This window comes from Cucumis sativus, chromosome 5, assembly GCF_000004075.3.
Source record: "Cucumis sativus cultivar 9930 chromosome 5, Cucumber_9930_V3, whole genome shotgun sequence".
Taxonomy (NCBI): Eukaryota; Viridiplantae; Streptophyta; class Magnoliopsida; order Cucurbitales; family Cucurbitaceae; genus Cucumis; species Cucumis sativus.
In genome coordinates, this window is record NC_026659.2 from 23,843,652 (window position 1) to 23,986,611 (window position 142,960).

General features: G+C 31.8%; 13 protein-coding genes and 1 long non-coding RNA gene across 30 annotated transcripts; 6 read left to right on the top strand and 8 right to left on the bottom strand.

Moving 5' to 3' along the window:
• Positions 1–12,410: 12,410 nt before the first annotated feature.
• On the bottom strand, positions 12,411–15,378 carry LOC116404154. Of its 4 annotated transcripts, XR_004217093.1 has the most exons (3): positions 15,091–15,378; positions 14,417–14,499; positions 12,411–14,321 (listed from the first exon to the last, which is right to left on the bottom strand). It is a non-coding gene; the product is annotated as an uncharacterized LOC116404154 (long non-coding RNA). The 4 variants fall into 4 exon arrangements; XR_004217094.1 differs by lacking the exon at positions 14,417–14,499 and having other exon boundaries at positions 12,411–14,184; XR_004217092.1 differs by having other exon boundaries at positions 12,411–14,496.
• A 3,921-nt stretch (positions 15,379–19,299) lies between these two features.
• On the bottom strand, positions 19,300–22,883 carry LOC101203274 (zinc finger CCCH domain-containing protein 15). 2 transcript variants are annotated; one of them, XM_011657173.2, is made up of 3 exons: positions 22,662–22,883; positions 21,443–22,161; positions 19,300–20,176 (listed from the first exon to the last, which is right to left on the bottom strand). In XM_011657173.2, the coding sequence occupies exons 2-3, from the start codon at positions 22,154–22,156 to the stop codon at positions 19,838–19,840; spliced, it is 1,053 nt and encodes a 350-aa protein (XP_011655475.1). In that variant the 5' UTR covers positions 22,157–22,161; positions 22,662–22,883; the 3' UTR covers positions 19,300–19,837. The 2 variants fall into 2 exon arrangements, with proteins under 2 accessions (XP_011655475.1, XP_004151447.1); XM_004151399.3 differs by having other exon boundaries at positions 19,300–20,179; positions 22,662–22,878.
• A 9,856-nt stretch (positions 22,884–32,739) lies between these two features.
• On the top strand, positions 32,740–37,713 carry LOC101203501. Of its 6 annotated transcripts, none has more exons than XM_011657176.2 (7): positions 32,740–33,292; positions 33,659–33,807; positions 34,622–34,672; positions 34,847–35,416; positions 35,560–35,633; positions 36,387–37,271; positions 37,388–37,713. In XM_011657176.2, the coding sequence occupies exons 1-6, from the start codon at positions 33,186–33,188 to the stop codon at positions 37,266–37,268; spliced, it is 1,833 nt and encodes a 610-aa protein (XP_011655478.1). In that variant the 5' UTR covers positions 32,740–33,185; the 3' UTR covers positions 37,269–37,271; positions 37,388–37,713. The 6 variants fall into 6 exon arrangements, with proteins under 6 accessions (XP_011655478.1, XP_011655477.1, XP_011655476.1 ...); XM_011657175.2 differs by having other exon boundaries at positions 32,741–33,292; positions 34,622–34,771; positions 34,847–35,407; XM_011657174.2 differs by having other exon boundaries at positions 32,743–33,292; positions 34,622–34,771.
• A 1,715-nt stretch (positions 37,714–39,428) lies between these two features.
• LOC105435696 lies at positions 39,429–39,851 on the bottom strand. The gene has a single exon (XM_011657945.1). It carries the CDS (start codon positions 39,849–39,851, stop codon positions 39,429–39,431), a length of 423 nt encoding a protein of 140 aa, XP_011656247.1.
• A 3,625-nt stretch (positions 39,852–43,476) lies between these two features.
• On the top strand, positions 43,477–51,989 carry LOC101217845. Of its 2 annotated transcripts, XR_004216911.1 has the most exons (11): positions 43,477–43,898; positions 44,026–44,103; positions 45,400–46,107; positions 46,295–46,397; positions 47,400–47,500; positions 47,675–47,849; positions 50,445–50,615; positions 50,697–50,797; positions 50,926–51,270; positions 51,479–51,522; positions 51,604–51,989. XR_004216911.1 is itself a non-coding variant. In XM_004147070.3 (9 exons), the coding sequence occupies exons 1-9, from the start codon at positions 43,629–43,631 to the stop codon at positions 50,983–50,985; spliced, it is 1,767 nt and encodes a 588-aa protein (XP_004147118.1). In that variant the 5' UTR covers positions 43,477–43,628; the 3' UTR covers positions 50,986–51,468. The 2 variants fall into 2 exon arrangements, 1 of the variants encoding a protein (XP_004147118.1); XM_004147070.3 differs by lacking the exons at positions 51,479–51,522; positions 51,604–51,989 and having other exon boundaries at positions 50,926–51,468.
• A 1,699-nt stretch (positions 51,990–53,688) lies between these two features.
• On the bottom strand, positions 53,689–56,711 carry LOC101203259 (receptor protein kinase-like protein ZAR1). Its single transcript, XM_004147094.3, has 2 exons — positions 54,940–56,711; positions 53,689–54,814 (listed from the first exon to the last, which is right to left on the bottom strand). Exons 1-2 carry the CDS (start codon positions 56,405–56,407, stop codon positions 54,129–54,131), a joined length of 2,154 nt encoding a protein of 717 aa, XP_004147142.2. The 5' UTR covers positions 56,408–56,711; the 3' UTR covers positions 53,689–54,128.
• A 4,540-nt stretch (positions 56,712–61,251) lies between these two features.
• LOC101217608 lies at positions 61,252–72,240 on the top strand. 2 transcript variants are annotated; one of them, XM_004147069.3, is made up of 12 exons: positions 61,253–61,421; positions 61,522–61,620; positions 67,290–67,374; positions 68,162–68,231; positions 69,064–69,124; positions 69,218–69,271; positions 69,884–70,040; positions 70,132–70,228; positions 70,478–70,587; positions 71,150–71,256; positions 71,616–71,726; positions 71,843–72,240. In XM_004147069.3, the coding sequence occupies exons 1-12, from the start codon at positions 61,332–61,334 to the stop codon at positions 71,957–71,959; spliced, it is 1,158 nt and encodes a 385-aa protein (XP_004147117.1). In that variant the 5' UTR covers positions 61,253–61,331; the 3' UTR covers positions 71,960–72,240. The 2 variants fall into 2 exon arrangements, with proteins under 2 accessions (XP_031741991.1, XP_004147117.1); XM_031886131.1 differs by lacking the exon at positions 61,522–61,620 and having other exon boundaries at positions 61,252–61,421.
• Positions 72,241–76,367: 4,127 nt separating this feature from the next.
• On the top strand, positions 76,368–78,342 carry LOC101217379. The gene is made up of 3 exons (XM_004147068.3): positions 76,368–76,692; positions 76,787–76,992; positions 77,752–78,342. Exons 1-3 carry the CDS (start codon positions 76,600–76,602, stop codon positions 78,059–78,061), a joined length of 609 nt encoding a protein of 202 aa, XP_004147116.1. The 5' UTR covers positions 76,368–76,599; the 3' UTR covers positions 78,062–78,342.
• Positions 78,343–79,666: 1,324 nt separating this feature from the next.
• LOC101217142 lies at positions 79,667–84,399 on the bottom strand. The gene is made up of 6 exons (XM_004147067.3): positions 83,616–84,399; positions 82,929–83,140; positions 82,106–82,394; positions 81,908–81,993; positions 81,736–81,827; positions 79,667–80,658 (listed from the first exon to the last, which is right to left on the bottom strand). Exons 1-6 carry the CDS (start codon positions 83,931–83,933, stop codon positions 80,426–80,428), a joined length of 1,230 nt encoding a protein of 409 aa, XP_004147115.1. The 5' UTR covers positions 83,934–84,399; the 3' UTR covers positions 79,667–80,425.
• Positions 84,400–91,066: 6,667 nt separating this feature from the next.
• Positions 91,067–99,952, bottom strand: LOC101203023 (mitochondrial import inner membrane translocase subunit TIM44-2). 3 transcript variants are annotated; one of them, XM_031886052.1, is made up of 15 exons: positions 99,728–99,952; positions 98,748–98,843; positions 98,513–98,619; positions 96,365–96,448; positions 96,152–96,227; positions 95,911–95,955; positions 95,409–95,828; positions 95,232–95,300; positions 94,734–94,798; positions 94,416–94,484; positions 94,256–94,328; positions 93,968–94,072; positions 92,529–92,552; positions 92,330–92,392; positions 91,067–91,487 (listed from the first exon to the last, which is right to left on the bottom strand). In XM_031886052.1, exons 2-15 carry the CDS (start codon positions 98,820–98,822, stop codon positions 91,356–91,358), a joined length of 1,407 nt encoding a protein of 468 aa, XP_031741912.1. In that variant the 5' UTR covers positions 98,823–98,843; positions 99,728–99,952; the 3' UTR covers positions 91,067–91,355. The 3 variants fall into 3 exon arrangements, with proteins under 3 accessions (XP_031741912.1, XP_031741910.1, XP_031741911.1); XM_031886050.1 differs by having other exon boundaries at positions 92,481–92,552; positions 99,728–99,949; XM_031886051.1 differs by lacking the exon at positions 99,728–99,952 and adding an exon at positions 99,675–99,694 and having other exon boundaries at positions 92,481–92,552.
• A 7,845-nt stretch (positions 99,953–107,797) lies between these two features.
• LOC105435544 lies at positions 107,798–108,807 on the top strand. Its single transcript, XM_011657181.2, has one exon. The coding sequence runs from the start codon at positions 108,014–108,016 to the stop codon at positions 108,473–108,475; it is 462 nt and encodes a 153-aa protein (XP_011655483.1). The 5' UTR covers positions 107,798–108,013; the 3' UTR covers positions 108,476–108,807.
• Positions 108,808–110,828: 2,021 nt separating this feature from the next.
• On the bottom strand, positions 110,829–114,961 carry LOC101216902 (nicotinamide adenine dinucleotide transporter 1, chloroplastic). Its single transcript, XM_004147066.3, has 9 exons — positions 114,510–114,961; positions 114,247–114,333; positions 113,674–113,780; positions 112,671–112,719; positions 112,359–112,471; positions 112,126–112,220; positions 111,839–111,927; positions 111,631–111,725; positions 110,829–111,547 (listed from the first exon to the last, which is right to left on the bottom strand). Exons 1-9 carry the CDS (start codon positions 114,583–114,585, stop codon positions 111,143–111,145), a joined length of 1,116 nt encoding a protein of 371 aa, XP_004147114.1. The 5' UTR covers positions 114,586–114,961; the 3' UTR covers positions 110,829–111,142.
• A 4,411-nt stretch (positions 114,962–119,372) lies between these two features.
• On the bottom strand, positions 119,373–120,885 carry LOC101202787 (glycosyltransferase BC10). Its single transcript, XM_004147092.3, has 2 exons — positions 120,227–120,885; positions 119,373–120,141 (listed from the first exon to the last, which is right to left on the bottom strand). The coding sequence occupies exons 1-2, from the start codon at positions 120,710–120,712 to the stop codon at positions 119,488–119,490; spliced, it is 1,140 nt and encodes a 379-aa protein (XP_004147140.1). The 5' UTR covers positions 120,713–120,885; the 3' UTR covers positions 119,373–119,487.
• A 4,546-nt stretch (positions 120,886–125,431) lies between these two features.
• On the top strand, positions 125,432–138,467 carry LOC101216672 (chaperone protein dnaJ 15). 4 transcript variants are annotated; one of them, XM_031885708.1, is made up of 12 exons: positions 125,432–125,672; positions 125,828–126,033; positions 126,708–126,831; positions 127,022–127,104; positions 127,183–127,294; positions 127,377–127,481; positions 127,628–127,678; positions 128,672–128,761; positions 128,889–128,997; positions 129,085–129,233; positions 129,310–129,363; positions 137,822–138,467. In XM_031885708.1, exons 2-12 carry the CDS (start codon positions 125,903–125,905, stop codon positions 138,053–138,055), a joined length of 1,242 nt encoding a protein of 413 aa, XP_031741568.1. In that variant the 5' UTR covers positions 125,432–125,672; positions 125,828–125,902; the 3' UTR covers positions 138,056–138,467. The 4 variants fall into 4 exon arrangements, with proteins under 4 accessions (XP_031741568.1, XP_011655485.1, XP_004147113.1 ...); XM_011657183.2 differs by lacking the exon at positions 125,432–125,672 and having other exon boundaries at positions 125,763–126,033; positions 137,822–138,072; positions 138,166–138,467; XM_031885709.1 differs by lacking the exon at positions 125,432–125,672 and adding an exon at positions 126,489–126,565 and having other exon boundaries at positions 125,895–126,033.
• The last annotated feature ends 4,493 nt before the right edge of the window (positions 138,468–142,960 follow it).

Sequence of the window (142,960 nt, forward strand, 5' to 3'; positions counted from 1 at the left end):
TCAGTCTCCTTAAAGACTTTTCGTCGTGTTTTCATGGTCTTGTGTAGCCAAAAAATATTTTCTCATAGAAAATATTTAAAAAGGATATCATAACGTGGTTGACATTGTTGTACACAATTAATGCTTGACATTGTTGCACAATTTTGTATAGTCCAAAATTCTAATAGTTACTTACAAGAAAACTATATCATATACGACTTACAAACAATTTTTTCAGCTGAAATTTTTTGGCTAAATAGAATATATGTTGAATTATTATACACATTTTGTCACTACAAAAATTTTCATTTTTACTGACTAAAAGACACGTTAGTTTATTTATACATTGAAGTGACGTGTGTATGGTTTATTTTTTTTATTATAATTATAAATAGAAAATGTTTGATGAAGTGATTGGGATGATTAATTTACATAATATATGTAACCAAAAGTGTAGTAGAAAATAAAATTGGTGGCCTCCTCACTATTAATTAGGATTTGAAGGCAATAAAAGAAGAGGGTAAAGACAAAACAAAGACCATTATTACTCAATACCGAGTTTTCAACCATTTTTTTTCTTCTCACCAACACATTCTTTTGGTGAATTTTAGGAACTATTTGGTATTTTGTATGTAATTAACATTCTGTTTTATATTTTAATATATAGAATTAGTTAATATTCATTTGGCATGTTTATTTTTAAAATTTATTGTTGGAGTTTTAATTCTAAAAATGAAAATTCTCTCTATATATTCTATGTTAAAGAAAGATGCAAATTTCGATGAATATATGTATACTTTTTTTTACCAAAATTTGGATGAATGTAGTATATTTTATAAGCTTATTTTGTTTTTGTTTTTTATGAGTGACTTTAAATCAAAAGACACCATAAATGTTTAGTTAGAACATGGAAAGCAACAAATTTAAAAAGATAGCATGATTTTGGTGGGAGGTGACAATTTATGATCAAAATGGGCCTGGGAAAAGGGACTTGCTCGAACCCTAGCCTAAGCCAGTGTGCTCCACCTCACCTTATCTAAAAGAGCATGTCCCCAAAAGTAAGGTGCTCATTGTAGGTTCGAAATTATATAGCTAAAGTAAACAAAGGAATGCCCAAGACCAAAGGATCATTGTAAGTTCTCACTATAGCTAAAGTAGGGTGTTTGACCTCGACCTCAACCTAGGTTGAGGTCGTTGAGGCTTGAAGAATACTAAATAGAGTACGCCTTTCATATGCTTCAACCCAATAAGTCAAACGATAAGCTTAATGTAACTTAGGTGAAACACTAAAGGGGTAAGTTATTGGTTAACTAGACCTATAAATATATACATCATGATAACTCCAAGAGAAGTAAGCCCCACTCACGACTCAAAAGATTCCCTACTTGCTACATAGATTTCTTTGCTAACTTAGACAATGTTGTGAAGATATTTCTTATTTTGCATGTACTGCACGGTCTTCACAAAATTACATATTCACGGTTATTATCATGTAACGACTAAGAGCATATTTACCTTGTTTAAAATTTGACATTAACATTTATTATAAACTATATAACATTTCAAATTAATAAGAGAATATGTTAATGATCTAGTAAATAACTTGTTTATAATAACAAAAACTGCTAAAACTATTTACAAATATTGTAAAATATCACAACTTATTAGCGATAGACAACTCTCTAAAATCTGTCACACCATAGATAAAAGTCTATGAGAGTCCATGATTTTATCAAGAGGGAACTTGAAGACCCACATGCAACTTAATCCAAACCTTAGAGATGATCAATATATACCATAGTGGATAACATTATGAATAGAGTCAATTTAATGTTTATATGTATATGATGTATCAAGTGTATGACATGTGTCTACACATTTTCATCAAAAATTAAAATGTGCATGTTAAGAACTTATTTTTTCCCTCTTGTAATTAGCTTATGCGTTTTAGACTATTAAACACAAAATAAAAAATACATAGATTGATAAATTTTTAATAAATTTTGAAATTTGTGTCTATTTGATGAAAAACAAATATCATAAATTCAATCCTTCAATTTTCGATCTTACAAAATTAACGTTATTTCTAAACACAAAGCTAAAATTTTAGAAATTTCACTAGTCATCAAGGTGTTTAGAAACTTGTAGTCGTTAAACATTCGGATGTGAGATGAGTTGTATTCGCCTAAGTCCCTAAATCAATTTAACGACTGCAAACCAGTCGGTTTGGATTCTCGAGACTAAATTTAAAATAATAATAATAAGAATAAATTTATCTCCCAATTTGTTAAAAAAGAGTATAAATGTAGGAAGCAATTGATAATAATGTGCACAAAACCCACACACATCTCTTTCTTCTCTTTCTCTTTCTCTCTCTCTCTCACATATGAACCCAAATTCCCTTTTCCCTCAAACCCAATTCATTTCTATATCCTTTCTCTCTCAAAGATTTCTCAAACAATTTTTCAATAATGGGTTTACACACACAGCTCAATGACTTCTCCTACCATTCTCTCCCTCTCTTCTTCCTCTCTCTCCTTGCCAATTTCCTCTCTCTCCTCCGCTCCGCCTTCCTCTCCCCCACCGACCACCGTCCTGATCTCTCCCCTCTTCCCCACCATCTCCATCTCAATCGCCTTCTCTCCCACCCCTACTCCCACTCCGACGACCCCGACTCCCCCTCCGATTGCGTCGTCTGTCTCTCCCCTCTCGGCGCCGGTCACCTCGTCCGCCGTCTCCCCTGCCGCCACCTCTTCCATAAAGACTGCCTCGACGGCTGGCTTCACCATCTCAACTTCAACTGCCCTCTCTGCCGCTCTCCTCTCCTTCAAAACCAGCGCGTCCCTCTCACGCGCCACCGCTTCCGCCTCCCTGACCATGTTATCGCCTGGTTCTCTCTTCGATGATCCCACGGCTCCGCTCCTGCCACGTCTTCCAATCCCTTCCTTTCCTTTCCTTTTCTTATTTTACATTTTTCAGAATATCATTTTTTCTTTCTTTTTTTACAATTTTTTAGGGGTCGCCTCTTATTTTTATCTTATGGCAGTTTTGACCATAGGCTTTACTTTTTCTTTTTAGATTTTTGTTATATATATTTGTAGCCTTTCTCCCCTTTCTTTTTGAAGAATCCTCTCGGATTTTCTTTTTTCTTTTTTACATTTACTGCTGTAAAATTTGCACATTCTATGGTGTTTAATAATAGACAATTATTCGTATCTTTTTTTTCTTTTCTTTTTTTTTTTAAATTTATTTATCTAATACTATTTTAATTTGGTTGATTATATTATGTAATTTTTGTTAAAATAATTAAATGAGTGGATATTTAGAATCTAAGTGAAGCAGAAGTGTGAACAGAAGCTGGAAGCTTATTCAACAACCAACGAATTAATAAGGCTTTTACTTAATAAGCTTTCACATTCCCTCAATAATTATAATCATACAACAATATTTGGGTGCACCTCTACTTTCTTTATTTTCGTATTAATATTATATATATAAGAATTTTTTATCATTACATTAAATTAAATTTTTAGATGCACTTAAATATTTTTTATTTCATTCAAATGGATAAGAAAAGTAAAATTTTTATTGCCACGTGTATACAAAATTGTTATAAAAAATGAGTCCTTCTATTTTTATATTGAAAATAAAATCAGCTTGATTCAATATAAAATTGCCGGGAATTAAATTTAGATGGGATCCTTTTTTTTATATATACATATATATAAAATGTGTTGTTTTTAAAAAATAGAAATTTGATAAAATATTCACCCTAGGTAAAAAAATCAAGTATAATGTATTTTATCTTGTAGCAACAGTTTTTCCATAGGAAGACAAATTGTTAGGTATTGATGTTTCTTTTATCAATCAATTCAAAAATAATTGAATGAGCGGAGGTTCATTTTGATGACGGAATTAGTTACCATTTCTAAATAGTTGAAATTAAAATGTGAAGAGAATGTTTTTAAATTAAAAATAATATACATAATTATTTGGACGATTATTTGACCACAACGTAATTTTAGTTGTCAATCTGAACATAATATATTAAGAGAACACACTAGCTATCATTTTAGAGGTCAATTATTTGATCATCACCTTTATAATTATTGAGGCTTTGAACATAAGAAAACCATAACTAAAAATGTAATTGATTAGGACGTCTAGATTCGAACTTCCCTTCATATATTATTGAATTCTTACAACATGTTTAAATTAAAAAAAAAAAAATCCCCGCTCGTTATAGTAGGTTTCAAATATACTTCTTAGATTTTAAAGACATGTTTAGGATGATGGAATATAATTATGAATACAATAAGAAGAATTTCAACGTGTTGGAATGAGATAATAAAGAGTGAAAATGGTGGAAAAGAAATTTTGGTTGAAAATTGTAAAAAAAGAATGTAAGAGAGATTACAAACTCGGTCGAAAAGCCTCAATCTAAACGTGGACTAGGGATTACAACTCGTTACATTCTAGTTTTCCAAATGATCTATAAAAAAAAATTATTTTCATTCTTGAACTTGGATTTGCTCTAAAAAGCACGTTGAAAGATCTTGATTTAATATCTAATATGTAAAGATAGAAGATACGTGTGACATCACTTACAACATCATTTATTTTAATTAACGTACAACATCATCTATGATGTGAATGATTTTAATGAAATAAATGATAAAAGTTCTAGTAGTAAAGACTAATGCGTAATCTTTTAATTTGCAAGAGTATCAATTTATATCTTTCATTATGATCTATTTATCGTTGAGAGGTAGAGAATTTCATATTGAAAAAAAATACGACTCACACTTCTTATAAGATAGATGAATTACTCGTCTCATTGTCAATTGGTTTTTAGACGAAATTTTATATTATGTCAAATATAGTAACAAAACTCATAAATTAAAGCGCTCAAAGGAGAGGAACTATTATGGATGACACTCTATACATATTGGAAAATTAAGGAGGATGATTCTCATAAATAACTAGAACGAAGAGACTAAACTCGTTAATATATAAAAAAAAATTGAAATTTAATTGATTCAAATTATAAAATTCATACAATGGTTGTTAAAGAAAAAAATGGATAAATGTGTAGAATGATATTCAACCGAAAATAAACGGATATAAGTTGATATAAATCAGCTCACTCCTTAGTCCTTGCCTCTCTAGAATTAGCATTCTGAATAGTCATGAACAATATGGTTGTGTTTAGAATATTGAAAAAAAAAAAGATCACATAAAAAAAGAAAAAGAAAAAGGATATTTGATATTTGTATAATTTTCACAAATGGAAAATAAAATTAGAAATGTAAAATATAATCTCACCAATCAATTTGCAAACCAACCACCTCCAAAATGATGATAACCATAGATTGAATAATAACAAATGGGTTATAAATTTCAATTGGTTTACTTTCATGACTTTTTTTTTTCTTTTAAAAAGTAATTATTCAAATTAATTAAAGCTATTTTTTTCCCACTTGGAGGATTTTCATATTATGTTCAAAAGTTAGTCAAAATCAATGAAATTGGTTTGTATCAAAGTTTTATTTAATATTTAGTATTCTTTGAAATTCATCCTTCCAACCAATCCCTATCCATGAGGAAAATGAAAGAACAAAGCATTAGGAAGCAAAATGTTATAAGGAAACCCAAAATGCCAATTTGGAACAATTTTTGTTTCATTTTTCTTTTTATTGCTTTTGTTAGTGTCTTTTTCTATAGATTGAAGGTTTAAAATCTAATTATTTTTATTTTTTTAAAAAAATCTAATAATATTATCCCTTTAAATTTTAATTTAGTTGAGTTATGTTTATTTTGACAAGAAATCTAAAGCTTATAATCATTGTCGAAATATTTTACAATCAGAAAACACATAAAGTAAACTATAAGCATAAGAAATAAAATTATGATTTAATTTTTTGCAGTTGTGACCCCAATGATGAAAAATGTCAATTTCTTTTTTAATTTTCAAAAGGAAAACCCTAAATAATAATAATAATGAGGAGGAGGAGTGATGCCAATTTCAACTATCGGTTAATGGGCCGAATCGTTAAAGGCCCACTATGGTGTTTATTTGGATTTGGATCAAGTAAAGCCCAATGAGAAACATTGATTGCCTTTTGGAATAATAGCCGAGTACCCCACCGTTTTTTGGAAAAATAACTCAACACGTTTTCAAACAAATTACGTAAATTTCACCGTTAAGAAAATGATCATTTTCTAAAATAGCAAAATAAATTAAATATTTGCGAGCTATAACATATCAGTGACCATCAGTGATAAAATTTATTATAGGTTGTAAATATTTTGTAAAATTTACTACTTTTAAAAATTCCTTTTAAGAAAATACCTTCGAAAGAAAAAAAAATGTGACAAAAGTAAAATTTAAAATTTTAGAACATCAAGGTAGATTTTTGGTTTCACTAACATCAATTAAATAAAGGTTTTGTTGACCATCACATCATCGAAAGGGTATTTTAAAAAACAGTAAAATAAATTTAAATATTTAAAAATTTGAATTCTATCGTTACTTCAATTACAAGTGACTATGAAGGTCTATTATTTAAATATAATTTATAGTTCATGTTTCTAGAGGAAGTCTCAAGCTCTCATGAAAGTGGTTAAGTTGGTAGCCACATCATCTCTCATAAATTGATTATCAACTTTTTCCTTTTGGGAAAAATCTCAAGCTCCGAAGCTCATTTGTTGGCCACCTCATCTATTAGAAAGCAGCTCAAACAATGATCCAAATGAGTCCAAATGGAAGATAAAAATATGTTGATAAATAATTAAATTTTGATTTATTGAATATTGCTTATTAAATCTTGCTCTACAATGATGTTGTACTCCAAATAATCTCACACCATGACGTATCTGTCAATGATCATCATCTTTTTCGAAAAGACAAGCATATAATCTTAATAAGAAAATGAAGAGGATAAATTTAGTGGAAACATCAAATTCAAAAATGTTAAAAGAAAGTGATTAGTCAAGACTAAAAACGCAAGTGTTAGATGTTAAAGGATCAAAATTAAAACAAAAATCAAGCTAAAATTTAGGACCAAAAAAAAGTTTAAATTTTTGAATAAGTAAAAGAATAAAAATGAAAGAAAGTGAGAGATCAGAATCAGTCCATTGACTTAAGACATTAGCTTTATAGATATGTTTTTTCCTTTTTCTTTTCTTTTGGCATTGACAAATCCAGACAAAAGTGATTTGTTACCTTTTCTTTATTTTTGTTTTCTTCCCCAATTTCCATCCACTTTTTATTGCAAATATAAATTCATATAATTGTTATGTTTTCTTTGCTCTATCAATTCTAGAGATGGAATTTTTTGTGATGTTGAGGTGAAAATGAAAGTAATTTTGCATTTGGATTATTTGTTAGGGTTTTGTTCGATAGTATTTTGTTTTCAAGGCTTTTTATTAGAATTATTTTGTTGGCTTTAACGAAATATTCTCTTACACAAATGTTAGCATAAGTGTTAACGTAATTAAATTTTACTTCATCAAGCTTAATATTTTAGATTCATTCGTGATTTGTAACAGGAAAGTGAAAGAAAGAAATTTAGTATGTTTGCATTCAAAAAAAAAATTGATAAGCGGAGGTTGTTGTTTAATTTCCTTCAAAAATAGTGTGATATAATTAAACGTTGTACACTCGACTAAGCTTATTTATATTTATCTTGTATGTGTGACATTGTGGTTCTTGTCTTTGTTAAAAGGATCCATATTGTCAACTAGTCGTCTAACATTTTGGGGATAACTGTATGAATGACTTAAAATGAGATTTGACGATGTAATTTTTAAAATATAAGATGTTTGTCATTTTACTTATGTCATATATATTCTCTAGTGAAACTAGTAACAAATAATATCTTACATGCAGATCAGGTCTTTTGTTTTTGTTCTCTCGCTCTCTCTCACTTTCTATATTGTCTCCCTCGTTGATGGCACATTTATTACTCGTGCTAGCTAGTTCTCTTTATACACCTTTACAACACTCACTCAAACCATCTATTGTTTGAAACTCCACACATATGAGACGTGGATGCTCTCGTCCCACGTCACACATTTGATCATTCCAATCTTTTATGGTCAGCAACAAACTTATTGAACTAGAGAAAAAAAGAAAGTAAAAAGGGGGAAATTTTGAGAAGAAGAGTGTATTTGAATGAAGTTGGTATTTTGATAATGTGGGTTGAAGATTGGTATAATGAAAATGCAAAATGATGAAGTTAGAGAAAATGATAGGTTTGGTCCCTTAATGGTGTACTTAGTGGCTTAAGAGATGGATTTTGAGATGGTGTCTACCAAATTCTAATTATTAAATGTTACTAAATGTTGATAGTGGAAGAAAGAGATATACCTTCAAAGTCTCATTTTCTTACTTATAGGCTTTAAATTCCATTTCAAAATAATATTTTCCTCTTTTTTTTCTGCCAACTTTTGTTTCCTCTACCCACAATGGTAAGAGTGTTTGAGAGACATAACAAAGTATTGAATTTTGATACCAAAAACACACAAGAAAAAGAAAGACATTATCCCAAACAATGGTAGGAGTGTTTGAGAGATGAAACATAAAGATTCCAAAGAAGTAAGAAGAAAAATGATTGAGGTTTGGTTGTTAGGTTTGAAAATTGAGAAAGTTAATTTGGTTTTTGTATTATTAATTCTTTGAAAATGTCAATCAATGGCTCAATCAAATGCATTAATTGGGTGTTTGTGTGTTTTTGGTTAGTGGAATTAATCAATCAAATGGTCCACTTTTCTTTGACAATAATAAAAATTCTAAACACAATTACATATAATGTCAAATGACCCACCAATCAATTCCCACCACCATCCAATAATAACCTACTAATAATACCAAAAAGTTCACCTTTTCTTTTTTTCTTTTTTCTTTTTCTTTTTCTTACAAAAGAAATTTATATATTTGAAATTTTTTAAAAAAAAAAAAAAAACCATTGTCTCGAGCTGTAAGCCTCTCCTCTCTCTTTTGCCCATGAGATGATAATTCCAAGAGCATTGGAAATCGAGTTAGTGGAATTTTTATTCCCTTCTATACCATTTCATGTTTACTCCCATTCAGTTCTTCTTAACTAATCAAACAAACCTTTTAATATTATTTGGCTACAATCTTCATATTAATCTCTATACTTTTAAATAATTAATTCATATTTTAAGAATTTTATTTTTTTTCATTTCTAATTAAAGGAAATAACCCTTTTCAAAATAATGAGAATGACTAAAATAAATATTTTGAAATTATAAAGACTAATTTTTTTTTTTTTGCTACTAACAATTTAACAAAATTCAAATTCATTAAAAACATAAGTTTAATATTCTCAAAAGAAAAAAACATAAGTTCAATTTTTAGAGATTAAAATATTAAAAAAAAAAACCTCAAAAGTTTTGGAAAAAAAGAAAAAAAAAAGTCATAAAATTTCACTCAAAAAGCTTAAGACTTTGCCTTTATATATCTCTCCCACTGTACCCTCTCTCCATAGCCTAACCTTAATTCTCTCTTTACTTCCTTCCTTGTTTCTTCTTCTAACAATGCAAACTCCAAATTTCTTCAATGGCGCTGTGACCAACCGGAGCAACAACAACGAGAGAGCACCGGTGACCGACGGTGATGGGGCAAAGTCAGAGATGGGTCGTTATTACATTGTAGAAAAAGAGAGGAATTATATTACGATATTGTTGAGAAAATATGCATAGAAAATGAAAAACCAGAGCTTTGCAAAATCAAGAATCTCTCTCATTCAGCTTTTGTCATAACCCAGATTTAAAGGGATTTGGGAGAGCGTCTTATGAATTATGCATTGCAAAGGGGAATTGAGGGTAATGGTCCGAATTTTTTTTTGTTCTTTTTAATTTGAAAAAAAAAAATCTTAATTGTTTTTCTTTTTCTTTTTTATTTTTTTCTCTTTAAGTGTTGAAGACATGGGTTGTAAGAGATGCATACGAGCAAAGCCTTTGTTAGGGTTTTCGTTTCTTTCTTTCTTTTCTTTCTTTTTTTTCTGCTGCTGCTGCTGAGCATGCATCACTTACACCAAGCATGTATTTTTCATCATTTTAATGCAAATTGTTTTGTGTTGGTTGGAATATTGCGCTTATTTATGTAAATTTTGATTTACTGTTTCAAGTTCGGTTGAGTTGAAATGTAATTTTTTAGATCCTTCGTCCTTATTTGTCTTGTGGGATAATATAGAAGAATTAGCATAGTTAGTAGCTAGTTAATTAAAAAATTAGTTTAGAATGAGTTCTCAAATGCTTAAACATATTTGAAAGGGTAAGATATTGAAAAATTGAAAAATCATTACCTAACTTTACTTTTTGTCTAATTTAAATTAATATCTATTTTATAGTTTGGCATTGTGATTAATAAAAAAGAATTAATTGTTTGTTGGACTTGAGTTTGTTGAAAAAAAAAATCATGAAATTTCAGGAGGTTTGATACATACCCTTATAGCACAGGCTAGAAAGTTTGAACAATTTATTCATAAATGATTGTTTAAAATAGGAAAATAGAAAACAAATTAATCATCTTTTAGTTGAATTATCCAATCCAATCATAGCTTAATGGATAAAATACATATCATAACGTGAAATGGTTGATGGACAACACTATACTATCAATCATATTTCATGATAAAGGACTTTATCTTTTTTGCTCAATGGATTTAAGTAAAGTGAAATTAATGAAGGCGAAATAAAGGGACATGAAAATGTTATATATTATTTGAACAATAATGAAGACTTTAGCACAGTAGAAGTTTGAAAGCATGGAGATTCCATTCTATCTTTTATATTTTAGCTTTTGAAAAAGCTTTGTGGCATTGGATTATAAAAAAGAAGTGTAAACTACTGTTAGGGATGCTTCACTTTTTATGTTTCCTGTAAAGTTAGTCAAAATGTTCCCAACAAATATAACAAAATGATGAAAAGAATAACACATTGTGTATATGTATGTGTCAAGCAATATACACAAATAAATACATTTTCAAATCTTTTAAAATACTACCCAGGGCATATATATACACTATAGTTTAATGAGAACATTTCTAACTATGAACTTTGAATTATATTTGATTGTTTCTAAAACAAAACTAACCAACCATGGACAAAAAGGTTGATCGATAATTTTAGATATCAACAAGAATTATAAAATATTTGTGATGTATGTTAAAAAATACAAGAGGCTGCCTACAAAAAAATCTAAAAACACAAACTAAAATAAACATCTTGAAAATATAAGAAAGAAAACTAGCACATAAAGTAAAAAGGTCATACAAGTTTGAGCATAAAAAAAATATTGCATATAGTCTCAAATCATATAAATAGGGCCAAAATCAAACTCAGTTTTTTATCAGGAAGAATAGGCAGTGGTTGATGGCTTCATTAGATTGTAGCTGTTATATATGAAACACCCACCCCTTTCAAGCACCAGAACCCGCCATACTCAAATAGTACTGTTGCTGCTAACGAATATCATATTGTATTGCATGAGGTAACAATGATTGTATGGTAGTTAGAAGCTCTCTCTCACAATAGTATTCCCTAATTGAAGGAGTGCTCGCTAGGTCAAAGTCAAAAAAATTGATTCTATTATTATTAAGTAGGGTAAAGAGTATTTTGTGTTCCATAAACTTTAAATTTTTGTCAACTAAGTCCTAGAACTATTCTACATTCTTTTCGAACACGAAAATGAAAATTTTGCATCATATAAATCAATTGATTTTTAAAGTTTTAACTGTCGAATTAATAAATCAACTTCAAAGCCTATAAAAGTTGAGAAGTAGAGCCTAGAAAATTTTGCATCACTAAGAAAAGCATCGAGGCAACAAGTAGATCCTACTTTCAGATATTATCTGTTAGTTAGACTTATGCAGAAAGCATTATCATAGGCTCTTCATAATTTTTCCTTTTTTTTTTCTTTTGTTACTCTTCCTGAAAGAAGTTTCTATAACAGAGTAGTATAATGCTCCCTTGGTCACAGTAAATTAGTAATCATATAATTAAAAAGGCAGGCATAAACCTTACTTAGTGAAGCAGTAGAAGTACAAACATCTACTGCAGTTCTCCTTTCATCTTGTTGTGATTATTTTCACTATAGTTTTGCATACCTGTGTGTAAAGTTTTAAGATTCACAAGCCTACACAATTTCCTCCAACATACAAACGAAGAGACACAAGTGTGATGATAATCAATAATAACAAAGGAATATTTCCTAGCAAGGAAATCTAAATAGACAATGTTTTTTTTCTTCATATTTGTGAGTGTCCAGGTATTATGCGCACCTCAACTAATCTTACCAGACAGCCCGTTCGACATGAATAAGGATAATATTTTCTAGGTCGTTTTCTCTAAGCTCCATCTCACTATGAGATGAACCATGAGCAGATAAAGAGGGGAAAAGAAAATTCCCTGTGCAGATAAAGGTGTAGGAGTGGGTTAAACTCAAAATCCAAGAAAATAGATGTGTCATTGGACTTTGTTGACATGACACACAGATTCCAAAGGGGATGGAATCTTTTGCTTCAATCATCATAGTTGTAAAGGCTGAGGATATCACAAATACAAAATGCAGGCACTAGCACTAGTTTCCCCAATGCCAAAAGAACTTACTTTCATTGACAATGATATAACTCAAAAAGAAAACCCACTATTGAGGAAAATTACACACATTTGTCTGAATACCCACAAATTTCTTGTTTTCCAACTGAGAAAAAACTCTACCTTGTGTTTTCAAAGGATTTGAATTGTTTAGTTTTCAATGAATTTCACGGGTCCTGTGTGGACTACCAATTGTAGTGTGTTCTTAAGCCAACTCCTATGTGTGGCCCTGCAAGGTTGTTAAACCCTCAGCATTTCCTTTCACCCTATTCAACCACAACAGTATTCTGTTGGTGCAATCCACACGGCCCTCTATGCACCTTGAGGTTTCTCCCGTTCTTTCTCCCTGCAGTATCACTCTCTTCTCTATTCAATAGCTGTATCCCATTCTCTTCTCTGGAGATTCGTCCACTTCTTTGAGGCTCTTACCACCACTTCCTCTTACTGAAAACTTTAAGCACAGCTTTCTCTTCTTCTTCATTGCTTCTCTGAAATTTCTCTCCATATTTCTTTTGGCTTTCCTATTGTCTCTCTTCTACCAGGTCAATGAGGCCTAATCATCCTTTCTTTCAAATTATTAAGGTTGTATCCTTTTAAGTAATTGTGACTAATGTATTTTTCAAATACTACTATGCCAGGAAAAGGAAAATAAATAAATAGTCCTTATACATTAATTTTATGAAACATTAATAAAATAAAAAATAAAAATAAGTTTTACATCTTAATTCTAGCATTGACAAAAAAGAAAAACCAAGTCTTTGTTAGACACAGAGAGAGACAGTTCTGAAGTTAATGGAACTTCCCTGATTGTACATAACTCTAGGTAACACAATCCTACAGCCCAGACAAACTTCACGCCTAGCACAATTACTCAAACTTCATGGCCCTAGGTAAAACAACTTCACTCCCTTGACCAAACACCACCACAGAATCCTTATGCCATGTTCTTAAAATTCTTGAACAACAAATAAATTTTCTCAAAAACTTTTCATAAAACCCCCAACAAAGCAAAACATCAACCTAATCCATAAATTATTTCCATCCAAATGGGGATCCATTGTTACATTCAGGTTATTAATTAAATGTGTGACTTGCACTAAATATTTATTTTAAAAACAACTAAAACCCAATGAAAATCAACTTACCATAACCAAAGCAAAACCTAGAGATTAATCAATCGAACCATCAGAAACAGGACAGAAGATGTTTGGTAGAATGTGACAAAACCAACCCAAAACAAACTAATCCAAATATTTCTAAGTTTTAAATTATATAAAACGTGAAAAAAAAAATTAAACTAAAAATAGAAATCTTCATTACAATCGTTGATGTCCCCCATGGTAAGTCACGTGATAATGACTAGTTACAAACTTGACAACCCCTCCTAATAAATGGGGCAAAGTAATTAAGAGGAAACATCGATGGTAATACTGCATGCAAATAACATAAGACAGTGTAAACAATAAAGGCTTAAGTAACTAACATGTTCAACAGTATCTTCCAAATCTTCTTTGTAACAACATAGGTGAAACTGGGAGTCCACTATCAAAGGAATTTATACCCAATGAAAAAGATGACACCCTAAACAACAACAACAAAAAGGATTCCAATAATAAGGAACAAGAGATAAAAGCCATTTACAAAAATGTAGACGACGGTACTAAAGACCTTGCCAAAGCTTAGACCTCTCCATAGAAAGCTCTAGTCCCAAATGAAACCTAAAAGTTTCTTCTACCAGTTAACCAAATGCTCCACAAAAAGGTAAATTTATACACGCTTATTCCAAAGAGGGACCAAGAATTTAAACACGCACCTCTATATTACTGCAAGTAGATAATACATTAAGAGTAGGTTATGTACAATTTCATCATTCCATTATCTTGATTTCACAAACTTCTGTCAAAATAAGTAGCGACAACATATAGTGGTTATCTATCTTCAAAACTATGAAAAAAATAAATTAAAACTAAAGTTATTGATTCTATCTTCAAAACTAAAGTTTACAAATCAACTATTGAAAAAAATAAATTAAACCTGCCTAAATTTCAATTTGGAAGACATACAACAAGATGTCAAGGCTTTCAAATCGGGGAACAAGGTTTAGATAGATGAACTTCAGATATCTGATAACTTAAGTTCGTAAATATGGACTTCCCTTTTATTAACTTAGTCGAAAAAACTCATCTTTAATACAAAATCCAAGTCCCCCACTCTAGTTTCCATTACAGAACATCAACGATTTCAAGGGAAAGAAAACGTAAAGCCCATACCAATGAAAGTAGAAATCGAGCTATCCATGGAAATCTAGAACTATGGCGATATACTAGAGGCTATTTCATCTAAGTCATATGCAACCGTTCATCCAAAGAAATGATGCTTTCTTTTCTCAAGTATCCTAAACCCCACTAGACATGGTGAATATTACAAGCTATAGAAATGAGAAATCCTAGCTGCAATCATCGAAAATTAAACAGATAATGAACTTACCATACAAAATTATACACAATATAAGATACGTGATGATGGAGGCGAGGGAGAAGGAAAAGGTAGAAGAGATGAGAAAATCAGCGGGCATGGGTGGACTTGGAAATTAAAGAACAGCTCAAATTCACAAGAACAGAATGAATTTTGCACTAAGTTTCAATTTCTAGTTTCCAAGTCGCCGATGTCCGAAGACTTTCTCAACCTTGCGCCCTTTCCAACTCGCCTCAGAGAGATGAGAGCTTCGTCTGTAGTCTGTAGTTGAAACCCTAGAAATTCAGATTCATCGCTATGTTGAAATTCAAAGAAGCAGAGTTTACATACAAACAAGATCGAAAATTAGTGCAAATTTGGAAATGGGCTTTTTCATTACCTTCTAAGGTATTGGGCCTATTGGCCCAAATTCAATCCAAGCCCCATTTCTCAAGTTTAAATTTGATTGGATGATGTGATTTGGAAGTATCCAATTGCAACGATAATTGAAATTGTACGAATTTTACGACTAATATATCACAAATATAGCAAAATATATCATTGATAGACTCTTGACATAACTCATCACACAAATATCTTGAGTTGAATCTAAAAGTCTGTAAAGAGCATATTTTTCTTTTTCTTTCTATTGTGTTCTATTTTATGATACCTTGGATTGTGTGAGGTGTTGAGTTTATATAAAATGTTTCGAGTTCATACGTTTGTGTTTTCAGGTGCAGACCTGTTGTCTAAGTTCATATATCTATGTTTGAGGTGCAGAGTTAGTTCATATGCAAAAGTATTCGGTGCTGGAACTTTTCATTACATATTTTTATGATTACTACTATTGTTTTTTAAAAAAATTATTCAATTATTTTATCCATTTTTATTTGCACAACATATGAACAACAATTAACCAACTACATTTCTTGTAAGAATATAGTTAAATATAATGGAAAATGAAAGAGAAATAAACAATTAACCAAAATTGGTCAACGAAGTTGGTCACACGAAGGTGGTTATTGTAGTTGATCGCTATCATCGATGGTGATTGTCGAAGCCCAAAATTTGTTGTCCAAAGATTTTGGTCAGAGTTGTTGTTAAAGATGAATGTGGAAGCCCGTAGTTGGTCATCAAAGTAGGTCGTGTGAGTTACTTTGGAGTTGGTCAACGGAGGTGGTTGTAGAAGTCCAAAATTGGTCCTGTAAAGGTGGTCATCAGAGTTGCCATTAGAGTGATTGTCAGAGTCCATAATTGGTCCTCAAAATTGTCTTCAAAGGTTATTGTCAAAGTGTAGAGTTGATTGTTGAAGTTGGACATGTAAGAGTGGTCATTAAAGTTGGTTCCGAGAGTATCACAATGGTAGTTGCCGACGATGGCCAATGAATGGTGCATTTAAACATTGGAATTAAAAAGGGAGAGTTAAGGGAAGTTGGTAAAATATAACAACTCAATTCCACCCCAATTTTCGAAGTTGGATCAAGTATATTATACCCTACTAAATTCAATTCTTGTTGATGAGCCAAACACCCCTTTTGAATTTTAGTGTTATATTATCGGGTTTTAAAAAAATTATATTTGCAACTTATAAATGTATAATACTTTGTATGCTTTTTCATAACTTATAGACTTTGTTATAGATTAAAAAACTTCACTATTTTTTAAAGTTAAAGGTCCTTAATCTTAAAGGAAGGCGGAATAAGAATCATAGTTGCCCTCTTATTAGTACGACTTTTAAGTTAAACAAGTTAAAAGGAGTTAAAAAGATTTCAATATTCTCCTCGTTATGAAATGTGTTAACATATGTATGTTCTCAATGAATTTAGCTCTTTTTATTCCTTAATTTAGGCTAATTAGTTTCCTTACTTATTCTTGCATTTGTGTATAACACCCTTTGTATTCTACTTAAAATGTACTCGATTTATCAATAATAGATTACAAGTTTACACAAACTAAATTAATATATTCAATTTAATTGTATAGTTATTCTCTATTTAAAAAATTGTACTTGTACATGCTTGAACCAATATTTTAGAATAATATAGATTCATAATCGATATAGATAGCAAAGAGAATGAAGATAAAATATACATTATGATATATATATCATATATAGGAAAATTGTATAAGATAGCATTTTGAGAATGTGATATAACAATTATAGCACGTTGTTTTAGAATTTTGCAAATATTGTAAAATTTTCACTTCTCCATCTTAAATTTGTTATTATTCATAAACTACCATTCAATAACTTATTTCTCTTCTTCTTTATAATGTCTACTTTTTATTTATTTATTTTCTCACTTTTTAAGGTCTAAGTATTTGTTTATTTTTATACTAAAAAAATTACTTATTATTTCTATCTTAATCTTAATTTTAAAATATCAATAGTACAATAATTGCAATATGAAATATAATAGTTGTTGATCGGAGTAATTAACTTCATTTGTGATTTTTTTTTACTTCCTTCGATGTGTATTTTGAGTTTAATTTGATTCCAAATCATTTTGTTTTATTTTTTTACATTAATTTTTTTGTTTTACTTTGTCTCAGTTTTGTGATATAACTTATATTATATGTATTAGTTGGTTAATATACTTACTACGTGATTTTCGTTTTTTCAAATTTTATGCAGGTCATTAGAGTATTACTAAGTATATGAATGATGTAACTCAGTGTATCATTATCAAGTATATTAACAATATATTGTTAAAGCATATCAGTAAAGTGAATCATTATCAAGTATATGAATCAAATTTACAAGTGTATATCAATATTATATCAAGTGTATAAGTAGGACTTCAAGCATATCAAGTGCATTTACTCAATCAATTGTACTAAATGTATCTACAGTGTATCAAACATATATTAGTAATGTTTCAGATGTGTATCAAAAGGTATCGAATGTATCAAAAAGTATTACGTGCATCAAGTGTATCAATCAAATATATCGGATGTATCAAGAAGTATCAGGTGTATCAAGGGGTGTATTTGGTGTTCAGACATGTATAAGGTGTATCAGATATATATTAGTAACGAGGGCATTAATGACATTTTACTTCTTGATGTGTGGACTGAACTTTGTTTTTGCCATTTTTGCAAATAATAAAATGTGTGTGCCATGAACTTAATTATTATAACTTATTTTGTCACTTTTACAATAATATATATATTTGATTTTGATAACATTCAAATTCATACCACTGGTAGACTTCTTATTATTATATGATAGATAAACTTCAATGCTTTTTCAAAGAAATTAGTTACAAAGTTTTTTTTTTTTCAAATTAGTTACAAGAGTTTGTTGAAGGTATTGAGAATGACAAATGACATCTCAACTACAAAATAATTGTAATTACTTTTCTAAAAATGCCCCTGACGTGATATTTAATACACTAATTCAAATCTCCAAATCCTTTAATTTAATGGAGTTTATAATATGTGTAAAATATTTAATACACTAATTCAAATCTCCAAATCCTTTAATTTAATGGAGTTTATAATATGTGTAAAATATTTAATGAAGATACTGTATGTATACTACTGAACAAAAGACTTTAAGGAATTCAAATGATTTTTATTTGATGATCAACCTTTACTATCTTCAGTTAAATGATGAGTCTAAACTAACCAGAAAAACATTCTAATTATTTGATTCAAAACCTTTTGCTTAAAAGAGAATTAAAATGTTTAGTAGGTTATTTACCTACTTTACTTTGAAGATCACTTAATAAGCTACCCAAGGGTAGAGGGCTTATAAAATCTAAAATAAACTGATTCACCTATAATCATCTACCAACTAATTTAATTCATATGCATATGATTCTAAAGATCTAAAAGTGAAAAATAAATAATACAAGTAGATATAACTTCTAAACACTTCAAACACTTATTAAACAATAATAATTTGAAACACTTATTAAACAATAATAATTTGGGTGCATTTTTACGATAAGAAATACATTTATATTTATGCATTTCACTCTTTCATTCCACACACAAATTAAAATATTAAATACGTAGCAATATTTTTGCAATTTAAAATGTACTAAATCTTTTTTATTAAAAGTGTTTTAACAAAAAAAATAAATTGTTTGCATCTAAAGTTACACTTATATGTTATGCTCTTCATCTCTCCATCACACAAAACCATCTCTCCATCACACAAAACCATATGATAGAGAGATAGAGACAAAAATCATATATCTATATATGTGATAGAGAGATAGATAGCATTTGAAATTGGTGCATAATGCATTTAATCATTATTCATTTTTACGGTAGTACTCTTCCAAAAGTGATAATTAATCCTAAAAAAGAGCATATATAAGAGAATGAACAACTTTAATTTGTCCATTGAAACAATCAAATGAAGTGTCCCCAAAAAAGGTATTCTCAGCCTTTACACATAGTTTGCTCTGCTTAAGGCACAGGCTATTAGAGTTTCAAAAAACATGGAGTTTGGAAGAACAAAATGGATCAATACAGCAAAATATAACAAAAGGGTATTGACTCTCTTTCTTCCTAAAATTTTCTTCTTATCTAGTTATCTCCATCATTGTGGCCTCATCAATATCTACCAGAACAAACTAATAATTGGTCTCTAATGATTTGTATATATGGTTCTTACTTTGTGTTTTATACTTATATATGGGATATTATTTACGGCTCTCATTTGAGGCTTACAACAAACAAACAAATCACTGTGTATGACTTACTTATATCATCGCACGTTTTATGTGTTGAATTAAGGATGATGATCAGTTTAGTAAAATGAAATTCACCTGTCCAGCTTAGGGGTGGTGGAGGTCCTGCAGGTTGGCTTGAGTGTCCCCATCAGCCTTTCCTGGTCAGTGAGAGCATGGCGGAAGTGGCAGCGGTGACCATAAGGGCAGACAACTCCGGCGAGGACCATCCGGCAGACTTCTGTCTTGTAGCGGGGGTGGCGGATCACAGGCCGAAGCTCCTCTATTCCATGGGCGAACTGGCAGTGGTCTCCATAGGGGCAGCTGCCTGTTTCCTGCCATTTGTTGCAAAGCTCGGTTTTGAACATGCCCTGGTTGTACACCTCAAGTTCTAGTGGCTTTTCCTCTTCTTTCACTCCTTGCACGTACACCTTCTGCTGTATATTTTCAAATCAACAGACCATTTCTTCTCTCAAATTGACCATCTTATAATAGTTTTGTTCAAAGGAAAATCATGAAACTATAATAATGACTAAAGCATTAGACTAGTGTGTACTTATTTAGAAAGTAATTTGTTATCAGTGTATCAATCGAAATCAATCCTGTTTAATAAAATATGAAGTTTGGGAAGGAACTGATTTGCACTGCTTTCTATGAACCAGAATTGTTGATAAACATAATCAAATTTAAAGAAGGCCCAACATAGCAAGAAAAAACTTGACTGAAAGAGTACCTAATACAAATTGAAATCAACGCATTCAACCTATGGGACTTAGTATAGGAGCTACAATAAGTGCTGAGAATAAAACTAGAAAAGGAAAAACTTGACTGCTACTCTTAAGAAAGATTGAAGAAGAAAAAGTTATCACACATTCAACGTATGAACTACAAGGAAGAAAAAAAATTGACTACACTTGGCCAATAAGAGAAAGACACGTTAGGTGCATCTTAGAGTTATGTATCCTATCAAATTGTGTCCAACCATTATTTTAATTCTTCGTTTATGTATTTGATGAGAATCCAAAGTATAGAGATGAATATATCTTAAAGAATATTGCCACTCTGCACTAAATCTAAAAAAAGGACAAAAAGGGAAAGGGGAAGTAAATAAGTAATTGCAATAATAAGAAAAATTGACTGCAGATGTTTAAGAAAAGATAGAAGAAAAAACAACAAATTCAGCATATGTGACTCAATATTAACTACAATAATAGGATTGGTGCAGAGTCAAATTTTCACTATGATAATGAATTGTCTCTACTTGTAACTACGTCTAACTAACTAACATTATGCGTTTATTTAACATCACAATGATAATGTTTCATATTCCACATTTAGTACCTATACAATATTTGGAAATAAATACTAGAAGCTTTGGTACTCAAAAGAATGCATATTATATACTATTAGAAACTTCCGTCCTATTATTAACCATTTGTCAAGAATCATTTTAATGTGGTTAATTAGTTATATGATTGTTTTTACGAAAAAAAGTAATTATAATTGAAGCAAAGATACTAAAGAAGTTATCATCCTAGCTACCATGTAACCAAAAAATTTCTTCTTCCTAAAGCAATTGGAGCTATAATCTCTCTAGAATCACGTGATTAAAATTAATTCAGATATTATATGGCTCAATGAATTAACGTGATTAGTTGAATGAAAAGGGCAATCATGTCAAATAAATTACGTGTCATTACCGTAACTTTGACAGGACTTGCAGTTCTGGGGCGAGATGAGGCGCGGATCTTTCCGCCCTGGCTGGTTCCGGTTTGTGCCATTTTCAAGTATCCATTGGACCTCACGGAGATGCTCTTCGGGAGCGAAAATCTCTCCACCTCAACTCCCTCTACCCTTCCACCCTCCATTACGCTCGTCGGACTCTCATCGGAAATATCCTCCCATGCCGAACTGCTTGCTCCCTTCTCTGCTAGACTGAGTCCGCGGAATCCTTCCGCAAAATTAAACGGAGGAGCTTGATCAGAGGAGCCGTACTGTTTCTGAACCGAAGCCTGGATCAGAAGGCTGAGGTGTTTGCTTAGCTCGTGATTAATACTTCTGAGGTGGATATTCTCTTGTCGAAGAGCATCGGCTTCTTCGGTTGCTTCTCGAAGCTGAGTGAGACAGAGGCTATGGCGATTAACCATTTCCTGGTGATCTTGTACGACACGCGTTTGATAGAAATGATTGTTTATCGATTTGGAAGCCGAGATTGATGAATCCGCGTGAGTCGACTCACCATAGAGGGTCACTGGAAGAGAGACCGGCACGGATTGCTTTGGAGCAAAGATTGGTGAATTATAGAGGGAAGCATAAACATCGTTTGTTTGAAGCTGCGACTTGAGCTGCGACGACGATGACATAGTAGTCGCAGCAGCAATAGTATTCGACGCAGAAGTGGTGCTTTTATGCATTTCAACTACAAATTACAGTACAGATTAATCAAACTACTCATAAACCACATCCGCACAATTTCTTCCATAACAGTAAACAAAACAACACCAAATTCAAACATTAACTCATTTCGATGATCCGAACTCAAACATTCAAAAAGAAAGATTCAGAGATCATTTTCTTTACGATCTCAAAATTCAATAAACATACGATCAACAGAAAGTTCTCGATTCCCGTACATCAGTTCCACAAAAACAAGAAAAACGAAACAGAGAGAAACCGAAACTAAAAAAAAAAAAAAATCCAAAGCAAGCATTCAAGAAACTGATTAATAAGATAAATGATCGATCAAGAATTTTCCACAATAAACAGTAACCTATAACTCAATCGAAACGAAAGCATCACGAATAGATGATCAAAGAAGTTGAATACTAAATAATGAAAGTTGTGATTAATTAATTAAACATAGAAAAAAGTATCATCCATTAATGCGATAATAAACAGAAAGATGAATGAAGAACTGACCTGAATCGGCAAAGAATACGCAGAGAGAGAAAGAAAGAAAGAAAAAGAGAGAGTTGAGGAATGGAGAAGATGAAATGGATTTATAGGAGGAAGATTTGGGGGAATCGGAAATGGAGGGAAAACAGAGCTAAAACCATAGAGAAAAAAATAAAACAAAATAATTAGAAAATTAGAAACAATAATAATAATAATTAATTAATAAATTGAAGCGGTTTTGGAGAAAACTGATATTCTAACAGAAACATTTGCTGTACTTAAAAACTCCAAGCTCTCCTTCGCTTTTTACATGTATTGCCCCTTCTACGTTGGGTACAAATCGAGCCAACTCGGTTCGGTTTGGTTTCATTTTATTTAATAAAAATAAAAACATTCTATTCAAACTTTTTTTGTTTGTGAGAATTTAAATTAATATTTCAATTTAATAATGTGATTTCAAAGCCAATTACACACGAGTTACATGATTTGAATAGGAACAAATCATGTGCTACATGTAACGATAACATGGTCTATAGGACGAATATACATGTGTACACCCTAGAAATTGTGGGCATCACATACGAGTTATGCATAAGTCAATGGGTAAATTCATCTCTACCCATACCCAAAAGTTGTGTTCTTTATTGTTAGTATTTTAGACCTATATTTGTCCTTTTATTTTGAAATTACAGTATTATTATTATTGAACTTAACTTTTCTTAGGTGTGTAGCTTCGTTTTATGATTTATAATAGGATGCTTTTTCTTATGTTTTATGTGTAATTATAGAGGGTATTTGATATACAATTTATCTTTCTCATCGTTGTTAAACTTCCAAATTTATTTTAAAATACAGTAAAAATAATTTATAGAAGAAAAAAAAATTAGAAAAAGTAAACTTTTGGGTTTGTATCCATTTAAACTTTAAATTAATAATTGTATCAAACTTTTACTTATATAAATGTATCCGTTTAAATTATCCATTATGTTTTGGATGGACACTTGAAAAATGAGGGTTCAAATTGATAAATATATGGAAATTCACGGTGTATTTAAGAAAATTTAAGGTTTAAATTGATATAACTTACAAAATTAATGGTTTAAAATGATATAATTATTAGTTTAAGAGTTTAAACTAATACAATCACAATGTTTCCAGGTATAAATTGATATTTGCCTAAAAAAAGTTATATTCGTTGATGGAATATAGTTTCCTTTTATCCATCAAAGCATAGTCGTACGTGAATTGAATTGATGAAAATTGACCCTTTTTAGTAGTGATTAGAAATTGAGCTAATGGGAATCAATTTCTTTTTATCCATCAAAGTATAAGTCCTACTACGTGAACTGAATTGATTTGTAGAAAATAAGGGATAAAATACACTTTGGTGTCTTGGCTGGAGGGGTCAAATTTAATAGCATATTTAGATTAAAGCTAAATGAACAGTAAGATTTTTCTTCTTCTTTTTCGTTACAAAGACAAATTGTGATTTAAGAGTAAAGCTCAGACTATTGTAGAAAATAGTGGTTTTTGCGCTTAAAAAGTTATGAACTGTGGTACACCATTTTCTTTAATACAGTCACAATCTACATAGTTAAAGATTGGGTTAAATAGTGTGATTGGACTAGAGAAAGTCATAATCCATTACTAATTTCCAAATTAACCTATTATTTGAAGTATAAATGATAGTTCCTTGAACTTTGGACTCTTTGACGAGTATTCCTATTTATAACAGAATTTTGTTTTGATGCAACACATTTGGTTGTACATTTTAAATTATTTTAGTTGAACAAATTTGAAAAAAAAAATTGTACTACTTTTTTCTTTAAGCTTTCAAGGTTTTTTTTTTTTTTCTTAAGTTTCTAACATGAGCATGGTTTTGGTGCAAATAAGAATGCAAATTCGTATAGTTCTACGTTCAAAGTTGAAGTTCATATATGAATTAAAATTTACAATTATGAACTAAGCATGATCCTGGTCACCCATTACAATATCTTTGTCTTGTCATCGTCATCTATGTTGAATATGTCTTCAATTCATGTATGCAACATTGAGTCTTGTTTGCTGAATAATATGTTTTACATTTACTAAGGTTTAATTACACATTGAACTCAAATGTTGTAAATCTTATTCCACCGAGTATTTGTGTACATCTTGAACACAATTACTCAAAATGATTGCAAATAATGTAATTAAATAATATGCATGCTATAAAATTAAAAATAAACCATATTAAAATTCTTATTGTGCAATAATAGTAAACGCCATCAGATGTCATAAATCGTCTTGTACCAGAAAAAATAGTCATATGATACAGTTGGCTTGTGTGTTACTTCTCCTTGTGCACAACGTGCTCATGACGTGTATGTCACATCATGACATGCTCCTCATGAATCTTACATCAATTTTGATCGTGTTTACCTCTTAAATTAATTTGGTGTAGTGCCGAGTCTGTAAAGCACAACGATGATACGATTTGTAACATACCAAAATATCCCAACACACGATTTGATAAATGTCACTCAATGATATGGAAGCAAATCATAGGGTCCAAGTAAGTCAAGACCTCTTCACCATTATGAAATCGATTAGATAACAATATCATAGTATCAGGTGTGTATGGTGTCCACTTAATCTTTTTAAAAAAACAAACATAAGTAGACAATATTCATATAATACTTAATTACTACCTGAGTGTGCATCAGTTGGTCAAATACTTGTCGATATGTTAACAACACATTTGCTAATTGTTCTGGTGTAGATAGAACAACACTCTGTCTAATGTGTGGAAAAATTAACAATAATTGATAAAACAAAATGGTTCTACCAAAAGAGATATGAGTTTTTATGTGAGGACTCGATCCACGACTCCATGCGTGTCAAACAACATGACAGTGTTGACTGCCACATATGATGGATAGCTCAACAAAGTCGTGTATCAAACCTCGACTTCAGTGTCTTATAGCGGGTCCATGACTTAACCTATTCGTGGACAAGGTATACATTTCACTATCCTGTTTTTTATAATACTTTTCTGCCTACCATATTTTTAAACACCTCAATCCTCCCACTTTATTAAATTACAAATTTAGTCTTACGTCATACTATTTTATTTTGTACATATTTATAATCCAATATTTATAATTTTTAAATTGTTAAATACATGTTAGAAATATAAATCAAAACTAAAATGTGTTACACTTCTAAAAACGATAATACACGAGTGCATTCAAACGTCATTCATTCTTGTGTCTCACTTTTCACTATTCATGTAAAAGAAATATTAAAATTTTGTAAGAACTAAAAAGATAAAGAATGATTAGACAATTTAATAAGATACACGTTCAATACAAACAAAAAGAGGGAGTAAACTGTGATTTAGCTGCGATGACATTAAAGGAATAATTATTGTACACAAAGCCAATTAACCAAAGGGTGGGGTCTACAAATGTTAAACTAAAAATATGGACCGTGCGATGACAGTTGATTTGACGGTGATTAGATTTTGGTTGCGGATGCAAAAATTGTGAATCAGTGGAAGCGATTACAATCAAGTGTAAGCCGTTATGCGTCATTGAAGGAAGAAACCCCCACGACCGGACCGGTAAAAAAGAAAACCAAAATAGTTCTATTTCCATTTTACTTTAGTGGCCCCTGTTTTCTCTATAACTACGATACTAGACCCCAACCTTTATGTTATTAAGACTTGGGTTCTCTTCTCCTTCTTTTTCACTAGAGATTGAGTTTAGATTTATTGAAAGTTGTATAGACGAAGATTAATATAAATAGACCAAAATGCTATTTTAGATTATTAACAAATTGTACGATGTCTAAAATATTTGAAAATTTTTTGTTTATTCATACGTATTCGTTGACACTAACATTATATCGAATTTTTCATTGATATTTCTATAAAATTAAAAACTTTAGACTACCATAGCTAGTAATCTTATCCTATGATATCTTGTACATAGTTTTTAATTCGTTAAATGTTGCACAAAAAAACAAACTAAATTCTCTCGTATGATTTGAATTCAGATAAAGAAAATGGTTAAAATACTATTTTATTTCTTTTATTTTTGTCTCTAAACTTTTCAAACTATATGTTTCGTTCTCCAAACTTTCTTTTAAAAAAACTTATTTTGGTTCCTACAGTTAGATATGTTAATTCTTTTAGCGAGTTAACGAAATGCAAAATGATAGCGTGACTTTCTATATTTTGATGATTAGGTTATAGATTCATCGTATTAATTAAATTGATAAATAATCAAACTAATTTGTTCTATAAATCTTTTAGGTTAACGTAAATATAATTAAACACACTTGATGTAAACAAATGGCGCATTAAAAAAAACAACCAAATATTAAAACTATTTTCAAAATATAACAAAATTAATTCCGCTCTCCCTAATCTATCTAAATATTTTACTGTATTTTATAAATAGTTTCATTTTTGTGTTACCAATTATAATTTCTCCTAAATAAGAGCCGTTTTCAAAAAATAAGAAGATAATTGAAACTTAAATCTCTCACTCTTCTCCGGACTCCCCCATCATCTTTGTTTGTTTATTTTTCAATTAGAAATCTTAAAATAAATCAGAGAACGACATTAATGTAGATTAAAAAAATAAAAGAGAATGAAACTAGAATAATAAAATAACAATATAGAAGATAATGAATTTTTTAGTTTTTCCATGAAACATCAATTTTGTTAGAGAGTTAACTAAATTTTAACTTATAGGCTAAAATAAGATTTAAACAAAAAAAAAAATTGGAAGATCCCACCAAAAAAAAATACCTGGAAAATTTATAAAGAATTGGAAACCTAAATATAATAAATCTTAGACTTTAAAATTACTTAATTAGTGCTCTCCTTGTAATTTTATATATTAAAATTGAGCTTATAAATCATATTTACATTTTTTTTAATACAATATAATAAACTAAAATATAACACAATTTTAAATTTGCAACCATACATTTTATCGTAAAAGAATATTAAAATGAAGTGGAAATTTAATATAAATAGGGAGAATTGAAATTTGTAGGCATAAGAATCAACCAAATGCCCTTAAGAAAGTGAAAACCTATAATTCCATATGACATAACTTTCATCATATGTTTTTTCAGGACAAATAGAATAATTTATTTCTATTATTATTTAGAAAATGGAATATTCATTATGTGAAATAAATTTAAAGAAAAAAAAAGGAAAAAGAAGAAGAAGAGGAGGAGGAATTTGGAGTGGGGCCGAAAGAAGACCGTGGAAGGTCAGGTTGCGGTTATGGAAGCACTTGTGATGATTATGAGATTATGTTTGCTTCAATTATAAGCTTTTAAAATATAAAAGCCTTTTTATTTTTATTGAAAGGCTTCAAAGAGAAGGATTAATTTTCTTGGTGTGGTCAGTTTTTTCTAAATATATAAATTGTATATATATACAGAAAAAAATATTTTTTACATCTACACTCATTTACTCCCTTAATTTTAAAATACTTGTATGATATTTAAAAATTAAAAAAATGTAGTTTCACAATTTCATGTTGAACTTTGAGAAGTACATTTTAAAAATTAACTAAACATATATATTTTTAAAATTAAGGAATCACAAGCATATTTTTATAAAAAAATTGAGAACTAAAAATGTACGTTTTCTATTTCCTTTTAATCAGAGAAGATTAAGAAATAAGGTAGGGTAGGAAGATAATTGGGGAGTTTGATTAGATTAGAGGAGTTTTTTTTTTTTTTGTTGGAGATTAAAATGGAGTTTGCTTGTGTATTACAACTTTAACAAACTTGGATTTTCTTCTCTCTTTTTTTTTGTTCTGCTATGTTTTCTTATTTTTGTTTAGATCCCACATCTAAATCACACATCAAATTTGTTTGGTGAAATCCATTTGGTTCATTCAATGATCTCTCATTTTAGGGTACCTTAATTTTAATTATTATTATTGAATAATTGGCAATTCAATTACTTGGATAGTCAATACATAGGGGCAGGTCAGCAGCCGATGACGAATGACAGAGGTGGCAATCATAAGATATAAGAAGTTGGAAGGGGCTGAGAAAATAGAAACACTTAGAAGATATATATATTTATTTATACATATGTATCTATATAAGAATTGAGATATAAAATTGATATGAATTTAACTAGAGGTTGATAGATAGGTTATGTATTTATTATATATTATGTTGTGGAACAATTTTCTCTCTCGATCCTAATTACATGAGTATTATTCTCTCAAACATTTTAACTATTCATACATTTTTTACGGCTCATCAACTAAGAATATGAAAGAAATTTAATTTAAAATTAACATACTAGGCTTGAAGTGTTATTAATTGGAATAATTGGGACGATTGAAAACCAATGACATAGACTTCTTGTACATCATGTGACTTTCCTAAACCGTTTTAATGTTGGAAAAACTTATAATTTTACTACTCTTTCAATGTAGGACAAACTCATGATTTACCCGAACCTTTTTGAGGTTGGATATGTGCACTTTGGCCAAAAAAAATAATCCAACATGTTAATGTCAAATTTTGGATAGAGAAAAACTAATACATCTAATTTTTACAAGCAACAATCAATGGTAAATTTATAATTTAAGGAGATGGGACATGCAAAACAAAGAAAAATGTTATGATGCGTAAGTCAACAAGCGAACTAAACAATAAAGAAGAAGTCAAAAGTTTTTAGATACCTTATATGAAACTATAATGATAAATTTATAGAGAAAATTGACTTAGATTATCTCAAAGGTTCTAAGTTACCTTAGGATGATTAAGTAACTCAACAGACCAAGAAACGATCATGGTTTCTTGTTTGACTAGGGTCGGCCTCGATCAAAATTGAGGTTGAGGCGCATCTTCCCTAGGCCATTTTTTGGGCACAAATTGATCTCCTGGGTTCGGGCTTTCGACGAGGTTGAGTTTTGGTCGAGATCGAGGCCCAACATGCTGGCTTGGACCATGTCTAACCCTTTCCTACCGAAAAAAAAAAAGTCACAATTTTGAATTGAAAGAGAGATGTGTTGTTATTCGAATAGCAAACATGAGTTCAAGACAATTATTATCTAAAATACTTTTCGACTAAACAATTACAAAAGAGAGTGAGAAGAATATGAAACGTTTTTTTTTATCTTCTTTTAAATGCATAGTTTACCCACAAATCATATATTTCTTTTCTTTACATACATTTCCTCGTTCCTTCCTTTTAATTTGTCCCCCTCAATCTCCCTTTTTAATTTTAGATTACCTTTCTATTTTCTCAAAACTTCTTCTATTTAAGTTAGAAAAAGAAACATAAGCATTAATCCAAAATAGGGCAGAAGTTAATCATTCAAACTTCATCATTTAATTAAAAACAACTTTATATATATTAATCAATCGATCAATTATCATATATGTAGATCATGGACCTATTTTTGTATAACAAAATTATTTTTAATTTTGAAAAAACAATGACTCAATTATTAACCTATTTTAAAGGAAATGTAAGCCAAATCATAAATATTATAGGAAAAAAGTATAAAGAAGAAAATATATTTCTAAAAGAATAAGATTAAAATAGTTTCTTAGGCAAAAGTTAGAAAGAAAATAGAATTTCTGATTGGTTTTCATTTTCAAAACCGTTTGGAAATGTTAATCCATGTAAGTGGTTGTTGGAATTATTATGTATGTAAGTAAAGAGGTTAAGATATCTGCATGAGACAGCTACCCTAAACTTGATCAATAAACAAATCATTTAAACTTATTTTGTTTATATACTTATCAATTTTCTTTATTAAAAAACAGTTCAATATATATATTACACACATGTGTGTGTATATATATTTTAATATAAAAGATTCAATCAGTGGTTGGGCAATGTATGTTAGTTGCATGGAAAATTATTATTATTAAAAAATATTCATCTTTTACCATTAACATTTTTTTTAAAATGGTAAAAAATAGCAGTAGGCAATATTTACTATTAACATTACTATAACATTATTACATATAAATTTTGGAAAATTTTCCACTCGAATTATTTTTCTAGAGAAAATATCAATTTAAATTCTAAAGTTTGAAGTTGTAAGTTAACGGTTATATTGAATTAGTTCCTAAACTTTCATAATTAGTGCATCAATTTAAATCTTTAATATCGTAACTGTATTAGTTTCAATCTCTAATTATAAGAAAACGAAAGAAGAATAGTAAAAATCGAAAGAAGTAAAGAGAAAAAAAAATAGTCTACGGTCTAAATTCATACGATCCAAATTTTTGGGTTCAACTAAAAGTTGTCAACTTTAATTTTCTTGTTTAAATTTTTTTTGCACAATTTTAAAAATTGAGAGGAAAAGATAAACAAAATTAGTTGTTAAAACACTCCTCCTCTCCTTGTATAAATAATAACTAGTAGAAGATTAAGAAAACGTTGTTTTGAAGGAATATTTTCAAACATAACAATTAATAAAAACTTATAGAAAACCGTCAAATTTCTATAAATGATTGTCGATTAATTAACGTGTATCATTCGTAAAAATATTTGCAAGATTATAAACATTTACAATAAATTTCTTAAATTATTACTTTAAGTCCCATCTATTATTTTTCTGTGGGAACAATGTTCAACCTTGTACTCCTCATTTAACTTCTCATCCAACCACAATTCTTTGAAACCTATTTTTACAAATAGAAAAACACATATAATTTAATTACATTCAAATTAATAATTTGATGTTGGGTGGATTCATATCACAAAGTATATAAAAGTATATGACGTGTATGTATAAAAAAATACATATAATCTATAAGTATATATCCACTACACATTTGGAGGTGTATATATAATAATCGAAAATTTTGATGAAAGTGCCATAAGAGTTATTGTGGGGAAAATTATGAGTTTGTATTTTAAAGATGTAAAAGGACTTGATCAAAAGAGTGGTAAAGATGTCAACAATAATCAAATCTAACTATGATTTTGCCTAAATATGAAAAAATGGCTAGAACGTGCTAAGCAATTGAACCAATATTAATTTCCGTCAATTGTTACTTAAACAAATAGGTATGCAATTATCTTGTCCCTAGACGTCCAACGTTAGACATGAAACATTGTATCAAAGTTTTTATCATTACAAATCGATTTTATGAAATTTTTTTGTTTGACCCTTTCGACATAGAGTTCAACCTTAATATATATGTTTAAATGATTAGTTTTGACATAAAATTAATTTTAAGTCTAGGAACATCAAACTCCTAATTAAGGTAGTCAATTATTCAAGTAAGCTTAAAAGTGGTAAAGCTAGTTCATATTTTTAAAACATTAACATCATTAAAACCAAAAACGATTTAAAGAGAAAATGTAAGATACAAACAAAAAAAAATTAAACAAGTGACAATCTTGTGAATAAAAGAAAAATTAAATGAAGTAAAACTAAGAGGTTTGTTCTACCTTTGTTATAGTCACTTTATGATGGGAAGGAATACAAAAAAAATATTGAATTAAAAAAACAACCGAATAACTAAAACTTATAAGAACTTAAAAATAATATCAAATCTTGCAACAAACTTAAAAGTTAGGACATTGTCGTGAGATTATATATATATATATATATATATATAAAACTAAAGCTTGCAACAACTAAAATCTTCTAAATATAATTCATTTATTTGATTTTTTCTTAACATCAAAACTTAGATATAAGAACGTGATAAATATATTGAAATTTATACTTATCAAAACTTGTTACGATTACTTGTTATACACGTGCTTATGTTAAATCTCCAATATGAGTTTTTTACTCGATTATCAAATAAGAAACTCTCAACCTGACCAAGTTAAGGAGACAGGAAAACTCGAGTTTGCAAACAAATTTGTGATCCCTGCCCATAAGGCCATAACTTACTTTTGTATTTGTTTGCATTCAAAAGAATGATAAGAAATGGGGATGTAGTAAATTGTAATTAAATAGTTTGATAGAATATACAAAGGGGTGGATGAGGGTCGACACGAAGAGAGTATCTGTCTAATAGGAAAGAAAAAAAAAAAAAAGAGAGAAAGAAGATTAATGTTGAAAGAAGTTCAAAATAGACATTCACTAGGTGGATAAAGGATAAGAGTGCTCCCCAAAGGGCCCAAAACTAGAGACAAGGACAGAGGAAATATGAGAGATGGAGAGAGGGGGAAGGAAGTCAAAGTTCAAAAGGAAGAATGCTGTGCATCAGTGCATGTATGTAACACCTCGGAGATTAGAGAGAGAAAGAAGGAGAAAGAAAACGAATGGTCGGAGGGCAGACCCAGTGGCAGTGGGGGGGTACCCTCTTCTTCCTTCCTCTCCACTGTCCTTTTACAGACATGGCGATCATCAAAAAAACTCGGAGCATGTTCAACTTTATCCATCCAAAAATGGGCAAAATCTGTATTTTCTATTCCTCCACCCACAAACCTAGTGCCCCTCTGTGTCATTTTGCCTCAGATTCGTGTACCCACAAAGCATTCGCCATTGTAACTCATCCCCACAACCCCCATTTTTGTCATTGCCCTCTACGTGTTTGATGAATGTCCCCTTTGAAGGTTTTGCTCCTGTTAGTGCAATGTGTTGCCTATTCAACCCCTCCTTTTGCCTCCTCCTTGTTCAAATCCCTTTTGGCAGCTCCCAAATGTAAGATCGTACTTCCTTTAACTTAATACTTTTCCATTTATGATTGTTTTTTTCTTCTTCCTTTTTATTGATTGTTTGTTTCTTATGTAAGTTCCTAGTTTTCTGAAATTACTTCAACCGTTGATATAAATTTGAATTTAGACTAAGATTCTTTCAGCTCAGTCTCTCTTACCCACTGAGCAATTGCCAGCTTCTTTCTTTGTTTAGCCTTGATGAAGCCCCGTTTCATTAAGCACCGTCAATGACTCCCTCCTTCTCACTCTCTCTCCCTGTGTTTGTGCATGTTGAGCTTTTAGCTTTGTCTCTTCTCTTTTTGGGGTTCTCTCAGTTTCTCTCACATCTAGCAGTCTAACCTCCACTTTTCAGACTATCTCTGTGGGTAATGGAGGAAATGGGTCATTGGGTCACTGATTCTCTCCCTAGCTTTGCTAAAAATCTTCATGTCTTGCTGGTGGATCATGATCCTTTCTCTCTCAAGCACTTGGCTTCATTGCTTGAGCAACAGTCATACAATGGTACAGTGGATCACAGTATTTCCATTAATCTCCTTCACCACCCTAATGCCTAATTCTAATGTGTTAAGCAACAGTCTAATGTAATGATATGCTTCTCTTTGTATCTGGGAACTTGTTTTAATGTGCATGTGCCATCTTGAAGAAATCCAGTGCATTTTAGTGGCAGCTTTATGCAGAGGTTTATAGAAAATTGTCATGGATTATTTTTGTGATGGATCTACAATTACTCAAACTGAAAAAGTAGGGAGATGGAAATAATTTAACTTAACTTCTTAATTCGTCTTATCTTCCAGTTCCTCTATGTAACGAGAATGTAATTTATCATGGTTTTAATCGTAGTTCCTCCCGATGCTTTTATTTTATACTACGCTTCCATATAAGGATATTTTTCTTAATGATAGAGTGCGATCTCTTTTATTCAATTTTTTTCTTTTTCTGAATTAGGGTAATTCAGACTTGAGAGAATAAAAGTTAAGATCTGAATGATTTCCTAGTTTAAACTTGTAATAATACCTATTCTGTGTGCCTCTGGTCTACATTTATTCTCTTCCTTTAAGTATGATCGTTTTGTTTTGTTCATTGATTTATAATTTATGGGTCTAATTACAGTAATATATTCATTCGGCATTAATTTTTGTTTTCCCTTTTCCATGACTTCGATGTGCATGTCCGCCTTATTTAGTATTATTTATATGATCCATTTGGGAAATTTTCTTAAACAGCTGGGGTTAGTTTTATTTAGAAAAATGAAAACTCAATTATATGACATGAAAATTTTCTGACGGACGTTTTCCCTCCTCTTACAATTCTTCAGTTACCACCACTCAACTAGCATCTATTGCTCTATCAATGATTCAGGAAAAAGGTGACCGGTTCGACCTTGTCATGGCTAACGTTAGCATGCCTGATATGGACAGTTTTTCGTTTTTGCACGTGCTCCTTAAGATGAATATTGCTGTCATTTGTAAGCTCAATTTTGCATGTTTATATCGTAAAATTTTGTATTTTCATTATTCTCAAGCTCTTTGTTGCCTGGCAGTTATGTCCTCGGGGATGAACTTGAGTGTGGCCACAAAAGCATTGGCAGAAGGAGCATGCTATTTTCTTCAGAAACCTATTTCCAGGGGTGATCTCAAATATATGTGGCAACACGTGTATCGATGGAACAGAAACATAACCAAACAAACCTATAAAGCAAATTGTATAGAAACGGCCAAACCTAGAAAAGAATCTGTCGGTATCCAAATTACGGACGCTGTAGTTTTGTCGCGGTCTGCCGCTGCAGTTAGTTATAATAATAATTGTTGCATTAATTATAAACCTATGGAAAATAAGGAAAAGGATAAGAGTGTGCAAATTGGATCACATGATAGCCTGGTTGGATCTTTCTTTGGGGGAAAGAGATTAAGTGATGACATAGAAGGAATAAGCAGGGAAAAGAGAGTTAAATATTACTCAGAACCTACCAAGTTTGGATTTTCAAGAATTGATGAGGATCATGAAAGAAGGAAGGAATATTATATTGCCAGCGATAGCAGAACACGTGTCGTTTGGAACGCGGAAAGACGTCGGAAGTTCACAGATGCCCTTAACAAGCTAGGTGATAAATGTAATTTCACCTTTCTCAGGAGATACATTTTTTTTTTCCTCAAGTTATTAGTATATGGTTACCATCTCTTAGCAAGTAAATTTACGTTTGAGTACGAATGATGCATTTTTTAATTATCCTTTTGTTTCTCGCTGATCTTGAAGCTCGCCCAAAACTTATATTGAAGATGATGAACGAGCCATGTTTGACCCTGCGCCAAGTTGCAAACCACCTACAGGTATTCTTAAGTTTGCTTACAGCAATAAAAAGTTTGTTTTAAGTCATTAGTATTAAACCACCAATTCATCCAAAAACTTAACCTTGTGGTTGAAGGCAAATTTAAATATATATATCACCAACACTCCCTCTCACTTGTGGGCTTGAAATATTTGAAAGATCCAACAAGTGGAAATCGATTTTAATTGAAGAGAAAACGACAATGTAGGGGCTTGAACACAGGACCTCCCTGGACCACCTACTCTGATACCATATTAAACCACTAATTCATCTTTAAGCTTGTGGTTGAAGGCAAATTTAAATATATATATCACCATCAATCAGTTATGAATCAATGAGGAATTTGATCCAGTCACTGTTTCAGCTAGCGCATACATTGTTATTTATTTTGCTTCAAGTTTCTACTATTTTCTTGCCTACATAAAATAGAATTTCGAGTTTAGGTATTTGAATCTGAATCCCAGTTTTGGTATCCCAAGACTTATTCTTCTCCTCCTAAGTTCAACAAAGAAGTGATCCAAACCTAGCTTTTTGTAAATTATCGTATGTTATGAGTATTGTTGCTTGTAATTATTTTCTACGTTTTTTTCAGTCAATTTAGAAGTTTCTTTTTCTTTCTTATCAAAAATATTGAAGATCTTCTCAGGCTTTCCTTGTTTGAATACAATAAGAATTTGTTAAACCTACTCTTATGTATTCCTTATTTTAATTTTTATGGCATACGACTTCTTCTAACAATGTACTATCCCACCAGAAATACAAAGCTCAAGTAGAATGCTTCAAAAGGAGAAGAGAAAATAAACTACCTTGTAGGAGGGAGGCATCGAAATCCAATTTCTCAATCAGGACTCAACTTCCTCCACTGGTGCAGCAGCATCATGAGACGTGTAGATTTACAAATGGAGGTTTGACCTCTGTTTTCGGGGGTGAAAGATTTCAACTCATTGCCCCTAAAAGTCTGCCTAATCCTAGACTGCCTGCTAGCAACTTCATAAATCATGATCTGACAACACTTGGCCATAATTTTCATCATGTCGGCTCAAACTGTGATTTAGTTTCATATAACGTCAATAAGGAAGTTGGATTATGCCTTGATAATGTTCAATCATTTCAAAAGGAAGGGGGTGCTTTCCGCACTGACAATTGTGGAAAGTTTGCTCTCATTGGAGGGGGTGTTCAGACAACTGAGTTGAACTTCTCAAGTGTCTCTAAAATGACTCCAGAGTTAGCTTCTTCTCACGTATTTGATGAAACTCAATTCCCAGACAATCTTCTTGATGGTGTAGTTCAGGAGGTAGATATGACTGCTCTTAAAATTGAAAACCAAGAAGAGATTCACTCGATGTCAAGGGACATAACTGTACCCGATTCCTTCAACTTGGACAATATTTTTGACGGTGGACAAGAACTTCCTGCTGCTTCTGAAAGTCGAGGAAACCAACAATTAGCAGATTATGCGTATCTCTTAGATGTATTAGAAGAAGATCCATACAACTTTGTCAGTGACTTGAATCTGAGCGATGTTGATAAATACAGTGAATGGCTGAGGAACACTGTACTTGAAAACAGAAGCGGTCCAGACAGTTTTATTAGTGACAATGCAGATGCAGAGAACTCTCCAGTCGAAAACCCTTGATAAGTAAGTAAATACATATTGTCGTCCTAGATTCTGTGCAATATGCTTTTACTCCTCTTTTGTTCTGGCTGCCTTGCAAACAAATATATCATAATTGGTGGCTTTTTTGGTACTTACAGAATCATGAGACTCGGTTGTTGATGCACTCTGTGGCAATGTGGACAAGAACCAGATAGAAAGTAACTAAACTACAATTATATGTTGGGGAAGTGGTAGTTATATTATACATGGGGAAGACATACAGAGTTGATAATTCTGTTGGAAGCGAAGCCTCTTCGCAGTTCCTTTAAACTAACTGTACAGGACTAGATAAATGCAGAAAACTAGCATAATAAACTTTACATATTTAGCAATGTCCATAAGTTTACCGTATGGTGAATTGTGCAGCTCTTCTTTTATGTGAATTTACTTTAGATGAATCAATACTCATAAGTCATTAGATTAATCATTTCTTCTGGAATCTATAATCAACTATTGAACCTCTAAACCAGTGCCAAGCACTGGACAACCCAAGAAAACACAGTAAGGGAAGCAGCAAGGAAACAACTGTGAAGGTGAGCCTAGCTTGATCTCCTTGTTGAAATTAAGAAGTTTGATCTTTCTTTCTGTTGTGCTAGTAAAAAAACAAGCAAGCAACTTCAGCAAGAGGTTGCTAGTTTAGAGTGTGGTAATTATATGCTGGAGAGGGCAATGGAAGGAGGAAAAGAATGGACAATATTTGTCCTTGGAGAATAATATCACAATCTATGTTGAGGTGGGGAGATATCTATCTTAAAGGAAGTCTGTCACCCAGAAAGTATGGTCGGCAGGTATGTTGTCACCCTAAACGATGGCAGCAGACAAATGCTGCATGTCTAGTCCTAAATGATTTTTGGCCGTCAACTTTAAGAACGGATTTGGATCAAAACAACTTTTCTATCAAACTCCTTTGTCATGAATTTCCATTGCCAGTTTTTCATTTTTTATTATGAAATGATAGGATCCACCACATAAGTGTTTACTCTTGGCACTGACAATCAGATGAACTAAGTCAACTAGCGAAGATATCAAATCTCCAAATAATAGTTTTTAACTTTTACAGTCCAACCACTATCTTGAAAAGGTAAATAAAAAACTAATTATTTGATGAACTGAGTCAACTAGCCAGGATATTAAATCTCCAACTAATTATTTTCGTGTAATAAATTTTTAGTCTCTCAGAGATGGGTGTAATAAGTTTTTAGTTAAATTAAAAGCTTAGTCGATCAACTCTAAGAAGGTTCTTGAATTTAATTTAATTTTGTTTTAATGGGTTTCTAAACAATTTTTAACTTTCAAATTGGTATTTAAAGGATTTTTTAATTTTGTGTTTTATCAAACATGTTTGAAAGCCCAAAGATCTATCCCACCCAATTAAAAAGTTTTGAACATTAATTAGAAACCATTTAAAATTCAATAACCCAATAAACACAAATATGAAAGTTGAAATGATTATTAATACACACTTTTTAATTCAGATACACAAATGAAGTTGGTTTCTTCTTTAAATTGAAATTGTATAGTAAAAGTCTAATCGCAAGGGGAAACCTCTTTTTTTTCTTTTACCCCATCATAATTTTTGTTGCCTTCACTAAATTAAATCCTAAACTTTTTGAAGAGATCGATTGTGCAATTAATATATGGTAAAACAAAAAATCAAGCCACAAAAATACCCTAATAAAAAACAAAAAGTACTTCAACATATATAACATATTATCATGTTTAGTTCGAAGGTTAAGATTTAGAAATTGAGAATTAACATAGAAAAAGAAGAAAAAGGATGAATTGCAACATGTAGATGCTTTAACATTGGTGCATCCATCGTCTTAACCTCTCCTAACTCCTAATGATTTTCTTTTTCAACAAATTTTTAAAAGTTTCTTTTGACGATTTGGGTCATCCGAAGAGACAAAAAGTTCTTGCAGTAATATATATAAATAATTTTCTTTGATAAGATAAGAGAGCATATCATAAAATTGAACTTATTGACTTTGCCTTTTCATTTCCAAGAGAATCCTTTCTTTTTGTGTGTGTGTATATAAAGCTTCTAACAAATCCATTTCTTCTTGTGGGAATGTTAAAAGAAAGACCAATAAAAAAAAACAACAACCTTATTTCACAATCAAAACTAAATATACATCATCATAAGTTTATGTTAGCATTAGAGCTGTTCTTGGAAGCAGCAAGTTTGTTATAGATTTCCAATACCAATTTAGCATCAATTTGTTCTCCACCAAGAGGAACTTGATTTTGAGGTTTTGGTATCCTCTTCCTATTTCCAAACCCTCCAATGGCATACATATTCCCCACACTATTGGCCAACCTCATCATCATCTCGACATACGCATCGTGAATCTTTGCTACAACTTTCAACGGCGACGACACTTTCAACCGTATTTTAGGAGATACTCGTCGTCTCATGATCATCATCCGACCGACCCGAAAGCTCCTTGATGATCTTGTGGTGACAGTACTCATGTTGTTGCCACTTCCTAACCTTTGGTATGCTCTTCTTCTCCATAGCCTCCTCAAGTTTTGAGCTGATGAAGTTGCAATGATATCCATTTTTTTCTGATAGAGAGAAATGAATAATAAAGATTTTAGAGGTTTTCTTTATGGAAAGAGATAAAGGGAAATAGTTTATATAGAGGTTGCTTGGCAAAAAACACCCAAAGGGGGGGATTTTTTATTCAACAAAGACTTGTTCTTTGAGATTATTGAAAGCTCCTTTTTTATTATTGTTTTCTCTTTTTATGATTTCTAAAGGCAAATCATTCCAGACTTTATTGTTTTCTGTTATATTATGTATTATTAATTTTTTTATCCAAACTTAAGTTTTCTTCTTGCTGATAATTTAAAATGGTCTCCCAGTATATGATATACTTGAAAAGGTTGAATATGTTCAAACTCTAGAGTTATAAAAATTTGGTAGCATCATTTTTAATATTTGATCATCATTTTTACTATATGTTGTAAATATTTGATCATCATTTATATGGATGGAAAAGAAAGAAATAGAAATCATCATTTATATGGATGGAAAAGAAAGAAATAGAAAGATATATAACCAAACCAACCTTAAAATTATCATTGCAAAAAATCCAAGGACTGGTTCTAACTAAAGCTTCAAAGCTATTTAATAATTAAAAACAAAATGGTGGAGTTTTTTAGGAGGGACTTGGTCAAATAATTTTGTAAATGATGGAGTGAGAGAACTTCAAATCAATTCTTGAATTGAATATATAAATAAATAAGTAATGTTTTAATTCATTTGTTCATTGTTTTTAGTAATGTTTTCTTTTAGTCAAATTGGCAGCGTGTAAGACATTTTACAAGTTTGTGAAAAACCCTCCGACATGAAATGAGAAGATAAGAGATTCAAACCACAAATCTTATAGTTACTAATGTAGTTAATCTCTTATTAGCAAACTTAGTTCAACGTAAATTTTAAATTTTATGTTTAATGGGTTATGGACTCATTCAATACAATTTTTTAATAGTGAAAAATTGGTCGTGTCGAAAATGCATACATTTAATTATATCTTCTAGTAGATCAATTATTACATTTTTAGACATTAATTTTTGTTAACTTGACGACATGAAATTGAAAGTACTTTAGTGACTTGTTAAGGATGTTTAAAATTTAGGGACTTATTAAGCATAATAAAATGTTTGGAGGACTTGTTAGATATTTTGTATAAAGTTCATAAACAAAATAATCACAAATTTGAAAGTCTAGTGATTAAACTTGTAATTTAACCTATAAATAAGATATGTACTTTAATTCATGTCACATGCGTCACTTCACACCCATACGACAATTTTGTCTTTAGAAGTTAATGTTATCATATATTCTTAAACACAAATATTAGGGTAAAAAAACCTTTAGAGAAACGTATCTGTTTGACTCTTTATTTTTTTTAAGAACAAAATAGAGTTGTGAGATTTAATGTAACGTCCTAAGTTTATGAGAGAGACATGTAAATGAACAAGTATTACATTTGAATGAGAGAAATCTTGAGGACATAAAAAGAAAGGTTAAGAAAAACTTAAAAGAATGAAAAATTACTATCTAATACCAACAAGTTGCACCTTCCTTTTTTGTGGTTCGATCATAGGAACTTTAAAGTGTTAGTTATGGTTAACTTGGAACAATTCTATGTTAGGTAACCTCTTTAACTTTTAAAGTCTTTAAGACAACTAAGAATGATATTGTTAGGTCACAGGAGATATATGAGAATGCCGAATTTTGAGATGAGAAGTTAATGCATTTAAACCTAAAATAACCTCTTGAATCTCAACATACGTTGATGCCAAATTGAGTTGGTGCCAAATTGAGTTTGTGCCAAATTGAGTTTGACTCTTTATCTATTTAAACCGTACCTTTCTTTAATCTCAATTTTGGTAAATAATAAATAATAATTTCAACACATTTTAAACTTAGGATAATCTAATTTTCTAAAAATGGTTGTCCTTTAAAAGATGTTTAGTTGTACATTCAATTTCATTCATTGATGCCTAGAAAATAAATCGTTAATAGGAATGATTTGGTCAAATCATTTGAATATGTTATGAGATTTAAAAACCATTAAATTAAAGTAAGCTTCTCTCATTAAGCTATTATTAAAAGAGAGTACTGAAATGGATATCTATTATAAATAAATTTAAATTTTCAAAACTTATTATTATCAAACTAAATTTATAATAACCAAAGATATTAAATTTGATTTCAAATTTTGTAGTCGAGACTAAATTGTATTTTTTTAAAACTACATAAAATTTTGTAGGTTTAAAAAACCATTGACGAAAAGGAAGTAAGAAAATATTGAAGAAGAGAAGAAATGCACATAAGTTTACGTTTTTCTTCTTTATCACTCGTGGTTAACATGGTTATTTTTATTACATACCAATATGTATGTCAAAATGAGGTTTGCTTTGATCCAAAACATACCAATATTAATCAAATTATGATATTATAGTATGCTTTGACCCGTTGTCATTTGGTTTCTTCTTATATTTTATTGAAATGAATAAATTCAAAAGAATTGTTTTGGAATAGCTGTTAATTTATTAGAAAATATTAAATGGTGTCAAATGATTAGTATGAATTATTCAAAGATAGGAAATAAAACAATAGGGCTAAATTATTCAAAATATCTCAAACCTAGACCTTGTATTTCTATAAACAAAAACATACTTTTCAACTTTAACTTAAAAAAAGTATATTTAATTATAAAAATTGCTCAATACTTAGTTTTAAATGAAAGCTATTAGTGTTTTGTTTAACAAAATATCTCATGAATTTTCTAACATCTGAGTCCATACCACTGAAGGATTTAATCGCACACTTGAAATATAGCCCAAAAAGTCAAGAGAACGCTTGGATAATTGGTTTATATAGATCCTTTCTGGTTGTGACCACACATAAAAATGACATTGCCATAAATTGACCGTGAGAGGTGCTGATTGGGATTGTTTGAGCAACTCACGTAATCGTTGACCTCTTGCCAATTGATTCTGAGTAGCTTTATCGAGATCAGAAGCGAATTGCGCAAAGGCTTCTAATTCGGCAAATTGAGCCAATTCCTATTACTTTGGCTGGATTATTTGTGACCGCATATTTACAATACAGACGGGGGGATCAGTTGGACCTTTGATTAATTAACAGTTCTTTTTGTTGATTGACCTCCTACTTTGCTTTATAGGAGGTCAAATTTTTATTTCTGTTGAATTATTTCAGTAACTTTTATAAAGTTATAAAAGATATTGTTAAGTCATAGCAAAAGCTCAAACCTTGTATTGAGGTGGACAATTATTTTAGATACTACTTTTAGAAATAATAATTAATAATTAAGGTTTTAACAACTTTATAAAAAAAAATATTAAATATAACAAAATTTACAAGGAATTACTATACATGTGATATAATGTATGGATAATAGGGTTTGAAAATTGATACAATTTTATCATATTGGTAAATATCCATTATTTGATAATGTTTTTATTTTTATTTCTTATATATATAAAGAAAAAAATGAAAATTTAATTTAGACATGAGTATCGCGTGTTTGGCTGTGGAGAAGCCACGTGTTGAGAGTAGGGAAGTCCACGTAACTATCAACAGGATTCCGAAAACGTGGAAAAGCGAGGCAAATGCAAGACTATGAATGAGGGATCTCTCTCTATGATCATATTCCTTTCTTTCTTTCTTTCTTTCTTTCCTTTTTTTTCTTTTTTCAGTTTTTAATTTTTAATCCTTTTCTCTCGCAAGAAAATAAAATTAAAGTTACCGCTTTGGTCGGCGACGACGCTCCCCGCTCTTTCCCGCAACCACCTCCCCCGATGGCGACGGTACAGTCCGATATTCGCGGTGCTTTTCACATCGCCTCCTCCACTTTCCTTTCCATCACCCCTAACCTCATGCTCCGCCGAACCGCTTCCCTTTCAGGTAAACTTCTTTTCCCCTCCTTCAAGTTGAGAGCATTCTCCACCGGTGCTGCTGTTCGAGTTCCTGATAAGCCCTCGATTTGTACGGCCGACGAGCTTCATTATGTCTCTGTACCCAATTCTGACTGGAGACTTGCACTCTGGCGCTACCATCCCTCTCCTCAGGTCATTTCTAATTCCTTACCTGCTCTATGAGATTCAAGATGAAAACTTTGTTTTCTGATTTGCGATATGAGTTAGTGGACGCTCGGGTTTGAATTGTTCTTTTTCTGTGTGGTACGTTATTGAACAGGCGCCGCCGAGGAATCATCCCCTCTTGTTATTATCTGGAGTTGGAACTAATGCCATTGGTTATGATCTCGCCCCTGGGGTAAGTTTTTTTGTGCTAACAATTGGAGATTTAGTTTTGAGTTTCTTGAGAAATGGTTTTCGTTTTTAATGCTGTTTAGATTACTATTGATATTATATCCAAATTTGAAGTGAGTAAAGTTTCTAGAGATTTTATTGTGTTTGATTCCGTTTGGAATTATGCTGCCTTCTCTACCTAGTGGTGGATGACCTTCTCTATGACAAAATTTGTTTAGCTAAAAGTATAGTAGTGTAATTTATTAATGCTAATATATGCTACTGTAGACTAATCCGTTTTAAAATAAGAACCTAAGGTTTGATAATTACCCAAAAAATGAATATAGTTAGAACCAAGAAAAAGGATGAGTACTAGTTAATAAAAATCTAAATTTGGAACTTGCTGTACTTCATTTGACTTTTTTGTCGTCAAAAAGCTTTTCTGTTATCCTTGTAGGCCCAAACCTTCAACTTTCACCCTCACTATAGATCTAAAACCATTGCCAAATTGACCATCTACTTTTAAATGTTTTTCCGGATAACTTCGATACTGATTCACTGGTTTTTGTATCTCGGATTTGAGTTTATTACATCTTCTCTCTGTTCCACTGTTGTCTATTTTGTTTTCTTTAGCTCAGCTACATTGGTCATATTCCCTTGCTATCAAAAGATGAAGTTCATTCTTTTTCTTGCTGTGTCGTATAGTCTGTGTTAATGCAATCAAAGATGTGAGGCAGGATGAATGTCGATAATTTGTGTAATTTAGTTAATATTGGTTTAGTCATTAATTTTAAATTAATGAGTGTTTAATTTGTATTTAGGATTTAATTAGTTAATTGTCTTATTTTCTTGATGGGCTAATAACTAGTCACTTGACGGTTGTATTTGCAAGCATTTTATTCTTTTTATAAGAGAGAATTTCATTGATGTATGAAATTACAGAAATGGATGGGAAAGAGGCCCCTATCCAAAGGATCTACAAAAAACATCTCCAGTTGGTCAATAGTGAATCAAAACTATAAGAAATGTAATGCTTAGACAATTTACACCAAGAGATAGCAATATTGAACACATGGTCAAGGAAGACATCAAAGTGGTGGGCTTTGTTGTTAAAGAGGTGGTTGTTTTGCTTGAGCCAAATAAACCATAAAAAAGAACTTTAGTATTTGCAAGCGTTTTGAATCTTACTGAAATAGCAATGGACGTGGCCTAATATCCAACCTGCTGGATCAATTTGACATTATCCAATAAGAGTGCATTTTTTAGGCCTAGTTGGATTAGCATCTGTTCCTTTCTTCATGTACTATTTTCAATTTTTCAGTGTTCTTTCGCGAGGCATATGTCTGGCCAGGGGTTTGACACATGGATTCTTGAAGTTCGAGGTGCAGGATTGAGCTTGCAGGAACCAAATTTGAAAGAAATTGAACATTCAGCTAAAGTTAAATCTGACAAAATGGAAGCAGCCTCTGAGATCAAAATAAATGGAACTTCAAAAGAGGTAAAAGAGTCGACAAAAATTTTAAGTGACCTTGCAAAATCAGATAGTTGCATCAATGGGAAAGAATCCGCTTCTTCTATGGTTGAAGAAGAAGATTTCATAGGAATAACAACAATTTGGGATGAGTCAAGTTTGGTTTCAGAGTTAACAGAAACTTTTATGCGTCTGTCAGAACGGCTTTCTGGCTTTCTAAGTGAAGGTCAATCAAGGATTATGTCTGCTAAATTATTTGATCAAATTTCGAAACTCTTAGTTGATTCCCAATTATCTGAACGTTTTAATGAAGTGAGAGGAAGGCTTTCGAATTTGTTGGAAACAGGACAGACCTCAGTCATTGCTGGCCAGATCAGGGATTTGAGTCAGAGGCTTGTAGAAATTATCGACGACGGTCAACGATCTGTTTCACCTCCATTGTTCAATTTGCAAGATCGATTTTCTTCAACAATTGATGATTTTCAGAAACAACTTGATTTAATAGTAAAGTATGACTGGGACTTTGATCATTACCTGCTGGAGGACGTACCTGCTGCGGTGAGGTGACATTTTATCTTGTTGAAATGGCCATATCTACAGTCAGCCAACCACTAACTGTGGCTGGTTCTGAACTGAACTTGAACTTGTTAGATCTCACGGATTTCATGTTAGATTTTAGTTAAATTTAAATGGGAAGTTGCTCTATAGTCGCTAAGAATTAAAATTTGTTGACTTCCACTTGCAGATTGATTATATCAGGGATGTAAGCAAACCAAGGGATGGTAAATTGCTTGCTATTGGGCACTCAATGGGTGGCATTTTGCTTTATGCAGAACTTTCTCGTTGTGGTAAGTTTGTGTACCTTCTTGTGCTTTTCATGTTTCTGTGACTAAAAGTTATATTTATGCGTCCTTTGTTTTTTGACTCAAAAGTTATTGTGCTTTATCTTTTATTTTATGGAAATATATCAGCTCTTCTTCTCCCCCTTTCTTTCTCAGTCTCTCTATCAAGCATGCTGCACACTCTGAACTCTCCCGTTTTAGCTGGTTATCCTTCTATGTGTTTTGTTATACAACTCTGAACAATTTTCATTACAAGCCTGCCTGTATGTAATGAAAGACTATAAATTGTTGGCTGAAATGACTGATAAACATTATCTCTATCATACTTAAGATGCTATCAGTCAGATGTTCAAGTCCTATGAAGCTGACAATGGAAATGCTTATTCACTCGAGAGATGGAACGATTGAAAAGAATCTGTATAAATGTTTGTAGCATTTGCATGGTTACAGAAGAAAATAAATACTGGAACTTCTTCAAAGAAAACAATGAAATGTGAAGGAAGTTCTTAACAACCGTACGCAGTATTATAATCCCCATTGCGATGAAGATGATGAAGATTTTGATCCACTGAACACCTATAAAGTTTAAAGCTTTGTTGTTCTATCAATTTTTTTCTTAACACTTTTGACTCTTTGGAGTAGTGCTTGCATTATATGTTTGCCAATTCTCTTGCATACAATGAGGAATGAGCTCAGGATGACTGCTTCTCTTATATGCATTATTGAAATTGGTACAATTAAAGTATTCTGTGGTGTTTGTTTGTCAAATTTTTATTATGTGATTTTATTTTTATTGTTGTTCTAAATGTTAGCATTTGCTAGGTTATTCCTATCCTTTAATAATCTTAAACACAACGAAGTCTCACTTTTTCTTTCTAAAAAATTATCTTTAATGCTTAACTTGCTTGTGTTAGGTAAAAATTTTCATTTACTATGCATTGCAACCCTACACTTTTTCTTTCTGTTATATGGATTGAGTGATTTCTTATGCATCTGTTCTCTTGTAAGGTTGTGAAGGAAGAGACCCCAGATTTGCTGCTATTGTTACTTTGGCGTCTTCCCTAGACTATACTCCTTCAAAATCAGCCCTGAAATTACTTTTGCCCCTTGTGAGTGAAGCAAGTTCAAATGTTTTCAACTGAGAAACTAGCAAACGTCTTTGACCCAGAAATTTTTATTGTTGGCAAATATCTTTGAGTGCATCTTTATTTTTATCACTTCAACACTTCAACAAGTCATAAGTTTCTTGATTATGCATTAATATTACTGTACTTGCCTTACAGGCAGACCCTGCACAGGCTCTTAATGTTCCAGTTGTTCCGTTAGGAGCTCTGCTATCAGCTTCATATCCTCTATCATCTCGCTCTCCTTATGTCTTTTCTTGGCTAAATAATCTTATTTCGGCAGAAGATATGATGCATCCTGAAATGTTAAAAAAACTCGTCTTGAACAATTTCTGTAAGTGATCATTCTTAACTTTGTATCCTTGCTCTGATTATATTAGCTTTTAGTTAAGTGAATTAGTCAAGTCTATGATATCACGTGCACTTCTAATACCAAGGATGCTTTAACAGTTGCTTGTGTTGTATCGTATAGCTTACGACATATCGGTTTCAACTGGTCTATCAAGCAGAAACGAGCCCTTTCACTTATGGTTTTACTATAAGTGCAGAGACAGCATTGAATTGACTAGGTGCATTATCTGCAAAAAAGAAAAAAGAAAAAAAGATAGATAGGGTAACTTACACATGGTCCTTGTGGTTTGAATTTGGTATCTATTTAGTTGCTGAGGTTTGTGAAATAGATTTTCATAGCTCTTGAGCTTAGCTGATCATTAGGTCAAGATGATGGGGCATTCAAGTTGCTAATTAGGTAATATTGATCTTAGCTTCTGTGTCAGAGTCCATGGGTGGAGGATAAAAAGAATGAGAGAAGACAGACAAGGGGGAAGGAGATGGAGGAAAGAGAAGGAATATCTAGCTCAAGTCCAATCAACGAAGGTTGCCACTATAATTAAAACTGCTTCATAAGCTAGGTTTTTTCTTGGGGGGGTGGAAGAAACAATTCAGTTTGTTAGTTAGGTTTATCAGATGAGCAACTTAATCATCAAATCATCTTTCTATTAGGTCAGCTATCAATCAATTGAATTCCAGGACTAATGAGAACAATTTTTCCTTGAGTCACATGTATGTATAGGGTGTGCTTATTTTTTATTTTTTAGTGACAAACCACCATCCATTTTTAGGAGGTAAACAAAAATATTTCATTGATGAATGATTATGGTTGACAAATGAAATGACCACCAATGGTGGACTACAAGAAGATAAACCAATTTCATTTCACTGATGTAATGGAATTACAAGATGGGGAGGATAACTCAAAAAATCCATGCGAAAGTTAGAAAGGGTTTACCAGTTGGCACATGTAAAAGATGAGCTGTAAGAATTTAAGGGGGCTTAAAAGTTACTCCAAGAGACGCCAAAATTTAGGTGATTAAAAAATTTCCCATAGAACTTGGACTTCCTGTCGCAAGCCATAGAATGCTCAGTTGTAACCCTACCAAGATTAAGTTCACCCGAAGATTTCCTTCTCTGTGAAAAACAGATGTCCTTCAAGGTACACTTGAGAGTAGGCTTCTCGCTTCTGGAGCTATTTGGGTTGGGAGTGTGCCATTTGAAGAATTGAAGGTGATCCCAAAGGTGGGATGCAAAAGTAAAGTGGTTTATAAGAGATGGTCCTGAGTTTAAGCATCCTTTTTACAACGGGAGGGCCAACCGGGTGATAGAGCTACGAAGGTGCTTCTTTTCTTAATGACATCGTGGGCATTGGGTGTTATTGCTGCCACATTATAGTTCCCATAGAAATATTGACTTTCTTTGGGAACTTCTATAGTTGCTTTTCCAAATCGTGTGGGAGATGTATGTCTTGTTGAACTTATCTTTGTCCACTAATTTTTGTTGACTGAAAAAAGGAGCGGCAAGAGAAGGACCCAAGTTATTGGCTAGCCAAGGCCACCACCTTTCATATAGTTGAGAATTAAAAGGAAATGGTGAAAATGAATTTCCTTGAATACGAAATCCAGCATGATCCGATGGGTTATTTTATGATGGGTTATTTTATGAGAAGTGTCATGCGAGGCAGCCTAGAATTAGATATAAAGAAGGTATTGGAGGAGGGATAGGTAGTTGGATTTTAGTAGCAATATTTATTAGAAGAAAATTCCTTGGAATTCTAAGGCGTTGCAGTCAAGTAAAATAGTCATCCGCTGTTCAAGATCTTGGGAGATTTGGAGTAAAGGCTCCTGGCCCGTTTAATTAGAATGACCACCCCTGTTCCACCTCTTTATCGGTAAGATTTCTCCTCAAGTTGTTTACCCCATGCTTCCAGTTGTAGACCTTATCCCAGCAAAGCCTGAATGCTCCTAATCTTCTTCCGGAACGCTCTGTGAAACAGCACATACAAACAGGAGCATCTACGAAATAGATTTGGAAGAATAATTTTTCTGATATAGATATTGTTGGTGGGATGTCAATAGTGAGGAAATTAGATGAGGACCAAGATAATATTAATAATATAGTTTATGTCCCTTTTTTTGGGTTAAATAATCCTTAAGTTCATTTTTAATATCTTATAGTCTTTGAGTTGACGTCTAGGGAATGACTAGTGTATGTAAAGAGGGCAGCATCAGAAGTATCTACAGTCATTATAAGAGTCTTGCTGATACCCGCATTGAGGATTGACCATGGAAGTCAATTATTTAAGGATTTAATGTTGTAAGAACCATGACAGTTCCTTGGCCTTTTGGATGTAGTTTCTAAATCTGTTTGATAGGAAGAAGTTTCTATATTTTCACAGGCAAGTTCAAGTAATGTTAAAAATATTTGGGAAAATATACCCCGTTTTCATCTATTCACTTGATGAAAATTTAGTTCACTTGAGAACCACACCAACCAGTCTAGAAAATAACTCCATCTCCCTTATTGGTATCATTATTTTCTCTTGCTCATAATATAATTACCAAGTCACGTTGCTCAAGTTCAACCATGAATGCAGGTACCATTCCCGCTAAACTCGTCTTACAACTTACAACTGCTTTTCGCGAAGGTGGTTTACGAGACAGAAGTAATACCTTTTTCTACAAGGATCATATTCATAAATGCAATGTCCCAGTCTTGGCGATTGCTGGAGACCAGGATCTAATCTGTCCACCTGTAGCTGTAGAAGGTTCATAGCATTCATTACATCTGTGCAGATTTTTTTTCTCTTTTCTTCTCCCTTTTTCTTATGGTGATTTATATGAAGCAGAAACGGCAAAGCTTATTCCCCAGCACCTTGTTACATATAAATGTTTTGGAGAACCAGAAGGTCCACATTATGCACATTATGATTTAGTTGGAGGACGGCTGGTATTATTTTCTTTCCCTTCCTTCTACCCACTCCCATGGAATTCAATAATGAATTCAAGTTATATCTAACGAGAAATTCTTTCCTGTGTTTTCTAAATCTATTTGATGTTGCCATTATTCACTTCCAGGCGGTGGAACAGGTGTATCCATGTATCATTGAATTTATTAGCCAGCATGATGCAATTTGATTATGCACCACCCAACAATCAAATTTTCCTTTAGGTTCGATTTGTTCAAATGTCAACACACCCTAATACTGGTTTCAAGTCAATGTTGGTTACTGTTCCTGCATGGCTGGAGATAAAAAATTCCTCGCAGAATGAATAATTGTAGACTAATGTTCAAAGAGGTTCTTGAAGAATTTTGAGGACTTCTTTTACATGCGTGCTGCTGCATTAACCAATGCCAAATCCAGGTTTCCTTATTCTGTTTTTAACGAAAAGGATTACTGGAAAAGGTCAAATATAATCAAGGTACCAGTTCCGGATCACACAAAATTATGTGTAGAATAGAGCTTGTAATTGTAATATATATAGATATAGTTTTTTATTTTATTTTTTGTACTTAATGTATTATATACATTCATTGCTTGAAGAAACTTGTACTTCTCTGTTCACTTTTTACACCTCTCAAGAATTTGTAAGTTTATAGACTTTCTGATTTTCTTTTAATGTCCCTCAGTTGGTTTATTGGTGAAATGAGCGTGTTTACAAAGATACTTTGAGGTAATTGGTTCAAGCCATGAAATTCGTATAGAACATTATGGAAAAGAAAAGTTCTCCATTTTAAAATATTGTTGTAATTAGGGAGGAGTTCGTTGCAAAGGAGGTTGCAGTGACTAAGAGGAAGTGTGCTTGAACCCGAAACACAACAATTCTTTGGTTTTCTAGTCACTTTTCTTACCTCCCATATTGTTCGTTAGACTGTGTGACAATGTGAGCCAAGCTTGGCAAAAACAGCTGGTCGGTAAGTGATCACTTACCTAAATCGTGGACGTGCAGCTTTAAGTATTATTTCTTATAGAGATTGTTTTCTTATGCTAAAAAGCTTGGTTACCTGCTGGAGGACGTATGATTCTATTCCTCCTTTTGGTGGATTGATTTGATACCAAGTGAAAACAGTAACTTTTGCTTGCGTCTTCTGGTCATTGTTCTTCTTGTCTGGAAATTGGAATCGATTTCAAATTACCATATAAGTGACCCAATTTATATTTTATTTATACAGATCATTATGGGTTTGTTTTGACAACTTATTTTCAAGAACAAACTCATATACTCTTCATTACTAAATATTTATTTACTCGATCTATGTTACATAGTTCATAATGAGACTCACATTAATGTTGGTCTCATTATATATTTCAAAGCGTTAATGCATACACAAAAGTTTGTCTACTTCAAAGTTCAAACACAATCGAATTATTATTTTTATTTTTTTGTGGAGAAACAATATCACAAAAGTTTGTCTACTTCAAAGTTCAAACACAATCGAATTATTATTTTTTTGTGGAGAAACAATATCGAGCAACATCCATTTATCACTTGTCATAAGAAGAAAAAATCAAAATAAATTAATAAATATTGAATTTCCAGAAAAAACTTGCTCTTATTGGGTGACTCTTTTTATGGACGATCTGAGAACAAAATTTAAATATGTATTCTCAAGGCCAAGATCCATCACATTTTTTTTTAATGTGATACATTATTTTCAAGTGTATTGTGGTATTTCTCCCAATTTTCTAATAACAAAATGCCAAAAGGACATTCGTTTACACTTCTGAAAAGGCAATGCTCGCTTTTTAAAAACAAATACTAATAAATATGAGCCCTTCAATTACGGCAGATGGAAAAGAAAGGATAGGTTCAAAATGAATCAAATTTCAAACAGTTTTCGAATTTTAAGAAAGAGACAATTAGTAGAAAAAACGAAAAGAATAATAATAAGAGAAATTTATAATAATTTGTATTAGATATGTAGAGAATAAAGGTTAAAGCAGAAAAGAACAGAAAAGGGTTTTTGTTTGGGACTTGAAAAACAGACAAAGTTGAGCTGTGTGGTTTGGTTGGCAATTGGCATCTTAAAAGAAGTGTCATTTCAGACAAATTCAAATTATGATACTCCAACACTTCATACCAAAAACTATAAAATAATGAGTGAAAACAAAAAATTTACCCATCCATTTGATTTTTAAATTATACAACTTTTTGGTTGACATCTCATTTCACAATCTTTGGTCAATGTTCCGTTTAGAAAAGAAAGTAATTATGTTTTTGGTTTTCTTTTCGTTTAGTTTACGGCAACCCTTTTGGAATTCGAAATATTACATATTTAATCTGTAAGTTTTGTTACAACTTTATATTTAAAATTAAAGTTTTGTTTCAATTTAGTTTATATGTTTCAATTAAATAGGTAGTAGAAATTTACTCACCACCATTCAATTCTATTAATTAACTTACTATAATCATGGAACGAAACTAAAACTAAAAACAGTAAAACAGTAAAACTTAATTAATTATAATTCTTTAAATATTTCAGAATTAATTAATATAGAGTAAACAAAATGTTTACTAAAAAAATCGGATTTAAATTTGTAAATCTTGAAAGCTTAGGACAAAATTTAAACAAAATTGAATACGGTAACATCTTAAAAGCGATACTAAAATAAAAAATTTAAAATTGAAGGACTAAATCATGAAACTTTTTAAAATCAAAGAACTAAGAAAACTATATGATTTCTTTATCAAAAAAATTTTCATGTAGTATAATATAATACCATTGCATTATTGGTATGATTAGCTTAAAATGTCTCAATGCATGCTTTTGAATTATTACTTCCATTACTGCCAGCATCTAAAAAACTAGAACAATTAGAGTAACAATAAAGTAAGATGGAGCTTAAAATAAGAGAAATAATTTCATTGATCTGAAAAGAAAAGAAAAAACCCTAGAAGGATTCCATAGGTCTGCAAAAAGAGCAAAAGAGAAGATGACAGCTTCTCCCCATAATCTGAACACTATTAATTAAGTCTATAAAACAGCATGCTCTTGGGGCAGACCAGACCCTACTTTTTTCCTAAACTCTATTCAAAATCACATCTAACAAGAAGAATCTTAAAAACATCAAAATAAAGTCATTGCCATCTTCTTTTTTTTTTTTCTTTTTTACATTGGTGAATGAATGTAGATCAGTTTCCCTCATCTCAGCTAATTTTAAGGGACATTTATGTGTTAACGAAAACTCTAGGAAAGTCATTATCATCTTTCGCCTTACCTTATCAATACATAAACTTCCCATCACTTTTGCTTCCTCTTTTCTTTGTGGTGTGCATTTTTAGTTCCTTGATGATGATGAAGACGACGATAGCCTTTCAATGGCATCAGAAACGTGTCTCATGGTAGGTCTCCTTTCAGGGCTTCCATGAACACAAGACATAGCAATTTTGAGAATAGAGATGAACTCTTCTTCTTTATCTGCATCTTGAATTAGATGTGGATCTATTACTTCTGAAAGTGGCTTTTGTTCTTCAATGCATAGTTGAATCCAATGAACAAGATCCATTTCAGAGGAAGAACTCACTTGGATTAATGGAAATCTTCCTGTGATCATTTCAAGTAAGATCATACCATATGAGTAAACATCCCATTTTTGGGATGGTTTTAAGACTTTGAGTGATTCAGGGGCTTGATAACAAGTTCCTGTGTTGGAAGATGAACTACAAATAATCTCGGATGTTACAGTTTTCGGTTGTTTTGGATCTAATGGTTTCTCGGACGCCATTCGACTTGATTGTAAGGTTGGGGTTCCTCCTGCAATATTCGCAAGTCGAGCGAGGCCGAAGTCAGAAATTTTGGCTTCCATGTTTTGAGTAAGCAGTATATTGTTGGGTTTCAAATCTCCATGAACATACTTCTTGGGGCTGAATTCATGGAGATAGACAATTCCTTTAGCAATTCCTTCCATGATCTTTAATCTAGCAGACCAGGATAACGGCGTGAAAGATACCGTTCCTGGCTTTCCTGTCAATACCATAAATAATGAAACAAGCAAAGTATATAAGTAAAGGAGTTAGACAAAGATATCATGATAACTAAATGAAGCTTCATTTATAATTTTTGTGCACAAAAGAGTTGTGAAATTGTACCATGAATAGCAGTGGCAAGGTTTCCATTGGGTATGAATTCATAAATGAGCAGTTTCTCATCAACAGACCAATAATAGGCTCTAAGAGTGACAAGATTGGAATGCCTTAGCTTTGCTATTGCTTCTACTTCTGTTTGAAATTCTTTGAACCTTTGTGAACCGCCTTCGCCCAATCGTCGCACGGCCAATGTAACTCCATCTTCAAGTACCACTTTATATACTATACCAATCCCACTTTTGCCAATAACAAAGGCTGATGCCTTGAGAAGTTCATCAAGATCAAATCCTACTTGTGCATCCAATGGCACAAGATCATACTGCTCCACATTCTGTGAAACCGACTCAGATTCATCCTTCCTGAAACATAAACACTCATTTCTTCCTTTTCCCTTATCAGAATTATGCCCCATTTTGTCTTTGGTCCTTGGATAACATGCTCTAGAATAACAATATGAGAACAATAACCCAATCAAACATATACCAACCACATCACCAAGTACTATTGCAATCACAGCACTCTTACTCAATCCCCTGGTTTTCTCAGCATAGACGCCAGAAATCCCTGGCGAGTGATCGTCTGGGAGAAACGGAAGCAAGGACGGTGAGCTTGCACTCAGAGTTCCTGAAGAACATTTGCTCTTCAATGGGGAACCACAGAGCCCAGGATTACCAATAAAAGCAGTGGGTCCTCTGTTCATCAGAGCACCATTTTGAGGTATTGGACCACTCAAATTGTTATGGCTGAGATCAATGTAAACCTTTTCAGGTAGGTTTCCTAGGCTAGATGGAATTGAACCAGAAAAAAGATTATGAGATAAGTCAAAAGTGCCCTGTAAACTAGACAAATTCCCCAAATCACTAGGAAGGGAACCATCAAATGTGTTAAATGAAAGATCCAGTTTCTCCAAATAACTAAAACTAGTTCCAAACCCATGTGGTAGTGAACCAGTGAAGTTATTGTGACTAACATCAATGGTTTTAAGTCTACTGCATTGTATAATTGAAGCCGGTAATGACCCATTGAATAAATTTTGAGATAAATCCAAAGTTTGAAGGTATTTAAGCTTCCCAATCCCATTTGGAACAAATCCAGAAAAGGAATTCCCATAAAGAACCAAGCTCTGTAGAGCTTGAGCAGAGAAGAGCTGAAAAGGCAAACTCCCAAAAAGCCTATTGTTTCTTAAATTCAAATGGCGAAGCCCAGAAAGAGCACCAAGAGAAGAAGGAAGAAATCCATACAAATTCCTCTTAGGAATGGTAACAGAGACAACAATATCATTTAGACAACCAACCCCATTCCAAGAACAAGGGGTTTCATTAGAAGAATCCCAATAGCTAAAAGCCCCATCTGGGTCTAGTGAAATGGACTGTTTAAGTGTTAAAAGCACAAACCCTTCATCATTCAAAGAGCTCACAAGAACAAGACAATCAGAACAGCACAAAAGAATGAGAAACAGACCCACAAGCATTTCCAAGAACTAAAAAAGGAAAAAAAAAAAAAAACTTACAATTACCTTTTAGTTCTAACAGAGAGCTATGGGAAAGACAATGGAGGGATTTTGAAGGAGTTTACAGTGATGTGATAAAGAGTTTGAAAGGGATTGTGAAGGGGGTAAGGTTGAAAAGAGTGAAGATGAAAAATAAAGGGAAAAGAAAGAAGGAATTAGAGAGAATTGTCATTTCATTTTCATTAGTGATTTGTAACAGCAGAAAAGGTTTTGAATAATGAAGCCATGCAATGCTGCAGTCTTCATCATTTTTATCGCGACATTTTGCAGAAAACCATTCGAAAAGCAGCTGTTGAGTGAGGAGAAGAGATAGACGAACGGTACAAACCAATTTTTAATAACATATTTTTTAATAATTTGGGATTGCCGTAGGCACGTCAACCAAAATAGGATTGTAAAACGTAAAAATAGTGAAAAATAGGATTGAATTAAAAACGACACAAACATAATCAATTTTGTATTACAAATCACACCAATACAAGATTTCGTTAGATTATAAACTTATTCTATAATCTTTACGTCTTTGTTTGAATTTTCATACTTATTTTGTTTTTCATGTCATAACAAAAATGCTAATAAAGCGATGAACTCCAAACACCATAAACTATAAAAAAAAAAAAGTTTATAGCTTTCGCTTTAGTTTCAAGTCGTCATAATTAGAAACCGGAAGTTAGAACCCTAACTTGTAATAAAGTGGGTTATTATAATAGGTGGAATTCTTCATTCTTTTGCAAAACTATTTGAAAACTCTAATTGTCTATCATATTTTCTTTCCGACTAATTTGTAATGTATACTAAAATCTTTTGCACTCCAAACACATACTATTACATATTTAAAACTCACACTATTATAAATCATATACTATAGTAGTCATTTACTACAATTCATTCAACTTCAAATATGCTAACTTTTGTTAAGTTCTTTTATTAGTTTGAGAGAAAAAAAAAACTGTAGTACAAAGTTTTGAGAAAATGCTATAGATAATTGAGACGTGGGTGTTCTAAGTAACAGTAACAATTCTTTCACACAGTAAATATCTTTATCATGGTTTTTCTCTAGTTTTGAAGTTTTTTTATGTCCTAGTTATTATTTTATAATTTTTCGACTATTTTTTTCTTTGTTCAGTAACGAAAACAAAAAGTTTTTCTCGATATTTTGAATTATACACATGGAATATTTTAAATATAAATATATATAGATAACTTGATAGAGGAGACCTTTCTTGGGGTATTAATCATTTAAATTTGATTTTTTCCACAAAGTGGTATAATTAGTACAAATAATCATAGTTTATTATTATAATATAATGATTTTGACTTCATACTTTAGTACATTTCAGAAGATACAAATAAGTTTTCAAACTCCCAAGAAAAAGGAACACAAAATGTTAATAAATTTGATAAGTGAGAAAGCCAATGCATTTACATACATACATATATATAATTAAATACTTGACATTATCATCCTCTGTTGCTTATTAATCATAATTAATTATTACCCTCACCAAACAAATACCACACTCAATGCTTCAACTCTTTCCATCTAAACCTAACTCATTTGACCCTACTTCTATACCTACTTTACTTTGATTAATATAATCAAATCTCATTTTAAAATGTCTTGTTTTCTATCAAAATATCAGTAACCATCATGGCCTCAACACTCTCCTATCATATGATATGAGAAAATTTGATAGGAGATCATTCAACGAATTATAGTTCTAAGCTGAATAGAATATTAGTTTATTAATTCATGCCTCCCTCTTGAAGTTGGTGCATTACATATATATACATTGATAGACTATTATCGTTGGATGATAACCTAAAAGCTCTAAAATGTCTTTTTTTATAAACAATGACATTTTTATATATTTAAAAGAATTTTCAAGAGTTTTATCATTTTAAACAATTATCCTTTTAAAATCTCTTTATATTAGATAAGAAAGCTTTGTATTTTTAAATCTTCTTATTAAATGAATTATCTTATTTGTGAAAGTGAGTTTGATTAATTAGTAATTGACAGATTATTTTGAAATGAATCTAAGCTAACTCAATTATTAAAATGTCTCTTTTTGTCCAATATAACAAGGTTTAGGTCTTGAAGTTAATGTATAATCAAATATTCTAAAAAATGAATAATTTTTCTAAACTAATAGAAATTAAAAAATGATTAATTTTTCTAAACTAATGGAGATTAAAAAATGATTAATTTTTCTAAACTAATAGAGATTAATTAAAAAAGAAAAACACTAAAATAAAGCTAAAATATTATTTACCTCCATTGATTTTTCTTAAACTTTTTAGTTTTAGTGGAAGTTAAACATGTTTAGGTTGATTGTTTTTTATTAGCTAGTTTTTGTTGACATTATAATCATTATAGTTAAAATGTGTTACTTGACATGTTTGTTTTATATACGTAACTAAAAATGTTACGGCGGAATAATTGATGTTCAAATTCTATTTTGGTATCTAAACTTTGTACACCGTTCTATTTTGGTTTTTAAAATTTTAAAATGTTTATTTTAGTTTCTAAACTTTTAAAAATAGCATATCTTGGTTTCCTTGTTAGAATTTCATTAACTTTAACGAAATAATGAGATGACTTTTACAAGTGGATGACTACCAAATAATACAGTCACTTTTTAAAAGTCTACGTATTTAATTTATAATTAGAGGTTAGATGGTAAATTAGTTTTTTATTGAAAAATTCAAAAAACCATTTTGTCTTCAAGATTTTAAGCACATTGACATTCTATCTCATTATAGGAATATTAATATGTAATTTCTTAAAGTTTGTTTAATATATGAGTATTACTTATTTTATTTTATCTTATCTTGTCATGGAAGTTAACACCAATATATCATTTTTTTATTCTATTTAATATTCTTCTGATTTGGTTAGAGAATCAAATTTGGAAAATAAATAGTAAATGGTGAGGAAATTGGAACGAGATATGAGAGATTTGTGTTTTGGAGAAGGAAAAGAACCGAATTAATTTTTAAATTTATTTGATAAATGTGTTGATTTTGTTTCTAGATTGATATAAAAGAATTATAGAATAAATTAATAGAATTTATTGCTTATTTATCAATTTAAGTAACATGACCCTAATCATCTAAACTCAATCATTAATCAAAATAAAACAATATAGAAAAAAATGTAAGAACCAAAATAGGATTTAAACCCATAAACTATAACTCATTTATCTCACGAAAAAAACAGAAGAAGAAGAAAAAGTAAAAGTGATGTGAGGATATAATAAAAGGAGATGAAAAGCGATAAATTGTCACGTGAAGAAAGTAGCCGTTTGTGATAAGTGATTGGGTCAATGGGGCGGGAGCGGTAAATGAGGAATTTTGGAAGGGCTTAAATACAAATAAACAAAAAGTAAGGAAGAAAGGGCTGATTTGTAAAATAGGAGAAGTAGGGGGGTGCAGTAGCTGACCAACTTGGAGGCCTTTTCACCTGTTGTCTCCAAGGACGAAGCTGATTTGAGTGTCTACGAATGTACTCTTCAATTACCTTCCCCAAATACCCTCCACCCACTTTCTCACTTTAGGTGGAATCTATTTAGTTTGGATACACAACTGTTACTGTACTACTCTTTTAATCTATTTTTCATGTTTATCCATTTGTAAATAAAATTTATTGACATATCAATTCTAATTGATATTTTTATTGTGTTTACCTCATATAAACTTTATCATTATGGTTTAGTTTGGTTTGAGTTAACCCAATATGTTGTAACGATGATACCAAATGTGACGAAATTCATAATTTAAGAATAATAGTAACCATGATTTAAACTCGAACTCAAACCATAAATGTAATGTTAACAATACAATGTAATTTTTTAATGTAATAAAATTGATCATCTTCACATAGACTCTATGTGTTAGTACGAACGGAATATACAAATAAACAACATACATAATTAAATATAACTCACTTTTTAAATTATGATTGATTTATTCTAGTTAAATTGTGTAAATGATCTAATATTGAAAAATTCTATAATTTTGTCTCTATTTATAGAGTTTTTAGCATACCGAATGTGAGTTTTTGGGACCAAGTTCTTAACTTGGACTTAATCTAGATTTATTTGAATTTGACCAAATCCATCTAAGTAAAAGTCTTGCCTAATTTAGGCTGAGGTCCATTGGAGCCATTTGGTTGGATTAGTTGAATCTGTCCCATGGAGGACATTTGATTTGTCAACTTTTTTATCTTTTTACTAAGAAAAATAAACTTTAGTTGGATGGAATAATAATTCACCTTTATTCAAGATCGAGATTGACATTAAGATTTAAATATAAATTTCTTTTTATCTTCATCTAAACTATTGATTGTTTTGCACTTTCTCGACCATGAATATGACTAAGACATTGTGTATTTTTTTTCTTCAAATCACGTAATCTTTTGTTAAATCTGATTCGTCCTAATTATTCGATTCATTTGTGTTTATGAAATTATGCAATCTTACTCGTCAAGAGTTAGTTCAATAAAGAATGAAGATTTATTCATCATAAAAATTAAAACTATTGTATTTAAGAAAGTTCAAGTTTCAGTATAAATATTAAAATGGATAGATAAAATATGTAATGTAGAAGATGAGACGGTACTTGCAAGATTTGGGAATGATCAAATACAATGTTTAAGGCGAAGAAGCTCAAAAACTATTTAAACAAATAGTCAAAAATAGCACTAAAATGAGATGAAAAGTAGAAAACCTTTGGAGGTTATTTAGGATAAAAACGTAACTAACCGCTTCAACAAGTCAAGAGAAAAAATAAATGGGTTCATTTATCTAAAAACTAAAAGGGGTCATTTCTTACAATAACGCCTGAAAGAGAGTGGTGATCGGTGGAAGGAGGAGAAGAAACGATGGCGGATACGTGGGCCAGAGCTGCCGCCGATGCCATTCACTTGACTCCTACTCAGGCCGTTCTCTACCTTTCCGGCGGCGCTTCTCAGGTCTTCATACAATTCTTTATTTCACACTCTTCTGCCTTTGATTTTCCGATCATCACTCTCTTTTTACTCGCATTCGGATTGTTACTTGTGAACCAATTAGGCCATCGGGTGGTTGCTCTCTGTTCCTGGAGCTTCCGGTACAGTCCTCGAAGCTCTGGTGCCTTACTCCAGGAATTCCATGGTCCAGTTACTAGGCAAGGTCGAACACGACACCTTAACAAATTCTTTATTTACGCTTAAGTTTTCGTAATTAATTTCGCGATTAGAGAAAAATTTTCATTGATTGAAACCAAATATCAGATTAACAGCGAGAACTGGTGAATGAAATTAGCCATGGCGGTAGTATTATTGTGGAGTAGTTAATGTCGATTTAAATGATTTTAGTTCTACCGGAGGACAGACTGAATGAAATCGACTACAAAATGATATTGCAGTTATGTATTCTTACTCATTGTTCCTGAAATTTTAGAGTGAAATTTGAACTCATGACTTTATGGATATTTGAGCTGTAACAGAGGAAGCAGAATTTGGGAGAAAATTTACTGTAAATTCTTTTATTTTTGTATATGAAAATATTTACATCAACCAAGCTTGGTATTTATAGATGCTTGGTAGCAACTAATAACTGTCTAACAGATTAACTAATACAACTAATACAACAGTTATTAACAGTCTAACTACTGTTATTGTTAATAATCCCCCTTAAGTTGGACGATGAATGTCTTTCATTCCCAACTTGGATATATGTCTGTTTAAGGTAGATGAAAGTAGTGCTTTAGTGAACATATCAGCTAGTTGTAGGCTAGTGTTGATAGGTAAAACCTTTAGAAACCCTTCAACTATTTTGTCTCGAACAAAATGACAATCAATTTCTATGTGCTTTGTCCGTTCATGGAATGTCGGATTCGAAGCAATAGCAATGGCTGCTTGATTATCACAGAAAACAGTGGTTGACATCAAGGTCTTTACTTTAAAATCAGTAAGGAGCTGTGTGATCCATACTAGCTCACTGGTGACTGATGCTAAGGCCTTATATTCAGCTTCTGCAGAGGACCTTGAGACGGTTGCTTGTTTCCTAGATTTCCAGGAGATGATGGAATCCCCTAGGAAGATACAGGACCCTGTGACCGATCTTCTAGTGTCAAGGCACGATCCCCAATCAGCATCAACGAAGGCTTTTAAGTGAAACGAATCAATAGGTTTTATTAGAACACCTTGTCCTGGGGAACCTTTGAGGTACTTCAATAGGTGATGAGCAGCATCTAGGTGATGTTTAGTAGGCTTGTGCAAAAATTGGCTTAAGCGGTGAACAAAGAAGCAAATATCAGGTCTGGATATTTGTAAGTATATCAGTCTGCCAATTAATCTTCTATAGCAAGTGGCGTCTTCCTCAGTTAGTTGTTCTCCTTCAGATTTACATAGCTTCAGATTAGGATCCATAGGTGCTACAACTGGTTTAGAATCAAGAAAACCAGTATCTTCTAGGATTTGAAGACAATATTTTCTTTGGGAGAGCATAAGTCCTCGTTCAGATCTTGATAATTCTAGACCCAAGAAGTATCTTGCTTGCCCTAGGTCCTTTAATTTGAAGTGTGCCTTCAAAGAATCTTTGATTGAGTTGATACTCGAAGGAGATGGTCCTGTTAGTAATATGTCATCAACATATACTAATAATGCTACAAAGGTGCTTCCATTCCCCTTAGTAAATAAGGAGTAATCAGCCTTGGATTGGATGAAACCATGTGAGGATATTGCTGCTGCAAATTTTAGGAACCATTGCCTTGATGCTTGTTTAAGACCGTAAATGGACTTATTTAGTTTACAAGCCAATTTCTCTCCTTTGTTTGGTACTTGAGAGGTTTGATAACCCAATGGTAGGGTCATGTGCACTTCTTCAAATAAGTCTCTATTGAGGAAGGCATTATTTATGTCCATTTGGCTAATGAACCAATTATAGGATGTGGCAAGAGCTAAGAATATCTTCACAGTGCTTATTTTCGCCACTGGTGAAAAGGTATCCAAAAAATTGATTCCCTCTTGTTGGTTATAGCCCTTTGCTACAAGTCTTGCCTTGTATCTATCAATGTTACCATCCGGTTTGCACTTTACTTTGTTCACTCATTTGCTACCAACGGTGTGATGATCCTTTGGAAGGGATACAATTGTCCATGTATTGGTTCTTTTCATGGCTTCTATTTCCTCAGCCATAGCTTTTCTCCAAGTCTGATGTTTCACAGCTTGGTGATAATATGTGGGTTCATAGATGGAGGTAACATTGAACATATAGTTCTTATGGTGTTGAGAATAGGCATTATAGGAGAGGTATTGGTTAAGGGGAAAGGGAGTTGAGTTTTGGGAGGTGAGGTTGCAATAGAAGTCTTTTAGGTAAGATGATGGGTGGTGTGGTCGGGAGAATTTTCTGGTCACGATGGGAATTGGTGCTTGATCAGTGTTACTGGTTTCTTCTGAGTTATTGACATGTGGGTTTTGATCATCAACACCGTGGCTGTCTTCAGGGGTATCCTCTGTCGTAGGTCTTGCATCAGTAGTTGCATCAATAATATCTTCCTTTTTTAGGCAATCAAATAGGGGGCATGGTATGATGAATTGCTCAAGGAAGTCATGGGAGATGGGAATGTCCTTTTCTTTGATAGAATGAAAGGGAAATAATTCTTCAAAGAATAGGACATCCCTAGATATAAAAAACTTTCTCTTGACTATGTCCTATAATCTGTATCCTTTTATGCCTGGTGGGAACCCCATAAAAACACAAGGTTGTGCTCTAGGATCAAACTTAGATCTGTTTACTGAGGAGGTAGAGGCATAGGCAATACACTCGAAGGTCTTAATGATGTTGTAATCTGCTTTTTTCTTGAATAGAGCAACAAATGGAGTGTTATTTGATAGTAATACCATAGGTGTTCTGTTGATCAAGTATGCAACACTTAGAACACATTCTCCCCAAAAGATAAGAGGAACCTTTGATTGGAACATCAATGCTCTTGCTACGTTAAGAAGGTGTTGGTGTTTTCTTTCCACTACTGAATTTTGTTGAGGAGTGTAAGCACACGAGAATTGATGAGTTGTTCCAGTTTTGGCAAAAAGATCCCTGAAATTCAACTCAGGAGCATTGTCAGATCGAAAGACCTTGATGACTTTTGAAAATTGGGTTTCAATTAACTTGAAAAATGTAGGAATAACTTGTAGGATATCACTCTTATGTTTCAAAAGATATACCCAAGTGTATCTAGATTTATCGTCTACAATGGTGGCAAAATATGAATGACCAGCATGTGTTGGAGTTTTGAAAGGACCCCATATGTCACAATGTATAAGATCAAATACATTTTCAGCAATATTATTCAATATAGGAAAAGAGAGACGTCTTTGTTTAGCTAAGGGACAAATATGGCAGACTTCTTTACAATTTGGAAAGTCAGAAATTTCTATCATCTTAGCTAACTCCTTTATTCTGCTGATAGAGGGATGTCCCATCCGTTTATGCCACATAGAGGCCGAGACTTTACACATTAGTGCAGTGTGCTGAATGCAATTAACTCTTTCATTTTTCATTCTGAGTAGGTAGAGCCCATTAGTTAATTCAGCCTTCCCAATCGTTTTCGAAAGCCACTTGTCCTGAATAAGACAATTAGAATCAGCAAATGATATGGCAAATTTGTCATCCTTGAGGAGAGTACTTACTGACAGCAGGTTATACTTGAAGTCAGGAATATAAAGTACATCTTTCAGGACTAGATCATTTGATATGAAAACATCTCCTATATGCTCAACCTTTAGACGAGTCTTAGTGGACAAGATAACAAACATATTCTGGGCGCTATAGAGATCTGTAAACAAAAACTTGTCATGGCAAATGTGTGAGGAAGCACCAGAGTCAATGATCCATGTTAAGGGATCATTGAGTGAGTTAGAGAGGCAAGTACCTGCTATGTGTGTAGTCTCATTTTTGAAATTCTCACCATTTTGAGGTGTGTTGAGATGAGTTTGAAGCATGCCCAGAAGCTGTGTATATTGATCACTGTTGAGACTAGCAAAAAAGGCAGATTGATTGCTCTTAGAAACTTCTGTCACTTTGTCATTTCCATCTTGGATTGTGTTGTTCTGTCTTTGATGGACAGAATTATTGCTGTTGGCAAGTCTATGTCCGGGTGGGTAGCCATGTAACTTGTAGCATTTGTCAGCAGTGTGTCCTTTATAGCCACAGTTGGAGCATATAGGTCTTGTATCTTTCTTCTTGGATTTATCAGAAGAAAATCTTCTTTCAGAGTTAGCCATCAATGTGATGCTCTCAATGGAGGGTGAAGATCCAATGGATCTTTGTCTTTCTTCTTGGATGATTAGAGAAAAGACTCTATTTATGGGAGGTAAAGGATCAATCAACAAAATTTGGGCTCTAATTTGCGAATAGGATTCATTTAATCCCATGAGAAAGGTCATTACGAATTCTGCATTCAAGAAATCGATCATTTTCTTTGATCCTTCACAAGTGCATTCATCCATAGGACGATATTCCACAAGTTCCTGCCATATAGTGGTGATTTTTGCATAGTATATTTCAACTGATAAACTTCCTTGTGTAGTGGTTACTAGGTCCTTTCGTAACTGGTATATGTGAGGTCCATTGGACTGTTTATACCTTTCTTTCAATTCATCCCACATCTCCTTTACGTTTCCATTATAAACGAGGCTTGCTGCTATCTCTTTTGAAATAGAGTTGATAATCCAAGAAGCTATCACATCATTGTTGCATTTCCAAGCGGATAATAGATTACCTTCTGAAGGTTTCTTGATCAGGCCGGTGATGAACCCAACTTTGTTCTTTCCAGATAAGGCCAGCATCATTGCTCTACTCCATGATGAGTAGTTATTCGATCCTGCCAATGGTGTAGAAACAAGGTTGGTGGTTGGAGTGATGGAATGATGAAGCATGAAGGGATTTAGTTGGGCGTCAAGATCAGAAGAGGTAATCGGAACTGAGTGGTTGGAGCTGCCGGACATCGAACTCTCAGGTGTCGTCATTACTGTAGACTGCACGAGGGTAAATGACATTCGGGTTTTATTCTACAACTCTTCTTTGCGGAAATTGCTCTGATACCATAACAGAGGAAGCAGAATTTTGGAGAAAACTTACCGACTGCAGTAAATTCTTTTATTTTTGTATATGAAAATATTTACATCAACCAAGTTAGGTATTTATAGATGCTTGGTAGCAACTAATAACTGTCTAACAGATTAACTAATACAACAGAAAATAACAGTCTAACTACTTTTATTGTTAATAAGCTGCAATGGAGTTCAGGACAGTAGTGGTATTTGATTCTCATGGATGAAGTATCCAGTATAAGGGTGGTCCCGGTGCTTATAGTAGGGTTTAGAGTTGCTGTTTCATTTTTGAGGTTTTTTAGGAGTTGGGAAATGAGATTTTAAGTTTTTTTAAGAAAGAAAATATGATGTAGAAAGTAGAAACAAATAGGGTTGGCAATTCAATGGCTTCCTGTTTGCTGGAGATTGTTGATTGTTCGATGACTGTAATCGAACCTGTTATCAATAGAAGGAGAAAAAAATCGATAGCTCTCTACTAAAACATTCTTACAAATTGTAGATTACATGCATATCTACAAAATTTACCAAACGTCCTTGCCTAAGGTTTTTGTGAAGTGAAACAATCACCTACCAACAGCTTTGAACTTGGATAGCTTTGCTTTGAAGCACACTTTTAAGCTATTCAACTTTTTGTCTAGCATATCTATTCCTGTCAAAAAGCTTAATGGAAGAATCCCCATGAATAGTGTTAAATATAGCTAAAAGCCTAAAGTTGATGCTGATACTTTTGTTTCTTTGCTGCAGGTCCCTTCTCAGTTCTGCAGCCTTAGAACTGCTGAAGAATTGGCTTTGCTAGCTTATAATCGTGCTCTGAAGCTATCTAGGCCAGGTTTGTAAATTGTGACTGTTATCATATCTCTACGGTATCTTGGTACAGCAAAAATAATAAATAACACTTCTCTTATAGAAATTATGGAATTTCATTTCAACATGATGAAAACATGGTTCAATTCATATTGACTGCTTTCAAAGGCTATTTATCGCATGCTCATTTAATTTTCTTTTAAGCTTGGTACATAAAAATTCCAGCATTTCTTACACTATTTTATTTATTAATTTTTTAAAATAAGTTGATGTACGCTATTCAACGATCAATTGGGCATAGGACATTAGACACTTGCTTGATTGCATGATTTGGAATCTCATTTGTTTACTTGTTTCTGCTACTTGTCTTGATTATTTTCAAATTTCATTTCGGGTTTTTTCTTTCTAAGTTTTGATGTTTTATTTGGTATTGTTTTAATCATTTTGAAAATAAGATACGTCAAATCATATGTCAGATACGTCAACACAAAAACAGATATGTCAAATCGCATGTCAAATACATATTTGAAGAGTATCAGGAAGTATCAGAATCTGATACGGATTCTTTGTATGTCATTATATTCTCTCATTTTTATCTCAGTGTAAGTCGTCATTCCTATTATAAGAATATATAAATAAAGGACCTGAGTTTCAAAATCGAAAATTGGGGCATGTGTAATGTAGTAATTAGTAAAAGCTGCTATGAGTTGACAGTAAAAGAGTGTAATATGTATTTTATGCCAAATATGTGTAACCGAATTCTGTCACTGTGTTCCAATGAACTAGCATTTATCCAGTTATCTGAACGACAGGTTATCCTGTTCTTGGTGTCGGTTTTACTGGTTCTTTGGCTACCACTCATCCAAAACTTGGTGAACACAGGTAATTTGTCAAAGTTTATAATGAACTGGATGCTTTCCTGCTATATGTGAGTAGGAATATCATTACGGGTTGGTTTGGTTCAAGGTTTTATAAATGATTGGGATAAGATGTTTGGAAACATAATGTGTGGTAATCAAAGATAACTGTGTTTGGTTTTACATGAGAATGCTATCAAGATTTTATGGAAAAAAATTATTTTGTATTTAATTTATGATAGTAATAAATTGATTAATTAAAGAGTAAATATCATTCAATATATTGATAAAATAATAATTAAGAATCTATTATAATTTTACTTGTAAATATTTGAAAGTTGCATAATTTATAATTAAAACTAACAAAATTAATATATTTAATAGAATATCAAATTAGTTCTATTCCAATTTTAATTTTAATTAAATAATGTAAGAAAATTTATTTTTGTGAAGTTATATTATTAAAAAAATAAAATAAGAAAATGGCGAGTAAGAGAAAATGTTAAAATAATAATAATAAAATAAAAAGAAATTTACACAAGGGAAAAGAAAAGATAGAAAGAAATCTACAATTTTGCAAAGTAAAGCAAATCCGAATATCGGATGGTGGTAAGTAATAAAGATGCCTAGGAAAGTGATATTCCCATGAAAATGGACAAAACCCATCAAACAAACATGGGCTTTAAATGCTCAAACACACTCCCAAGACCCACCTTAAAAAACCTCCACCCAAACGGGGCCTAAGGTAGAAGATAGGAAACTCATGCAGCATGCTAACAATCTCCTCTTACTATCATCTGTTGTCCCTTAAAGTTTTGTTCACTGGCCCTCTTCTCTCTCTCTTGTATTTTGTGTAGGATGCATATGTCAACAAGATCGTCTAACCGACATTGGGTTTCCACAATCACACTATCAAAAGTAATTTTCTGATTGGGAAGACAATCTAATTATTATCCTTGGCTATTTGGTCAAACATCTGATCCTATGTTAGCTTTTACTTGATTAATTTAGGGTTTACGTACTCGGGAGCAAGAGGAGATACTTTCTGGTCATCTTTTGCTTAAGGTATGCCCAAGGATCCAAATGGTATTGTTAACGTAAAGTATCTGAACAGCTCATATACTCATCTATTATCGTAGCCGAAGTATTGTTCACAAGAACATTTAACTATAAATTGATGAAGAGAGAAGAAAAAAAGATGATGGAAAAACGAGTTGGGCGATGTAGCTAGTAGGTTAGATAGTCGCCTCGCTGTGTAGGAAACAATGAGAGAGCATCGAAATCTGAAGGGGATAGGAGGTAGGAGGAGGTAAACCTCATATATAAATATAAGTTGATTATTAATATCACTAAACGTTCTGTCAGGCAGGCTGTAATTGATGGCGAAATCTAATCATAACAGGAAATTCTAATCAATTGGCCCTATAAACTTGGGAATACCCTAGTCATTAGGGTGCTTTGAAGCAACTCCAAATTCAAATTACTGTAATTTCCCGACTGATGCCTGATGCTGTGCTGTATCAGATATACTTCATCCAATATCTCATATAGATTTCTCGGATGGCAAATTTATGCCAACATGGATATTTATTTTTCTAAAATTTGAAGTTTGGTTTGGTTTGGTTTCTTGGTACTATCATTAACATCTTAGACAGCTTTTCTATTTTATGGTCTTAGGCAATTGCAAAGGCTTGTAAAGTTCCTGGAACCTTTGTTTCGGATTTGACTCAATCTGATTTAGTAGAAGAATGTGAAACACTATTCACCGAGGATGAAGAACTGGAGCAACTAATAAAGGGGGATGTTTGCTTTAAGGTGTATCCATTTTTAAGTGGTATAATATCTATGGATTAGAACCAGTCTTAACTGTTATATATGGTGGCGACTAAAAGTTTCAAGATTCTCATACCAATGATTTTTTGCAGAGACCTTTACATCAGATGCAGAAAGGAAAATAATACTTTCTGGTTCTTTTAATCCTTTACATGATGGTCACATTAAGCTTTTGGAGGCTGCAACCAGGTATGCAGTGTTGTTTAATATTTTTTTTAAATTACGATAATTCTCCATGTCTAGACTCACTCTTGAGTCTTGACCAACATCCAGTATCTCTGGGAAGCTTCATAAACCAAATGAAATTTACCAGATATTGAAGGAGAGAATTAAGAGAATAGGGACCGGATATAATGATGCTTATAGTCTCTCTAAAGAACCCGTCTCTTCCAGATCTTAACTGAATAATTTCTTTTGAACTTTCTTATCTTTGTACAGCATGTGTAGTGATGGATATCCTTGTTTTGAATTATCAGCCGTGAATGCTGATAAACCACCCCTGTCTGTATCACAGATCAAAGATCGTGTTGAGCAATTTGAAAAAGTCGGTGCGTCTTGTTTCTTAACTGTTTTCTATTATGTTACGTTTAGGTTAAATTAAACCATTACTCTTGAACTTCTGCACGAGTTTCAATTATGTCCCTCATGTTAAAATGATGTACAGAAATTGATGTAGTAGCAATGTATAAAAATTGAAAGGCCTGCGTGAGTACAGCCCATTTCTAACGATATAAAAGATTCCTGTTATTCATCTAAACTCAAAATATGTCATTGATATCATATCATTTAGAAAATCAAGAGCTTATACGAAATCTAAATGATGTCACATATACTTTCAATTTTTTACACACCAACAATCAGGTCAATTTTCTTCTATCATTCTAATAGAAAAACTCTTGTTTTTTAAAAAAACAGTCTCAATGTTTACAAGAGTTAAAGTGATAGTCTAGGACTTTACAGGTACAATTGAAACCCATCTCAAAGTTAAAAGGATATATTCCATAATTTACCCTATAATTTCTGTGATTTGTACAGTTGTACTAGATCTGATTCTTTTTTATTTTTCCTCATGTTTATCTATTTATCTTTCAATTTTCATCTGCACGGCAGGAAAGTCGGTGATCATTTCTAATCAGCCCTACTTTTACAAAAAAGCCGAACTCTTTCCTGGTAGTGCTTTTGTAATTGGTGCTGACACTGCAGTAAGGTTAATAGATGTAAGTTTTGACTAGTGGAACTATTCTCGTTCTACCATTATCTGATTTAACATATTACGGGTATTACTTTACTTTCTTTCCTCCAAATGTGAACTTCTGTTTGGTGCTTTTCTTTTTCCCATCTCTTTTATCTTAATTCTTCGGTGGACTTTTTTTTGCTTTTCAAAATTTGAAAAAACGTTTCTTTAAATTAAAATTAGAAGCAAAAGAAAAACATTACCAAACAAGTATGATTTGGAAAACAGAAGATAAAAAACATCTGAATCTCACTTCACATAATCGTCCATTTCTCTACTTGTGCAGCTAGCAAATCTGATGCAATGCAACATTGCTTACATGTTTTTTCCATTGATTTGCAGCCTAAATACTATGATGGGGATTATAAGAAGATGCTGGAAATTTTGATCCAAATAAAAAACAGAGGGTGCACGTTCCTTGTCAGTGGCCGTGACATCGATGGTGTTTTCAAAGTACGTAAGCTTAGCGATTTATACAAAGTTTACATACCTCTTGTTTCCTTTGGACAATTGATCTTGATGCTCTTGCTCTTTCTTCAACACCATTATCTTTAATGGTTTTCATTCAGGTTCTTGAAGATATTGACATTCCACAAGAGCTAAGGGACACGTTTATCCCAATACCTGCAGACAAATTTCGTATGGACATTTCCTCCACACAAATAAGAGAACAACTAGGAATTTAAACTTGTAGATGATTTATTCTTGCTGCCAGATCTTGAAAGTGTCAGACAATGCTGCATCTTGATTAGGTAAGTATGATTAATGTTTCAAATAAAATAAAATAGAAACTCTTTTTATTTTATAGGACGTACAGGTTGGTTGGTGAAATATATTTTTACATTATTGGTGCTATAAACGGGGCATTGTAAGGGTATGACCCAATTGCTATTTTCAGTGGTCACTAGTGAAGTGATTAACGAATTGTTTAAATTTGTTTTGATGCTTGAGTGCCCTGTTTTTGGCATCTTTAAACTCTTCCTTTATTATTTGTTGATTAGAAAAAATAATAATTTTTGTAAAAGTCATTTTCGTTTAAATTCTTCTATTTAAAAACAACTTTAAAAACTACTTATTTTCAAAATTGAACGCCAAAAATTTGTAGATTTTATTGGTTTTTTACGATGCTTAAATTCAAATCTTGATTCTTAATTTTACAATGGTATTCTATTTTACCACCTAAATTTAAACCTCTTATTTTGCCTCTAACTCAAAGATGAAAAAGCATTATAATCGTCACCAAATTGCAAATATCTCAATAACATATCTTTGATAAAATCTACCCGTTTTTAGATTGTTTTGTTAGTTTACATGTTTGATTTGTCAAATAGTGATCGGATTGACTAGGAAAAATGTATATACAAAAAAGCTCATTTTACTCGTGAAATTGTAAAAAATAGCAAATTTGACAAAATACTTATAAGCTATAGTAAAATTTGAGGTTATATCAATAACATATCCTTGATAGCAAGGGATATTCTTTTATAAAAAAAAACTACTATAAGTGTTTCTAAGTGATTTCTTTTTTAAAACTACTATAAGTGTTTTTAAGTGATTTGTTTTTTAAAGTGACTTTTTTTAAAAAAATTTAACATTTGAATAAAGTTAAACCAAACAAACAATATTTGACTTCGTATGTTTTTCATTTATAGGTTTAAAGAACAGGGATAGTTCACTACAAAAAATAACAAAAAAAAAAACCTTATAGATTACACCTTTCAACATAAAATCAAATCAATAAAAATCTTAAATTCTCACTCATAAGTAGGGACAAAAATGAAATAAGACTTCAATAATTAAATATACATTAAATAAAGCTTTTCTTTTGAAAAATACATGTCAAATAATGTTTTTCATGATTAAGTCTATTTTTTCTCCATTTCTTTCGATAAAACATACGATTTTTAGTTTTCAAATTTTGGCTTGGTTTTGTTGTAAGAATAAATGAAAATATTAATGTTACTTTCACATATTGACTAACAAGAACTTTTGAGACTTTTTTTTTTTGTCAAACTAAAAGTTAATATATATATATATATATAATTGCTCCATTTTGTGTCAAAAATTTCATAAAATTCAAAAAAGTTTAAAAAATACACATAAATTTTTAAAAAGGAAATAGCATTTGATGACAAATATTTAGAACAAAAACAGTACATGACACCTATTATTTTGCAAATATGACAATATGACAAATAATTAGTAATAGAAGTTATCTATTTTTATATTTGCTACTTCTGCAAGTAAAAAAATGTAGTAACATAATTCATATTATCATAATTTTTTTTTTTTTGTTATTTTTGCAAATGTCTCTTCTTAAACTTTTTTTAAAAAACTCTTAGGGTTAGATTTAGATAGAACGGTTAAATTGTAGTTTTAAAAATATACCTGAATTTAAAAATTTTCAAAAAATACCTTAACCAACAAAAAGTTCAAAATCATATATATATATATAATTTAGCAGAGAAAGTAATAGTTAAATTTCCCATATCTTTCATCTTTTAAGGTGTATTCATTTGATGTCCATTTAAGTTTTTAATGTTTAATTTTCAACCAAAACTAAACAACAAACTTAACTAGAGAAACCATGTGTATCACTTGCATTCGTCGTGCAACGTGCAATATCATCCGGTACTATTTGATGTCAAATGTGATGAAACTAAATCTTCCTTCATTTTCTTATTAATAGAATGTCTTCCAACACAAATTTCACTATCGTCATCTTCTCTTCTGTCAATCGTACAATAATCACATTTAAACCCACCAAACTCAACCCCTATAGTCTGGAAGCACCCAACAAACACCACCCAGTTGTGTGAAAATATTCAAAGGTTGGGGTTTATAGGCTTTTTTTTCTTTGTAGGATCCTATATTTTAAAGATTTCCAAATAAAGTTTATTACTTAAATTGTTTAATATTTTTATTTCATGAATTGATTCTTATTTACTAAGACATTGATTGATGTGATAATAATGATATCATTTTTCCTAAATAACATTCATTCAATAATGAGCATACGTAAAGTATTAAATGCGACACAAATAATGTCTATTTTTCTGACGTTATTTGTCTAAACAAGACTGCCTATCATTTATTTGAGATATATTAATGTTTAAAATACACATTTTAATTTGAGGGAAAAAATAGGTAAGACGTAATTAGTGAATGATTTGTTTTTTTCATACATATAAAAAATAATATGTAGGATGGAGAGATGAAACCACCTATCATAACAGACATAGATTCAGTTTTTTTTAAAAAAAACAACCTATTACTAAATGAGTAGGAGTGAAATTCATCTTGCACCCAATGTTCTGAGTATCAAATGAGAGGTTTATCGAGTCAGCGATGTTGAGCTGCCATCACCTATACAAATTTAAGAATAATATCGGGTGAACAGAAGCTCATAGTTTGTTCAATATTAAAATTAAGTTACCTAGATCATCAACAATCAAAATAGTCGATTTTATACTGTAAAAGTGATTATTTCATGGTTACAGTCTTATATAAACTCTTTACATATAACGTTTTCATTTTAATGTCTCCACGTGAACTATTCAAAATCATATCATTTGAACTAACTACAAAGTAAAGTTTAAAATATTGATGGTGATGGATGTATCGAAGTCTTATTTTATAAAAAAATATTTTGATGGATATTTTTGAAAAATTAAAATGTATTTAAATTAGTTAATAAATATTTTTTATTTTAGAAAAATAAGTAAGCATGTATGCTATTCTTATTATATTCATATTAGTGCCACTTTGATATTTATTTTTATGATTTGTGAATTTTTGTTCGATGTAGTGAAAATATTGATTCACTCCTTCTATTGATATTGAATTTGTAGAAATGTGAAAGTATTGATAGAAATATTGACATGTCGATCTAATTTTATACTATGGTTTTAACTTTAAAAAATTGTTTTTATTTTGGGTGTTGAAAATTTTAGTGTAAACATTAGGTGAATGAGAATATTATTTTAAACTTTTTTAAGTTGGTATTAATGAAACTTTTTAGTTGTTGAGTGAATTTTTTAAACAAAACTTCAATCATTTCCAAGGTATTTTTTTATCTCTTTCAAAAGTTTAAGGGTATTTTTTTAATAGATTTTGGATGGAAAATGAATCTCTATACTAATGCTTCATTTAATGTTTTCTCCATTTTAGTAATGTTAAGTTTTTCTTTTCTTTTCTTTCTATAATTTGAAATTAGTAACTTTAGTCATGTGGTGGTGTGAAAATTAAAATAAGATTAATATCTTTGTTGTATAGAAAAAAAATATAGTAAAATGTATTAATTAGTGATAGAAGTCTATTTGTTTTTATCAATGATAAATTTCAAAATTTTGTTATAGTTTGTAAACATTTTAATTTATTTTGTTATTTTTAAAAATATTCATTTTTTTCTTTACAATTTATTTTTAAAAAATATCTTTTTTGCATTTTATTTTGTTCCGTATTTCTCGAAATGTTCTACATTTAATTTTTAAATTTTGAATTTTGTTTCAATTTTGTCTATAAGTTCTAAAATTTGCTCTTTAAATTTCAAGAATTTTACTTTTAATTTTGATTTTTCACTCAATATTTATTTTTATCGTAAGTGTTGATTATATCATTAAAGTGAGTATTTAAGACGTAAATAAATGTATAATTTTAATGCCAAGACCTCGGTATTTTAAAGAGGCACAACCACTATATCAAAAATAAAATATAATAAATTAATACATTATTTAACATATATTATAATTTAACACTTCAAAATTAATATTAAAATATAAAAGTCGGAAATGTGGGAAGTGCCCTGACCCCTTAATAGATTTGTTCATGACAGTAACCGTTGATGTGACCACACATGAAGAGAAGAGATTTGATGAGTCTGTGTTCGACTTTAAATTTCTATATATTTATCAATTATCTTAAAAAAAAATGAAGCCAAAGAATTTAAAAACAAAAGAAAATGTATATATAACTATTTAATTTTTTAAATTTGGTTAAAAATTCAACTATCAATTTATTAAATAAAAAAAATGAAGTGGAAAATGATTGAGGGTTTGAAATGATTGTTTGTTTTTTCCAATTAAAGAATTGAAAACTTGAAGAAGAATGATTACATGAAAGTGGATTTACTTCTCAATACAAAAATTAAAAAAGTAAAAGTAGAAAATAGAAAATAAAATAAAAACAAAAAGCATCTAAAACCGAAGATATTATTTCTTGAAAAACCGACGACGAAAGAACGAAACACTAAGAAAAGGAAAAGGACGACTGGCAGCGGCCGCGCCCCCAGATTGGAAACTTCACCGGCGCTGAATCAGTTACAATAATGGCTACTTCTTTGTTTGTAATAGTCATAATCGCCTCTCTGCATCTAATTGCTTTTGTATTCGCCATCGGAGCTGAAATGCGCCGGAGCACGGTATCCCTTTCCCTCTTTTTTTCTGATTTTTCTCAAAATTGAGGCAGCTCAAACCTTCTAAGCTTTTGTTTCTGTGTGTTTATGGACTTAAAAGGCAGCGGTAGTGCCGGATAAGTACGACGAGACTACTTATTGTGTTTACGATTCCGATGCATCGACGGTGTACGGTCTTGTAGCGTTTGGTTTGTTACTGATTAGCCAGACAGTGCTTATGGTAGTCACAAGGTGTCTCTGCTGTGGTAAAGGCTTGAGAAGCGGAGGATCTACTGTTTGTGCAGTCATCTTCTTCATCATTTCTTGGTATTTTCCTATTCTTAAATCAATATCTAGAATTGGATAGAATATTTAGTGATGGATCTGTTTATCTTCATTTTGCCTGATTTCTGTATCTTGTTGTGTGAATGAATCATTTGGCCTTGAAGTTTGAAGTGTTTTGAGTAAAATGCTGTAGATTGGAGGATTTGTGTATATGTCTATATTACTAAAAGGTAAAATCATGGCCCTTTCAGAAGAACTTCACCAATTTAGTTCAGATCATATGGAAATGAAAACCACTATAATTCAAGTAAAATTTGTTTGGCCAAATCATTATTTGTTACTAAATATCTTTGGTTAATGTGTTTGCTTAATTGTCATCACAAGATGTTTGTATGACGATGTGATTGTGATAAAGTTATTCTTATTCTCTGGTTTGGAAGTATGAACTGATACTAAGACTCTACTGAGCATTAAATCACTATTAAAAATCCAAATCCTCTAGTTTGGTAACCATTTCATGTTCGGTATTTTAATTTTGAAAAGTAAGGACATGAACACGTTTTTACCCATGTTTTAAAAAACTTGGGCTAAATTTTAAAAACTTGTTTTTGTTTTTAGAATTTAGTTAAGAATTCAACTCTATTATCTAAAAACGACATCAACAAGAAATTGAGAGGAAGATATAGACTTAATTTTCAAAACTGGATGGTTACCAAAATGAGACTTCAGTTGATTCATTAGGGCAAATCAAATCTCTTTCTATATGTTCCTTTGACACTAAATTTTGAAAAATGCAACCAGGCATCTCTTCTTGGGAGCTGAGTCCTTATTGCTGGCTGGGTCTGTGAGGAATGCCTACCACACCAAGTACAGATCAGTATTGCCTCTCAATAACTTGTCATGTGCCATGCTTCGTCGTGGGGTGTTCGCTGCTGCAGCGGCTTTGACATTTCTGTCATTGGTGTTTTCAATCCTTTACTACTCGATGCACTCGAGAGCCGATACCGGAGGCTGGCAAAAGCATCAGAATGAAGGCATTGGCATGGGGCCGTCTAATTTACCACAACAAGAGCAGCACGAGCGGAGAGCCGAAGAATTCGGGAAGGTTTAGCTATAACAGGATTTGATCATTAGATTTTATGCTGGGAAAGACAGGTATAACAAAATATCAACTTGTTGCTAAATTATGAATATGTAAAGTGGTAGCTGATATATATCATATATGTTTTGGTTTTAAACTGTGGACTCCAAGATTCATTGCTTACTGAATTTTGGACCATTCACTTACACATAAACTCCCAATATATTATTGTTGTTATTATTATTATTTGGGTATATAAGGTTTAGTATGTTTATTAGTTTGTTTATTATGAAGCTTTCAAACATTCTATCTGACGCATTGAAAAATCACTTTCTTTCCCTATCACTTCCTTTTCAGTATATTATTGAATGAGACCTTATCAAAGACAAGTACTTAGTTTGTTTAAGAGTAACACTTGATAAGGATAAGCACGATAGACCGACCAAACGGTTGGTCAAAGAAGAGAAGGGGCAAGCCTAGGCGTTGGTTTGGAGAAAGTCCAAATTGATAATCAAAGCATTGAATTGACTGACGGACTTGTACTTTATTAAACCGGCCATAATTGATTCAGTGGTGGTTTGGTAAAAAAATTTACTTCAACCAACAATTATACAACTCTAATATTTGAGTGGGCTTAAGTTGCACACATCCTTATACCTACATCTAATCATAAAGATGAAAATTTTGTTATGTTTGAATCTTTGTTGGATAAGTATTCTCCCGTATTGATGAAAAATATTTGTTTTATGCTAAGTTTAGAATGTAAACAAATTATTAGAAATTAAGAAACTTGGTGTTGGTTTGGTAATATTATTGGTTTTTGTTTTCAAAATTTGGAAATAGAAGTGACTTTGGAGCACAAACAAATGAAGATTTATTTTTAAAAAATTATTTTCATGTAACACTTTTCATTAGTAATTTAAAATTCTAGAGAACAAAAAAAAAAGTTACCACCTTACTAAATATGCTTACGTTAAAAAAAACGAAAACTATTTCTCAAAACACAATTTCTTTGTTCTTTATTATAAAATTGAACAATAAAAATAAGGCAAACAGAATTTAAAACCTTAGTTTTTTTATTTTAATTTTATTAGAGAAAACTTTTTCCTTTTGTTTATTATTTCAGAGAAGAAAAAAATTCGTGTCCTTATAAGGTTTAAATTTAATTGCGTTTGGTTTTTATTGGAAGCAAATGAATTTAAACAATTAAAAGTAATAATTCATTTCTAGTTTTTTTTTTAACTTAATCATTTTTTAGACAGTTTTGAAGTTTGTATCTATTTAGTCTTTAAAATTTTGAAAGAATTATAGATGCACGTATTCGTATCTAGTAGATGAATATATTTTACAAAACTTAAAAATTCAAGAAATGATAGTAAATTTAAAAGTTGAGACTAAATAGACACAAGTTTTAAAATTCATAGATTGAATTTGTAATTTAACATTCTTCCCTTCTTAGGATAGGTATGATATGCGAATAATTCCTTTCCTATGGTACAACCTTTTGATTCAAGAAACTTTATGAAATGTGTGTTTCAAACTAGCTGAACAAAAGTTTCAAAATGCAAAAAAAAAAAAGAAAAAAGAAAAATAGTAAGGACAGCAAATATAAGATGCAGATCTCTAAACAGTGTATCAATGAAAGCTGCATAAAGATTTAGGCTTCCCTATTCAAACAAAGAGGGAACACAATGATAGAGAGCTTGAATAATGGTTCATTAATAACAAAGCTCTTCATAAAAGATTATACAGTTTTCATCAATAGCAACTAAGAAGCATAAACAAACATTCAAATACATTGGGGGGGGATCCATAGCTTACTCCTAACATAACCTTTCCTATCAAAAATCCCCTCTCCATTAGTTTACATTCTAAACATCATCAGGACAGTAAAAAGGGCCTGTTTTTCTTTCTTTTGGGGTTTTTTCTTTTTCTTTTTCTTTCCTTTCATTTCACCTAATGTTAATAACTTATAGAAAAAAAAAATAACTTTCAGTAATTAAAGAGAAAAAAAGAAAGGATAAAACCTATTATGCAGCTCAAGCAGCAGCAGCAAGTAGAACCAACTTTGGGCAATGTTTTTGCTAAAACTTCTACATCTTCACCCAACTGTATTTCACCTTTTTCTTTATGGCCTTTTCCCCTTTTGACCTTTGTTTTTTTTTTTATCAAGTCGCCATCCACCAACCTCACCACCATCCCATCACAAACTTTTCTTTTCCTTCTTTTTCCTTTTTTTTTTTCTTTTTCTTTTTTTCTTTTTTTGTTCTTTTCCTTTTTCCTTTCCATTTTCTGAAAGTTGAACAGCGCCACGAAGAGCAAATTACGACATCATACTGAACGATGATATTGTTACCAGCTTTAGGTTTAGGCATTGAAGATGTTGCAAGGATTTCACCTTCTGCTGAAGAAGATGAAGTCAGGGTGATTTACTTGACGTTCTCTTAACCAATCCTCAGCATCCTGCAAAAGTGAATTTGCCAATTGCCACTCGTATCCACCATTTGGAGTCCATAAAGACCCTCTGAACTTGTATGAAGCTAGACCAAAAACTGGTAGAGACATCTTAGGGACACCATCTATCTCACTAGGATACGTTACTACAGGACATTGAACACTACGTGCTCCTGTAAATAAAATATATAAAGGATCAGTATCAAAGAATTTAAAATGTAAATCAACGTCCAGAGGCAAATCATTTTGTTTTATCAGAATCTGGATGCAACTCGTCCAGACGCAAATTTGTTTGTGCATTTGCTAATTTGTATCGATGGAGCACTAGAACTTGACACAAAGTTACAACCATGAGAAGATACTAGAATGTGTCATAAAGTTACAACACTTACAACCATGAGGAGACAACTACCACATAATTAACAGTTTACTACAGATGAATTGGAAATAAATTAACAGCCAATATACAGATAAAAATCAGAACTCGACGGCTGGTTTTGGTCAAAGCAGTTCCAATAAGCAGACTAAATCTTCTAAATACAATTATCTCTTCCATACATAAAAATATCATTTTCGTTGAGAAAAAATGGAAGAATACAAGGGCAAACAAAACATCAGCCCAGAAAAAGAGAACCCACAATAAAAAGGGATTCCAACTATGCAAAATAACATCTAAAGAATAGTTACAAAAAGCTTTCAAATTTGAAGCCCACAACAAAACATGATAAAGCACAAGGGTCCAAATCTCACAATGGTTCCTCTCCACGCCTCTAAAAACCCTAATTAAACTCTATATAGAATTATATAAAATGTAAGCCATCAGTATTTCCATTCTTATGCTAAGTCATCTACGAATACTTGTATGTAGAGCACCGGTTCATAAATGAAAAGCATTTGAACAGAAAGTCGGAAACAAATTTCAACTCAAGTTGGAGTAAATGACAGAAAAACATAATTTAGTAGTGAAAATTGTATTCCTTATCAAACAGTTCTATTGTAGATAAAGATTAAACTGGAGTTGAGAAACATAATAGAGCTTGTTATTTAAATCTCCACTCCAAGCATAGTCGTACTGTTTGAAGTTGCCATCGACCTCAGTTAAAACAGATGACTAGATGAGCAGAGACAGAAAAAGATCTCCATTTGAATGAAGCGAGGTAAAGTAAATGAAAAAATAATAATAAAAAATAAAAATAAAGAGCCACCACAAAAAATTGGACGTTTAAGAATCAGAAGAAAATTTCAATTACCTCCAATTGGCGAAGACAAATAGTGAAATGTGAGGAAGCAGGCATCCAGATCCTTTAATGTTGGTCCAGTTGGAATCCTGTAAATTGGATACCTACAAAAGAACCACCAAAGCACAATAAGTGATATGTGCTTGTATAAAAATGTCAAATTAGGCTCAAGGCTTGATAGTACCATGCCACAGAAAACCAGCTGGAAGGCAATAGATCACAACTCCGTAATGTCTTGAGCTCAGGGAACTGAAAAGCAAGATCTGATATCTGGACAAAATATCAGAACTAGAGTAAGGTCACGAGAAATGGAAGTAAAGGATTAGGCATTTTATTTTTTCTGATCTCAACAGAGGGAAGGAGGTGCAAAGCATTAACTTGCCTTATCTGCCAAAGGTTCACGACTATAAGGCAAATCACGTTCAAGATGCTCGAACAGTAGCTGCCCTCTAGAATTAAGAGATTCGGCCTCATCACTAGAACAGTCTTCTTGAAGTCCAATTAGCTGGTCCCGAAAAGACATATTATCCATTCTACGAGAAAGCTCAGATGATAAACGATGATGATTGAGTTGCTTCCCCATGTATTTTAGTGCTCGTTCAGGTTCTGAATCACTACTACCATCACTACTAGAATCTCTGAAGTCACTATCACTGTCCTCACCAGGTTGCCTACATCACATATGTCCACGTTTGAATTACTGAAGTATTCAACATATTTTGTACCAATTCAATGTTAAACTTTAAACACTTAAGCAACTCATTTGGTAAATCAAAATACACCACCCTTAAAATTGGACTAGTGAACTTATGCAAGACACAAAATCAAAAAGAATTTATCATAATCTGTCAATATGACAATGTGCCTTAGCTCTTTTCTGCCTCTTTCACCAGGTTGCTTACTTACCTACGATAACAGGGCTGAAACAAATATTATTATTAGCTATCAACTTCAATAGTTCTTTTGACCAAGAAAAATCCTTGCAATTCAATAAGCATTCTAGTTATTACATATGGTTAACCAAGAAACACACACTCACACACACAGTCTATGTATGTATAAAGGACAGAGAAACTGACCCTCACTTGAACATTTGATTATATTTCCCCCATAAATCATACTAACAGCTTATCAAAATTAAATTTTACAAAATGCAAGGATTCTACAGTCTATAGACAGAGTTTATTTGCAGTGGACGACAATACCTCGACTTTGCAGAGGACTTCAAGGATTCACCATATATCTGTATACCAGATAAATATGGTACATAATATTGGACAACGCTGTCACTGTCGTTTAATACAAGAGGCACACCTGCGCCATAAGCACTCCATTCCTTAAAAGACTCCCACAAATCACCTAGGACAAAGTATGGTTGAAATTCCATATCACAGGTTCTCCAACCCTTCATCGTTGTCTGCAATGAAAGACACAATTGAAGACAAAATCAGGGTAGATTATTGGGAACATTGATCGAGGCATTAATGTTGATCCTAGCTATGAAAAACAACCCCTCAACACTGATCATTGATGAACTTGAGGTGATAGATAAGACAATAAGTAGCCAAAAAAAAAAAAAGGAAAGCAATTAAAATCTCAACTGAAATCTGTATTTATTAAAATCTCTACTGAAATCGGTATTTATCCCCCACAAAAACTGCCACAATCAGACTGGTTTTCTTCTCCACATAAATTTTGTCTCAAATTTATAACAGTGTGAACTTAAACATTGATCAGTAAAACAGATTGTGGACGCAGATTAGAACTAGGAGGTTCATATTGAGAACCCCAAAAGGTAAAAACTAAAAATATTTGGAAATCAACTTTTCGATACTAAAGAACACAAAATCCAAGGAAAAAGAAAAGCAACCCAAATTCCAATAGTTTCAAACCTTTGCGAGATACTGTGCAGGAACAGATGGTGCGATAGACTGCAAGAACCGCTCGAGATTACTCAGCGATGACACCACCGGCTCAAAACCCGACGTCGCAATAGATTTAGGGAGCTCTTCACACCCATCGCCGCATTCGGATTCCCTAATAACCGAGGACACCGCGCTCTGTTTAACGACAAGGGATTGACCAGCCGAAACATCGCTCTGAGCTCTCCGGAGCTGATCCTTTTGACGGCCCTGATGCACCCTACGAGCTTTCGTCGGATTATAAAACCTATCGTCACCACGACCGAACTGCAATCCTGCACCTAACATTATAATTTTTTTTTTCCAAAACCAAACGAGAAAAAGAAAAAAGAAAAGAGAAAAAAAAGGGTCTGGAAAATGGGAATCGGCTAATCAATCCTCAATAAAAGTCAACGAAAAATGGGAAAAGCAAGAATCCGTTGGTTGAGAGTAATGGGATTAAAATGAAAATCCCGAAGAAGAAGAAGAAGAGAGACCGATTGATTGCGAAATAGAATTAGACAAACAATCGGGGGTGGTGGCAGAATGTGAGAGAGGAAAAACAGAGCGGTGCCCTGTGTGGGTCGTTGAAAAGGAAGAAATGGGTGAAGGGAATGGGAGAAGATGAATTGGATCTAATACAGAGAAGGAAAGTTTCAATGGCGTCGAGAGAGAGAGAGAGAGAGGTAAGGGAAGAGAAAAAGGAAGCGATTTGAAGAAGAGAAAAATGGAGAGAGATGGAGGAGAAGAACAGTACGCCGGTTTTTTCAAGGAAGAAAATAGCCACTAATTCTTTTTTTCTTATTATTACTTTTAACATTATTAATTTTGTTGATTATATATTTATATGGACTATATACTAATTATATTATATAGTATAGTAATGGTGTTGTTGTTCTTCAATCTTCACCAACTAAACTATGTTTTAAATTTTAATATTGAAATCAAAAGATAGAGCCCCTAATTAAATTAGGATTTGGACGGCTTTCCTTTAACATGGAAAGACAATTATATCCTTTCCATCACACCTTCTCTACTCCTTCCCTCTTCTTCTTTTCCTTTATTTAAAAACAAATTACTTCTTATATAATGTTTTATACATTGGACGCTTTTGTCTTTTTGGAAACCTACATAATCCAAACCAATATTTTTCTACATAACTCAATTGTATTTTTTTTAAAGGATTTTTAGTAATTAATTTGAATATCAAACAAAAGATTATAGATATCGTTAACTAGCATTCTAGAACGCTCAAAAATCTTTACCCGTCAAAAACATCTAACACGATAATCTAGATAAATCTAAGATGTCATCTTCAAACAAACATAACATGAATAGTGTATCGTTACTTTTAGTTCTTGATTTGTTGGTTTATAGTTAAAATTATTGTATTGAAATACTGTATTTGTTATTTAAATTTAGAGTCTAAATATAACAAATTTTTAGAACAGAATCTAAAACAGTCTCATGACATTTTCATATCAAAATTTATAGCTTTATTTTCGTTAAGACTTCAACTGACAACCGTTTACACCATTTGTTCCAACAAAATACATTTATATACTTTTTTTTCTTTCTCATTTTTTCATATTTAGTTTCGAATATAGTTTTTTTTTAATAAATTTCAATATTGTTTTTCAAATCAAAATAAATAATTGTTTTTTTGCCTTAAAGTATTGATTATTATTAAAGACGAAACTGATAAAATATAAATTTAATATTGATTATTAAAACATTATAACATGATCTTTTCCAAATGTAACCAAAGCTTGATTTCTTTGAGTTGGTTTTATTATTTTATTTTTGTAAAGTATTAAACTTGCTTCTTAATTATTTCTTTTAAATAATAACTCCTGCTATTAAAAAAAAATGCATGTTTTTAGGATGTTATTTATGTAAATACCTTTCTAACACTGTGGAATGAATTTAAATAGATAAATTATTATTTGGTCGGTTGTACATGACTTGTTTGTTTTGGTCATTTTATTATTATATTTTCAAATCTCTAAATTTAGTTCTAACAAAGCTTTAAATATACATTAATTTGTAATTGAGAATGATGAACTAAATGAGAAATATACATTAATATTTGGAAAATTACACCATTACATTTGAAAAAAACAGTTTATGATTTTTTTTTTTTTGCATATTACGACAAAATTAGTGATATCATACAAAATCATAGGATTATCGATTTTAAATGTTACTTTTACAATTTATAAAATGTAGTGACGTAAATCTTGTTATTATTTTTTTTTTTACTATTTTTACAAAGGTCTCTTCATATTCTTGCAAAGTTAAGTAAAAATTACCTTCAATTATCAAGTATCAATAATAATTAATTTCAAAAGTCTGGTTTTAATTATTTAAAAATATATTCATATAATTTTAGACATTTTAAATATAAGAATTAAAATTAATTAGAAAAAAAAATGAAAATTAGAGAGTGGCCAAAATAGACATAATAATCTCAGTAAAGATTTTCTTTTTCTTTTTTTTTCAAAAAAGAAACAATATAGATTGAATAACCATTTATTGGATTACCATTCATGGATATAATCACTCTCCAAAACCTAATTATTTGTTTCTGTTATCTATATTTTTTAAAAAAATATTTTTAAAACCACAAATTCGGAAAAGTTTCTTTTTAAAAAAATACTTTTAAGAGTTTTTTTTTTTAAATTCAATGATTCTTAAAAATGAAAGTATAAACGGTACTAAACAAAAATAAAATAAAATATTATTTGAGGTCCTTATATGTAAGTTTGTTTAAAATCTAATTTTAATTTTGTCTTTTTAACAAATCTTAAATTTAGTCTCTTACGTCTAATTTTATTTAAATATTAATAATATTTTTCACGCAAACAAAAAAACCAAACACATCTTCAAATTTATAGTAAAAAAAAGTTACTATTAACAAAAATATTTTTAAACATTAAACCATAGACTAGACTAAATTTAAGAAAAATACAAAAATTAAAATGAATAAATAAGATCTTAGGAAAATTTTTGAAAATGACAAATATTTACCTTTCATGACACAATTACTAAGTGTGATAAATTTTTGTTTATTAGTATTGTTTTTTTTACAAATAGTAAATATTTTATTATTTCTATTATTATTCTTAAAAAACAATCTGTCAAGCAAAAAATTAAGCTGAAAATAAGAATAAAAACAAATTATTTACCATTGAGGGTAAATATTTGGTGTGTTTTATCATTTATTTTTTTGGGTTAAAAATTAGGGTTGAGGGAGGGAGGGTAATTTGGTAAATTAAGGGTAAGGATTAGTGAAGAGGAGAGTAGAATTTGAATGGGTCCCAAAGAGTCAGAGCGTGTAATCGAACCGCTAATAAAGAAGGAATATGATTGGTGGGATTTAGGTAAATGGAGGATTAGTTAATAAGTCAGCTTGAGACACGTGGGAAATCCATTCCTCGACACGTGTACAAACAGATATGAATTCTCTCTGATCTTATCTCAATCCATTATTTCAACGGCAACCAAAATATTAAACTTTTATTATTCTTTTTGTTAAATTACTATTACTATTACTACTATTATTATTATTATTTAGAAAAAATAAAATAAGAATATTCAACTTTCAATTTTACTTTCTTATATTTTTTAATTCTCTAATTTTATTAATAAATCCTAAGTTTAATGCCTACTGTTAACTTAATGTTTTTTCCCACAAACAAATCAATTTCACTATCAATTTTGAAAATATATTTAGTTCTTATTAGTGAGATTTTCCACCAATTTTAGAGTTTCTATTTTTAATTTTTGTTATGTTTTCAAAAGAATTTTTATAATAGTAAATATATTCACGTATATATTATATTTTCTTGTACTCAAAGAAAAACTAAAGTTTGTTCAAACTTTAAAATTATGAATTCCAAAATAGTATTTAAACATAATATTTGATTGGTTCCTCCTCTAGAAATTTAGATTTTAATGATAGTTGAAATTTCAAAAATAAAAAAATGGTGGGATCATTTTGTATCTAATTGAAAAAGGATAGTTAGAACTGGGTTGAATAATAATAATAATAATAATAATAATTTAAATCAGGTTGTTTTTTTAATTATAATGGTTTGGTAAAATAAAATTGATAAATACTTCATAGAAAAAAGTTAAGAAGGAAGGAAAGGGGAATGGAGGGAAAAAGTACATTTCCGTCTTTGGCATGTTTGGTTAGATTTCATATTTTGGAATTTGGAGAATTAAATTATAATAAGAAAATGTAAAGAATATAGTTTTTGTTTAGGCTGAAAATCACATTGCTATGGCTACAAAAGTAAATTACTTATATAATAGATCTAAGGTAGATTGATTAATAAAGTAATCATTAATGATTAATTTGTTGGAATGAGCCCACTCAGGCAAATAATTCAAGTGGTCACGTGCCTCGCAAAATTTTTATATTTTTATATATATAAAAGTATTCTTATGTTTTATTTATTTATTTATTTATTTATTTACATATTGTCGGCCATTATCTTTTGGAAAATATATGTTAGTATATAAATTTTGCGTTTAAGAGATTGTTTACTAATTTGTGATTAAAATTGGTAAAACTATAATAAATTTTTATTGATATATCAATTATTGGTTACATTTCTTTCTTTTTATATTTTGTTCCAAGTAAATGAAGATCTTTGACTAATTTTTCTTGTAAAGTGTTATTTGGCCTAAGATTGAAAAAAAAAATTAGTTGGAGCTCAAAATATCTAAATCTAAACATTTTGATATTGTACCAAATATATTAAGCGTTAGTGGTCAATTAATGACGTGTTGACTATGATATATTTGGTATTTTCTATCCATAGTGTGCATGTGGACTAATTATTTTGCCCTTGATTATATTTTTTAAAAGATCTCATTACTATTGGGTCTCAAATAACCAAGGTAATTAAATTGTTTTTAATTATATTTACTTAAACTATTTTAGAAAAATAATTTAATTATGATTGGGGTTATTTTCTTCTTATGATTGTTATCGTGTTAATCACTAAAACAATATCTATAACGATAATTTAAATGTGATAGATCCATAACTCTTCTACTGTAATAGTAACAATATCTAAAGACAAATGTTGAAAATTTGTTCAAAATTATTTGAAAAAGGCAAATGAGTCTCACAAAATTAACACAATTGAGAAGGATTTTTCATCTTGAAAAGAAAGATTCAATGTAGTGAAAGAGAGTCTCACAAGCTTAAAAGGGCATAAGTTCAAAAGAATGTGATTTCTATATCTGATTGTCATTGTAATCTTTAATGTATACAAATAATTAGTACACATTGTAATCGCTTAACTCATTTATATTAACGAACTGAGTTATCAACTCTTATATGTTATCGTTGTTTCAGTTTCTATTGATTTGTTATTGTGATATATGTAATTGCTAGGACATGTTGTGTGACATTTTTAATTAGCGTGAAAGTACATCTTTTCAAATTTTGAATATAATTTTCATTATACGTAAATGTGTATATATGTATTTAATACACAGCTAAAATATAAGAAAAAATTTCCATCCTTTCTTTACTCCTAACATTTTTTTTTCTTTTAAGAAAAATAAATCAAATGAAGGTTATGGTTGAAGGTTATGGTTGGTGTGCTCACTAATGAACTGTACTTTTGTAGAATTTAATTTTAATGTGATTTTCTTCTTTTATATCGAAAAACTTTTTTAAAAAATTATTTTCTTTAATGTGATTCTTTTAGAACATATTAGAGTATCTTATGATCCTCGACACATATAAATATAAGTTGAACTAAACTTCTTTTAGCTTTTTAAATGTCAACTGTATTTAGGTTTATAAAAAAAAAATCAGTTTGATATTGTTGATACCAAAATTCGAATAAAGTAAACTAAATATTACCTTCAATGGCAATCTCTTGAATTATAACAAAATAAAAAGATGTAGTAGTCAAGACCACTTGAACCAACACTTTGAAGTTTTGAAAGGACACAACCACGATACAAAAAGTAAAATTTAATAATAATGAAACATTATTTAATATAAATTGTAATCTAACACTTTAAAATTAATATTAAAATACAATAACCGGGAACGTGGGAAGAGATACGTACCCCTGGTTCCTTAATAAATTTGTCCATGTTTATGGTGTATACCACGTGCTTAGAGTGTGTTGATCAAAGATCCGTCCTTTGGGATTTTCGAGGGGTTGACCTCGGCATAGTCTTAGGACCATGCCACATTCCTTTCCTAAACCCCCAATTTATTTTGGGATTTTTCTTTTTAGTTCAAAACTTTATTGCTTCCCTCGTTCTTTCACTCTTCAATGAGATTAATGTCCCTCAGTCCAAAACTAACTATAACGATTATAATGTCACTTTATAATTATCTATTTTCTTTTACTAGATCCACGTTGCTAAGTTCATTTTCTTTAATGAAGAGTCTATCAATAATAAAAGTTTATCATTGACATATTAAATAGACCACAAGACTTTAGTATATTTTAAACTTTTTGAAAAATATTATTACAATTAATTATTATCCTAAAATGACTACTTATCATAATTATCATTTTCCTTAGATGTGTTTGTTCCATTACAAGCACTCCTCACCTTGCCTATATCCAAAGTCTCAATTTTAAAAGTAAAAGACAATGTATCTCCATAGTTTTAAGAGTACCATTTTCTTTATATATATATAAAAAAAAAAAAGATAAAGTATGATAATATCATTTAAAGAAAAAAGGAAAGTAATCCTAAACATTAATGAACAAATTCCATATGATGCATAAACTACCATTTTTGCCCACTAAACCCTTTTCAACATGATGATGTGAAGCTTGGTGGTGGAAAATGGAAATATATTTTTTTTAAAAATCTAGAAATAGGAAAAAGGTTACCATTGAAATTGAAACCAAATGAAAAGGGTCATAGAATAAAGTTGGTTACCCAATTTGTCCCCCACATTTATGAGGTTTTGGTGAATTGAACCTTCTCAGTTCTCACATCCATATCCCCTTCTCCATCCACATGATTTCATTCCTTTTAAATCATTTCATCCACATTTATATTAATTAATTGAACTCTACCATTCCTCACAATCGTAGGAATTTATTTTGGATTCACCATAAAGATTTTATTTTTGAGAAACTCTTCTGATCAAACAATACAGAAATTTTCAAAGAAATATTTCTTACGACCAACAAAATATTTAGAGACCCCTAAATTAGTTTCTTAGTTCTAAGAAATTCACCTTAACAATAACTTTTACAATACAAATCACTACAACCGGACTAAATTAAACTTGAAAATTGAAAGTTTAGAATAAGAGTTGAGTTATCAAATTCTTCAAACCCCAAAACGTAACATACTGAGTTTTGAAATTTTCACCTCCACGTCTCCAGTAATTTACTAATTTTTTTTAAAAAAGATAATAATATAAACCATTGGTGAAATTGATGAAAGCAGTAACAAAGATAATCAGATGGTTCACAAGTCCCAAGGCATTTAGGAAACGAAATTTTGTAATAGAATTGGGAATGATTTGCTTCAATTCCTATAGAAAATTTGACTAATTCCCCAATTTTATGAATCAAAAATGATGAAAAAAGTAAAGAAGAGAAGAAAAGTAGTATTCTCTGGAAGCTAACAAAAACCAGAGGATATATTAGAGGAGAAATAATAGTGTGGATGGATGAAGTTAGGAGTCTTGAGAAGAAAACAAAAGGGGGAGGCAGGCACGACTTAGATGAGCGCTTGAACACCAAATTGCTGCATTTCCCTAATCCTCCAAATAGCATGTAAAGCTCCCTCTCCAACTTCTTCAGGATCCAACATTTGCATTGCCCATGCATAATATACAGTGTGGATAGTGTCCTGCCAATAACAATGCACACAAGAATTTAATACAAAAATATGAAACACAAGTCAATGGAAGCCTCCATCAATCACAAATGGGGTGTTTGAATCTCCAACTTGTCATGGGTGGGGTCAGCTTTTATAGGCCACTCAACGTTTAGGTTCCCCATTGAAGTTCATAATTATTATTACCAACCGTTAGCTACAGTCAAACTCTTTGAAAATACTAGATGTAATTAAGTAATTGTCTTCTCTCCTCATTTGTGAGTCATAAATGGTCTTATACTGTCTATTATAACTCACAAACTATAATAACCCTTTTATGATTAACCTCTCCCACAGGAAATTGGAATTACTGAAACCTTGGGACAAGGAATTGAAAAGTCTCACATCTCTCTTAGAACTTGTTGGTGGGTTCAAAAGTCATGCATAGTTAGATGACTAGAGCGTTAGTTTAGGACTGATTTAAATGAAATCCTTGGCTAGAACACTAATCCGGGATCATCTCTTGTGTAATCTAGAAAGTCCCCAAAAATTGAACCTTATCTGGCCTTAAAATTTGAAAGAGAGTATGGGAAGATGGTTTTCTTCCCCGGTTGGATTCTACTATTCTTTTTTCTCTCAAATTTTACTTATAATAGATACCACACTGACAAATTTATTTTGACGATGATTTCAAGCTGTCAATAAATACCAAATTGATCCTCTTGCACTTCGTTCTTTTATCCAAAAAATTTTTGGGGATCAGAAGTTTAATATTTCCTCGGGATGATTTTCATTCTGATTGTCTTCTATTCAACTCTAATTACATAAGGTGCATTAGTGTAAGCAGAGACGGAAACAGGAGAAACATAACTCACCTTACCACCTTCTCTAATTGATCCATTTGCATCACGTACGCAGTAGACCTGTTGCGTTTGAAACTGTCGAAATTCAATAAAAAGGAGTCAGCATCATCTCATCCTACAAAACAAAATCCAGAACTATAGAACAAAGACTGCCAGAGCATACAGCTACAATGATAATGGGAGTGCTTCCCATCATCTTGGTCTCCCGCACCTCAACATCTGAAATGTGCAGAATCTGTTTAACAGAGCAGAAATAATTACTTTGAAGTCATAGAAAAAAGCCTTACATTAATTAGAATACCATCCACCTAGCAAAATGTGTAGACCTCAAACAATAACCAAAGCATAAGGAAGAAGTACTGCAATTATGAACACTTCAATATAAAAAAATGATTAATAATAAAATACTCTGATGTTTTCTTTTACTCTCGTACTATTGTTTAAGTGCTTCTTGGTCAAGCACCTAGACCAAAAGGCACTATCTATGAGTGTTTTCTAGTTTCTGCAAGAGAAATACTCGAATGTATGGGTCATACTAGAGACAGAAATGGTCTTAGATAATTATGAGATGATATCCTTCCTAATGGAATAAGATAATACTTACTATTATTTAGTATTTCTCTTTTATTTAATTGAAGAATTAATTGGAAAATAAAACAGCAAGTACAAAAATGAGTAATAACCCCCCAGTAAAGACTAGTATGATTCAATTTAACATTTTGTTTGGTCTCTCGACATGATGATAATTTTTACCTAAGTGCTTCTGCTTTACCTAGAGTGCTTCTAGCCAGAATGCAATTATTAACACGTGACAGAGTTTCCACATATGACTGTATTCTCTCATTGTTGCCCATTATGTAAAGCTGCCGATGAAACACCAGCCAGTTCATGAGTTGCCATTTTGCTGAAAAATTTAGGAAGCAGATCTCTCTCCTTTGGTTGATCTGCCACCCTACCAAACAAGATTATGAACCTCCTTTTATGCACCCTCCCTGACACCCTTTACTGACTTAAGTAGAATTGTGTGGATGAACAGGAACAGTCGCCTCCTTAGTAAGAAGGCAGGCCTTAAGATAGGTTTTTTATTTTTAAAAAAAATATAATCTATCCTGCTATGACTTAGTGCAATTTTTCATGTTTCTATAGCTCTTCCAATCTCTATTCTCGCATCTCTTCGGACTGATTGGAGAAATTTCTTGTAAACTCTATTGGTGTGGGTGTTCCACCAAACCTTTTGTAAATTTTAAGAAAAATAAGGGGAAGAAACTACGTTTTAGAGAAAGATGGCTCTAAAGCGCACACAAACACTCTCCATCTCACTCTCTATCTGCCCTGTTTCCAACAGCATTCATTTGGGGTATTGTAGGTTCATATTAGAAAATAGTCATTCATGTTTTGATGCAAAAGCCCTTTTATGTATCTAAAACTAAAATCACGAAAATCATCATGGACATGCAGCACTACAAACTGAATTTCCACGGGAAACCTTTGCTGACAAAATGGTAGACAATAAATACTCAAACAGGAGAGAAAGACTATAAATAATTGACAGCAGTACACATCAATATAGGTGCACAACCACCAAGCCCCAAACAAAAGAAACAATAAACTTCAATAACAAAAGAAAGGTAGTATCAGGACTATCCTTACCTTGTTATCGAAGAAGATACCTTGGCTCTGGTAAGCTCGATGCTCTGCTTTACAACGTTCAATTACCTCAGTACTGCAGTGTTTCTTCAAAGTTTCAGAATCTCCCTGAAACATGAATATATATTACAACTTGAAAACCTCCATGTCAGAAACTTCACTTTAATTATCAAACCAGATGCTATGCAAGAATTAGTAAGCAGAAATACAACATAAATAGTAACGATATTCTTTGGGGAGGAGATAAAAGCATCTTTCATCTTAGAAATAAGCTTAGCAGTTAGCATTAACCTTTATATAGGAAGTTAACACCGGTTTGATTACTTCTTGAACTTCAGCTACAAAATCTGGTAAAGAGAAAGACCTAATCCATAATGTTAAAGAGGAAAGACCAAGTCAGATTCCTTTATTCAAACAGGTTAGTATCACTGCTCCAAATGAAAAAACTTACGGATCTCTACGACGAATTTCCTTGAATGATGTAGCAGCATCTGATTCTTGAAACACGGTTTCATTTATGCTGTGAAAAATAAGATCGATAAATAAAACTTTTGGCTACAATTAGCCACAGAAACATAAAGCCGTGACAGAAAAACAAAAGCTAACATATAATTAGAAATACAGTTAGTAGGCAAAATACCAAATAACTCATAATCAAGATCACAACTCAAGCAGACAATAATGTGCAGTTTATCATTTCCAACCAAATAATTCAATAATAAATAAGGTTAAATGGCCAAATAATATGGCCTTTCACATAAATACTTACTCCTGAATTTTTTGAACGATAATGTTATCGCTTGTCTCCCACGTTTCACGAAGGCCCTCAGCCATCTGCCAATTCCAATATAAGAAAATTATTTTACATATTATATTAAACATTGAAAATTCTTTTACATATTATATATTTTTCTACATATTCCTATTGAAGAATCTCATTTCAGCATTTTGTCGTCAATTTGACTTGAAAGGAACAGCAGAACTTTCAATAAGAAGGAAGCAGGATACCCAGTTTTTTTGAACTGCTGTTTCTTTTCTCTTTTTTTTGCTTTAACTTCGCTGTAAATTGGAGATGTTTTCCATAACTACTTCGGTTTGGAGCTCTCTCTCTACTCCTTATGTAATTTCAAGAAATTGTTGATCGTTTTTTAAAATAAAAAATGTATAACCCCATCCCCAGCAGTAAGCACGTTAAATGAAACTTAGCAGCAGACACGAGACTTTATAGAAGAAATAATAATATAGCACAAGAATTGGATACACATACCTCCTGACTTCTTGAAATTACAGGTTCACTATAGCCTGTAACACGCTTGTATACGGGATGGCCTTGCATCTAAAAGAAGAAAGAAAATGGAAAGGGGCTGATTATGTTAAAAAGAAAATAATACTTCAAATGATTTTCTAATGATACTCCATAAGGCTAGCAACTTATAAAATTTACCTTCTCCCTGAATGCCTCCCACTTCTTACTCCATCGAGACTGCTTCGATGGCAAAACAACAACATCGGTTCTTGTACTTCTTTCAACTTTTGGTGAGGCTGAAGCCTCATATTCTAAATGCTTTTTCTTATGTGGTTTTCCACTCAACTCATCCTTTACAATTTCACATCCTCTCTTTGCTAAGTCAATTAACTTTGTGCTTTTCAACCGTTCAAATGCAGAGGATATACCAGGTGAAGGAATGCTGGACTTAAATTTTCCAAAAAATGTTTCGGAGGATCCACTAGAACCAGGATGTTGGTCTTTGGCATTCTCAGAACTGGCCTCACTTCCATGTTTTTTTGCATCAGCACCATGATCAGTTGAGGAACAAGTAGATCCAGAAGAGTTTTTTGGACTGAATCCAAAAGCTTCTTTTACCTGGGTCAAATATTGTTGAAATATTAATACCAAGGGTATGGTTATATATGTGTTTGACTGACGTATCACATAAAACACTAACCTCCTCCGTGGCAGCAGATAGTTTCTCTTTGACATCTGCGGAAACCTGAAAAAATTAAAATCAATACGTTGTATAGGTTCTGTTCCATGAAAAATTAAAATAAAACTTTAAAATTCGTGCGAGTTGGAAAATGTATTAACTCAAGCATGATGTACAAACTTGAAGCTACTTAAATATTTATTCACCATCACATACAAACAGCAATTAAATACAGGTAGCATGTAAATAAAGGGAGAATCACCTTTCTAGCAGTAGCCTCAGCCTCAGACCAAACGCCATCCACCTGCTTGTAAATCTGCTCAGTTGTCTGCTTTGTTCTGCATTCGCCATTTCACCGTCTCAGGCCATCCATTGAAGTGGCCACCCAGCCTTGACATACAAGGGTATGTCTCAGCCTGTTAACAAATACCACTAAAACTATGCAAGACAAAGAAAAAAGTTCTCAAAAGATTACCTAACTTTTAGGTCTTCCTTCACACCTTTAAGTTCTTCTGCCTTCTCCTTCAACTCTTTGACAGATTGTTGAAATTCTGTGTTTCTGCAATGTTTCCCAGAATGTGAAACACTCATTACGGAAATAAATACCATGAATACAAACCATGAAGAAACAGTAAAACAGTCGATACAAGAAGCAAGTGGAAGCTCAGAAGTCATACGTGTAGTTCCTAATATATAACAGTCAACCACTATTAGGAAAGACATTAAAAAAGAACAGATTCGTGCTTTTTACTAATTGAGCAAAGGATCTTTCTTCAATTGAACATAATACCAGGGCTTGACCTTTTTTTTTTCTTTTGGCCCATTATCTCTATTTCTTCAATTATCCATTGCCTAATGTTTTTTTCCACAGGAGTCTTGTCCAGTCACGCATGAGAGACAAAAACAGATCATTTGTAGCTAAATGGATTTGGAAGTATCAAAAGGAAGAAAAATTCCTTCACAGGCAGATTATTGATGTGAAATATGGCAAATAATTTTTTAACTCTAGGCCCATAAACTAAGGTCAATTAGCATCTCAAGGTTGATGATTCAACTCCCACCCTTGCAATTGTTTGAACCAAAAAAAACTTGGCCCTAAGCAGAATCTCAAGCCTCTGTAAAATGCCTGGGAAAATTATTTTGAAACATCAAAGTCTTACCCAATACAGAGTTTATCAACAAACTTGGCAATAGGGAAAACAGCCAAACACCCCCTTTTGACATTATAGTTGGCTGTAGGATATTCCCTTCGCTTCTCAGTATTCCCTCTCTTAAACTCCTTATCAATGTAGAAAATGTCCCTTATCAAGAATCATGGTTTGCCAAATTTTGAAATTGGAACCTGAGACCAAGGAGAGAACTCAATAAGGCTATAATTGAGAAATGCATCGGTCTCTAAAACCTATTATCTGCCATACATTTGACTCGCACAAGTGTCCTTTGGCTATGAAAGTTGGAGTGCAGAGGATCTTCACAACAAAATCCCTTATAAATGACATTGGTCGAAAGTTAGGCTATCATTAGTGCCTCATAGATGGATCAATAAGAAAGAATCTGACATGCCAAAAGGTCTCATTTTTCATGTGGGAACTAGTCACAAAGCCATTAACACGTCAGGTAAACTTTTGGGTCTACTGCCAGACATATCCCTATCCTCTCACAGCTGCCCATCTGCCAAAATGATTCAAAAACACAAAACAAACTTCTACTAAGAAACCAGGACACTTTAATTTAGCTAGTGTGTCCATCTCCAAAATGTGTCAGGCATTTAGACACTGACACTTTTTGGACACATATTGAACACTTTTTAGTCCACTAAGACATTTGTTGGACACAAACAATTTCTCTGATGGGAAAAAAAAGTTGTGTGGATGCATCCAGTTTGAGCGGTTTTTTGGCCACATGGACCAAGAAAATCCGAAGAGTTTTAAATGAAAAGGAAAATCTTTTGATATATTTTCCTAATTATGAAGTTTCTTGCTTGTATCTTATTGCATAATTTTTATAGATCAAGAATCAGGCTTGTTTATTCTTGAGAATCGAGTTAGGTTGTATGCTTCTTGGTGTATTCATTCCAAAGTCTTAACTATAGTCTAGGTTCAAATTCATGCCAGCTAGAGCCTTCTTTGTAACCCCTTGGTGTAGTGGGGAGATTATCTCCCCTCACTTTTTGTATTACCTCTTTTTATCATTATCAATATATTTCTTGTTTGTTTCCTACTAAAAAAATCAATGAAGATTTGAGTTTCTTCTAAAAAGAACTAATCAATCATTGCAAGGGGAAATACTATATTGGTAGATATTTATGTCTACTCAACCAAGTGGCTAGTTTAGTTGCTCTCATTGACCCAAACTGCTGGTTTTAGCTTCAAGGTCAGGTAGAATCCTTGACAAAGCAAAACTAACCTGCACTTCCACACTGAGACATGTGACAAATCAATAGATTCGTCTCTTCAAAAATATAACGTCGGTCAAATTTATCCAGCTTTAATAAATTCCATCAAAATAGTAATCAGTTCACATGCATTTGCACTTGCTTTGTTGACTAAATAAACACTGCAGAAAAGTTGAAACAAATATACATGCAAGAATATATTATAATTCTAAAGGAAAGGGAAGATACTTGTCAGCTTCTCCTTTCACTTTCTTTGAGAACTCGTTGAATACACTGAATCTACGATTGATGGAATAACCACTTGGTAATAGCAATTGTGATCTCGTGCAGGAGCTCTACCACACCAAAATGCAACCATAAATCAAACAAACTAGATGAATAAATTTACACCACAGAAATCCATCCTATGCAGACTACAGCGGAGAAAGATGGGTTAAGGATAAAGCATAGGAAGAACAAATACCCCATGGGAAGTAAACTGATAAACAATACTTTGTCTTGAGAGTAATATATCCCGAACCAATTTTCTGCCAGCCATTAAGATTTACCCCCTGCAACTCTGCACACAAATTTTTTCTTATGAACAAATAATTAACACAATCTAATTGGTATCATATGGATATAAAAGACAGCATGGATCCATATTTTCCTGAATGAAGTAAGAATTTAACACATGATTCAAGTTTTGAGGAATGTTGTGATGTTAAAAGAACGTATAGGTATTACTAAAAGACCTGAAATAAGAAAATAAATCTCCATGAAACCACAAATATTCGATTTAAATGTAGTTCTATAGATGAGGTAAAGCTACTTCAAATCTTTAAATTATAATGCTATTGTAAATAACCAACAGAAAGTTGAATATATTGAATTAATAATAAAAGAAGAATTTTGGATTTCGTGGTCAAATTCTACCTTTTAGAACCCTGAAATTGGAAGGATTTCAAATTAGTCTACGAACAAAGAACTTGGAAGCATTTGTTATATGCATTGAAGGTTTCATCCATACGCAAGCAAGCAAACTCGACATAAGTTTTCTATTTTATTTGTACATTGTATTTTCTGTTTTTTAAAACTAATACCAATAATTTCAATACTGCTTCCAAATTCCAACAAATTTTTTATAGCTGAGCAAACTACATAAAGCTGAGTTTTCCCTTCGTTGCTTCGTACCATTTTTTTTTTCAATCTATTTATCGATTCGGATAAGAATAATCTGTTTTCTCCATTGCAATTTGTATTCAATCTATATCATAATCAGTGATGTACAACTTTAGTTACATAGTTTTCATTAGCATGGGTTGATGAAGAAATCAACAAAGTATACTCGAAATGAACCTCTGATAAGAAATCAACACAAGCTAACGAAACAACAAAAAATAATAAAAACCTTAGGTATATTAAAATGAATGGTGATGTGCGAGAAGGGCGGTGCGAGCTCACCGATGGCACGGATTAGGGCCTGAAAAAACAACAGAGATAAGCAACTATGGTTGCTAGGAGAGGCGAGAGGTGAAAGTGCAGAGTGCGGTGGCGGTGGCGGTGGCGGGGGCTGAGATTATGCCGGGTTGGAGCGGCGTCCGGCGAGCGGCAGTGCAGTGGATTGTAATGGGAGGGAGGGGGTGGGTGAGCTTGAAATAGGGTTTAGAGAAATTAAAAGGGTGAGTTTTACTTTTACGTACGGAGAAGGAAGACTTGGGGAGAAGGAAATAGAAAAAGAAAATGCAACACTTTTTTTTATTATTATTATTATTATTATTACAACATTATGTAATGATTGAGAGTATATGTTTTATGTATATTTGTAAGTTAAAGTATTGTTTGTGTTTGGTTAAATATAAGTTAGTTGTAAAGTAGTGTTTATTTCTGTCTTGGTATAGAAAATTTTGGGATAAGGAAATAAGTGGGTGCATACCACCACATTCCTTTGTTTCTAACCCAAACAAGTTTTTGAAAGAGAAAATCGTCCGAATAGTAAATTCTTATATAGCAAACTGAAAAATAGAAAAAGTCGAAAATAATAAGATTTTCAGCAAATTGACTATGTCTACTTTTATTCTTTCCATTATTTGGAGATTATTTAAATGAGTTCTAAATTTGTGATTTAAACTTTAAATTTATGTAAATCTTTCGTGATATTTTTTATTTTCACCTATACAAGAAGAATCTCGTATGTGTTACCTCAACAAAAGAACAAGAGGAAGAATTTCTTATGTGTTACCAAATTTGTTAAATATCACATGAAATTAAAAGGTTAGTATCCCTAAGAAGGAAAGAAAAAGTGGAGCGAATGTGAAGGAAAAACAGGGATTGTGAGTAAAACCGCAAAGGCCATTGGCATTGAGAAGGTTAAATGATAGAATCCAAGAAATTGTAAGTTCTACCCAAATTTTTTATTAATTAACTTGGAAATATCTCCACTATATTTAGTTTTATATATTCTATTATCCTATTAATAGATGTGAGGTTTACAAAGCACTTATGTTTTCAATTTTGTTAAGATGTTGCTATATTTCTCAAAACTGGATCATGTGTTAAATTTGTACTTCATTCACAAAAATATGGATCTATGTTGTCTTTTATATCCCGATGATACCAATTATATTGTGTTAATTATTGTTTATAAGAAAAAATTTGTGTGAAAAGTTGCAGTGGGTAAATCTTAATGGCCGGTAGAAAATTAGTTCGGATATATTACTCTCATGACAAAGTATTTTTTATTAGTTTACTCTCATAGGGTATTTGTTCTTCCTATGTTTTATCCTTATCCCATCTTTCTCCACAGTAGTCTTCATAGGATGGATTTATGTGGTGTAAATTTATTCATCTAGTTTGCTTGATTTATGGTTGCATTTTGGTGTGGTATAGCTCCTGCACAATATCACAATTGCTATTGCTAAATGGTTATCCCATCAATCGTAGATTCAGTGTATTCATCGAGTTCTCAAAGAAAGTGAAAGGAAAAGCTGACAAGTATCTTTCCTTTCCTTTAGAATTATAATATATTCTTGCATGTATTTTTGTTTTTAACTTTTCTACTGTGTTTATTTAGTCAACAAAGCAAGTGCAAATGTTCTATTTTGATGTAATTTATTAAAGCTGGATAAATTTGACCCACGTTAAATTTTTTAAGAGATGAATCTATTGATTTGTCACATGTCTCAATATGGAAGTGCAGGTTAGTTTAGGTTGTGTCAAGGATTCTACCTGCCCTTGAAGCTAAAACTAGCAGTTTAGGTCAACGAGAGCAACTAAACTAGCCACTTGGTTGAGGATACATAAATATCTACCAATGTAGTATTTCCCCTTGCAATGGTTGATTAGTTCTTTTTAGAAGAAAATCAAATTTTCATTGATTTTTTAAATAGGAAACACACAAAAAAATATATTGATATTGATAAAAAGAGGTAATACAAAAAAGTGATGGGAGATAATCTCCCCACTACACCAAGGGGTTACAAAGAAGGCTCTAGTTGGCATGAATTTGAACCCAGACTATAGTTAATTAAAACTTTGGAATACACTAAGAAGCATACAACCTAACTCGATTCTCAAGAATAAACAGGCCTGATTCATGATCTATAAAAATTATGCAATAAGATACAAGTAAGAAACTTCATGATTAGGAAAATATTTTTCCTTTTCGTTTAAAATCCTTCGGATTTTCTTGATCCATGTGGCCAAAAAACTACTCAAACTAGATGCATCCACAAAACTTTTTTCCATAAGAGAAATTGTTTGTGTCCAACAAATGTCTTAGCGTACTAAAGTGTGTCCAAAAAGTGTCGGTGTCTAAATGCGTGACGCATTTTGGAGATGGACACACTAGCTAAACTAAAATGTCCTGGTTTCTTTAGGAGAAGTTTGTTTTGTGTTTTTGAATCATTTTGGCTAATGGACAATTGTGAGAGGATAGGGATATGTGTGGCAGTAGACCCAAAAGTTTATTTGACGTGTTAATGGATCTTTTGACTCTAGTTCCTACATGAAAAATGAGACCTTTTGACGTGTCAGATATTTTCATATTGATTCATCTATGAGGCACTAATGATATCCTGGCTTACGACCAATGATATTTATAAGGGATTTTGTTGTGGAGGATCCTCTGCTCTCCAACTTTCATAGCCAAAGGACTCTTGTGCGAGTCAAATGTATGGCAGATAATAGGTTTTGGAGACCAATGCATTTCTCAATTATAGCCTTATTGAGTTCTCTCCTTAGTCTAAGATTCCAATTTCAAAATTTTGGCAAACCATGATTCCTGATAAGTGACATTTTTCTTCATTGATAGGGAGTTTAAGAGAGGGAATACTGAGAAGCCAAGGGAATATCCTGCAGCCAACTATAATGCCAAAAGGGGGTGTTTGGTTGTTTTCTCGATTGCCTAGTTTGTTGATAAACTTTGTATTAGGTAAGACTTCGATGTTTCAAAATAATTTTTCCAGGCATTTTACAAAGGCTTGAGATTCTGCTTAGGGGCCAAGTTTTTTTTAGTTCAACAATTGTAAGAGTGGGGTTGAATCATCAACCTTAAGATGCTAATTGACGCCTAGAATTAAAAATTATTTATCATATTTCACATCAATAATCTGCGTGTGAAGGAAATTTTTTTTCAGTGTTGATAATTCCAAATCCATTTAGCTACAAATGATCTGTTTTTGCCTCTCATACATGACTAGACAAGACTCCAGTAGAACAAGACATTAGGCAATGAATAACGAAAGAAATAGAGATTAAGGGTCAAAAGAAAGAAGAAAAAAAATCAAACTCTGGTATTATATTCAATTGAAGAAAGATCCATCGCTCATGCAGTAAAAAAGCATGAATCTAAATCAAAAGTATTTACGCTTTCTTTTTTCTGGTATGAATCAACAAGTGCACATATGAGGACTTCTTTTTTTCAATTTCTTTTTTTTCAGTAAAGTAGATTAAGCACCGTAAGTATTTTCGATTTTATTTATCCTTTGTTTTTCAATGTTCACTTTTATTTCTTTCTAAATTTATGAGTTACTAATTCAAATTAACTTCAATACAGATAAAATCCTAATATTGTATGCGATAAAGCTTAGTGTGTGCATAAGAAAGAGTTACTGGGTTGTCAGCTAGCACTTGATGCTTGATATTGGTTTCTCCCGTTTATTTTGAGCAAGAGTGAGATCAACCATTGATCAAAGGGAGATGAAGAGTAAGATAGAAATCAATTTATGAAATCTTGAATCGAACTACAACTCAAATTCAAGATTAAAAACGCTGGACTTTACAAATTTTCATGAGTCGTTGATGGTATTCAGTAGAAATAGAAGGAGGAGGAGTTTAATAAATGAATAAGAAATAAAGAAGATGAGAATATACAGCGAAGAAAGAAGACCCAACAAAGTATAGTTAATATATGAATAGTAAATGACAAAGTCGATGTTAAACCAATGTGTATAATAAGACCAAGGGAAGGGCAAAGTACGTAAAAATAAATCAGTGGATTCCACATAATTTATCAATAGTAATCAGGTTACCATATCGTGTGGAGTAATTGCAAAAATGAGGTTCAAAGGTACTATGGTATGGTATGTCCTATTTGGGTACAGTGCCTTGCATTCATTATATAATTAGAACTAAGAGGTTGATAATTAATACTACAAATATATTATATTAAAAAGGAAAATTTTATTGCTATAGTTCTTGTTGTTTTTTTAGAACGCTAACGATTAAAATGAACGTGTAAAGAGTTTTCTATTTGATATATGTACCAAGATACGTAGAAATTTTAATAGACCTACCATTAAATAAGATGATTGTTATATGATCATTTTAACGATTAAGATGTTTGTGATTTAATTCTCCACATTTTTATTGTACTAAATAAGACATTCTTATCACGTTATTAATGACGATTATAAAAATATGAAAAATCAAGTAAAGTAATATATTTGATAGGTTTCGATAAAAAAAAACAGATGATTAAAGTTAAATCCAAACATATTATATACTTAATACATATTAATTAATAAATGATTTTTCATTATTAACTATTAATATTACACAATAAAGTATTTAACAAATGTTATAGAATAAAGAAGTAACTCAAAACAATACAATATAACATTGATTTCAAAGGTATGTTAATCATCAATTTTTGACCGCATGTTTAGGCCACGAATGATTTTAAAATGTTAAACTTGATCATTTTTGTTATTTTAGGAATTATTGTGAAATATGTTTTCAATCTTTTAAAATTAATGTTGATGATATTAAATTCACATCTGAGAATGTAAAACAAAATATTATATTAAATTGGAATACCAAAAATATATTTTACGATTTTGAATCGGATAAAACATGTACTATTACTGATGATTTTTGTTATGTTGACCAACTTCAACACTAATAATAAAAGATGAGATTAATGAGAAAAAAAACATAAAAAAAAAAGTATTCACATCTTTTAATAATATCGATCGCAACGGTCTTTTTAAAGTGTACGAGAAATATATTATTATTTAGCGTCAATATTGTTTTTATATTTGGTTGGCATTTGAGTCTCGGTTGTGCTTATTAACCGACAACCTCAACTCATAACATTCATAAATTGATTAATCAAAGTTATTAATTTGATTGATTTTAGTATATGAATGATCGATTGTTTAGTCTATATTCTTGTTTAATTAGTTGAACTTTCAATTTGATTAGATGAACATAGTTATCAAATATAAACAGCAACCCTATCAAATTAATATTTTGAAAAAGGGCTAAATCAACCAGAAACTGCCCCTTCTAACACATTAAATAAAGACAAGCAATTGTTTTGAATTTTTTGCCAAACTAACATTGACCTAGGAGATTTTTTTATATAAATAACCTAAATTTAGTTGCATTAATGTGAAGATAATATTAATTCTAAAATTAATACAAATTAACATTTTACTTGCAATCTCAAATAACTGACTATATATAGTTAAATTTTCAATGGATGATAATTAGAAATGGATGAGTTGTTGAATAGATAACTCATAAGATCAATATCGAGAATGAGAAAGAATTTGTATTCTATAAAGTTGCTATCCATTTTGAAATCACACTTGAAATCTGATTGATTCGACTATAATTAAACTCTAAAGAGAATTAAGCATTGGATGGTGTTTTGTGTTCCTAAATTTGATTCATTTAACATTAAATACAACAAAATAAAAAAATCGACCCGGTGGCTCAATCTTTAAATCTATTTTATATAACACTAAAATTAAATAAATACCCAATTCTTTGTTCCTGTTTAAATTAATTTATGATAAAGGAACGAAAATAAAACTCATCAATTTTCAAATGGTATTTCTCATGAGTTGATAAAAATGCACACATATTAATTACTAAAGGGACGCATACCTAATAGTGTACTATAGTAGAAGTTTAATTTGTGTATAAGTTTATTGTGTTATTATACCAACCTCATACCTTAATTAAAAATATTCACTTAGTATCAATATAACAAACTTAAACATAATTCAATTGATTAAAATATATACATTCATTCAACTACTATTCATATATTTATGCGTCTAAGTAGCGTGCAAACCGCACTAACATACCAACTCAAATTATTGGTTTAAATCGAGCATGTAAATCAATAAAATAAAGTACACACCCAAAAGTACATTTAAACCGTCAAAGCATGATGCTTTTTTTCTTTCAATTTGATCATCCTTGTTTCATGAAACCAATTACTCTACTTATTATATGTTATCATACAATGACGAATTTTTTAAGGGATCAGAGGACGTCCCCTCACATTCTCTTAATTTTGAAAACCACTGGGTTCTTGGTTAAATTCTATCTTATGACAATAATTTCCTTCCCCAAATCATTTACTAAAAGTTTAATGACTTTTTTAAAAATCTCATAAAACCCTACCTAATTTTCTATAATTTCTAAATCTACATATTTACATTACAAAAGGTATTTCTTTATTGTTAAAAATGTAGTTAATGTTATGGGAGCATTAGTGAAACATCAATTTTTTTTTTTCAACATTTTTTAGTATGTTTATTATATAGTGTCTGATATCCCTTAGATAAAATTTATAGATCTGTCACTGCTACCATATGTCATAATTTATTAGACAAATCAATAGCTACAACAACTATTGAATAAGGTGACTATTATGTTCTCGAATTTATAATAAAGTTCAATCAAACAAAATATAAGTTGAATATGTGTGTATTATATACATATTTGAAATTCAATAGTTAGAAAGTGGAATTTTAAAAATGGAAAATACTTTGAGAGTCTTCTAAAATTAAAAAATGGAAAAAGAAAGAAAAAATTAAACCAAGTACCATGTTTGTTAGACATTTTACTTTTTCTCTTTTTTTAAAAAAATTATATTCTTTTAGATAAGTATTTTACTTTTGTAAAAAAAAATGAAATTTAGGCAAAATTAAAAGAAAAAGAAAACTTGATTTTAATTTAGCTTTGATATTTGCAAAAGATGTTTTTGAAAAGTATGTAATAAAACAAGGGAATATATTGAGAAAAATGATGAATGTAAGTTTAATTTTCAAATACATAAAATTAAAAATGGGACCTAAAGGAACACATTTGAGATTTGTGTCTATTTTATTGAAAATTTAAAATTTTTTATAGAATTTTTTAAAATAGAAATTGTTTGACAAACTATTTATATTTCAAAAAATAAAATGATTAAAAAAACAAAAAATTTCAAGTTCATTTTTATAAAAAGTGTAAATATTACAATTTCTCTTATTTAAAATATTATAGAGACACAAACATAATAGTTGCATTAACATAAATTCTAAACTTATATTCAATAACACTCTTTATTTTTATATATAAACAAATTGAATCTATCAGTAAGAATAGAAACAATGACGGACAAAATAACAATATTTGAGTTAAAAATAATAACGTTTGGGTCAAAATTTAAATTCATGTGCTCAATCTCTATTGGTAAAAAATGAAATAAAGCACGACTATTAGTGTTGATAAGTAACATATCTATCCTACAGTAATTCCAAAATCTTAACAAACATCTATTGAAATACGTCGTTATAATCTGAACGAGATAACTTAAATTATATTATAGTTTTTCCTTTTTTCACCATTGAACTAAAATCTGAGAATGGGTAGGTAACAAGCACAGGACAACAATTCCACGTTCTCTTATCCCAATTTTGACATCAATACTATTAAAAACATAAAAATTTGAAGGAACTAAATAAAGAGAAATCTCATATTAATAACAAAATTTGCCATGAAATGGTGAGAAAGGAGGAAAGAAAAGGAAAACCTTTGGTAGACAATCCACGTTTTAATCTATGGGTACCAACCTAAAGTGACAAAGTAGAGTTAGTAAATGACTTTTGTAGGGGTAAAGAGGTAATTTAAAGCTCTAGTCAAAGAATATGAACAAAAAAATGGTATTAATATTAAATACTATTTATTAATTAATAGTAGAATTTTACTGGGAAAATGAACCAACTTTTTTTCCTCTCTTCTCTTTCTTCAACATTCAATAAATTTCTCTTTTCAATTCAAAGTTTTAGACTAAAAAAATATAATGAAACCCCAAAAAGAAGAAAATAAGAAAAATAAAACCCCCAATTCCCAACGCTCTCAAAAATCCTCTCCGAATTCCCTTCTTCAATCATTACAAGATTTTCAAATTCCATTCCAAAACTCCATCCATCGATTCAATAATTCTTCTTCCTCTGACCTTTCTCCATGGCGTCGCTTCTCAAATTCAAGCTCCTTCCGACGCACTGCGGCGTCGCTCAGAGTCCTACTTTAAGCCCTAGGACCAGTCCTCTCGTTCACCTCCGCCGTCGGAAAACCACTCTTCGGATGCTTCTCACTCGGAATTCCGGCCGTCGGTCTCCTCGTCGCCGCTCCTTACCGGAGAATAAGAACAGAGACGACCGTAAGGGTTTGTCGCGGAGTAACACGTTGAAGGATTTGTTCGTTTCCTCGCCACCGTATCTTGGAACTGACTGTGATGTTCACCAGACGGCGGTCACGGCTCCAACCCGGAACGTGACTCCAGTTTGTGAGAAGGAGAAGGAGGAGGGTCACGTTGGATCACCCGGTTGGAATCCCGGTTCCCCTAGACCGGGTTGGACCGGTTTCCGATATAAATACTTGCTTCGGAAAACTTGGCGGCCGGTGCTCGTCGGAATCCCCGAGTAATGGATTCTCTTTTTTTTTTTTTTTTTTTTTAGTTTTAAAAGAAAACATCTTTTAATTAATTTAAAAATATATCTAATCTAATATTTCTATGTTTTTTTAGTATAGATTTCAATCTTTACTTAAAATAGGGATGGGGGAAAGGATTAAGATCTTAATCAAGTGGGTTTGGGGAAATAATAATTTGTTGCTATGGAAAATTATGAATAGATTTCCCATGAGTGGGAATTTGCTTATTTTTCTGTTCAATTTTACGCTTGTTTAGTTTTTCTAATCATATGTTAATTAGTCAAATTAACTCTATACAATTCGTAGTACCAAATTTAAGGCTTAAACCTTGATTGATTTTCTTGATTGTTTTATTATATAGTTTATGAAGTTGTATTTAAAATCTTGTTCTTAACTTTGTATGGTTTAGTTGGAGTGAGCAAATCCTAAACCAAATCTTTGATTGACCCCACTTTGACCATAGTCAAGAATAGTTAGTGAAATTTGAGTTAACAAATCTACTAGTGGCTTAACTCGATTTTAAAAAAAAAAAATTGATGAAGATTGTCATCCATCGGTTCTTTTTATATCCTAAGTATCGTTCTTCCACAAATTTGTGGACTTCCAAATCTAGAAATTTTAACACCTTCCATCCCATAGTTGGGGGAACACGTCGTCCTCTTGTATATACTATCATGCGAGTGTTTTCAGTGCACATGCTCAACCCACCTAATGCCTTCATTTTATGTGTGTACATCCGTTGAACATTCATGTGCACACGTACAATGGGTTGTTGGTTGAACATGCATGGAGCATCGGGTGGACATCATGTGGACTATTTGGATTTTGTACTAGGTGGTAGGTTACTCAAAAGTTGAAGTTCTTATCAAATAACAAATCGTTCGTATAAATATGGAAGTGTAATCATGTTTGGCATAAATTCTATTTAGAAACTATTAACTTTTGAACTCATTATTATTATTATTATCATCATCATCATCATCAATGATATGTGTTCTAAGGCCACACTTTAACGAGTTTGACCGTTAAGTTTCCAAAAGAATATTCAAATTTCTATTAAAGTGACCCATTAAAGAATTTAATCAAATAAAGGTTAAAATAGTACTGAGAGGAAGTTTAAGATTCAAAATATGAGATCTAAAACTAAAAAAGCCAAGGATCTAAACAAAAAATTAGTACAAAAGCTATTGTGTAATAATCAAAATATATTATTTCCTTTTAGTTTATTTATTTGGGACTTATTTTTTGAGGGATGTGTAGAGAGAGAGAGAGAGAGAGAGAGAGAAAAAAAGAATTGGGACCAAGAATTTGAATCAGATATAGAAAAGGCATATGAAATGTTTCTGTCACAAAGAAAAAGCAAAATAAATTCCACTCCTAAAAAGCAACGCATCTCAACTTTAGATAAATATAACTCTGATTTCATTTGTAAAGACATAAAAATTGACGTGCCCTTTTGGTGGGATAAGTTCCTATTGCTGCCTTCAAGGATCTTCTCCATTTCTTTCTTATCGACCCCTTTACACAAATTTTCAACTTCATCCTTATGATCTTATTAGTTTATAGACTTAATTCATATTAAGCCGATGTGACTTCAAAAGTTTCAATTTAGTCTTATTTGACCAATTTGGTCCCTAAACATTTTATTTGTATGTTACAAATTTTCATTTGAGTTATTATGCTCGTGGACTATTTTTGGATTTAATACCGAAAAACTATTGTTCTCTCAAACTTCTACCAAACTAGTAAGAAAAAGAGGGAGAGAATAAATACTTAATCTCCAAAATTTAAGTTTGATACCATCTTAGTCCTTGTATTTTTAAGTTTAATATTGTAACTCTCTGGGTACCGTCAAATAATACATTTTTTTCCATATCTCAAAAACTTGAAAATCAAATTTGAAAACTCGAGTATCTAAATGCATGCTAGGGAGATCAAAAGTGTTCTTTTCATTATTATGCAACTCTTCCAAAATAAGAAAAAAACAGAGAAAAGAAGACACTAGATCTTAGTGAAAACCTAAGTACTTACAATTATTAGTTCAAAGTTAGTGCTAGATTTGATGTTTTCCCCCATAATTTATAAGCTTAGTTGTTTATACTTTTTCCCATATATCATGTACTCAAATTCATCTTCTGTTCTCACCAGGGCCCCACAATTTCACATTACCCATGTAATCTTGAGCACATCCATCTTCTTCTCAAGCATACACAAGTAATATATATCAATGACTAACCTCCACTGAGTATGATATGATATGGTATGAAAAACAGAATGAACAGTACGTACACGAAATGTGTATCAGGACAAAACAATTCAAATTTCAAGCTATAAATAAAATATAACCTTCATATAAAATGTATTGAAACAATCTATTATCCAATCAATGAATATATTAATGTAACTTGCTCAGCATTTCATTACCAAAATTCCTTGACTCGATAAGATACAAGTTTTAATATAGCTTTCATTCACTCACAAACACATGTGGATGCTACAGGTTTTGTTCTCTTTTTCCCACCTATAGCATCTCTTAACAAGAAACATGTTACAAAATTCACAGCACATGGCGAGCATGCGCTTATTCACCGCCAGAAAATTTTTATTGTTCGTTTATAAGATTTAGAAAAAAGTAAAAAATTAAAAAGCAACCAGATTTAATCAATGTCTAGATGTTAAGCGTTCTTTATTCCCCAGAGGAAAACTAGTTTGCTTACTTGGTTGGGATTGTGATTGTTGTATGTCGGAATCTCTAACTTCGTTTGCATCGTCTATGTTCGCCTTTTGGGCCTTCACATGACTATTGCTATTGGAGTTCGGATGGGTTTCTGAATATTTATCCTCACCAGAAGGTATAACTCGCAGTAGGAACCTATGTATCATTTCATAGCTGGTGAAAGTTATTACAGCAGATGGAGTTGTTCGCAACAGATTCGTCGCACAACCTCTATAAAAACCTGGGACACCTTCCTTTCGAAAAACCTTTTTGATACAGTCCATTACTCCTGAGTATTGAGGAGCAATGTTTCTGGCTTGGCCTTGCTCTTGTAGCCGGGAACGAACTACCTGGAGATGAAGTTTAAACAGGATAAAGAATTATTAAAGACACACATCACAAACACTTGCAGAGAGAGGGTTTAAAAACCTACCTCATGTGGGTAAGTCATTACCGAGGCCGTAACTTTCGACAATGAGGAGGCAATAGCTAAATGTCCTGGACTTAGTTTGTCAACGGTTGTGTTTTCTGGAAAGAAAACAAAACCAAAACCAGTTTAAAAAAGCAATCACATTTGAATGAGTACATACACGCTTACTGATATTCTATATTATAACCAAAAGATTATCATAGTTACGTACCTCTTTTTGCAATATACGATTTGAGCCTTTCGTATGCAGGAAATTGAATTGCAACATGACTTATCCCAACCAATGAAGGGATGATACCACTGTTCAAAGAACAAATCAAAGACATGTTCTCATAATTATTTTAAAATATGAGAATAGTACAACTTATGAGTCATTATTTGTCAGAACAAAAGTTTATCACAACAACCATTATCTCACTCATTACAGTCAAGCCACAAATTTGGGAAAACATATATCCATTAAGAACTTCAATTTTCACAAATATGGTGAGAACAAACCTGTAAAGCCCACGAATTCCTTCTTCACGTACAATCCTGGTAAATGCTGAAACCATGCCTGTGTAAGGAACCACACCAGGCCTCATTCCCTGTGTCTGTTGAAACCAAAAATGCTATGAACGTAAAAGAGGAGAATAATAGAAAAGGGCTTAGCTGTGCTTTAGTAAAATGGAGCATAGAAGCCACAAACTCAGTGAAAAGGAAATGTAAAAGCACGAGAATCTGCTAATTACTTGGAGTCGGGTCTTAACAACCCACAAAGGATTTGTTGCAATGGCAGTAGATGCCCCAGCCCCAGCAGCAGCAAGCATATTTGCCCCAAACGAGAGTTGATGACCATCGTCCCCTGCAATCAAATAGCAATATATATAATAATGCAAAGCAATTCAATCAAATTTTACCACTTCTAAGGATTGAACACTTAAAACATATCCAAAATCCAAAATCTGAAATCTGAAAAGTGGACTACAACAGCATGTCCAGAAACAACTGTGTTTGTAAAAGAGGAAAGGAAAAATCATTTGCCAATGAACACCAAAACCAACCATCTGAATGAAGTAGGCCTTTTAGATGCTCATAAACTGTGAAGTAGACCTACATGTGAGATAAGCACATTTTGTCATTCAGACAATGGAAAAATGATCCAGAAACAAGAAATGGATGGTGAATTTCATAAAAATAACTTGTGCCAAAGAAAAGTCACGTGGAAGTAAATTTTGGTAAAAGTAAAGTTAAAATTCTATAATTAGTTTTAATTGTTTACATTGGTACAAAATAGAAAGGTTAGCATAACATCCCACAGTGTAAGTTTGGATGTAAATCTTTATCTCACAAGGTCCTACTGTTATAAGTACATAAACCATCATGGGGAAGCGTGGTTTCCCACTCAGGTCGTCCTGTTTTAAGTACCATCATGGAGTAGAGGGTGGATATACACAGTTATCTCAAAATTGACAGTCTTGCAAACTTTACATACTGCTCATTTCTTAACTTCATGGTACATGGTGGTACATATAACAGTTAAAGTAGGATTGGGAGAAGATTCACATTGGATAAAATCATTCTTTATATTTAAATAGGCAAAACAAATGTCTCTTAGAAAGGTATCTGAATTGCCCGTTGGAAAAGAAAACAAGAAAAACAAAAACACTAAATTGCAATGGGTTGGGGAAAAAGATCACACGGTGCATTAGGCACCAAGTGGGAAAGTAAATATAAAATGAATGTCAAGAGTGCAATCCAGGAAGTAATTCCTGTATGGAAATAATTGTGTTCGTTGAGTTGCAAGAAATGAGACCCATTAAAAAGTCAGAACTCCTAAAAATATAATGAAAAGGGAAAACAGAAGAAAGTCCTACAGAAAAGTGGATCTCAATAACTATTCATGAAATTCTAGTTCATGGATATATTTCATTATGGCGTCCGCCACGCACCACCAACATGGGCTTGAGTATTAGCAACCAACAATAAAGTCAATACATCTGTTTGGAAAAAAAAAATAAAGGTTTTAATGCTACTTTCCAATGAAATATCCAATAAAATACTCACAGCCCAGTTTGGAAGAAGTGCTACTATTGTTGGAGAAAGGCCACGATACATTCCCCTGAAACCTTCAGAACGCATTATGCTTTGTAGGCTAGTGATGATGATACTACCTGGGTAGAGAACAGCGGAGATTAAAGAAATATAATCCCTAAACAAGCTCAACCTTCATTTTCAGATGCAGAAACTATAATATCACTTATCACATAACTAAAACCAACGCAAATCCTTTGACCACTGGTCTTCAACGTCTTGATCCAGATTAAATTTCTAGTTTGGTTCTCAAAAATAATACGGTCAATCACAAACAGGTGTTACAGTCTTCAGAAAAAACGAAATAGTGAATTGATTCAGACTTATACACGGAATCATTGGAAGTTACCAACTGTAAGTGACTAATTTGATATTTCCAATTCATGGTATATTTGCACATTAAAGAATCAAACGGTCAACTTGGCTGAACTAGTTATAAGGCATGTGTCCTCAACCAAAGAGGTTAGAACATGGAATCCTTCCACCACACTTATTGTTGAACTAAAAAAAGGAACAACTTTCCCAATGTTAAGACTAAAAGATTACCTCCACTTTGACCAGAAGGGAGACCATGCACTTGCAGCCTCGTCTTGATGACATCTAAAGGGCAGACGAACGTGGCTGCTATAGAACCTGTTACGCATATCATAACACACAAATGTTAAATAATCCCTAATCACAAACTCAATGCGCATATTGAAGAAGCAAGTAACTAATCTAAACCCCCAGATTCCAAACCGTGACATTTACACCCAGCAAAAATCAAACAAAAAAAGCTCAAAATTGAGCCTGAAAACGAAAAGGCAAACCTGCAGCAGCACCGGCACCGGCGTTGCAGATCAAATCCCTAGTGCTTCGAGAAGTGCCACCAGCACCGCCACTCATCTTGCTCTCAACTACTTCCTACAATTTCTGAATGGAACAAAAGCAAACTTGCATCGCAGATCACTGATTTGAGAGCTCAAGAACTAACTAACACAAGAAATATATATAGACTTCCCCCGTTGGTCTTCCTTGTTCGTTGCATTTGACCAAAAGGGTTCAAATTAAGTCGATGAAGAAACGCAAAGAGATGAAAAATCTTCGTCTTTGAACTTGTTTGAAGGGTTTAAAGCTCTGTGATTTCGTCGCCTCAACTCTCACGACGAAGAATTTGATTCCGTGTAGCTTCGCTTCAACTCTCACGATGAAGTTTCTTCATTCTTTCTCTCTTCATTTCCCTTTCCCCCTTTTTATCTTTCCTTTTCTTTTTCTTTTTCTTTTCTTTTCGGATGATATATATATTCTTTGATGCATTCTTTTGTTTTTTTTTTTGGATTTTCAATGCATTTATTTACTAACTAAAAGTGAAAATGGATTGCTAAAAAAAACTACAATCTAAATTTTAAAAAGTTAAGTAAATGTTTTTGAAATACACCAAAATAGGACTAAACAAACTTAATTACATTTTAGTAGAAAAAAAATCATTATATTTAATTTTGTCAAATTTTCTTTTTTATTTCTCTATACTTTTTTATGAAATTATAACTTAGTCTTATTATTTATAATTAAAATTTGTAAGAACTTATTTTTACGCTTACTTGGTTAACCAATAGTTAGTGTTTGAGTTGCAAACTATTTTAGTTGAATTTATAATAATATATGTTTATGATGTAAACTATTTTTGTTTTAATATAAAATAGTAAATATTGTAAAAGAAAGAAAAATAGTAAACATTACAACAAATATTATTTTGAAGTAGTAATTTTTTATACTTAATGGTAAATTAGAACAAAAGTTTGGTTCGACTGACACTTATATCTATTAGAGAACCTTAACTACAATATTGTACTCATATTATTAAAGTTAGTGTCCTAAACATTGAATGAACTATAATAACTTGTCAATGTCTATTCGATATCTATCATGGATAGGTTATAATTTTTTTTTGTTCATTTTGTTATATTTGTAAACAACAGTTTTAAATATTATATTGAAAATTTTGATGGTATTTGTTGAAATAACGATAATAAACTAGCATTAGGGACTAAATTGAAATATTATTAAGAATATATAGACTAAAATAGGAAGTTTGAATCTGTACTAAAACTGAATGGCTTGAATTAATACACAAAGACTAAAATGATATTTTGACGGGAGACATCAATTGGAATAAGAATATTACTACGACGTAATTGGAATCAAAATACAAACTTTATACATCTCCTTTTGGAATTAGAATAAAATATATATTGACTACTAGAATGCCACTTTATAATTTTTATAAACAAGTTAAAAGCACGTGCATAGTTTTTTTTTAGAATCAAGACTTTTAGGCTTAACTTTGAATGTTTAATGATTATTTTTAACTAAGTATTTGACATAAACTTGGTAATGAAAGATATAAAAACTAATATTATATGTATTGTTTAATTAACAATTAACATATAAATAAGTTGACTTGGTTGAAAATGATTGAAATTTGATGTATAGATTCGTTTTTATTAAGTTAATCTTAAATCTTGAAAGATTGAAAAATATCACAATGAAAAGAAATAGAACAAAACAAACTTGTGTGATGTAATGAAAATAAAGTTTATAAAGGAGTGACGTGACAAGATACTGTTAGCTCCCACAAATCGATTTTTGTAGTTAGGGTAAGCATATATCAATCGAGATCAAGTCGATATTTTTATCAAACCATCGCCATCATAAATCTAGTCGATTTTATTAAACGTTTAAATCGATTCCATCATGAAAAATACAAATGGATCGTTGGTCAGTCGATTGGTTGGTTCAAGTCAATTTAAGCCTTTCAACTTTTTTTCGAAACTGACACCCAATGAAACCCTGTATATTGGAGGTTTATTGAAATGAATTTAAATTTATTAAGGAGAAACTAAAAAGAGTAGAGGGTTGGGTTATAAATACTTAAAATAAAAATGTAACTTCAAAATGTAATAAATATTAGATGCTCATTTTGTTTATTGTCATGTGTCAACACACTATCACCCTATATGTTCTTCATGCGTATTGACCTTACATATCATTAGTGTTAATGTAATCCACTACCTACTTGTCATTATAAATAAACGCTTTTTGTGAATTTTGTAAGAACGTGATATTTCAAAAAAAATAGAGATACTTGTGGTTATTAAGAATTCTATATATCTCGCGATTATTTCATAACATGTATTGTGGGTTGCATAAACAAGCAATTAATTGTTGTCATGAACAAATAATCCAAACAAAAACCATACTTCACCTATCTCATGAACACATATTTTTCTCTCTTTTTTCTTTTTGTTAATCGAGGAAGACATTCTTAAAAAGTAATAAACATAAAATACACACGATTGTTTTCGATATAAAAAACAAAGAAAAACTATTGTAAATGACAAAATTTATAAAAATATTTACAGAATATAGTAAAAGAATTAATCTATAATTTCTACTAACATATATTGATAGATTATGAAATCTTACTACAACCTAAAACAAAATTTGGTATTCACCCAAGTCGATGTGCTTTGTTAAAGCGAGCCTAACAAAATAACTACTAGGCCACACCACACGTGTTTTGACCCTGTAACATCATCGTATGACCAAAATGAGCCTAAAAAAGGTGTTCAATCTCAAGCTTGGCCGAGATTAAGCCTAGCAAGATGGCCAATGAGGCGTGTCCCTCGTTTGCTTCTACATGAAGAGACAACTGACAATCCTAGTATGACTCTTAAATTGAATTTTGATAATCTAAGCCGTCAGGAGGAATTAGAAATATAAATCAATTCACCTTTTAAATAAAAAATGAATATTGAGTGAACATTGATAAAATGTGATAGATTAAGCTTGAAGTAATTGAGAGAAAATCATAAACACTCAAGTTTGTTCAAGAATTTTTCAATATTAAAAAAATTTATGAAATCTTAGAAACGGACGAGTTTTCAATATAATAACCAACTTCTTGTTGTAAATGCCTATTTAGCACTCATGTCCCTTATAGTTGAAATTTTGATTGTTTATCCTTCTATTAACTACAAATATACTGTGAAAGTCTTATCAAGTTAACGTTAACATTATTTGATAGATATATAATTGTACTTTTTTTTCGTGATGAATACTTGTATAGTTTTTATTTTATTTTCATATGCTCTGAGTATAAGTAAATATGTTCAAATGAGTTTGAATGATGGTTCTATTTTCCCTTAAATATAAAATAATAAAAACCACCAATTAATTGTTTTTAAAAAATCTCAAATTCATGTATTTAAATTGTAATTAAAAAAGAATTAAAAAATTTTAAACTTTGACTTTTCTGTTTGTAGCTTTAGTTGAGTTATGAAAAAATATGTTTAAAAAACGTAATCAAATGTCTTTATTAAATTAAAGTATAAAAAATACAATCACAACCAAAATTGATATTACTCTCAAATTTGGTCTTAAGGTTGCATTTATCACCGTTGACCAAAAAATTTCGATCAATTAAAATTTGTCATGTCATCACAACAAAACGGTGGTGATTATAATTTGATTGGATTTTGAATAATCAAGTTTTCTCATATTTAATCCAATGCAAACCTCCAACGAAAAATCAGGCCAAACAAGGAACCAAAGCTCGACGCTAAGAAAATGTGTCAAAGTCCAAGCTCAAGCCCAAGAGACAGATGGGTCCAAACTTAAGTACAACAAATAAATGAGTCCAAGTCAAAGTCCAACAAGCAAATGGACCCAAGCCCAATTTCAATAGGTAAATGAGCCCAAACATACCTAAAGTCCATTAAATTTCTCTATAAATAGAGACCTTTGTCATTCATTCAAGGGGTCTAACTCTTAAGAATTGAAGATTCAAACTTCTACAAGCTCTTTAGACGTGCAAGTTCGTATGACTTGGAATATTAAACTTTTTTTGGATTATAGAAGATCGAAGTTCAAATCGACTTGCAACTACAACATTCATCCTAAAGATAGTTGCAACATTCATCCTAAAGATCAAAGACCAATAAGTTCTAAAGTTTGTATCTTGTATTCGAGAGTAAGCATCAAATGAGTAAATACTATAAATTGTATCCGCTATATTCATCAATGTACAACTCAACCTCACGAAATACATTTATTCAAAATATGGTGCGAACAATCACAATTTTTATACTAACATATACTTAATAAATTTGGCCAACAAACATTAATTTTGTTAATTTAAAATTACCTCATTTTTTTTAAATTTTTTATAAGAATTTAGTCATTTTAAATAAATTATCCAAATTTAGGAGCACTTCTATCATTAAGTACAAAATGGAAGGATACATATATAAACTCGTGCTTTTATTATATGATCCAATCATTGCAGTTTACTAACACTTTTTCATTAATTTTCTAGTAACCTAATATTTTAATGTTTCATGATAAAGTATTAAAATATGACTAATGTATAAATCAAATTGTTACTTGCTAGAATGACTAATAAATACAAAAACTAAAGGCATACAAGATTAAGGTTTAAAGACTTAATTTTACTTCAACAAAATGCATATAACCAGCCTTTTAAACTCCTATGTTTGACTACTAACTATATAAACTATTTAAAGTTATTTGCTTATGTATCAAAAATTTATATAGATAAGTTGGTTGTTTATAAACTATCATCAAATGATTATGGCTATCAAAAGTCATTCCAAACGTATTAGCAACCATACTTCAAAAAAATCAAAATTGTGTATATTTATAATAAACACATATACATATATATATATGACCTAATTATAAATAAATAAACAAACAAATAAATCTCAATTTCACTAATCTATCCATCTATCTCCCAAAGTACATGGCCTTTGGTGCAATGTTCACAAGTCTCTCCAAAGCATTTGGAGCAAACTTTCTAGCGAATAAGAAGCAGACACCTTTCCCTTCCATTTTACTTTTCCTACACTCTCCGGTTTGATTCCTCAATCTCTGAATTAGCTCCACGTGGATATCCGACCGCGAGTATCTCGCCGGATGTGGCCCGCCCTTTGACCAGTCAACCCAGGTCAAACTCCGATTACCATTCCGATCCCACCCCAAAACGTTAACCAACGTTGGCAAATAATGTTCGTCTGAATAACATTGCCCTTTACAGTAATTCTGGAAAACAGGGAAGTACTTCTTATCCGAGACGACAGCCACGGCGGTGTCTCGGTCAATCTCGAACCACTGCGAGCCTTTTCGCCATTGTTTTAGAGAGATGGGTGGGAACATTTTGTTCCGGTATCGACCACGGCCGACGTTGCTGGGTTCGTCGTAGCTCATGATGAAGCTTTTCATGGTGGAATTTATGAGAAAAGAGTAGACTGTGGAGAAGTTAAACAGAGGAATACATGATTCGGAGAGAAGAACAAATCGCTCGTTTGAAATATCAAGGAGTGCGTTTGAAATTAGCCGTCGTTCTGCTTCGATCATGTTTACTTTTCCCCATCCAACTTTCTGCAATGAAGAACAATGAATTTTATTAAATTTTGAATCTAATTGATTGTTATATGAATGTTGATCGTAAGAAATAAATACTAACCTTGCTGGGGATTCTTCGGCCATGGAAAGCAGGGGGCTCAGGAGAAGAATGATTATAAGAAGGATCAGAATGAACATAAACAGAGTAAAGTCCTTCATTCCCTTTAAAGAATTCTTCCCAAAGTGGAGCTAAATACACCGGCCCTTTTGTTAAAAACATGAACGCGATCTTCGGGACCCGCTGGAACGGAAATTTCTTGATTCTGGCCATCATTGAAGCTCTCCAGAGAAGCTCCTCATCATCCATGTCGTGCATTACTTCAGGCGGCTTCAAAAACTCTTCCAAACCCACTCGGCCGCCGGTTACAGGGAAGAAATCCGAAGAGGAGATCTGGGTGAGGTTTAAGCTAATGAAGAAATTGGAGAGATAGAAAGTGAGGAAAACTCCGGCGGTGATTCCGACGGTGAAGAGGAGGATGTAAGGGACGACGTGGAAGAAGGTGAGATGGATATGGATTAGCTTCGGGCTCTGAAATTGACTCTTCATTTCTTGCTAGAACGTAACCGGACGAAGCTCGATCGGAGGTGAGACTGCGGCGGAGAGATGAAACTGACGTTGAGATGTTCTTTTTTTCTAGACGGTGTGGGAGAAGGCGAAGTTTGGTTTTAATTCCCTTTCGAACCTTAAATATCGATTTTTTTTTTTTTTTTTATGTTGAATTTAAGGCAGAATGGTTTGAATCGATGGTCAGACTTAATTATTTATTTACGTGTTTTAAACTTTTATTTATTATTGGCTATTTTTTATATTTTTGTTTATTTAAATGTATAAATAAATTCAATAAACATTGTTGTTTTAGTTCAACAACTTTATTATGAATCGCACATATTATTTCATGTATATTGATATAAAAAAACTAAATAACTATTCAGTGTAAGAGAACAATAATGCAGTTATAATTAAATTTAATTATTTAATTACTTCAAATATCAAATAATTACTAGTTTTAATTAAATGTTATTCAGTTATTATGATACTAAAAATAAGAAAATAATTGTAAATTAGAATATTAATAATTACTAATAAACTTTACCTATTGGTTAGTAGTTAGACGGCAATAGTTTTGTTCATTTACTTATTTTGAAAAGGTTACCTAAACAATGATTAGAAAGGAGCCAAACAAAGTATAAAATCCTTACATCCCTTTTCTATTTGAAAATTAAAAAGAGGGTTAGACTTATGTCTAAGTTTATTCTTATATAAACTTCAAAAAAAAAAAAAAAAAAATCAAATAACCGTGAGTATAGTTGTTTATACTTCTCCTGCCCATACAAAGGTCAACAACAACATACCGATTTTGTATTTTTTCTCATACGTGAAATGAACAATGGATACAACATAAACAAGAGAAAAAGAAAAAAAAAAGCTTAGCTAGCAAAATTAGAAAACCATTTTGAAAAATGTCGATTATCCATTAAGATTTTCTCATTCATTCACTTTTTAGTATAATTAGAGATGACGAGACTCGAACAAAAAGATTGACTTTCAACGTTGATTAATATTATGCATTTTTCGAAAACACCGACAGATTTAGTATAGATTCAGGAAAGGCTCGAGCCCTCAAATTTTATTATCTTTATATAACATGTATAAACAAAATCAATTAATGATTAATATTTATAGACAGTTTAACGATCATTACGCTTATCAGTCTTTTTTTCAACTAGAATTCAAATCTTGTTTATGCAAATAAATTTTATGGATCCGTCAATAATTTTATAATTATTTTTAAACGACCAACAAATAAATGAACGCATAAGGAAAAAAAAAAAGAAAAGAATATGTGAAAAATTGTGTGAATGGCGTGTGAGTTTGGAGTTGGAAACCACGGTGGAAAAATCTCCGGCTAATGACGCGCTTTGATTTGTAATTCCTGTTTTGAGTCTCACAAATTCCACCGCCATTCGCCGCCGCCCGACCACCGTTATTGACACGTGTTGGCTGTTTCCACGTCAATTTCTGCGAACCCCAAATACAAAAAAAAGTCTATTACATTGCAATTATAGTTATTGGGGACTTCATTTTAAAAATAAAATAATAAATATCAACTAACATATATAATTAAAGAATTGTTTTGAGAAGTATAATATAATATTTAGTTTTGTTTGATAAACAATGTTTCTATGCTTTATCTGATTTTTTAAAACAAAAAATAATTTTAAATAGGAAAATTTTCATAAATACAATAAAGTAGCAAAAAGTTTCCTAGAAAAAACCACAATAGAGAAAGGGATAAAACAAAAATAGAGTATAAACGTTTTAAAGAAAATCAAAATGAAAAATGATCAAATATGTTTTGTTTTCTTAAATTGATTAAGAAATTAAATATTGTTTTTATTAAAAAAAAAAACATTTTTGGGGGGTAAAACAAGAGAAATAATTATCATAATTGTGGAAGAAAGTAGAGACTAGAGAGGGGGTGGTGAGAATTGGTTGAACAAACGGAGGAGCAATGCATGGGGGAAATGAATGAGAAAAGTATGAAATTGCGGTAATTAGCATCAAGACTTCCAATTCCAAAATTATCACTACTCAACTTTCAACGCTCTTTTCTAGTAATCTAAATCAAAATACTATTTAATTTTTAAAAATTAGAAAATATTCTTATTCATCCAAAATTTAAACCAACTTTTATCTCAAACGTAAATCAAAATAAAAAATTCAAGTCAAAACAATAGTTTTAAATGTATTTGACTATTAAGTCCAGTGATCTATTACGAACATAACTAATATCAATAGTTGCTACATGATTGTCAAATAAAAATTGTATTTTTTTGACTACTAATTTATAAAGATGGTCGAGTGTGGGAATTTTTTTTATTTGACAAGTTATTGTTTTGATATGTTTAAGATTTTTTTAAATTTTTTTTGAGATTTTATAGAATTTTGTGTTTCAATGAATGTTTAAAATATAGATGCCAATTGATTTACCCAAATTTTGATTTCAATGGATATTTATGGAAAATTATAAAAACAACAAATTCGAAAAAATTAAATTAGTAAATAAGTATTTTATTGTTTTCAAATAAGCAAACATCTCAATTATCTGTACTAGTGTCATTTTCATGATTCGTGGATTTTTCTACGATATAATGAAAATATTTATTCACTCTTATCGATATCAATTTCATGAAAGTATCAAAATATCTATAGATTTATTAATGAAAATTTAAAAATTTGAAAGTTTATGAGTATTTTTTATACAAAAATCAAAGTTGAGGACATTTTTTATAATTTAGCTTTAGATATATTTAGCGTTTCTATCGATGAGGTATAATTATATCAGATTTTTAAAAACTACAAGTATAGTATAGTCTGTTAGTGATATATTTATGTTATCAATAGACGCTCCAAATTTTAGTGTTTGGCTTAATTTTGAGCATACTGATGTTAGAGCATTAAACTCAATATAAAAGGAGCATTGACATAGAAATTTAATTTAGGGATTACACTCAAAATTATGATTTCTCAAAGGAGAACTGATAGACAGGAAAGTCCAATTGATAAAAAATGAACAAAATAGATTAAATTTCAAACAGATTGGAAACATTTTCAATGTATTATTTCTTGTTGATCGAGAAAAACGAAGGCATATGGGTTGATTTAAGTTACGAATATATGTTGTTAAAGTCAAAATTCATTTAAAAGGCAGTGACCTAATTTTATTTTTAGTTTTATGAATATGAAAGCAATTTGTCGGTAGCCTAATAGCCATTCTAATAAAAGAAACCTTTTTAAGGCTACCAAACTTCAAGTCAAGCCACTCCAAAGCCTAGATTTTGTTATGAAACTAATTACATGTTTTCTTTCTTTTTCAAATGATTCATGACCATTCTATATCACTTTCTACCCATTAACTATTCGATTATGATTTTGTTTGTTCCAAAGGTATTTGGTTAAATAAATAAATAAACATATAATTATTTTTCTAAATAATAAATTTAGCTTTTCTATACGAAAATAGGAAAGCATGAAGTTTAGTTTACCAACGTTAAAAGATCTACAACAAAATTTACTTACTGTGAAAATGAATAAGGGGAGACAAAGGAAAAACTCAAAGGAATGGGTAGGGAGAAAGCGTAATTGCCATGCAATAGTTGGCCATTGACAATTATAATGGTAAGGACGATTGGCAAGTGACAACAATCACGACGATTGATTATGTAAAGTAAACTTTTCAATATTGATGTTTTAATAGTTGAAGCTGTAAATGCTCTAGCTTACAAAATGTACAATTAAGGGCATTCATCATTGACTTAAAAGTTGACATTGGAATTAATGTGAATTCTCGAATCAAAATTTTACATATTTGTAAGATGAATGTAAGATTGAGATGTTCAAATTTACATTTTTGACGACGGATATACACTTTATTAATTTTATATTTATAGTGACTTAAAAGTAAACAAAGACCTTTAGGGATCATTTGACCTATTGAGTGGAGAGTTAAGAGCGGTAACTTTGTATTATATGGATATACTGCTACAAGAAGAAATTTCTTGATATATATATATATATAAAATTACTCGACAACATGGAGAGCAAACAAAAAATATATAAAAAAATAAAAAAATAATAATATATATAGTTTATGTACAAAATGTTGATTTTTTTTAAATAATATAATTTTAATAAATAGTAACAACGTTAGTGAAGAACAAAAACATTTGATAAAAATAGGTGTCGAAAATGTAGACTAGGTCATGGTTTTCATACAATGTCATGCCTCTCTCATGCCACATTAGAGGAAGAAAGCGTAAGATTTCAATCTAAGATGTAAAACTTCTATTTCTAAAAGGTCAATCCCTAGTAGTTTTTCTATCAATATGAGATTGCTCAATCTTATGTCTCACGTTAAATTCCTAAAACATAAGATAAGGGACACTCATAATTTCCACCCCTTATTTTTAGAAATTTGTTGGCAATGACTTTGTTGTTGTCGTCGTCATCTATTTAAACAACTATTTTAGAACTAACTCACAAATTTCAACCATGTATATCGTTTGAGTTGAGTTGTTTGCATTAAGTTGACAAGCACAATGTTTTGTTGTTTTTTAGTTTGTAGAAACATGTACCATAGACCATGTTTTACGAACATGTACCACAAACCATATTTACGGTTTGATTTGGTTTGGTTTTTTTCTTATTTGTCGTTTTTGTAATTTGTTGTCGGAAATCGAAAACAAGGAAGTAGAAGGGACAAAGAAAAATGAAGGAAAAAGTGGGAAAATTAGAAATAGACAATTTCCCACAAATAATTTCTTGCAAAAAATTCTCCAGATTCTCTTCAAATCTTCAGAAACCCTAGATGTTGTTTGCTTTCCCATTGTTCTGAATCATTTTGCATAACAAGCCTCCCTTGTTTTGGGTTGGATCCTAGCCGACTGATAATACTTGCTTTGTTTAATTTCCCGAAAATCGAGCTCAATCCAAATTTGGCTTCCAGGTTGATGCCTTTTATTTTTTATTTTTATTTATATAAATAAATAAATAAATAAATATATATATATATATATATATATATATATATTTTTTTATGGTTTTCGCATAATTTTGTTCAATTTCGAGCCGAAATTCCTCATCGGTTTTCGATTCTTGCAGCGATTTTAGAAGATACAGAGCTTTTCCCCGTCCTAAAGCACCGACGGTGGGACAGTTTGAGCGGGAAAAGCGAGAATGAAGACGGGTTCGAAGTCGGAAGGACCTTCGACTCCAGCGCTTCGACGGGACCCGTATGAGGTTTTAAACGTAACCAGGGATTCCACTGATCAGGAAATCAAGTCTGCTTATAGGAAGCTTGCTCTTAAGTAATTCTCTTGCTCTGCGCTTCGTATTACTGAAACTTGATCTGTTTTAGTTCACATCAATTCATAATTCCTGTCCACCGTCAATAACGAATAGAATATGCTGTGTACTAGTGCAGAACTTGATATGTAAGAAGATTATTAGTCTAATCTGGTTTAATTTTAAAGAGTGGACTGGATTTTAAGGATGTCACTTGATGGATTCTTTTCTTCTTCCTCTTCTTTTCACCATGTTTGGAAGTTTAGTTAGTGATTGATATTCAGTCCTGTTCACTTGGAAGCAAAAGTTTGGAACTGGGTTTGATTTATCGTTTGATCTTTGCTCTTTTGACCTTATTGGACTTCTTACATCGTCTGCTCATTGGACTTCTGTTGGTGTTGGTCGTACCTTGTGTGCTAATTGCTATCTAGTTTTGGTTTCATTTCTGGGATTGATATTCAGTCCTGTTTCAATTCAGCTAGCCTGTGGATGCATTAACGTTCGTTAGTGAACCGCTGTGGATGGTTACAGCATGAGAGTTCAGCTAGGCTCTAGGTGCATTGCATTTAGTTGCACATTTCTATTGCCTCCATTCCGATTTTAATTATTTATTACAGAAAGCCAAAGGAATAAGATTGTTTTTGATCATTTGAACCATCTGTTTGAAAAGTGATTCTTAGCCTAATCAATTTGGCAGATATCACCCAGATAAGAATGGCAGTAATCCGGAAGCTTCAGAACTTTTTAAGGAGGTCGCATATTCTTATAGCATCCTATCGGATCCAGAGAAGAGAAGGCAATATGACAGTGCTGGCTTTGAGGTGCTTCTCTTCTTGTCACCATCAGTTTATTATGATATTTTGTAGTATTAGGTTTATATTAACAATTCTGGAAAAGATACGTCACTGCTTCCAACTTCCAAGTTCATGTTTTATTTACTGTGGAGGGTTTTTATGTGGCTTTACACATTTTTCCATACTTAGTATCTTATTTTGTAATCAATGCATTCAGGCCCTTGATGCTAGTGGCATGGATATGGAAATAGACTTATCCAATCTTGGAACTGTCAACACCATGTTTGCAGCTTTGTTCAGGTGACACATTTGTTAAGTTATTTACTGATTTGGTCAACTATATTTTTCTTGATCACTTTTATTTTTCATTTTCTTTAGCAAGCTGGGTGTTCCTATTAAGACTACAATTTCTGCTAATGTTCTTGAAGAAGCTTTGAATGGAACTGTTACAGTCAGGCCTCTTCCTATCGGAACATCAGTTAGTGGCAAGGTGCATAACTTGTAGATCAAGACTGTACAAAAGAAGTAACATTTCCAATACTTTTTCTGACATCTTGTTAGTTTTATTATAGGTGGATAAGCAATGTGCTCACTTTTTTGGGGTGACAATTAACGAGGAGCAAGCTCAGACAGGAATTGTTATAAGGGTTACTTCAACTGCACAAAGTAAATTCAAGGTGTAGTTTTGCCAGTAATTTTCAACCAAATGGGGCTCATTTGATATGTATTCTTTTTTCTTGATTCTTAGCATTGTTCTTGCGCATCCACTTTTTTAGCTATTTCATGTTTCTGATTTCTGTGCTTTTTTTTTTTTTCATTCCAGTTGCTCTTTTTTGAACAAGATATCAATGGTGGTTATAGTTTGGCCTTACAGGTAATACCTTCCGAAGTGTATCTATAATTTTTCTAATTTTTTAATTGATAGAGATGAAATGAAGCTGTGGGTATCCGTTGGATGGCAATGGTTTTAGAATCTAGTTTAGGTGCTGTCATCAAGCATTTTAGCTCTAGCTTTTTCTTGTTTATAACCAGATTATTAGAAAAAGCTCTTACTCAAAAACGAAGCTTACAATAAAATTTTTAGAGGGGTTGAGAAGCCTTGGGAGAGGAGGATGTGTGGTCCTTGTTAGGTTTCCCTTTCATGCTTCTTTGAGGACTATAATGTGTAAGGCTTTCTTTGGTTGAGGGTTTAGTTTTTTGCCCCTTATATATATATATTATTTAATTTTCTCTTAATATTAATTTAAAAAACTAAGCTTACAATTTTTTTTTCCAACTAATTATGGTTCTTGAGGAATCGATTTCTCCTTGAAACCTAAGGAATGTATTATATTTAATTGATTCATAATCTGAATGAGGTTACTTCATCAAGTCAGCTATGTAGTTTGGAAGGATTATCATTCCTATGTCTTAATATCAATTCTCCCATGCACTATCATATGGTTCTTAACTCATTTCTTTAGCTAAATAGATGAATTGGTTCTTTTCACCAAAAAGAAAAAACAAGAAAAAGAAAAAGAAAAAACAAGGAAAAAAAGGACTGAATAGATGGTTTTTTTCCTTCTTCTTCTTCTTCCCTCTTGAGTTTTCCCTTTGATTTTTGTGTGTAAATATTTTCTCCTTCCACTTTTCTGAACGTAAAATTAAATTATTACTACTGTTTAATATTTATGACACCCGAGGACATACTTTGAACCGTGTTTTATTGTAGGTTTACCACAAGTAGTTAGATGAAAACTTTACCAGATCAGCCACTTGGGTCCCGCATTGTAAAATTGTTGCGAGCCAATTAGTCTTAAAAATCTGTGATTCAACTTCATATTATATTGACTTTAGTTCTGTGGATTTCCATTGCTTCTCCATACAGGAAGATAGCGAGAAGTCTGGGAAAGTAACGTCTGCTGGTTTGTACTTTTTGCATTTTCAAGTGTACAGGATGGATTCCACTGTCAATGCGGTATGGCAAGCTCTAATTATGCGTAGTTTACTAATATTTCCTACACTTTTGACCAGAAAGGTTTCCGTTTCATATTCTTTTGTCGTAATCAGCCTTGATGCTTGAACAAACTCTTGTGTTGTTGCAGTTGGCAATGGCTAAGGATCCTGAGGCTGCTTTCTTCAAGAGGTTGGAAGGTCTTCAGCCTTGTGAGGTCTCAGAGCTAAAGGCTGGCACCCATATTTTTGCTGTTTATGGTGTTAACTTAGATTTCTTAATTCTTCTTTCAAATTTTGTTCTGCTTGGTGTTAACTGCTTTCTTGACATCTTTCGTGTTTTTTCAGGAGATAACTTTTTTAAGACTGCTGCATATACTATTGAGGCACTATGCACAAAAAATTATGAAGAGACAACAGAAAAGCTGAAAGATATTGAGGCTCAAATTTTGAGAAAAAGAAATGAGCTACGGCAATTTGAGACAGAGTACCGGAAGGTGTTGAAAACTTTTCCCTCATTACCCGTTAATTTTATGATTTGTATATTAATTGCTTTGTTATGATATTCCATAGGCTTTAGCACGCTTCCAGGAAGTCACCAACAGATACAATGAGGAAAAGCAGGCTGTAAGTTTTCACAAGTCATTCCTGTAATTTAGATCATGTTTTTCATTTTTTCTGGTTTCTTAATTTCTGAAGGCTTTGATACTAACTGATGGGACAACGGCTAGGCTGCTGATGACTTAAAAGATATTTCAGTTTTTTTTCCTTTTTGGTTACATTTTCACACATTCTTAGGTCTGAATTCTTTTTTAAATTCTCACACAACTAATGGGTGAAGACCTATTTCTGGTAGAAGTGGTTGGATACGACACAATATGGACACATGATTTATTTTTAAAAAGTCTAGGTCGGAACATGATAAGGGCACAATTATTCAATATACGATTTTTTTTAAAAATTTTAAAAAGCACATTATTGGTATACATGAAGGAAATTAAAGGATATAAGTTAATTTTTTATTTTTTTTTATGAAAAAGACAACTTTCATTGAGTAATAATGAAAGGAAAACAAGGGGCAAAGCTCGATACGAACAAGTAATACGCCTTCTAAAGGAAAGGTTTCCTTCTTCAATCACTAAAAGTTCCTAAATGGAAATTCCTACTATATGTATCCTCTCTATATAAATATATAATATTTAATATATATTTATTATGGATATAATAGATATTGTATAAATAGGATTCTAGTGGATGAATCTTCAAACGAGACATGTACCGATCGACTAATCTGGTATATTTTCCACAACCTAGTAAAATACTTCTAAAAGAATAATTGCAAAAAAAATTCGAAACCAAAGCCCAAAGGGAAACATGAAACCTCACTAAGGACTAAACCTCAGACGGGTTCCTCGAGGCCTTTAAAAGGTCTCTTATTCCTTTCCTCCCAAATATCCCAAACCACAACAGACCTCGACAAGCTATAAAACACACAATTTCTTTTTTAGAGGAGGATGCAATAAGAACTCCTCAAGCATAGCATTTATCCGTCTCTGGCCAGCAAACTGAAAATCAAACTCTTGAAAGAAGTTAGACCACACCATCCTCACAATCAAGGTTTTTCACCTTCCGGCAGAGAATACAACAAGACAGACCCATAAGCGTAGGCGTCTTCTTAGCCAGCCTATCCATGGTGCTCACGCGGCCTAACAAAACCTGCCAAGTAAAGAACTAGATTTTCTTTAGTATTTTAATCCTCCAAATCTCGTTAAAAGTCGAAGTTCGTAGATTCCACATACTCACCTAGTGTATGGTACATGTCTAACAAATATGGATTTTGTATAGCTAGTATCTATTGTGCATTTGTGCTAACAAGTGTTCGATGTGTGCAACAAGTGTCTGACTCATTTCAGACATGAACACGTTAGCCAAACTAGAGTGTCCCTACCTCTTTAATGGGAGCACATCTTTTCTTTCTCTTGGACTTTCCATCCTTTGTTTGGTAGGAAAATGATAGACATTGTGGTTGATTTATCCTTGATTCCGGAGCTTTGTATTAGTCCAAAGGGACAAGTGTTCAACATGTGTGTCTCGAGTGTTGAAATTGTATTCATTTTGTCAAACCTTGCAGGAACGGTTTCCCCATTTGAAGCCCCAATCCCACTGGGTGTTTTTCCTCTTGCTCCTTCTTTTAGAGTTTGTTTAACCATACTTCTTCTAGTGAGTTTGTTCTCTCATCACTATGGAAGGTGGAAATTCCAAAGGGGATAAAGTTTTTTTTTTTTAATCTAGAAGGCAATTCATGGACGAGTGAACACGTTATGACAACTTTAGACGAAGTTATTCTCTTCGATCGGGCCACACCATACTGTCTCATTCTTTCTTAAGGTGAGGAAAAATGAGATTATATCCTTTGGAATGCTTAGTTGGTTTGGAGTTCTATTTTTCATTTTTTATTTTTTTTCATTGGCACGTTTGGTTTTAGGTGGTGACAGAGTGCTAGGGAGATCATTGAAATGCTCCTCCTCCATCTCCCTTTTCGTGAGAAGGGGAGGATTTTGTGACAAATAACCTTATGGACCACTTGATCTGATACCACATTAATTTTCTGATTGACCAAAAAGTTTAAGTTAATGGTTGAAGGAAAACATAATATTATATCATCTAACACTTTCAATCTGTCAATTTCCCTATAATATTGAATAGAAAATCTAGAGGCACAGTATTTGCCCGAAGAGGCAGTTGACATGATTCTTTAACTCTTCTCAAGAGACAGTCTCGTAAGTTAGTTGGAAGCTAATAATTGGAAGCTCTAACATGCACATACAGTTGCAGGCTCTATACTGCCCTTCTCCTTTACGTTCAAGGCCAAGATTGATTTTGTGCTCTAATTGAATGTTTCAAATTGGTTTCTTGTCTAAGTACTTTCCTCTTTGAGGAGGAAATAGCAATGTTTGTTGCATTTTCCATTAAATATTCAGGCCTTTCTTTAGGTGGGAATTCTAGGTGCATTACCTTCTGATAGAAAAAGTATAGTTAGGAATCTTGTAATTTTTTGAAAGGGTAGACTGATGTCATAGTCAGTTGTAAATATTCTTCCAACCTATTTCTTATTGTTGTTCAACGCATTCTCAAATATAGCTATAAGAGTTTGCTAATCTTCTGTGATTGTTTTCGGGAGGGCCTTATCTTGATGAAGGGTCTCCCCAGAAATTTTGTAAAATTGAGCTTCCTTTGGGTTTTGATGGTCCAACTTTTTGTAGGATTGCCATAAGGAACACCAAGTTTTTCCTATGGAGTCTGTGGAGAGACCAAACCGAAAATTTAGGAGGCGACAAAAATTGACCGAACTACCGACCTATTTGGTTGGTGGTTGGTTATCCAAAAAAGTGTTAAATTGATCAATTGGCCATATACACACACACATACATACATATATATATCCATACGTACATATTTTATAGGTAATTTACCTATTATGATAATATTTTTTTAACATTTCAATTCTCTTTCTATTTCCTCTCCCTCTCTTGCCCATCTTCTTTCTTTTATTTTCTTTCTGATTTTTTCCCTCTCCCTTCTATCTTAATCCTCTTCATCTTCTTTCTATTTTTCTTCTCCTGGCCATGGCCACGATTTTTTTTCCTCCCAAACATAACTGTGTTTGCTAGAAGCTTGGAAATGCGTGTGTAGAGACTCCACCAATAAAATACTAAAATACCCAAACAATTGGCAAACAGAGACAATACTCTGAAGGTCTTTATTTATGTATAAATGCCAAAAGATACAGTAGAAGGAAAAATAAAAGAAAGCAACAAAGATGATAATATCATGTCAAACCTCCCTAGGAAAGGATAGTATTCTGTCCTAGACCTAGCAGCCTCTACAGACCCAATGAAGACAAAAAAGTTGACCTAGCCCCCAATCCCGATAAGGCCTTATTTATAGCTCTTTTCTCATTCCTCCCCGTGGGCCCCACTCTCATGTTCTTTTCCTAATTTTCTCCCCTTTTCTGCTGCGTGAGCTTTTACGTTTTTACCCCTCCTTTTGTATGTATGGATAATAGGGGGCCTTACAATACCCCTTGGTTCCAGGCTCACCTTGTCCTCAAGGTGAAAGTCAGGGAATTGTTGGTTCATTTGGAAAACAGATTCCCAAGTTGTTTCACTGTCCGGCAGCCCTTTCCACTTAATTAACCATTCATTTCCTCCCAATTCCCGATTCCAACGGACTCCCAACACTGTTTCTGGCCATAATTGTAACTCAAACTCTTCCGTTAGCCTAGGTTGCTGGTGTTGAACAGCTTGTTGACTACCCAGTTTCAGTTTTAACTGAGAAATATGGAACACATTGTGGATACTGGCTTCCGGCGGTAACATCAATCTGTACGCAACTGCTCCTATTTCTTCAGTAATTTTGTAGGGTCCGTAATATTTAGGTGCTAACTTTTCACACTTCTTCCGAGCCAAGGAGCGTTGCCGGTAAGGTCTCAATTTCAAGTAGACTTCATCTCCTACCTTAAATTTTAACTCTCTTCTATTTCGATCAGCCATTTTCTTCATCCTGTTCTAGGCTACACACAGGTGTTTTTTTAAGGCATTGATGGCTAAGTCACGTTCCTTCAGCAGCGTGTCAACCTCATTATTAGGAGTTTTCTTGTAACCATAGGATAACAGGGGAGGAGGCGGTCTGCGGTATACCGTCTGAAAAGGGGTCATTTTGGTGGATGCATGGAAGGTGGTATTATACCACAATTCTGCCCATGGAATCAGTCTATCCCATTTTTTTGGTTGTTCATTACAGAAGCATCGCAGATAAGTTTCGAGACATCTATTTACCCTTTCTGTCTGCCCATCAGTTTGTGGGTGAAACGCGGTACTCCTCTTTAGAATAGTTCCCATGGTTGCAAACAGTTCCTTCCAAAAATTACTAAGAAAGATTTTATCCCGATCTGTGATAATCGACTTAGGAATGCCGTGCTTGCTTACTATTCTGTCGATGAATATGGAAGCAACTTGCTTGGCTGAAAACGGATGTCTCAATGATATAAAGTAAGAATACTTACTCAGCCGATCAACTACCACCATGATCACATTAACCCCTCCAGCTAGTGGCAACCCCTCAATAAAGTCCATGGTCCAATCTTCTAAGATTCTGTCAGGAATTGGAATTGGTTGAAGTACCCCAGCTGGTTTGGTTGCTTCGTATTTGTTTCTCTGGCAGATCTCGCATTGTTCCACATATTTCTTTATTTCAGCCTTCATACCCCTCCAATATAGTTCTCCACTGATCCTCTTGTAAGTTCTTAAAAATCCAGAATGTCCCCGAGGATAGAATCGTGGAAAGTATGTAGGATCTTGGGTATAAGTGTAGAAGTTTGAGATACTACCATTCTCCCCTTATAGAGCAATCTCCCTTTTTCCACTTGAAATTTGCTTCCTTCGTCTGCATTTTTCTTCAGATTTTCTATAATTTTCTTAAGTTCAGCATCATTCTCAACTTCCTGCTCGATTAGTTTCACATCAATAATTCCAGTAGTTGTCGTCAAGCTGTGCAGCTCCACCGGTTGCTCCATTCTAGATAGGTCGTCCACTACCTTGTTCTGAAGTTCGGGTTGATATAAAATCTCAAAATTATATCCAAGGAGCTTTGTCAACCATTTCTGGAATTGAGGCTGTACCTCTCTCTGTTCAAGCAAGAATTTAAGAGCCTTTTGATCTGAAAGTATGGTGAACTTCCTGCCCAGCAAATAATGCCTCCATTTTTGAACTGATAGAACTACAGCCATCAACTCTCTTTCATAGATGGATTTGTTTTGAGCCCTTGTGGATAACTTCTGACTGAAAAAGGCAATCGGGTGGCCATTTTGAGAGATCACCGCTCCTAACCCTACGCCAGATGCATCAGTTTCGATAATAAAGGGAATGTTCCAATCTGGTAATGCCAACACTGGTAGAGTAGTCATTGCTAGCTTCAAATTTTCGAAGGCAGTATTTGCTTCTTCATTCCACTTAAAAGCATTCTTCTGTAATAACTTGGTCAGCGGTGCAGCGATCTCTCCATAACCCTTGACAAACCTCCTATAATATCCTGTCAGCCCTAAGAAGCCCTGCAGACCAGTTACATTTGTTGGTGGTGGCCAATTAATCATCTTCTTGATCTTATCCTCATCTGCCTCAACTCCTCTTTTGGATATCGTATGCCCCAAGTACTGTATTTGAGAATGGGCTATAACAATGTTGACACACTTTTCTACCGAAACCAACTAACTGCTGTGTAGTCAGTCAGTCAGTTTCATAGGCACTCTCAAAAATGACAACTGCCAATTGTTCAAAATAGATAGATCAGTGGTCGGCATCAGCTTTAGCCCAAAACTGACATTGATTACAGATGATCACCCCTAGAAAGCCTGGAGGAGAATATTTGTAGTATAATTCTCAGTTTCTCACTAATATTCATGGTGAGGATGAGCATGGTTGTCACTCGCCTGAGAAAGCTTTGGAAAGGGATACCTTGGACACATTTTTGGCCTTCAACATCTGTGGAAGAGATATTTTCATCTTTCCTTCTAGGAAAACTGAGATGGTTACAGAATTGACTTTTGGTAATATTTTGGATGTGGATTGAAGTTCCTTTACATTGTTTGAGATTGTTTATTTGGTTCTATTTACCGGTCCCAAATCAGCAATGGTTTTCAGTTATTGGGATGAATAAATAAGTTCTTAGGCTTTGTAATCCCTGCAGAAACTTTGGAGAGGAGGTTAAAAGAATGACTCTTTTGTGGTTCACCTTGAAAATGTTTCCCTTTTGACTAGAGAGGACTGAGATGCTGGTAGAAAGGTATGGTGGCTGGACCTTCAAATCCACATTAGGTGGACAATTCTTATTAATTTTCTATTCTTCTTTTTAGTTTACGTGGTCTTTTCAAATTTGTATACTCTAGTCTCTTCTCCTTTCCCCTGGCCCTTCTTTTTATCCTTCTTCTTCCTCTTTCTCCTTTGTCTTCCTCTTCATCAACCAATCTACATCCTCTCAGCCTCATCCTTCTATGCTGGCTCATCTACTTCTTCTTCACCTTAATCAAGTCCCGCTCCCATCTAGATGTCCAAGACGACATCCATTGCTAATGCTTATAGAGCCCTAATTGTTAAGGCAAACATATTTGCCAGTATGACCAAGTCTGCTAGCACCAAGAAGATCAGGGCAATTCTGTCCAGGCTGTTCACTATGGCATCCTCAAGCTCTATGACATCTAACTAGGGCCTGGGTCAAATTTGAAGTTAGCAGTGTTGCATTGGATGTCACATTCAGTGTCAAAGTCGGTTCCGATGATAAAGTTGGGGACTGAAGTACCAGATTCTGTGAAGGATTTTGTCCCTATGGTGTTATCGAGGCTGGTGGAGCTTGATAGTGGAGAATCTTGCAGCATTGGTGCAGGATCTTTTTTTCTTTTTTTTTTTTTTAATTATTGAATTAAATGGCTTTCATTAAGAAAAAAAAGAAAAATACACGGGCACACAAAAAACGAAGCCCACAAAAAACAGAGACAACTCCAGGAAGATGGCCCTATACAAAATGTCAAGAATCAAGAAGATAATTACAAGAAGTCTTCGAAATCAAAGCCTAAAGAGAAACATGATAATGAATAACCAACCGAATCTCCTCACTCCCCTTTTCAACTCGGCTAAACACTCCTATTCCTCTCATCCCACAAACCCACATGATGGCACAAACACAAGCATGCCAAAGAAACCGGCCTGTTTCCCCACAAGGCAGATTAAGGAAAAACTCCTTGATCATCCCTTGGTGCAGGTTCTGCTCTCGGCTGTTGGAGTGGTTCGGTTATATAAACTGAGAAGGATTTGAACTTCAAACCTTGCAATAATTGGAATGGTTATGCTAATCGGTAAGTGGTGAATGTGAATCTTGTCGCTGTTTTCTAATTTAGACTAGTGTTGGGGAACTCTTGTGATTTCTCCTGCATATCTCTAATTGAAAGGTCCGTTTGATAACTATTCGATTTTTAGTTTTTGGTTTTTGAAAATCAAACTCATTAACACTACTGCATATCTCCAATTGAAAAAAATGAAAATAATATGAGAGCATACAAAAACTCAAGCCCACAAAACTTTCTTTGTTTTGTTACTTACTTCATGGTATTTAAAAATCAAGTCAAGTTTTGGAAACTAAAAAAAAAAAGCAGTTCTTGATTTTTATAAGTTTGATTAAGTATTCAAGTGCTTTGGTAAGAAATGTGAAAAATGAAAATCATGCTAAGAAAATTGGGATCAAAATATAAATTTAAAAACTAGTAACGTAATAGGTTATGTAGTGGGGTTTTGCTGGGGAGATAATTCTCTATGTCAGTCTAAGTTCGCTAAGAAAGTTCAGAAATTCCTTTTGGTGGCAGATCTGGATCTGGCGAATAGTAATACAAGCATTAGGAATCAAAGGAAATGTTTCTAAACCCCTGCTTGTTGCTATTTAAACGTAAAGCGCTTGTGAGCAATATGTTCATGCAGCCAGTTATGTAATCCTAATACTAACCACAAATATTGGTGGAAATTATTCAATACTTTCAGTCTTAAGTGGTGCATTGTATTGGCTTAAAAGAAAAGCACAGCGTATCTGATTTTATCCGATCAGTGCAATCTGGTTCGAAAATCTGGATGGACATATCATCTAAATTGAAGATCAAAGAAGAGATAATAATGAGATTTGGGATTTTTGATTTGTGCGCTCTTAAGATTCTTTTTGATAACCTTGTGAATTATTGACTAAATTTGAACAAAAAGTTCTAAGACTACTGTTTGTAGTTTTCAAAACTAAAAAAGAGAAAATTCATGGTTAGAAGTAGTGTTTATAAGCTTAATTTTTATTATTTGATACAAGGTCTCCTTCATGAAGTTCTATTTCGTTCTTTGATTTCATGTATTCTTACACTATATTTTTATCCTTTGGATAGGAGGGTAAACTCTGTTTTGCATAGTTTGTTGTGTCTTTTTATCACGTCATTTTCTGTAGACTATGGATATGCCATTGGTTCTTCCTTTCTCTATGAATTTCTGAAGATTTTGAAACTCAGGTGGACGAGCTTCTTAAACAACGGGATGGCATACATGCTTCATTCACCATCATGAAATCATCAAATCACATAGGGGCTGGTGCTACGAGTAATGGAAGTAGTAGTAAATCTACCGTGGATGACTCAAAGGTTGAGAATCAAGGAGGAGAAGATGGAACCTCAGATGAAAAAGATAAATCTTTTAAAAAGAGATGGTTCAATATTCCCCGAGGATCCGACAAAAAGCTTGGTTGAAAGAATCATCCGCTAAGGTTACTTTTCTCTTTTCCCAAACGTAACAAAAAGAAACTTGCAATCATTTTGCTTGTAATACTTGGGTCTCTGTTTTGGTGTATGCTTTCCAGGGTTTCAACAAAATTTGCCATTCTTTCTCCCATCAGAGTTAAGGTAAGCTATTGATTAGGCATTACAATTTGCTTCTCAAAGACATAGCCAAAGTATATTAAATTTGTGTGTAAATAACTCAAATACCTTCATATATTAAATTGGTTTGTGTTGGATACATGCTATTTTTTTGCTTCTTCAACTTTTCTTTTATCAGGCCCCTATAGGTATTTTTTTGTGACATTTGGAAGCATGGCTGAGTAAAGCCCAAATTTTGATGATTGGGGGGTTTGGAAATGTTATATCCTATTTTCTTGGTTCATATATTTCTCATGTATTTATCTTTTGTATTGGACTAGAGAAGTATTTGGTTTTGTTTTCAATTAAATTATACCATTTTGTGAATTTAGGGAAGTAAATTGGAAATCAAGTCAAGGTTATTGACTAAACTAGGTGGTTTGGAAGTTTCAAGGCTTAAAATGGAACAATCTCGAGAAAGTTTAAGTACGAAAAAATATATCTAATACTAGACATGTTCGAGATTGATTTTAAAATGTGATATCGATGTTGTGTTCTCTTCTCATACCTATCGGAGATGATAGTAAGGGTAAAAAAATAGGTTTGGTTTGGTTTAGTTTGAAAAAAAGAAGAAAGAAAACATCTTTCAATGGTCTTCCAACTAAATTCACTAAAACATGGAAAAGTTGTGATAAACCAAAGGTTTCAAACCAAAAGACTTCTATCAACCTCTACCGTAACAGATTTACTATAGTCTATTTTGACGGTAAGAAATATAGAAAATTTTGTTATTTACTATTTTACCTATTTATAGTTTAACTAATTTTTTTATATTTAAGAAGTTTGCTTAAGCTATTTAATTATTCATCTTCGGTTTACTTATAAGAGGAGATATATAGATGTGTTAAATACCGAGTCACGTTTTGTTAGAAAGTTGTCTAGCTAAATATAAAACACTCACCTCTCAATACAAAATTATTTTCTTTTATTCTCAAGCAATTTTAGGAAAAATCAATGAAAACATAAACAAATTTATAATTGCAAAATTAAATATCAGAATGCATCTAATCATTTTTATATTTTTTTTAAAGTACAACTTGAGTGGTAGATTTCATGTTGGCTTTTTACATCTTATTAGTGATGAAATAATCAAAGACCATATAACAAATATTTTTTAATTCCCCACATGTATAATATAATTACGCAAGACTTATGATATGGTATTTCTCAATTAGCAGTGCTCTTCAAATAATGTGGAATAGTTAATTTGGGTAATAAGAAGTTGATCATCATCATGATCATCCATGATTTCTAACCTCATCCACCTCCACATAATTAATTCATTAATATAAACATAACATCTAGATGATTAGCTAACACAAATACTATATTATTATATATTTTGCATTTGAAACCACAACTTGGTCCTAGGTTATTCAAATGATCAAAATAAACCATATTATATCAGACAGAGAGAGACCGACTTTCAAAGAAGAAACATTAAAATAATGGGTTTTTGAGGGTTTGTTTTTACTGAAATTTGTTTGTTCCTATTCTGATGTATCCTAACATGGCTTCTTAAGGGTCGATGCATATGGTCCAATGTATTTGTGTCTATTTGACATCTTCTCTGCCATAAATTCCCCCAAAATTTGACCCTTTTCTTTATCCAAATCAGGGCATTCTTTATTTTTAATGTATGATTACTCTTTTTGGGAGGCAAAATTATATTAAACATTAACATCCCTTATCATTTGTCTGTACTGCACCCGCCCATATCCATTCATATTTCATTTTTAATTAAACTACCTTCAAATATAACAAAATAAACAAATATATATATATATATTTTCTTACCAAGTTTAGAATCAAACTTACTAGAGTTTTAACACTGGTTTTTAAAATGTATGATACAAATTTAGAAGTCAAAACTGATTTTTTTCTTTTCCTTGTAAAAAGTTGATGAAAGTCAGACAATAAAAATGGTGTGGACAACAATTAGAATAATAGATCACATGTATGTGTAAGGATAGGCAGAAACTGGATAGAAAAACATAAGAAAAGTGTAGAATAAAAATTGGAATAGTTCTGGAAATGGATAGTAAGCAAAGAAAAAGAAAGAAAAGAAAGAAAGAAAAAAAGAGAGGAAATTTGATAAATGTATGGAATCCCATGTTAGGGACATAAAGGTTGTCTGTCCCAAACATTAAACAGTTTAGTTCACGTGTTGTTTTACGTGGTTTCTATCGAAATTTTTTATAGTATTACGAGAATATAATACCGTCTTTGTTCACGCTATAAAATTTGTTCATAAATATTTGTCTACTACATATTATTAGATCTTACATCCTATTTTAAAAATAGGTTGAAGTGACACATAGTAAATAAAAATGTAAAGACTTACCATCACATCTCTATAAGAGTCTCTTGATAAATACGATTGATCTAGTATGTGACGATGAGGTAGTTTTAAAAGATTATATTTATACGTTTTACTATATAAATTTAATTATACCTACATTGTAATATTCTCTTCCATTTTTTAGTTTACAAATTTGTAAGACTCAACGAGTGAAAATTAATAATATTAATATGAATTTACCCAAACAGTAAATTTAATTATATATTAAAACTTTAACATTCTTGTTTATTTGTGGGGTCGAAAATTTGTACAAGACCCCAACAAGTAAGAGATTGAAGAAAAAATGGCATCACACACGTGTTTGATTAATACACCATAACGTAATTCTAGTTATTCACGTTAAATCAGTGATTGATTCAAAAGTTTAAAAGACTTTTAAATGTGTTTGGTTAATGAAAAAGTAATTGAATAATTGTGAATGTTTTGGTTCGGTTGCATATCTACATAACCAAACCTATATTATATGATTTGAAAAAAGATAAACAAATCCACCTGAGATTTAGGTGAACCTTCAAGCAGAGATTCATTCTAACTCTGCACAATATATATTTTACAATGATGATGAAATTTACACTAGAAAAAACAATAGATATAAACAAGTATATGCTTTTTCGAGAGAAATACACATTATTCTATAGAAAAAGAGTTTTCTTTTTCTTTAAATTGCATTGTATCACTTGTACCATGTGATGTTTTTGTCCCTCCAAATTTTCAAATATTGAATTAATGATATGATCTCTAGCTTTATTGTTGTTTATATTTGTCGACAAGTACATTGCAGTAAATATACAACAGATCTCTGATCGCGATTTTCTTTCTTTGTTGTCTTCCGTTCGTAAGGATCAAATTTACTCCACTAACTTTAAAAGAAAAAGAGTAGTTAAGTTTAATTTTGTGTGGTTCAAAATCTTATAAGTTTAAGAAAGTGAATGTTGCACGTTAAGATTAGATAGTTGTTGTCATATACAATAAGGTCGGGAAACTTATAATTTTTAAGTAATTTATGTAACTTAATTATTTTGAAAATGAAGTGAGGTGTGTTTTCAATTTGCTTTTCACCTAATTCAACTTTATAGTTTAGAATTGTTTTTTTTTTTTTTTTTTTGGTTTTGTTTTGTTTTGAAATAGAAGTCATGAGTTAAAATTAGAGAAGTGATGATGTTGAAATGTTTGTATATTGTCAATGTCATGTGAGGATGTCTATTAAAGTCTGTGGGTTGGATGTTATGTAGGTGAATTGATGTTGGTTTGCCCAAGTGTTCCCCACTTCTCTTCATTTTCCAAACTAAACCAACTTTTTAATCTCTCGCTCTCTCTCTATCTCTCTCTTAGTCTAATTTCTTCTTCAAAACTCTATTTCCCTCCCCCCCTCTCTCTCTTTCATGCTAACATATGTTTGATTGAGAGAGAGAGAGAGAATGAAAAATCACAACATTAACAATCATAACCTTAACCTTATGTATTTTCAAGAAGTTTGTTCAATTTTTCTTTAAAGTATAGAGATTGCTTGTATTATATTAACCTTTTTAATTTGAAACATAATCTGTAAAAGAGGGATTTAGGGCATGAAAACAAAGTTATGTTTGGAGGGTTTTTATCTTTTGCTTTTTTCAGATCCTTCCAAAATCAATGGGTTTGCCCAAGGGAAAAGAAAGAAAGAAAAAAGATGATTAAGAAAGTTTAATTAATGGGGGGGGGTTTCTTACATGATTCAATCATGTCCTAATTTTAAAAAGTTAATAAATATATTGTGGAATTGAAACAAAAAAGCTTTTTGGTTCCATTGGGCATAGTTATTGATAAACACAACTTGGGGTGGGCCATTAATTGTGAGATTTGAGCAAATCTTAGATATGATAATATCTATAGACATCAATTAATTCAATCAACCAACCCAAAAAGCTATCATTATAATTAAACTCTAACAACTAATTTAATATATTACTTGGTGGAAACCATTACAACACAAGATGATTAGAAAGTGAGTGAGAGAGAGAGACATTGTCTCTTATTTATTATTTTCAATCTTTTCCTTAATCTTTCATAAAAGTAAAAAAAGTACTTTGCTATCATTTAATAATTAGGTTAAATATATGTTAAAGAGAAAGATTTGTGACCCTTTATTTTGAAGCCTATGGGGGTAGAAGTTTGTGTAAAATTTGGAAAGTTTTACATTCTCACCTTTTTTCCATTCCAAAATTCTTTTAACACCTTTTAAATATCACATATAAAAATCTCTCTTTTTAGTTCTTTCTTCACTATTTTCAAAATTATAAAAACTTGTTTTTGTTCACTATATTATTTGATTTTTTTGTAATGTAAATGTGTGAATTTAAAATTTGCGTACAAAAAAAAAAAAAAAAGAAAAAATAATA

Bases quoted from the DNA above. Each gene is read 5' to 3' on its own strand.
- LOC101217379 (XM_004147068.3), top strand. From the start codon at position 76,600: ATGGCTACTTCTTTGTTTGTAATAGTCATAATCGCCTCTCTGCATCTA. The intron at 76,693-76,786 runs GTATCCCTTTCC...TGGACTTAAAAG, and splicing joins CTGAAATGCGCCGGAGCACG to GCAGCGGTAGTGCCGGATAA. The intron at 76,993-77,751 runs GTATTTTCCTAT...AAATGCAACCAG, and splicing joins ATCTTCTTCATCATTTCTTG to GCATCTCTTCTTGGGAGCTG.
- LOC101217142 (XM_004147067.3), bottom strand. From the start codon at position 83,933: ATGTTAGGTGCAGGATTGCAGTTCGGTCGTGGTGACGATAGGTTTTAT. The intron at 81,994-82,105 runs GCAAGTTAATGC...TATTTTGTCCAG, and splicing joins GTGAACCTTTGGCAGATAAG to ATATCAGATCTTGCTTTTCA. The intron at 80,659-81,735 runs GTAATTGAAATT...TTTTATTTACAG, and splicing joins TTTGTCTTCGCCAATTGGAG to GAGCACGTAGTGTTCAATGT.
- LOC105435696 (XM_011657945.1), bottom strand. From the start codon at position 39,851: ATGGATATCATTGCAACTTCATCAGCTCAAAACTTGAGGAGGCTATGG.
- LOC101203259 (XM_004147094.3), bottom strand. From the start codon at position 56,407: ATGCTTGTGGGTCTGTTTCTCATTCTTTTGTGCTGTTCTGATTGTCTT. The intron at 54,815-54,939 runs GTACAATTTCAC...TGGTATTGACAG, and splicing joins CCTTGCCACTGCTATTCATG to GAAAGCCAGGAACGGTATCT.
- LOC101216672 (XM_031885708.1), top strand. From the start codon at position 125,903: ATGAAGACGGGTTCGAAGTCGGAAGGACCTTCGACTCCAGCGCTTCGA. The intron at 126,034-126,707 runs GTAATTCTCTTG...TCAATTTGGCAG, and splicing joins TATAGGAAGCTTGCTCTTAA to ATATCACCCAGATAAGAATG. The intron at 126,832-127,021 runs GTGCTTCTCTTC...CAATGCATTCAG, and splicing joins ATGACAGTGCTGGCTTTGAG to GCCCTTGATGCTAGTGGCAT.
- LOC101216902 (XM_004147066.3), bottom strand. From the start codon at position 114,585: ATGAGTGGCGGTGCTGGTGGCACTTCTCGAAGCACTAGGGATTTGATC. The intron at 113,781-114,246 runs GTAATCTTTTAG...TTCTCTACCCAG, and splicing joins CCCTTCTGGTCAAAGTGGAG to GTAGTATCATCATCACTAGC. The intron at 111,928-112,125 runs GTTTGTTCTCAC...TTCTTTGAACAG, and splicing joins GGAATTCGTGGGCTTTACAG to TGGTATCATCCCTTCATTGG.
- LOC101203501 (XM_011657174.2), top strand. From the start codon at position 33,186: ATGAATGTCCCCTTTGAAGGTTTTGCTCCTGTTAGTGCAATGTGTTGC. The intron at 34,772-34,846 runs GTAAGCTCAATT...GTTGCCTGGCAG, and splicing joins GATGAATATTGCTGTCATTT to TTATGTCCTCGGGGATGAAC. The intron at 35,634-36,386 runs GTATTCTTAAGT...CTATCCCACCAG, and splicing joins AAGTTGCAAACCACCTACAG to AAATACAAAGCTCAAGTAGA.
- LOC101217608 (XM_004147069.3), top strand. From the start codon at position 61,332: ATGGCGGATACGTGGGCCAGAGCTGCCGCCGATGCCATTCACTTGACT. The intron at 69,125-69,217 runs GTAATTTTCTGA...TGATTAATTTAG, and splicing joins CCACAATCACACTATCAAAA to GGTTTACGTACTCGGGAGCA. The intron at 70,588-71,149 runs GTGCGTCTTGTT...TCTGCACGGCAG, and splicing joins TGAGCAATTTGAAAAAGTCG to GAAAGTCGGTGATCATTTCT.
- LOC105435544 (XM_011657181.2), top strand. From the start codon at position 108,014: ATGGCGTCGCTTCTCAAATTCAAGCTCCTTCCGACGCACTGCGGCGTC.
- LOC101203274 (XM_004151399.3), bottom strand. From the start codon at position 22,156: ATGCATAAAAGCACCACTTCTGCGTCGAATACTATTGCTGCTGCGACT. The intron at 20,180-21,442 runs GTAATGACACGT...GAAAATATACAG, and splicing joins CAAGTCCTGTCAAAGTTACG to CAGAAGGTGTACGTGCAAGG.
- LOC101217845 (XM_004147070.3), top strand. From the start codon at position 43,629: ATGGCGACGGTACAGTCCGATATTCGCGGTGCTTTTCACATCGCCTCC. The intron at 44,104-45,399 runs GTAAGTTTTTTT...TCAATTTTTCAG, and splicing joins GTTATGATCTCGCCCCTGGG to TGTTCTTTCGCGAGGCATAT. The intron at 50,616-50,696 runs GTTCATAGCATT...TATATGAAGCAG, and splicing joins TCCACCTGTAGCTGTAGAAG to AAACGGCAAAGCTTATTCCC.
- LOC101203023 (XM_031886050.1), bottom strand. From the start codon at position 98,822: ATGGCTGGCAGAAAATTGGTTCGGGATATATTACTCTCAAGACAAAGT. The intron at 98,620-98,747 runs GTATTTGTTCTT...TTGGTGTGGTAG, and splicing joins ATCAGTTTACTTCCCATGGG to AGCTCCTGCACGAGATCACA. The intron at 91,488-92,329 runs GTGAGTTATGTT...TGTTATTGGCAG, and splicing joins CAATTAGAGAAGGTGGTAAG to GACACTATCCACACTGTATA.
- LOC101202787 (XM_004147092.3), bottom strand. From the start codon at position 120,712: ATGAAGAGTCAATTTCAGAGCCCGAAGCTAATCCATATCCATCTCACC. The intron at 120,142-120,226 runs GTTAGTATTTAT...TCTTCATTGCAG, and splicing joins GCCGAAGAATCCCCAGCAAG to AAAGTTGGATGGGGAAAAGT.